The sequence below is a fragment of the Amblyomma maculatum genome, chromosome 1 (genome assembly GCF_055883805.1).
Source record: "Amblyomma maculatum isolate TAMU_Amacu chromosome 1, ASM5588380v1, whole genome shotgun sequence".
In the NCBI taxonomy this organism is placed as follows: Eukaryota; Metazoa; Arthropoda; class Arachnida; order Ixodida; family Ixodidae; genus Amblyomma; species Amblyomma maculatum.
The window spans coordinates 131,772,668-131,916,846 of record NC_139344.1 but is presented as its reverse complement, the minus strand read 5'-3'; the positions used below and the strand labels follow the sequence as shown (position 1 = coordinate 131,916,846).

Sequence of the window (144,179 nt, the reverse complement as noted above, 5' to 3'; positions counted from 1 at the left end):
TAGGAGTTGGGCGACTATCGACCGACAACCGTCTTGCGAGCGACGCGGCGCCGACACCGACTGTCGGCCGACTGTTTCCGTCGGCGCAGTGTGATATAGACGCAGACATCAGGAAGACGCTCTGTTGGCAGACCAAATCGGTGCCGTGTCACGCTAGTGTGACAGGCCCTTTAATGAACCAGTTTCTGGCGACCTCAATGAGGTAGAAGGAAACGTTGAGACATTTTGTAGCATCGTCCCACCGGCTGTAGGCACTGCACCGTTCAAAGGTGCCGAGCCAGTTATCTACGTCTTCATCGTGACGACCAGCGAACAACTGCGGGTCGCGTTGCCGTGTGGGCACAGTCGGAGGGGGTGGTGCAGCCGAGGTAGAGGATCCGGCTGGTTCGCGGGTACTCTCGGTAGACATAACGATGGTGCCAGGTTCCAAACAGCAAAGGGCAGGGCATAAGGCAGCAAAGGGCATCTCCACCACTTGTAGAAGGAGGCCAGGTTGAGACAGCAAGGGGATAAGGCAAAGATACCGTGCCTGGCGGGTATTCTGACGGAGAACTGAGGCGCGTGCCGCAGGCGGCGCCGCAGTATGACGACGATGGTATGTACACGTGAAAGAAGAAAATCCACAGAAGGCTGACAATATAATGATGCACAATAAACAAGCGCTTTTTTTTTTTTCTCCATAACAATGCGGAGAGCGGCCATGACAAGAATCTAGATTTTTTCTCCTGCCCTTGATCACACAGGTTTCTGTGGCTTAGTTGCCGGGGACGGTTGCCATGTGTGATTAAGCAAATAATGTGTCTCAAGACCTAATTGATAATAATAACCCATGTCTAAAATCCCTGTAATCAGTAGCTTTTAAACGTGCATGATCACAATAGCTTTGACTAAAATGATAGGCCAGAAATTTCTTGACCAAGCTGGTACTTTACCAATGCCCTCCTCTGCTCAGAATATTTTTTCACGTGTTTCTCCCATCTTGATTTGTTATGTATTTATTTATTTTTATTTAATAATAAATAATTAACGCGGCGTTTATGACGTGAATTTCTGTCTTTGCCGTGTTCTTTACCCGTTTTTTTTTCAAATTTTTTTTGTTCTTTTTCTGGCCATCTTTTTACCGGCTTGGACCCGTCGTCTTTTACCGTCATCGCTTCTGCTCCTTGCTGCTGACGTTGGGGACCCTCCTGTCTTCCTGGCCGGTTCGCTGACTTGCTGCCTGGTTGACCCATCTGCAGTGCTTCGAAGTGCCTTTTTTCTTCTCCTCCGGAGCCTAGCCATCAGTCCTGTGAGCTCCTGGCAAGGCGGGAGCAAGCGAAACGAACCGGAACAGCGAGGGCCTAACCCAGCGTGGACAATGGAAGAAGAGGAAGCCATGGAAAGCGACGGAGTCAATAGCCGGACTAACCTGATCATCAACTACCTTCCCGAAACCCTGACGGACGATGAATTCCGCAGCCTTTTCACCAGCATCGGTCCCATAATGTCGTCAAAGATTGTGCGATACAAGGCAACAGGCTGCAGCTATGGGTTTGGCTTTGTCGACTACCAAGAAGCTGGAGACGCAGCGAGAGCCGTTGAGACACTCAACGGCTTGCAGCTGCAGAACAAGAAGATCAAGGTAGCGTACGCGCGGCCCGGCGGTGAGACCATTAAACCCGCCAACCTTTACATCCGTGGCATCCCCAAGACCTTTCCAGCAGAGCAGGCGGAGAAGCTGTTTGCTGATTTTGGCCGGCTGATCCACTTCAGGGTGCTCAAGGATGACTCGGGCACTGCCAACAAGGGGGTGGCTTTTGCGTTGTTCAAGCTCCGCGAGAACGCCGAAACTGCCATGGCAGCGCTGACGGGCCAAACGCTGCCGGGTGCCACCGAGCCACTCCTGATCAAGTTTGCAGAGACCAACTCCAAAAAGCTGAGGCCGCCCAGAGGCCGAGGTGCCCAGAGTCAGCTCATCGGACCCCCAGGTGCTGGTGGTGGACGCAGGCGTGCTGCTAAGGGTCGCTGTCGGTGCAACCAACTGACGGGCTCCTACCAGAATCCAATGAGTGGCATGACTCCGGCTCCAACTGCAGCTGGCGGGCCCACGCTCTTTGTCTACAACATTGAGACCGATACAGACGAGAAGTCGCTCTTGCAAATTTTTGCCCAATACGGCACTGTGACCAAGGCGAATATCATCCGTGACACGGCCACAGGGCTCTCCAAGGGCTTTGGCTTTGTGACCATGGCCAACTATCAGGACTGCGTCTGGGCCATTGAGGCTTTGAACGGGTTCCTCTATACAGGCCCGATGGTCAAGAAAGATGGTATATAAAACAGATCAGATATATATTTAGCCATTGAAAAGCCGGCATACCTCCAATGCTGGTCTTCCAGTTTCAAGCCGATAATTGTATATATATTCTTATTGACTATATTGGCAACCCACCTTATTTGTCACCCATCGTAATAATTGCCACCTGATGTTTCACTGGCTTCTAAATATTTTCATGCTCTCAAATTCACTGATACCGCAATATTTGCAAGCTAGTCCTACTTACTGGCATGTATAATGTTAGTATCGGATTTCTATATTGCATGGCTTCCTGTTTTATTGCCAATCCGTTGCTTGGATTCTTTCACATGCATATAGAGCTGTTCGTGCGCGTGCACGAGGCTGCGGACGCCGGACAGTGACATTTCCTGGACACTGCTCACTGCGCCATGCCGGCGTCGAGTGACCAAACTCTACGCATGCCCATATTTGGTATCGCGGTACAGGAACCTAGCCATATAATGGACAGTCACCGACGACTCCCTTGGGACGGGACCTGCGAAAGCCGCGGGGGAGCCAACAAAGGCAGCCAGCCGTCGCGGATGCCAGTCACATATATCTGATCCCAACGAACGGATGCGACGCGTGAGGGAAACCGCCGAAAATGGAGAGGAAGAAGAGGCCGTCAGCTGGCTGTTACTAGCTCCGCCCCCCCCCCCCCCCCCCCCCCATTCCCCGCTAGCGAGGGTAGCGCCCGCAAGGGCCTCGGCTACCTCTGCGCCCGTGTTCTTGAGTGCCTAGGCCCCTAGGTAGCACGCGATACGCGTTTTTGCGTGAATGTGTGTGCGCGCTCTTGTGCCGCGAATCTTCTCCTAAGACCGTATGAGGCTAGTCGTCTTGTCTTGAACTAAATGCGATTTGTGCATTGATTCAATCGCTGGCACACTGCCGCTCCACGCTAAGACGCAGCTTTGTTACATACCGCTTACATGCAAATCGGCTGCGAAGTGCGATCTATAACACAAGCCTTGTATTTCAGCAAGGTCGCCAATAAAGTACGACTGTATTACTTAAGCCGTCCGGTAAAGAAAATACCTGCATTTAAAAAAAAAGCAAACCATCCGCAGCTGTGCTTCAAGCCTTTGGGCTTGAAGCACAGCTGCGGATGGTTTGCTGATGCATTACTTTTGTCAGCGCCTCTACTGCGTGTAGACACGTTCCGCCGCGCATGCAATGAGAATGATTTGTGCATTTCGCAAGGCGACAATGAAATGAAAGTGCGGAGATTAAAAGCACTTGGTTGCTCTCGAAATGACGTGTTTTGTTCTACTGTACTAGAAAGTGGGACAGTAATGAGCGGCTTCTGCAGCTTTCAAGTGAGTTCTGTTGTTGGAATTCTGACTGAAGTTTGGTTATGTGCAAAGCACAAAGTTCGTTACTCGTCCGCTTTCATGAGTGACATGCACGCGCTTTTTTGTTTGATCTTGAAAACCAATTCCAAAGTTTGGAGATAATCCACACTACCATCAAAGGAAGTCATATGTGGCAGCTCTTGTGGCTGTTCTAAGACTAATACAGTATGAAACATTGTTTTGGTATTCTACTTTTTTATTAATGACAGCCATGTGGCATTTTTCAAAACAATCTTGTTTGCATCGACAATCTGCTGCCTCTGACAGCACTCACGAGTTTTGTTTCGTTAGTTTGGTCACTAAACGGAGTTTTGTTCCTCTTTTGGTGGGGTACGTCAACTTCTAAAAGCAAGATTTCTTTTTTTTTTTTTTGCAAACAAAGTAAGTGGCAGAGGTTTAATGATAATTTATCGCTACAATATATTAATACATTTCTCTCCGCCACCAGCCCGAAAAGCAATGTCTGGCAAATGTAGATGTCTAATACTGATCAGTTAAGCGAGGCAAAATGCATGAAGCAAAGTCAATGACTGTTTTCACGTAGAGGAGAAGTAATTCATTTGTAGCCAATGTGCCCGAAGCACGAAATGTACTAACCTTGGCATGTTGTAACCTTGATAGCGTATTCCCTCGCTGCATACTTGCGGTCATGCTGCCCATGCAGCCATGAGGGAGCTGCACTAGTTGCTACTGTTATCATATGGACAAACTGTTCCGATGAACTGGAATGCTGGCATGGGTTTCCCACAATCCCTCTAATATTTGGCTGCTGATCTTGCTTAAGTATATAGTATTTTCCCCTAGCAATAGCAGCACACTTTCACCACTAGTACATTAAGAGACAGTTGCTGATTTCCATCATGCACCTTGCAGCAGAAACCTTGTGCCACTAACCTCTGGCTACTTAGAATTAATTAAATTTGAAGGGAATAAACACTGCATGTGACGAATAACACCACAGTGGAGTGCACATCAATAGAGTGTCCAGATGTACCATTCACAGTAGCATACTACCATCAATGAAAACTAAGTCAAAAAGTGCGAGAAGCTCAATGCCAACTTTATTATAAGTGTGACTTATTTCAGCTCCATCATGTAATGAGTTGCAAGACGAGAAGCGAAACTTTCCCATAGACGTATTATCAATAGTGGTTGTTATTTCACAGTTCGAAATGTTGCAGTAAGGTTTCAACTTGGCACAAATGGCCTGAGGCTTGGCGCATCTTGCGCAGCAAAGAAAAATGAAAACCCGCTCATCTGGACCGGCTCTGTAATGCTAGGTACTTCTCATCGATGGACTTGCAGTGCGACTACTGGCAAATTGAGGTCAATGAAAGATATCGCGAGAAAGCCGCGTTCATGTCACCAGACGGCCTCATCGAGTTCAAGGTAAGGTCATTCGGTCTTTACTCCGCACCAGCGACATTCCAGCGAGTAATGGATACCGTACTCACTGGCTTGAACAGGCAGATATGTGTACTTAGACGACATTATTATCTTCTCTTCAAACTTTGAAGACCATATGGAAAGTCTCCGCACAGTGCTCGACGCAATCAAGTCGTCAGGGCTAACGTTGAAAGCAGAGAGGTGCCACTTCGCTGACGAGGAGCTCTTGTTCCTGGGTCATATCGTAAGCAAGGACGGTGTTCATCCAGGCTCAACCAAAACAGCTTCGATCGCGCAATTTGCACAACCAGGTGACAAAAATGTTGTGCGCCAATTTCTTGCACTGTGCGCATACTCCTGGCGATTTCTGAGGAAGTTTTCGCGCATCGCCAAGCCCTTGAGCAACCCAGTCTGACGTGCCTTTTAAATGGGAAGCGATGCAAGCAAAAGCCTTCCAAGACCTAAGTGGCGCCTACAGTCTCCTCCTGTCCTAGGCCACTTTGTTGAGAACGCCGAGACACTGACGCGAGCAGCTTAGGCCTAGGCGCCGTTCTAGTTCAGAACAGTGCCGAACAGGAGAACGCCATCGCGTACGCTAGCAGGTCCCTCTCAAAAGCTGAGGCCCTCGACGACTGAGTTTCATTCAAAGTTCCATTCGCACCTATACGGTCGGCCATTCAAGGTAGTAAGCGATCATCATGCGCCCTGCTGGCTCGCTGAAAGACACCTCCAGCCACCTCACTTGATGGAACTCACATCTTCAAGAATTCAACATCACAGTTGTTTACAAGTCTGGCCGCAAGAGATGCAGGCTACTTGTCACGAGCCCTCGTATACACGCCACGACGCCTTCTTGAGACCGGTAAGCCTTCTTGAGGGAATGATAAGAATTTGCCTCCGATGTATTAAATGATCTTATAGATGAGTATCTAGACAATTTTCCTAACCATATTGCTATTTTTATAGATGCCTCCCAGTAGAATGAAAAGGCAGCTATTGACATATGCTCCCAGACTCTTGGCTGGAGTTATTCGAGTCCTTGACTATATACGCCTACTTTTTCGCTGAGTTTCTGGTCATTGAATTGGCCTTAAGGCCTTACTAAATGTTCTTTGCAATATCTGTAAGGTTATTATTCTTTCTGTGAGTCTTTCCGTCTGGACAGCGCTCGAAAACTCTCGGGATACTCTGCTCAGCCATTCCCTTTACTTTTTCATTCCACCTCATATTACAGAACTACGCTTTCACTGGGTCCTTGTCCACCGTGATATTACACCTAACAAAGAGTAGATGTTGTAGTTAAGTCCGACCTTGGCGGACCTCTTTTCTCGTACTTCCCAAATATTGTCTATTTAACTATAGCACGCTTTCAACGCTTCCAACGTCTCCACTACATGTGCCATGAGTCTCTCTTTACTGTAGTGGACTATCAACACCTGAAATTTCCTTGGAGTGTGCGGATGTGTAATTTAGAGCACCGCATGGGCTCGGGCACGGCCCGCGAGCCTGAAAATTACTGTTTCTTGAAGGCGCGGGCCTGAGCCGGGTACCGGCTTGAAATGGCAGGCCTAGGCAGAGCTGGGGTTAGCTGTGTGCGGCTACTTTCATAAATGAAGAAATCCCGGCGCTAAAATAATAGTGCATATTTCCTGCACAAGGGTCGAAAACTGGAAGAATTGGTACGGATCCATCTAAATGAAGGAAAACTCAGTTTTAGACCGAGTTTAATCAGCTGCACTCAGTGGTTTGTTCAACTAACCGGGTGCGCATGCTTCTTGGCATTCAATTCACAAGCGAAAAAGTTAAAAAGAGAATCCGCAAAACACTACAGCTGTTCTACTATAGTGCAGGTCTTATGGGGCGCTGCAGCACGGCTTGTTTCCACGAGCACGCGCTTACTAAAGTATACAACACCGCTAGCTTGGGACTTTTCAGCCATCAGTGAGCACACTACGTCGGATCTAGCAGAGGGCACTCTTGTATCATTTCTGTTTCGTGTTGCCATCAACAAATGGGCTTTTTAAGCCTCATAAGAGCCACTGGACAACGACCTTTAGTCGACTGCTCGGCGGGCAGCCACCTTCACCTCGCCTCCACCCCCTCCCCCCCAGAAACGCCACTGAATACTCATTATAAGTTAAAGGCGCCAAAACAACACGCACACACACATGAAAAGAAAAACGGGACAGAACGCCTTTTTTTTTGTCTTTTCTTGAGTGTGTGCATGTTGCTTTGGCGCCTTTAACTTATAATGAATAGACACCAACTAGCCCAACAAGAAGTTCTCAAGTGCGTACTGCATTAAAAAATTTCGCGTATTCAAACATATTGTGTAAGAAGGCCAGGTCGAGACTGCAAGATAAGGCAAGGATACCGTGTCTGGCTTTTATTCTGAGAGCGAACCAATGCACGTGGCACAGGCGGCGCCACGAGATGATGACGATGGTATGTACACATGAAAGAAGAAGATCCATGGAAGGCTCACACAATTTTAAACTCTATGTTTTCCAGAATATTTAATTGAGTGGATATCTACATTCCTACAAAACAGACAATTTTACTGTTCATTGAATGGAGTGCATTCTGGCAGATATCAACAAACCAGAGGTGTCCCTCAAGGGGCAGTTCTCTCGCCCGTGCTCTTTAACATTTCAATGAGTTCAATTCCCACTAATCAAGATGTTCGCACGTATGTCTATGCGGATGACATCGCGTTCTTTACGGCTGCACCTGACATTCAATCCCTCAACAGGCGCCTGCAATCGTACCTAAGCTCCCTTCAAAATTGGTTATGTGACTTAAGGTTTACATTAAACGTTAAAAGATGCGCTTTCCTTGTTTTCCAAATTCAGGATCCGGTAAATCTTTCTCTAACATTTAAGCAGGAAATGATTCCTCAAGTTAAGTCTTTGAAACATCTAGGGGTGATTTACGATGACCATCTGGCATGGAGGGATCACATTGAACATGTTGCAGCGAAGGGGGCTCGTGTTGTGGGTATGTTGTGCAGGTTAAGCAATCCAAGGTCTCGGATGCGGCGAGACGCACTTTTAATGATTTATGTTATGTATGCCCGCCCAATTATAGAATTTGGATCTGTGTTATTTTCTGGTTCACCTGCTTACAAAATTCGTCAGCTTGTTCTTTTAGAGCGGGAAGCGCTTAGATTATGCCTTGGGCTCCCCAAATTTGTGGCTAACAATGTATTATACCTTGAAGCCCGAATACCATCGTTATTAGCTAGATTACAATTCTTGACTGTCCAGACGTATCTAAAAATATATGAATCACAATTCCACCGCTCCCTATCAATTTTTTGTTGCGAGCCAGACTCCTTTTTTGGAGTCAGATGGCCCCGGTTTCATACCCCGCAGGTAATTCTAGTGCAAAATCTGCTACAACCTTTGCACGTAGTCCTTTCTAACATCCTTCCAACAAAAGTAAGTGCATCGTCGGTTCAAATTGTCTATGATGACATTTTCCCAAATAATGCAAAACACTTATCACCTCACATTTTAAATGCATTATTAGAAGATCACTTACAAAGTCTTCCCGTTAGCGTAACTATAGCAACTGATGCTTCTCAATTTCATGAAAAGGCCAGCGTTATAATATACTGCCCGCTTTTAGACTGGGCTTTTTCAGTCCGTCTTCCGGATTTTACCCCAATTTTCCAAGCGGAGTTGCTAGCGGTGGTGCTTGCTCTGCGCAAACTAGACCCGCCATACTCAACAGTGTCTGTAATTACAGATTATTATTCCTTGGGCTTGTCGCTTTCTTCGAATATGGATTCGCCAATTTTAAACACCTTTCTTTCATTGCTCCCCTCACATTTTAGCCTCATACATATAGTGTGGGTGCCAGGCCTCAGTAATGTGACAGCCAATGAGGTTGCTAATAGACTAGCTAAAGAATCTCTGAATGGCCCTGTGTTGCCCATCCTCCCGGCAACAGCGTACATAACAGCAGCACGATTTCGGAGGCGTGCCTTATTAAGCACGCAGTCTGGATCTGTTTTATCATCGGATGACTACCTGCATCTCAAGTATTCCTGGAATAGGAAATCATATCAATCAAGGCAGACTGAGGTCTCTCTAACCAGACTACGCTGTCGTATTCCGCCTCTAAATGTCTATCTGCACAGGTCTGGTTTGGCGTTTTCTCCCGTCTGCACATTCTGCGGGAAACCGGAAACAATAGATCATTTCTTGATATTTTGCCGCCGTTTTACCATGATGAGAAACCGGTATTTAGAGAAGCCGTTACAACAGCTGGGTCTTAATTTGAGCAGCCAGATTTTATTATCGTTCGGTGCCACAATACTTGGGTACAGCCACAGGCCTGTTTTTAACGCCATTCAAAACTTATTAGAAACAAAACGTCTACCTTGCTAATATGCTTTGAATTGTTAACCTGTACATAAAAATCTTAGTATTCTCCTACTGCGTGCGTTAGTATTTACTCTTTTTTATTTTGGTTTTTCATATTTACATTTCCGTCTCTATTACCTAGCATTTATTTCTATTTATTTTTGCGATGTAGTTATACATCTCAAAATCTAATATCTCTGCACCCCAATTCTTGGCCGATCCCCCTGTGTGGGTACGTGCCAACAAATTAGAGGAGAACAACAAAAACAACAATTTTCCCGGGGGGTCGGAAACGGTCAGCTTTGCCGCTCCTAAGCAACCGACGCACCTCTGCGCACAAATGGCTTAAAACGAGACACATGAACGTTCAATTTCAGCGCCACAGTGACGTCTATCGGCTGGAGGATCAACAAGTGTGACTTTGCAGTTCACTGGGGAAGTTTGGTTGATGCCCTTGTAGGGACGAAAGTAGCGATGGTGAAATTTGTCGCTAAGGCCAGGGGTGCGGAGTGGTGTGTAAAGTAGTACTTCGTCACCAGGAGGGAAAGAAACCACACGATGAGTAGAATCGTAAGGACTCTTGCAATATTCCTGGCAGGCTTCTATGTTGAGGCGAGCAAGGTGACAGCACCTGGCCGCACGGGCTACAAACCGGGCAGGTACTGATGTGGAAGAACAGTCGGACGTAGAGAAGACTGAACTGTCGACAATTGTGGTGGGAGAGCGGCCATAAATAGGAAAAATGGAGAGTAACCGGTAGGCCGCTGTACTGCTGTATTATAGGCGAAAGTGACGAACGGTTAAACATTGCCGTAATTTCGATGATTAGAGCTGACGTAAATGGAGATAATTTTCCGATGAGGTGCGATGAAATCGCTGTCAGGCCGTTAGTCTGGGGGTTGTAGCTTTGAAGTTTTCCTAAAAGAACTTGTAGACGAGCTAGATGGTTTTCAGCTTCAAACGGCATTCTTAGCGCAACAAAAATACAGACGCACACGAGAGAAAAGGCAGGACAAACCGGACAGCGCCTGTCCCGTGTCCTGCCTTTTCTCTCGTGTGCGTGTGTATTTTTTTTTTTTGCGCTAAGAATGCAGTCTGAAGTTTTCTTATGGAGGGTGGATGATGCGTGGAGAACTTCGGCAACGACTGTCGATAAGAAGGTCGTCCCGCGGTCACTTAGGAGCACCCGGTGAGCGCCATGCCTCAATAGAGTACATCGGAAAAACAAAATTGCAACCTCTTCAGCCGTACAGTGAGCACGGCTGCTGCTGACTCCGCGTAGCGCGTAAGGTGATCGACAGCCGTGATAATCCCATGGTTGCCCGGATCGGTGAGAGGCAGGGTAGCATATAAGTCGATGCCGACTACTTCTAATGGAGTGGCGGGACAAGGAAGAGGTTGTAGGAGGCCGGCGGGCGGAGAAGTCGGCCGTTTGCGACGTTGGTGCACAGGGAGCTGGAAGCGACGTATTTAGCTATACTGGAGGATAGTCCAGGCAAAAAGAATCCTCTCTTCACGCAGTCGTAGGGTTTGTCAAAACCTAGGTGACCTGCAGTAGCATCATCGTGTAGAGCCGCTAGGATACGTGGGCAAAGCACACGCGGAACGACTGGGGTCCAGCGGGTTCCCTCAGGGTAATACACGTAGCAGAGTAGGATGCAAATCTTCGAGCGTGAAGTTGCATAACAGTCGGTGCGTAACTGTCGGCGGAGCCTAGCATTGGATGAGTTCGAAGACCCGAGAAGGCGGTCGATGATGGAACGGCAGTAGGCGTCGGCTAGTAGCTACGAGCAGAGAGCGTTTGTCAGAGGCGTCAAAAGAAACTGCTGCGATATGCATCGGAGGGAGAGAGGGTCGGCTCTGGTATGAGGAGGAAATGCATTAGTTAGAAAAACAACAGGATCATGGCGAAAGTGGGAAGCGAGAAAGCGCGTCGGCATCTTGGTGGCGGCGATCCGATGTATAAACGACGTCGTACTGGTACTCTTGCAAGCGTAGAACCCGACGACCAAGTCGACCTGTCAAACTTTTCAGCGAAGACCACCAGCAAAGGGCATGGTGATCCGTCACAACTGTGAAGTGGCGTCCATAGATAAGGGCGAAGTTTCCGGACCGCCCAGACGACGGCAAGACATTCATGCTCGGTAATGATATAATTTTGCTCAGCTGGAGTCATGCTCCAGCTGGCGAAAGCAATCAATTTCTCACGGGAAGTTGCGTAGCGCTGCAGAAGTACAGCGCCAAGACCGCGACCGCTGGCATCAGTGTGCTGGATGGTTGGAGCGGTGTCGCTGAAGTGGCCAAAAACAGGATCCGATGTGAGGGCGTGTTTTAGGTTGTTAACCGCGAGGTCGCACTGTTCAGTTCACATGTGGAGAAAGTCCACACGAAAGGGGTGCGCTTAAATCAGTTCATTAAGTGGAGCAGCAATGGTTGCAAAATGTCTAATAAAAAGCCGGAAATAGGATGCCAGGCTGAGGAAACTGCGTAAATCTGCAGTCCGTTGAGGAGAGCAAAATTCAGGACCGCAATGATTTTTTCAGGGTCTGGATGAATCCCGTCATTGTTAACTAGATGTCCCAATATTTTAATTTCTTTCTGTGCAAAGTGGCACTTTTGGTGTTGAGTTGAAGGCCTGGTGAAGCAAGACACATGAGAACTTCATTCAGGCGCGTAAAATGGTTGTTAAAAGTTGACGAAAAGATAACAATGTCGTCCAGGTAGCATAAAGGGATTCTTCATTTTAGGCCACGAAGAACAGTGTCGATCATTCTTTGAAATGTCGCCGGTGCGTTACAAAGGCCGAAAGGCATAACATTAAATTCATAGAGTCCATCGGGAATTGCGAAATTGGGTTTTTTTCTTTGTCCTCTTCGTGCATAGGTATTTGCCAATAACCAAAACGGAGGTTCAAGGTCGAGGAAAATTCGGCGCCTTGGAGAGAGTCAAGGGCGTCATGAATTCGCGGAATCGCGTATACATTTTTGCGGGCATTTTTGTTGAGTGCACGGTATCAACACAAAAGCTTACCGAGCCGTCCTTTTTTTAACTAGCATTACTGGGGAGGACAATGTTGAGGGACGAATAATATTGCGACGGAGCATATCATTTATATTTTTTTCTATTACTTTCCATTCAAAGAGAGAAACCCGATAAGGCCGTCGGCGAACGATAGAGTTACATTCAGTAAAAATGCGGTGGTGCACAACACTAGTTCGTCCCAGTGTGGGGAAGTGGCATCAAAAAAAATGGCTTGGAGTTGTCGAAACAATGTCAGCAGTTCTTGGCGTTGGTTCGGCGTGAGGTTCGGATTAATAGTCTTTGTGAGAACAGGGAGAGAGATGTCTGACGAAACACGTTGCTGAGGCAGAGGGGCGGTGAGCACCATCAGAGACAAAGGTTGAACATCCACCATGCAAGGGAAGAGAAGTTCCTTTTGTGAGCACGGGGGATTCACGTGAAGTGTTGGTGGCCGCTACTGTCGCTGAGCCGTTGCGGAACCGGACAAGACTTGACGGGAAGGCGATGCCGTGTGCAAGATGACGATGTGATGGTGCGATCAGTGCATCCCCGTCAGTGATGTGTTTAGAAACAACGGTAGGTTTTTCGCGCTGTGGAGGCAATACAGTATCAGCTGCGGCAATGAGGGAATGATGTCGTTTAGAAAAGTCAGATGAAAAGTCGCTGTCTGTCTTACGCATGACACGGTCGCCACAAGATATTAACGCTGAAGCGGTTGACGAAAAATTCCATCCAAAAATCATCAGGTGCACACAAGGTGAGGGCACAGCAAATTGCACATGATGGCGGACGCCGTCGATAACAACTCGTGCAGAGGGACGTCGTTGGCTCCACTGAGTTCAGGCTCATCATATGGTGTCGTCACATTTTGCAAACGGTAGCACGAATCAGCATGAATGACAGAAATTGCAGCCCTTGTATCAATCAAAGCTTCGACCAGTAGTCCTTCAGCGAAAACAGAAATCATATTATACGGGCGATCGGGAGGACATTGAGTAAGTTCGCAAAGTGCAGTTTGACCTCCGGAATCTGCAACACTTAGTTTTCCGGATGACGGACAGGGAAGTAGTTGCCGGTTGGAGAGGGGATACTGAGCGGCGGTATAGGGATGGGGACCGGTTTCGGGATGGATGGGTCCCATTAGGTTCAGACGAGGATACTGGAGGCGGGGAGGATCGTCGAGGTGGGCTGGGAATTGACCCGCGTTAATAATATGAAGTTGAAGGCATGTCACTTTCGAAGATATCGTAACCACGGCGCTCGATCTGAAAGCGGCAGTCAGGCAGGTCCCTTGCTGTGCCCCTCTGGCATTCTCCGACGAAGCTCGACCACACTTGGCATTTCCTGGTTATTATGAATTTATTTACAAATTGGGCGCATATCGTACGTATCACTTGGAGCGCGGCCTCTCCGCACGACACTCCGGTTCAGTCCCTTCTGTCGTCTTCTCTCGTCGTTGCGTCCACCGTGCTCCCTCCTATCCTTCTCTCCCTCCAAGAGTCCTCCTCGCCAGGTCCACGGCTGTCTTCGCATCCCAAGCTTCCAACTCATCGGAGGTTCAAACATTTCCCAGAAGCCGGCGACCGTTGAAGACACCCGCTCCCAGCCGCGGGCAGCGACCAGCTCGGATGACACGGACAGTGCGCCCTGCGGGAGCCCATAAATTTCTCCTCCTTGCCGTCCTCCCGACGGGGGGAGGCACGGCACACACAAACACTCAAAACCCGACCGTTCGTTCTCCGGTGCTTGGGGCAACACACAGCGCGCACGACAGCCCCATCGCCACTGTGATGCATGACTTCCTGGAATACAGCACACTTCTAGAGATCACTCGCGCTAAACTGAAAAAGGCAGATGCCTCGCAACTCCATATTCAGTACACCATGGCAAACCAAAATACAACATATGCACAAAATTAAGGACCCCCTCCCGCCCGTGCCATACACCCGAGGCTATGGAGCTGATGCCACAAACCGCGACAATAAGTCATCATTGGCGTTGAGTGATCCCGCTTTGTGAACAATCACCAAATTAAATCTCTGCAGTGCCAGTGCCCAACGCATTAGGCGGGCGCTCGGAGGGGCAGTCAGAGTGAGAAACTTTAATGGATTGTGATGAGTGTTTACAGTAATTTTGGCTCCAAACAACCACGTCTCCATACGCTAGAGAGCCCAGATGATCGCATAGGCCTCACGCTCAATTGTGGCCCAGCGACGCTGAGTCGGGCTCAGCTTTTTGCTCAGAAAGGCCACTGGACGCTCTCCACCCTCGGCGTCGATCTGCGACAGGCAGGCGCCTACGGCGAACTCCGAAGTGTCTGTAGCGAGCACATATTCCTTGTCTGAATCAGGGGCAAATACAGGTGCCTCCGCAAGACACTGTCTGACCTGCTCCAACGCTCGATTCGCCTCTTCTGTCCAGGGTATTACGCTAGGCACTCTACGGTTTGTCATATCTGTGAGGGGCAAGACCACCGTGGAATAACCCGGTACATAAGCCCGGTAGTAACTGGCCAACCCCAGGAAACTCCGCAACTCTATTCTAGTGGTCGGTTTGGGGCACTCTTGTAGGGCAACCACTCGTTCAGGATCAGGAGCGTGTTTACCAGAGCCTACAATGTGTCCCAAGTACTTCATCTCATGCTGCGCAAGCCTGCATTTTGCCGCGTTTGCCGTGAACCCTGCCGCGGAAATGGCCGACAGCACTTTCGACAGGTGCTCTAGGTGATCCTCCCATGTCTTTGAATGTAACGCCACATCATCGATGTACGCGCGCGCGTATTCCTGATGTGGCGTGAGGATCTCGTTCATGATTCGTTGGAAAGTCGCAGCCGAATTCTTGAGACCGTACGGCATCACATCTCCACGCATATTGTCCCCGGTGAGTCACGAACGTCGTGTACTCTTGGGCAACCGGATCAAGTGGTATTTGCCAGTAACCTCGCAGCATGTCAATCACTGATATGTAGTTTGACTCGGCCACTTGATACAACAACTCAGTCGCTCTTCCCATAGGAAACGCATCCTGCTCGGTCACTGAGTTTAATCGGCGATAATCAACGCTCAGTCGCAAGCCGCCGTCCATTTTCGCAACGCACACTGTCAGATGTGCAAACCCGCTCTCAGTTGGATAGATCAGACCCCATTCCGTTAAGTACCTGACCTGTCTCTCAACCTCATCTCGAAGCGTCAAAGGGACGCGGTATTCATGAGCCCGCTTCGGCTCATCAGCGTCTTTCAGACGAATCCTGTGCATTCCCACTGTGCATCTCGCAGGCGATTCAGAGAACGTGTCGCTATGCTGCTCCACGAACGTCCGGAGCTCACTCTTCTGCTCTTCACTGAGGTGATCGACTGCGAGCGTAACCCGCGAACGTGCGAAGTGGGGCAAAGCTGGCAATGACGGGATTTCACCGAATGCCTCGTCCTCCTCGAAAATGACGCCCATTGCGTTCACCCGCGTTACGAACGATCGGAGTCGATTTGCATGGATACTCCTCCTAGACCCATCCACGGTTTGCACGAGATAACTGTGAGGTCTCTCTTTACGTACGACACTTGCGGGACCTACCCACTTCGCTGTGAATTTGCCAGCGTTGTCTGATCCCTGAATGAGAACTGTTTCGCCCTCCTAGAAATGCTTTTGCTTGGCCCTTCTATTGTAATTTGTTGCGTACCTTGTCTGCGTCAGGTGGGCTGTTACGGTGGCTCGTTCGTTCGCCGCCGCCAATTTATCCCTTAACCCGCGAAGATACTGCTCCCCAGGAGTGTTGAGGCCATCCGGTACTGCCCATTCTCCTGACCAGGTCTTCTGAAGGATAGTTAGCGGTCCGATAGGTACACGGCCATACATCATTTCAAACGGACTCTCTTCCGTTGTAGCATTCGGGACTTCCCGATATGCCCAAAGTAGGAAAGGCACGTGCCGATCCCAGTCACTACCATGGTTCCGAATTACATCAAACAACATGCTCTTGAACGTGCCGTTCCTTTCGACAATGCCATTACTTTGTGGGTGTTCCGGCGTCGAGAATCGCGGTGTCGCCCCATTCTCGCTAGGAACTCCTGCGTGAGGCGTGCCGTGAAATTGGTCCCTTGATCGGAACACACTGTTTCCGGCACCCCCATTCGCGAAAAGATGTCAAGCAGGGCGTCGCAGGTCGTCTTTGCAGTGAGCGAACGCAAACACACCACCTCAGGCCATTGGGTGCAGAGATCGATTACGCATAGTGCATACCGATGGCCCCTTGCAGAAGGCGGTTCGATTGGCCCAATACAGTCAATATTAATGACCTGGAATGGCGTGTCAGGCCGAGTAATTGGCACGATCGGTACTCTGTCACTTGTTCTCACACGGGATTTCATCAGACATCCTTTGCAGCTTTGGCAGTAACGTTTTACGTCCGCAGTAATCCCGGGCCAGTAAAAGACACCTTTAACCCTCTGAAGTCTTCCTCTCGCCTAGGTGACCAGCCCACTCAGAGTCATGGGCAAGCCTTATCACATCCGGACGGCGCGACTTTGGCAGTACAAGCTGCAAACAAGGCCGACCCATGATCTCATCCTTGTGATAAAGTAAACCGTCCTTCTCCACCATTCCATGGCTACCCACTCCGGCCTGCTCCCAGGCATCCTTCAGCGTAGAATCGTCCATTTGCGTGCGGCGAAATGCTTCATGTTCGGTAGCACCTGCGCGCTCACCGTCTCTCACCTCGTCGCCGTCACTATGCGGTCCACTGGTCGTAGTGACAGCCGCGCTCACCGCCGCATCTCCGCGCACTTCATCCTCGCTTCCGCTCTCTAACGCTGCATCAGCCGCTGTCACCGCAGGTGTCTCTTCCAGCAACTCTGCGTACGTGTCCGGCGTGATAAGTGCATTTATCCCTGGGGCCAATTTATCTGTCACGGCACAAAGAATTTCGATGCCAGCCGTAGCTGCACCGATGTACTTATGCGTACCCAATAGCTTCAAGGACACGTACACCAACTCTGCCAGCACTTGCTCCCCAAATGCACCAGTTAATTTTATTTTTGAGCCTGTAAATGGTTCATGGTCTCCCAGAATGGATCGTCTGATTACACTAATCTCCGCTCCTGAATCCAAGTGCCCCACCAATTCGGCCTTCCCGCTACCTAACATGACCATACTGAGGGCGCGGAACGGGCGCTCCCCACCGTTTACGTTTTCATTTCCGAAGTTAGCCCCCGCAACACGAGTTACTAAGCCTCCTTCATCTGCTGTCGTTTGCACGAGGTTCGCCTGTGCTGACGGCAGTTTCGGACACTCGCGGGCTAGATGATCAGGGAGGCCACATTCGTAGCATTGCCTACGTGCCCTGGCATATGGAGCCGATCGTCCGGCTACGTCATAGCGCGTCCTAGCCGAGTCAGTAGTTTTTCTCTCTCTCCTTACCGGGCTCGCTGTACCACCCACCCACTCTCCTGTGCTCCTATTAGGGTCTTTAGCGATCTGGCTTTCATCAAATGGTTCCGCGAGGTTGGCCACTTCATCCGGGCGCATTGCCTTCCTGTAGTCTCATTTTGAACAATAAAGGCCCGGGCATCGGGACTTAACATCTCCTTCAATTTGCCTACCACTACGAGCTCTTGCAGCTCTTCCAGGGAAGTAACGTTATAACTGTTGCAATAATAGGCAAAATAATTTTACAGTCGCGTTGCGAACTGGTCCCATGATTCATTTGAACCCTTTCTTGAGTAGTTAAAAAGTCGCCTGTATTCAGCTGACGACAGCCTGAGCCCTTTGAGAATCGCTTCTTTGGGCGCTGCATAATCCCTGCGCTTCTCCGCCGAGAGCCGACCGAGCAGTCCCCTAGCCCTTTCGTTCAGTCTGGGCAATAATAGGCCCGCTCTTCATTCATTTGGGACGCTGTAGGCATCCAGCGTTGCTTCAATATCATCAAACCAGCCTGGGACAAGCGTCTCTTCCGCTGGCATATCTAACAGCATTCCCTTCAGCATGTTTGTGTATTTCAGCCTCCTATCTTCTTCCGCGCTCAGAGGCGCCATCAACGCAGCACCGGCACTGCCGTTGTTAAACAGTCTTGCATGCTCTAATTCCCTTTCCGCTCTGCCCAATTCTGTTCCCGCAATTTTTAATTTCATTTGCAACAATACCATCTGGTCAGTGACGGAAACTACTGACCCTTCGCTGACGCTTCGCACCTCGGCAGTCGACACCAGCTCCATCTGCCTCTCCCCTTCTTCGCTTCGGGCCCCTACTTCAGCATCGCGACTCCGCAAGTTATATCCCGTGGTTGCCATAGTGTCCTCAAAACAGGAGCCAACAAGGCACCCACCTGTCCAGACTTGCGCTGCAGGGGAAGACTGCAAATTCGTCGACGCCCCCGGTGCACGCTCAGCTGTGGGCCCACATCCTCCGTCCAGTTCCCGGTCGGTTCCGCTTGACGTCGGAGATCCTGTCGGCTGCGTCAGTCAGGCAGGTCCCTTGCTCTGCCCCTCTGGCATTCTCCGACGAAGCTCGACCACACTTGGCATTTCCTGATTAATAAGAATTTATTTACAAATTGCGCGCATATCGTACGTATCACTCGGAGCGCGGCCTCTCCGCACGACACTCCGGTTCAGTCCCTTCTGTCGTCTTCTCTCGTCGTTGCGTCCACCGTGCTCCCTCCGATCCTTCTCTCCCTCCGAGAGTCCTCCTCGCCAGGTCCACGGCTGTCTTCGCATCCCAAGCTTCCAACTCCTCGGAGGTTCAAACATTTCCCAGAAGCCGGCGACCGTTCTCCCAGCCGTGGGCAGCAGCCAGCTCGGATGACACGGGCAGTGCGCCCTGCGGGAGCCCATAAATTTCTCCTCCTTGCCGTCCTCCCGACGCTGGTTCTCGGATCCCCACCGCCGCTGCGGAAGGAGGGCTGCCCTGGTTTCGGGAATGTGTTCCGTCCGCCAACGCTTCGCGGAACGCACGGCACACACAAACACTCAAAACCCGACCGTTCGTTCTCCTGGTGCTTGGGGCAACACACAGCGCGCACGACAGCGGCGATGACAGAAGCGGTATATATGTCCTCTAATGCTAAAGTAGTCGCAGACTGGTCGGGAGGAGCGACAAGGTGCTTAATAGGGTAGTGCAGGTTGAACCGTCTCCATTGCACTGATGTGATTGTAGGACGGTGCCGATCGGGGCAGGTGTAGAAAAGGAGGGGAATGCAGTGACATATGCATATGTCGGTGCTGGACAGGCTGCAACAGGGTCGGATGCCATAGCGTCCGTGATTATTGCAAACTCCTCTTTAATTATGTTGCGGAGACTGGAGTCATTAGAAGGTGTAGAAGAATGGCCACACCCGAGTCGGACAGAAAGGATTCAGGGTTTGCAGCTCCTCGCGGATGATCGTTCGAACCATTGCCCGCAAATCGCGGTCAGCAGAGGTGGGGCCAGTAGCGAAGGTGGGCTGCAGTCGGGAGGACTGGAGTTGGTCGAGGCGTTGGCAGGTCGTAATAATGAAATCAACACTTGAAGGATTCTGAGCAACTAGGGTGTGAAAAGCCACAGAATTGATTCCTTTCAAGACGGGGTGTACGCGTTCAGGTTCCGGCATGGTGGGAATAATACGCCGGCAAAGTGCAACTACGGTCTCTATGTAAAACGCATAGACTCGTCTGTGCATTGAAGGCGGGAAGCGAGCTTTTCCTTCGCGACTCAGTCCGAACTGCCGGGTCGGCGAAGTATGGTCGGAACTGCTGTTTGAAGGCGGTCCAGTTAGTAGTGCGGGGTTCGCGGTTAATGAACCAGTTTCTGGCGACATCAATGAGTTAGGAGGAAACGTTGAGAAATTTTAGAGCATCCTCCCACCGATTGTAGGCACTGCACCATTCATAGGTGTCGAGCTAGTCATCTACGTCTTCGTCGCGGCGACCAGCGAACAACTGCGGGTCGCGTTGCCGTCTTGGCACAGTCGGAGGGGGTAGTGCAGCCCAGGAAGAGGATCCGGCCGGTTCGCGAGTACTCTCGGTAGACATAACGATGGTGGCAAGTTCCAAACAGCGAGCGGAACGTAGCTACAGCGAAGGGCAGGGCATAAGGCAGCAGAGGGCACCTCCACCACTTGTGGAAGGAGGCCAGGTTTAGACCGCAAGGGGATAAGACAAAGATAACGTGCCTAGCGTGTATTCTTATGGCGAACCGAGGCGCGTGCCGCAGGCGGCGCCGCAGGATGAAAACGGTGGTATGCACACGTGAAAGAAGAAAATCCCTAGAAGGTTGAATATATAATGATGCACAATAAACAGGCGTTTTTTTTTTGTCTACATAAAAATGCGGAGAGCAGCCATGACTTATTCAACAGAATATTGTGGCACAAGGATCTAGATTTTTTTTTCCTGCCCTTGATCACACCGTTTCCTGTGGCCTAGTTGCCTGGGACAGTCGCCATGTGTGATTAAGCAAATAACGTGCCTCCAGACCTGGTTGATAATAATAAGCCATGTCTAAAATCCCTGCAATCAGTAGCTTATAAACGTGCATGATCACAATAGCTTTGACTAAAATGACAGGCCAGAAATTTCTTGACAAAGCATTTCCTTCTCATCATCATCACCAGCCTGACTATACCCACTGGTGGGTGAAGGCCTCTCCCATATTTCTCCAATTAATCGGGTTCTGTGCTAGCTGCATCCACTTGACCCGTGCGAACTTCTTGACCTCATCCGCCCACCTAACTTTCTGCCGCCCCTGCTACGCTTTCCTTCCCTTGGAATCCAGTTTGTTACCCCAAGCAACCATCGGTTATCCTCTATTCGCTCTACATGTCCTGAACATGTCCATTTCTTCTTCTTGATTTCCACTAGAATGTCAGTAACTTGAGTTATTTCTCTGACCCAATCTGCACGCTTCCTATCTCTTAATGTTACCCCTACCATTTTTCGTTCCATAGCCTCTGCGTTGTCCTCAACTTAAGTAGAACCCTCTTGGTTAGCCTCCACGTTTCAGGCCCATAGGTGAGTACAGGTAAGATGAAACTGTTGTATACTTTCCTCTTAAGCGATACCGGTAAGATGCTAGTCATAATCTGTGAGTGCTTGCCAAATGCGCTCCATCCCAATCTTATTCTTCTTGTTATTTTCTTTTCATGGTCCGGATCTGCGGTTACTACCTGTCTTAAGTAGACATATTCGCCTACTACTTCCAGTGCTTCGCTACCTAACTTATACTGCTGTTCCTTCCCGAGGCTGTTGAACATTACCTTAGTCTTCTGCATATTGATGTACAAGCCTACCTTTCTACTTTTTCTGTCTAAGTCATCAATCATTATTTGCATTTCATCCCCCGAGTTACTTAGCAAGCCGATGTCATCCGCAAGTCGCAGATTACTGAGGTATTCTCCATATACCCTTATCCCTAACTGCTCCCATTCCAAGTCTCTGAATACTTCCTCTAAGCAAGCTGTGAATAGTACTGGGAAGATCGTGTCTCCTTGCCTAACACCTTTCTTTATGAGAATTTTGTTATTTTCTTTATGCAGAACTATAGTTGCTGTGCAGCCACTATGTATATATCTTCCAGCACTTTCACGTACGGCTCGTCTACCGTTTCCGAAACCCTGCTTGATCCTTTGCTTGATTGAAGTCTAAGGTTGTCCTGATTCTATTAGCGATTACCTTAGTAAATACCTTATACGTAACAGACAGTAAGCTGATTGGTCTGTAATTTTTAAGGTCCTTAGAGTCCCCTTTCTTATGAATGAGGATAATGTTCGCATTCTTCCATGGTTCCGGTACCGTCGATGACACCAGGCACTGCGTATACAAGGTGGCCAGTTTTTCTAACACGATATCCCCCCCGTCCTTCCGCAAATCCGTAGTTATCTGATCCTCTCCAGCTGATTTCCACCTTTTCATAGTTTCTATTGCTTTCTTGACCTCGTCCTTCGTCACTGGTGGAACGCCTGAATGTTTTTTCCCTACCGCCAATCTCATTACGGTCCTGACTACTTTGGCTACTGTAGAGATTTGTATAAACTCCTCGGCTACTTTGACTATCTTATCCATATTCGTGATGACGTTGCCCGCCTTGTCCCTTATCGCATACATCTGGTTTTTGCCTGTGCCCAATTTCTTCTTTACCGCTTTAAGGCTTCCCCCGTTCTTTACAGCATGCTCAATTTTCTCAATGTTGTACTTCCTTATATCGGCCACCTTGCGCTTATTGATTAGCTTTGATATCTCGGCCAATTCTATCCGGTCTGTTGGATTGGAAGCTTTCATTCTCTGGCGTTTCTTAATCAAATCTTTCGTCTCCTTAGACAGCTTAACGGTATCCTAACTATCCTACCGCCTACTTCTACAGCGCACTCAATAATCATATCTCTGAAATTATTGTTCCTTGCTTCTAGGATAATGTCGCCATCCTCGGTTAAATATCTATTCTGTAGCGAGATCCTAAACTTTTCTGCCCTCCCACTCACCGCTAATTCGTTGATGGGTTTCCTTCTTAATAATCTTCTGCGTTCCTTCAGATTTAGGCTAATTCGGGACCTCACTAACCTGTGGTCACTGCATCGCACTTTCCCGATTACCTCTAAATCTTGCATAATGGCGGGGGTTGAAGGCAGTATGAAGTCAATTTCATTTTTAGTCTCCCCGTTAAGACTTTTCCATGTCCATTTCCGGTTCTTCCGTTTGCTGAAGAAGGTATTCATGATTCTTAACTTATTACTCTCTGCAAACTCAACTAGTAACTCCCCCCTGCTATTCCTAGAATCAATGCCATAGTCGCCTACTGCCTGGTCTCCTGCCTGCGTTTTCCCTACCTTGGCACTGAAGTCGCCCATTAGTACAGTATACTGCGTCTTGATTTTTCGCATTGCCGATTCTACATCTTCGTAGAAGCTTTCAACTGCCTGGTCATCATAGCTACATGTAGGTGCGTTACCTTGACAACCTTCAGTTTATACCGCTCATTAAGCCTAATTACGATGCCTGCCACCTTCTCATTAATACTATAGAATTCATCTATATTACCCGCTATATACTTATTGACAAAGAAACCTATTCCTAGTTCTCGCCTCTCCGGTAAACCTCGATAACGCAGTACATGCCCTTCCTTCAGTACAGTATATGCCTCATTCGGCCTCTATAACCTCACTAAGCCCTATGACATCCCATTTTACACTCTCTAACAGCACTGCTAAACAACCACTAGCTAGGGTTCTAGCATTAAACTTTGCCAGGGTTAGTTTCCAATGGTGGCCTGTCCAGCGGAGCCAGGAATAGAGGCTTTACAAAAGGTAGCGCCATCTTGTGACAGAAACAGAAACTGTGGGCGGCGGCCATGTTTTGTTCAGTCCGCCCACACCTCCCACTGAGTACGCTGTCAACGTGCGCCTTCGTGGAACTCGTGTATGCACCGGTGGTGCATTGGAATGCTCACAAGCGATTGTTTCATTGTTTAACATCACAGCAGTCGCTGCTAGCAACAAGCGCCATTCGGAATGATGCCAGAATGTTGCTGCGTGCCCTTCTGCAGCCAGCGCACCGTCGAGACGCGCACGGATTCAAGGCATACGCGTGTGTGCGACCGCTCGTTCGCAAATCTAATCGGCTTTACAAGTGTCACTTGCATCATGTCAAGGATTACTGCACCTCCCTCTGACTGGGAGCTAGCTCACAGAACGTGATATCACCTAAAACAGCAATGCTGTTTTGAGTGCTATGGAGCCTTGTGAACTTGAAGGATAAACTTATGCTGCGATGGAGGACACGGGAGAAGGGTACAAATAAGTTCGTCGAAAACTTTTGTACGTAGATTGCATTCGCCATTGTGTATTTGACTTAAGACGAGGGCACGATTACCGAAACTGCTTTTAACAGTCCTATGAAATGGTAGTGCTTGGAGCAGAGAGCAATACGGTTGCGCCCGAGGTGTGCGTTTCACGCTGAAAAAGCGGCTGCCAAACCCGCGGCGTCTAGCAAAGCGGAAAAAATGACATCCCACTAGTGTGTTGTAATATGCTCACGTCCAGCCCGTTCCGAAAGATGTTATCACGGGATGATGCACGCGAAGTCCGGTCCGTGTCTAGAGCGCTCAGCTCAGGTTTGGATTCTGTGCCTTTATACCTGCCAGCGTGGCGATAAAATAACGAAACGTGAGTTTCACTTTTGTGTGCTTTGTCGAGTCACCCGATGGTTCGCTAATTGACAGCCAATTCAGTTGATTTTGTAAATATGCCGATTTCTTATTGTTTATTTCCTCTGTCAGATAGTAGACATTTGAAGCCTTAACTTCATATGAAAACGCTGACATGGAAAGCTTCGGTAAAGAGGAACTCGGCTGAAACGAAAAAAAAATTGAGAAGCCAACTCACATTAGGGCGAAGTGTTTGCGCTTGGTGCAACTGGCTGCGTTCATAAAGTCATGTTTATATTATATCATATTGCTATAAAAATTTAAGGGGACACTTAAGATCCGCCGTTAAGGGTCTGACGCGATAGCGTCACACACACACACACAATGTTTTCTTCACGTTTTAAATTTTTTGTTCTTATTTATCTTATATTTCTTCTATCACTTCATTCTTCTCTATATTTTTATTTTATTTAATGTTTTATATTTTTATGCACCAATACCCAGCGCCAAAAACTATCGACTTTCCATTCTGAGCAATCTGACACCTTTGAACACATTCTTCAATTATTTCAAATAATCACATACACATTCTAAATATTTTTTTCATTAGCATAACCAAGCACTGGTTTCTCATTCTGAGCATATTGACACCTTTAAACCACCAATTTCTAATTTTCTTTTTTTCTGGTTTCTTTATTTCATCAATTGATCAATTAATTATAAAGATTTCATTAACTCGTCATCGTCTATCGCACACCAATCAATCTTCACTCACTTGAAGCACAAATTGCTATGGTACTTTTTTTTTTTTTACGCAGCCCCCGATTATTTTAGAGACCCGTGCCAACAGCTGCATCGTCGGCATGGGCAGGAAAGTGCTAAGCGCTATTCCAACTTACGTCAAATTACGCACGATTCTTACATCACAAAATAAAATGCATCCCCGCTCATTTCACCAAGTTCTACCAGTGGGATGAGCGACGGTGATACGCAAACCAAGCAAACAAATTCGCGATCGTCTCTTTAGGCGTTCAAGTAAACAGCAAAGGCACACAGACAAAAAAAAAATATCCACATTACAAAACTTTGGATACTGTGCCTGGATAGGGATGACGCTACGCGGATCGGCGAGGGGCCCATGCACCACATATAGAGCAGTTTGTAACTGCGCTCGGCGGCGCGGCCCGTGGGCCCCTCCACGTCTCGGCTGTCAAAATACGCATCTAGGCATCGCTGACAGAAACCGTCAGGGACAGAAGAAAGGTCCAAGCACAGCACACTACGAGACAAACGCGGACAGAACGGCGGGCGCTGACGGACGGACACGGAGCGAACGGATGGAGCGAACAAAATATGGCCGCCAGAGCGGTGATGATGGTGATGGTGGCCCACCCTTTATATCGGGTCGCCGGTTTAACTTCAAGAAGCTAAAGGCGTGGACAAAAATTAAAGAAAACACACAAAAAATCACTATAGCTGCGGCCGCGTCACAAGAATGTTGCTCCCTGCTGCTCGCCACCAAAACTCCAATCGTCTCTTTGTAGCTTCCATCGCATCCACCGAGGCTGCCTCTCCACTGGAAAGTCTAAAGCCGAGTGCTACAGGTAGGGACTCTACTACAGGTAGTGACATCGTACGGGCGGGCGGATAGATAGCTGGACACTCAAGTACCACATGGTCCGTTGACTCCTCTGCCACCCCGCAGAGGGCGCACACAGTCGTAAGGCCAACCATGAATTTCGCTCTCCACCTGCGTGATAGAAGCGTTTAGGGGTAGCTCGGCTGGAAACGCTGATTGGTGGACACGCCGCGGCCTGGCGTGACGTTTTTTTGCGTCGGGCTCGATGCTTAACCGGACGTGACGTAGTCAAAAACTGGATTTGCTTGTTTTTTTTCGTCCCTAGACGCTCTAGGGAATCGCTAGGTGCCCCCCGCTCTGGCAACGCGCGCGATTCCGGCATTATGTTCGTGGATCTCGCTGCTGTATGGCACCGGCGCGTTCGGTCACCGAGGTGCTCGACGATGGCGGGCCTGCGCGTTTACGTGAATGCGCTTTCGGCACGCCGATGCGTGCTTTACGTTGGGCGGAATGACGTTGATAATGGCGACGACCTGCGGGAGATCGCAAGCACCGTCAAGGTAAGTATAAATTGCGCAAAATTGTCTCGCATTTTGCTTATTTATAAGTGCTGTGTCGCTTGTCTCTCCCCACGTGCTTCCAGGACCTCGTGCAGCAGCAGCCCGTGGCATGGACACTCCTCGTGTTCAAAAAAAAAAAAAAAAAATCGGCCACGGCTATGGAGACCTCCACGAAAACATCCGCCATCGGCAACTAACCGCTGCCTGACTGCTATGCCGAGGCGCACGTCTGCCGTGCGCATTCTCAACCCTGATTGAGGTACAAGAACGCATATTTCTTTGTCGAAGGTTTTGTAATATGTTGCGCATTCATCAAATCGCTATGTTCATAATGCAACTTTTTTCTACTCTTTTACAGCACCGTTTCCTGTATGCTGCGAAGAGGCCAAGGATTTTCTTTGTACGCAGCAGCCCATGTCAGGGATCGCGGCATCGATCAGCTCTCCAAGATCATCGCCGCAACCCAAATGTCTACAGTAGAAGCATCGCTACAGTATCCAGGGCAGCATATAACTAGGCACTGTGTACGACGTAGTGCACCACTGTTGACGGTGCACGGCAATGGGCCGACGAGTGCAGGGCGTTGTGTTCGCCACGCCGTCACGTCGCTGCGCATCCAAACAGCCCTTTTCAGGGCCGCCCCAATGTTTCCTGGCAGACCGCAGACCTGCACATCCCGTACTCCTCTTCCCTCTCTACGTTACACGTGGCTTATTCGTATCAATCGCCGCGGCCATCAAAATAACTTGCGCGCTAGGCCTCTTTACCAGGCTATACGTAAATATACGCATGCATATATCGTGTCAAATTTGATTTAATAAAGTGCTACAGTGCTTATTACCTGCTTACCTCACGCATTCTTCCGAGTCTTCATGCAGCAGCTGCAGAACATGTGGCAAGCGTCACTCTGCTGCCGCGACGAACGCTAAGCCCATACAACAGGGTTAACAGCTAGAGTATTCTCAGTGTGGTGAGGCTTTGTTCAGCGATGTTAATGGAAGTATCGACATTTTATATAACAACTGCATAATCGTCTTGAATATTGCTCCTGAAGTACTACTGCTTAATTCTCACTTACCTCGTGCATTCCACAGCTGCTGCAGCTAGCACGTGGCCAGCGTCGTTCTCTCCAGTGCTGCAGTGACGACAAACTATAGGCCTCGCGATAGGCTACAATATACACCGCGGCTTTGTGCCGCTGTGTATTTTTTTTTATAAATGCATCACATTTCGAAGGTTATAGTCGCCATCCAAGGATCACTTAACTCGAGAGCACGGGAAAAGGCAGAAGTGTACGCACCTGAATTCGATGCTGTGTACAACGCTGTGTTTTTTTTTTTTTTTGTTACGAAAGCATCCTACGCGCTAGGCGTCCTAGATTAAGGTTCAAGTGCAGTGTGCCTTTGTATAGTAACCATGTATGGGGTGAGCGGTTGCCATGTTTTCAGTTCACTTTTGTTGGCTGTTTCTTAAATAAAAATTGTCATTGGTCTCTGTGTCTGTCACTGTGTCTAAAGAGCTGCTCTAGCCGAACCACGTACGTAGCGATGGATTGCACCGCGGCAGTATGGCTTTGTTCCAAGTTTAACAAAACAGTTGAGGCCAAATCAAAATCGGAAATGACCATTTCCAACTTGGATATCGGCCCCCAGTCAACAATTTGGAGTCCAATTCAATGGCAACACTTCAGCTCTGTGCCAACATTTCGTACAATTAAGGGAGTCGAAATTATGGAAATGGCATGCATTTGTGAACATCAAACATGCTTCACATCCAATTAACATGTCATGCAATGCTAATATAAAAGCTCAGTATTCTATCGGGGAACTCTATGAAATCTGCTAGAGCATGGAGTACACGTTCGTAGAGATATTTTTTTTTTTAATTACCAGCACTCTCAAAGGTATTGGAAATAATTGAATCAAGTCCCATTCAAGGAATCAGATGAACAGTAACAAAAACAAATCATCCTTTATATATTTTGTTTAGTACCTCAGTGAAGAGTATTAGGCACACTTTTGCTGAATTTGTACATAAATGACATAATACATATTGACAACAGTGTTCAGCTCATCATGTATGCTGATAATAGTGTGTTTATTACTGGCTTTGATCTCAATGAGACTGTTTTACATTGAAATTATTTACTTGAAAAATCGTTTGCCTGGTCCAATTTCATGAAGAAATAAACACAGAAAAACTATTTTGTTTTGAGTCTGAAATAAGAAAATGATGTAAGAGATGGCTACCGATCTATAATAAAAATATTGACCTTGTAGAAACTCGCATAATTCTTAGTGTGATTTTTTTTTTTCATTTAAGATAGGAAATTCATATGAACAACACTGCAAATAAAAAAAAAGATTTCTTCAATGAGTGAGCTTTACCTTGATACTGTCCTTGCCTTTAATTATGCAATTCCCCACAGATAAGGTATTGCAGTTTTATGTGGGCAAGCACAACAAGAGCAAATATCAATAAAATGATAATTCTCAGTAAATTAAATGTGTGTTTCTTACATAACCGATATTGACTGCCGGTTTACGACATGACACCTCCGTGAAGTATACAGTATAATTATCTTTAACTATGAATGCCACTTGTTGCATGTTTCCTATTTTTTTTTGGCAGGACAGTAAAAGCTTTCTTTACTCGATGGCACTGCTGCAATTTAGAGCCACTCCGTTTTTAACTCAAAACTTCAACCTCTGGTTTCTCCCGCACTTTCACACTTTGGTGCAACCTGCAATCAATAAAACACAATCTAATGGTCTCACTGAATGAACTTAAACAGGTATTCCTGAAATTGTGAAAGCAGCTATGAATACACTTTTTAGGGTTGTAAAATCAGAAATGTTGCAAAGTTAAAGAGCACTGCAGAATCTGCTTTGTAGCAATGCAAAAGAATGGATGCTGCTGCAACATTACATCACCCTCCATCGATTGACACCACTCATTAACCTCCACCACTTCTCAATTACTCACAACTGCTGCGGACATGATTTTGCAGACACGTTCTGCGGATGCGGTGTGCGGACGCGGTCTGCGGACAGAAATCTGTGAAATCGGTGCGTTTGCCAGCGCTGTGTTAATGTATATTATGTTATCACTTATACTACTTGAGAATTCATTTAGTGTTCTATCAGTGTGTTGTGTTACCTTGCTAACAAGTTTCCTTATATCTTCTTTGCATGTGTTATTGTATGTAGTTGTATCCCCCCTACAATAATGCCTCATGGGCGCTGTAGGTACTTACAATAAATAAATAAATAAACATAGTGAAGTAATACTTTTGCATTAATAGATCTTCTAGACATAGGGTCTCTAATTCTTGCACTTTTTTTTAAATAATGTGTAAATTTTTTTATCCTACTCTGCAGCTCACATCTGCTGCCCCTTTGTAAATGGGTCCAGGACCTAAGTGCATGAGTTGCTCTCTGAAACATTTAACTTAGCTCTCGAGACTATCTAATATGCTTGAATTGAAATCATTGACTCCAGATTGGACTTTGAAATTAGTTGCAAAATTTTTAACTGCAAAGCCTATTGAAATCTAATATGTTTGGGTGTATTTTTACTAGGGAGCGAAATGCACCAGCTTCCTTTAAGATCTTAGCCAGCACACACACAATGCATCATTGAAATGTAGTTTGAATTCCAGTTTCACCATGCATAACAATTGTCCATTCAGTTTGAATGTTCATTAGGAATATCAGTTCTAACCCGTAAGATGACCATAACTTAGCAGCCCATAATAAAAATAAATTGCTTGTATACAGAGAGTTAAAACTATGCAGTTGGGACTAAGTACTTATTCCAGCTGGGAGGAATGTATTGCACCTTCCGTGGTCTGTCATGCAACACTGCATGACTAATCCACTGAGTGCAAAGCCGCTAACCAACAGAGATATCTTTTCACTTCATCTGTGGCACACAAACATTATGCATAAAAGAGGCCACATATGTCACTATTCCATCTTTCTTTACACTTTCTTTCTTTAGCACACTCTAAAACCATTCCTGTAAAAAGCTATAGCTTCTTTTATGCAAAGTGACATGGCAATTATTGTAGCTTGAAACATTTTCAAAACGAAAAAATAAATGCATGAGGCGGCTCACAACCACTGTTTTTTTTGTAAAACTGTGTTGCTTCATAGGCAGTAGCTTGAACAACACTGACAACATTTCTACATTTTTGAAACAACCCAGGCAAAAATCCTAACTGATGTAAATGGTTTAAGGAACAAACTTCCAGTTCATACCAGTTGGATAACAATGGATCCCCAACTGGAATTCAACTGGGATCAACGCTCATGCGTATAAGGTACCCGTTGCATGCGAGCCTTGCTACCTGTTGATGGTTTACAACTCAGAAAGAACACAAAAATGAGGGCACAAGTGCAGATAAGGCGCATGTTTGCAGTCTCCATGACCGGTTGTATTCGTTGCTCTGTATCCTATGAAAGCACTCCATTTCTAACCCCCAATGGCGTAAGTGTGCGACATCCGGTGCAATCCCCCCCCCCCTCCCTTCTTCATGAACACACCTGAGCGCAATACCATCAACTACTTTGTCGTCAAAGCTTTCTTCGATTGGGGAAGTTCGTTTTTCGTATCGCACAACATCGTGCAAGCCGAGGCATTTTTTAAAATTCATTTCTTAATGTAACAAGCATACCCCACAACTGATAATAAGCTATATATTACGAGAGGCATACGTCATATTTTTTCTTTTCTTAAGAAAGGTGCATTTGTGAAGTACTAAGTAGAGGTTTTTGACAGATGAATTTCTAGATTGGGACCACTCAAATAAACGGGCATATAAACACCACAAGAATTGCAAACTTTGAGCATGTAGAAATACTTGGTAACACGCACAGTAACTAAAAAGTGGCAAACTGGCAGATGCGACCAGGATTATAACACGGTGCCATTGTGAACAATTTCGTTTACATCAGGCATAGGGCAGTGCCAGCAAAAGCCTTGAGAACTGGCTATTGTGCTGTATTGCAGTTCATATTTTTTATGCTTCCACAAACTCTTCATAAGGACTGTTGAAAGCTTTGAACATGCACAAGACAACTGCAATTACATCGGCCACAGTGACAAAGAATAAAGTAAATACGAACCAGCTAGAATGTTAGACTGAGCGTTCACATGCAAATATGGGCGTAGAAATGCCATTTGAGAAGTAAGCATGCTAATAGTGAAAGGACAACTCGAACACACAGAAGAGAACTGAAGTTACAAAAACAAACAAGCAGTCATAATTGAGGCCTTCAACTACGCTGTAAAATTAAATTTTGCAGAGGGACAAGTGCATAATTAATCCTGCCGCACAAATGAAATAAGCATACCCCTCGATCAATTATAGAAATCTCTTGTGTACAAAAAGTGGGAAACACTGAAGTCATCTTGCTTTGAGCAACTAATTTCAGATATTATAAACGAAGTGTCTAAAGGTACGTCCGACGTATCCATTCGATTCTCGAAAAGATACGGCGGACGTCGATATACAGGCTCATGACTATATGCACGTCGAACGCGGCCACATTCCGCTTGCTACGCGTGAATGAATCTTATCCTCTGATATCAGCTAGCCGCGACTCTCGATGAGGTGCTACGAAGAGTGCATCCGTTCTAATATAGATCACGGTCTTCATTCAGGATTGTGTACGGCAAGTATCGCTGTCACGCACATAGCTGCAGGCGATGCTATGTACTGCACCAGCTCCACCAGCTGGCATCGAGATACGCACATTCACGAGCAGCTTTCGCTTCGCACTAAACTATCGCCTCGATCTGCCCGTAATGCGAGCGAGCTATTCCTAGCATTTACGCTGTCTCAGGTCCTGCATCGACCTCCGAAGATCTAGCGCCGGCACAACACACACACACCTCGCCGTGCAGAACATTCGGCAGTCCAAAGTATGTATGTAAAATGACATTATGCTCGTTCCTCACACGCAGACCGAGGAAACAGGATGTTTCTAGCTAAATTCTTCGTTTAAATTCTACCTCAGAGCCGTGGCAGAAGACATGCCGAATCTACTAGAGGCTACTCCGGCGAGCTGCACATCGACTCGTCGAGGCGAAGACCTACTGCACCGCACCGCAAGAGTGCACAACCGGAAAGCCGGAAGCGCGAATGATCCGAATTCCCTGTGAACAGCAATGTTCTTTGGTATTTAGGGGAAGCCTAGACTAAAGTGCTTAGCCTGCATCTTTTTCTTGTCGTTGAATTTTGCGTACATGTAGTTTAAACCCCCGCATGCTCGAGGTTAGCGTGACCCGACTGAACGGCCGCGCAGCTTTGAAACGACCGGGATCGATATGCATGCATCGCCAGACTTAGGTACGCGGTAGAAAATGTGCGCTGCACATTTCGTTGCAGAAGCTGACTCTTGGAATTTTGCAGAGTGTGCCATGCAAGTGATCGTTGCTACAACCACGCATCCATGTTCCAACGGCTGGTCTACCCCGAGGCGCATAAATGTTCAGCCGTGGACGTATCAATGATCGAAGAGAGGAAAATTTTCACAATATTGGGCGCGAAATCGATAGCTACCAGTGCTCAGTGTTAGAGAAATTCTGCCTTGATCATGCGCAATTCAGTGTTTCAGGTGTGGTCAGTATACTATAAGTTTGAACAGTTCGCCTGTCAAGTCAGCGGCGCCAGCGATGGACCGGCGGAGCGATTTTCCACGCTACACCGCTGTCTTGCTAGGAAGCCTACCTAGGCGGCGTTTGACATTCAGCTGCTTTTTGTGGGCCCCGTAATTGAAAGCAGCGCCTTTAGAAACACGGTAAATGTTCAAAAATGTATTCTCTTCAACAGTTTCACTCCAGGCTGTCAAAGCAGGCGGACGTTGATAAAACAGTTGAGCACTCCAGTCTTTAGAAATCTGTAGAATCGCCCTCAGTTTGTAAAATTATTGGAACAGGTCACTTTCCGATCGCTGGGACATAGACCCTCATGACAGCGCTGTCACGTGAATAAGGACCACACTAGACCGAAAGCTTGTCTCATATAACATAGCTAACCAAGGTATACCCTACAGCATTGTGTTGATTTTTATGATGCATAAGTGACTAATTCTGCCATGCACCAAGAACAAGGTTTAATGTATTTATTTTGTGTGTAATGACTAAAATGTTCTCTAGGATGTAGCTTGTTTTGGAACATTTTAGGAAATCAAAAATGCAGGAATTTTGCACATCTCTCCTACGATCATGCTGGGATGGAAAGGGATCTGTTGCAAAATTGTACAAATGTTTCCTCTTATTTTCTCGACTCTGGCGCACGTGTAAGATATGGTTCATTGTTAGTTCATCTCCACACTCCTTACATATTGGTTTGTTCTCTTTCATAAGTATGAAGCTGTGTGTCAGGTGTGGGTATGTGTTTTGTGAAGATGACCTAAAATGGCCTCCATGTTGTGTTTTTGATTACTGCATGATTTCTATTCCTTAATGACAGGTTTGACAAGTATAGTTTGTAGTTTATTTCAATGTTTCAAAAATCCTGCCATTTCACTCTCACTTTTCTTTGTACAAGCTTCTTGGTATCTTCATGCAGCATATTCACCCTCTGTAATTTAGCATTGCGTCAAGGTAACCTGGTTATTTCTTTTCACCACCTTTCAAGACAACTGTCCCGATTTCATAAAGTGTAGGGTTTCTGACGACAGGAACTCCTTGGAAGTCATAGAAATAAATGAGATCCACAATCATGAGCTATCTAGGGTATGCATATACATGTCCATCGCTCAGTGGAGTGGTGTCAGTACGCTGTTAGAACAGGTCTTGTGGTGACAACAACCATTGTCTGAGGTGGTCCTTTAATGGGCATTGAAATGCTATGTAACTACAGGTACTGATAGAACTCTTGATCATGTTATGTGATGATGCGATCCTTGCATGCATATAGGTATACATTGCAGAATCTGCAGTGCACCACTTGACCATTTGCCACCAGTTTGTGTGAAAATGTATTTTTCATGCATGTTAACCAGTATTTAACAGATGACCCCTGTGCACAAGCCAAAAGTGCCACGAGCCAAATGTCACGAGGCCACATGACATGGCAGGAGCTGTAAAGTCAAGCTTACAAAGTTATATTTGAAATATGTTCTGGGACGTTCCAGCTCCAATTAAGAAAGGTTCAGGCTTACAGAGGTCTATGCCAGGTTGTCTATCACCTAACAGGGCAGCCTACGACCGTATGCTAATGAGTATATCTGAGATAACAGAGACATGAATTAAGGAATTAGTAATTATGTTTGTAGCAAAGGGCATGTAAATTAACGGGAATCCACAGTGGCAGACAAGAACCATTAACACTGGCACACCATATCCTTACAGGTGGAGATTAGGAGTCTCCCTAATTTTTTTTCTGCTCAAAGCTTGTCATTTCCTTCGTTCTTCCAGATGAGGAAGATGTGAAAATGATGGCATCGAAAATTCCAGAGACCATCGTTAACAAGGATGATGATCCCAACAGCGTAAAAAGGAATTTCAGAAAAGATGGGGGACTAGTAATGCTGACAACAGTTGAAGCTAAGTGAAAAGGCACGAAATTGAAATGCAACATATGCAGAGGTATGTTGCGAGACGACCAGTCTGTGGTGTGCGACATCTGTCTCCGTTAGTTTCATCAAGTGATTGGCCAAAGCAGATGGGGCTTGTGGTTTTGTGATAAGTGCAGTGTAGTAGCATAGATGCAACCTTGCCCATTAATAATTGGAGTGGAGTAAGTGCATTGTTTTGTTTTTGTAAGGTGTTCATGGTTTCCATGCAATCATTATGAGAAATTTTTTCCTAGAGTATGTTTGCTGAAATGTGAATATAATGTACAATAAAACTAGTGTTTTCTTGCTATTTACTTTTCCTTGTATACATTAGTTCTGTAAGAAAACCACAGGCTAGAAGGAAATGTAATGGCATGCATTTTGATACTTGGCCCCGTTGTGCTGGCTCAGTAGTTAGAGTGCTTGGCTGCTGAACCGAAAGATGCAGATTTGGTTCCAGCCACAGCAGGGGCATTTCAATAGAGGCGAAACAATAGGCCGTCATGCACCGTGCGGTGTCAGTGCATGTAAAAGAACCCCAGGTGGTCGAAATTATACCAGAGCCCTCAACTATTGTGTTCCTCATAGCCGTAGTTATTTTGGGATGCTAAACCAGATATTGTATATCACATCATACTCTGAGTAAGATGCTATTCATGGTCAGTTAATCATACACTAAATGATCAATATTTTTCTGCATGGTACAGCAGCTGTTGTACAATTTTACTTTAGCCTTCATGAAGAATATCACACTGGCTCCACATGGCTTTCTGTAGACCCTTGATATGTGTCACAATCACACACCCAATTATGTATTTGTCTAAGGGCACCTATGCATGCAAAGAGGGGACCGTTACTTTCCATTTGTCAGAACTGAAATGCACGATCCACATCATTTCTGTAATTAAACTGCCTGCTATTTGAACTGTACAGCATTGATGCAGGTATCAAAGAACTGCAATTAGCAAATTAATCCAAGCAGGAAACCATGCCAAGAACTGCTTCGGTTTCATCTTTAACAACTGTTTGAGAACTAAAATTAGCCAAATGTTGCAAAACATAGATGAGAGGTTACAAAATCTAAAAAACAATGAAGCCTACCTGTGGCATGTAGGGTTCCACATCCTAAAGTGACATATGTTGCTATGAAAAATACCGTAGTGGAGAGCTCCAGACTAATTTGACTGCCCGGACTTTGTACTTTGTGTTGACATCTTGCAGGAAACAGAAGCATTTGCATTTCACCTGCACCAAAGTGCAACTGCCATCACTGGCATTAAACATCACGACCTTGGGGCAAGTAGCCGAACGTGCCACTAAGATGTCGCAGCGTCTACGTACATGCTATACACGTCAACCTTTCTAGCATTAAAGCTGTCACATGCATGGCGGATATTCATGTTCAGCTTTGAACTGACAAGTTTAAAAGTGTACTATTTGTGTTTGTCTAGCATGAAAAACAAAGGAAACTAAGGAAAAACGAAAAAAAAAATTAACATATGTTGAAAAAGCACTAGTCATTAACACATAAAGCATATTCGTTCCTTTATTAATGATAAAGTGGCCTTCAACAATAGTACAAAGCCTGAACATTTAGGAAGCTAGGTGCTGTGCCAGGCAGCTATTTTACAGAAACCTGAACCATTTCACCTGTAGTAATGCGCATCCCGGCGGTGTGGGCTGGGCACTTATTTTTCGGTCCACTCCAACATGCGAAAACTGCATCATGTGCATTCCCATTTTCCGAGTTTTGAGCTCTGTAGTGCAGGTTAACAAATTGTCGATGACTTATTTTCGTCCGATTGTTGCACAGCGCGTGTAAATAAATTACCTCTGCACCTAATAAACACTGACATGCACGTGCAACATCGCCGATCATAAACGGACACACTGACGTCCGTCCAGACATCGGCGCACTCATCACAGCACTCTTCGTAGTCTCACACAGCACTCTAGTAGGACGTAATCCGTACGTCACAGCATCTCACGGTAAGCACAAACCACACCTCCAACAAACACGAATGACGTGATGCTTGGGCTAGAGACACGCCGGCGGCATCCAGCTTTTTCAGCGCCTCTTGTATATGTGCTACGTAGAACTTGCAGCACTAAACCTCAATGCCAGCAGAAAGCGATGCGTTACGTGACGCATCTCTTCACAGATGGAAGTGACGAAACTTTGAAGAATCAAAACTACATAACTACATAACAACCGTCGTAGACGTTAATCCACATGATGACGAGGACCAAATGAGCGGGCGTGCGGGCCGCGGGCTGGCCGTCAACACCGCGATTACATGCGCTTGCGCTGTCGTGCTTGCCACCCTGCCGCGGTCCAACTCACGTAAACCTATCATCATGCCATCACGTAGTATATCATCCATTCTAGGCACTATTCTTGCCACTGTACTATTCTTTGTAATTTCACATTTCACGCATGCAGTATGTAGTACATACTTCTTGCACCTCGCACGTACACCTCACAAAGTATATATACCTTGCAGCACCTCATACCAACTTCGATTTGGCTACATATGGCTACCATGTTGTTGCTACAACCACATCTGGGGATCTCGGATCCGTCCGGCTTTCCCGACGGATCCCAAGGCCCATATCGGAGAAAACTGCGTTGGGTCCGTCGGAAGAACCCTACCGATCGGGTCCGTCCGCCGTACCTCTGAAAAATATTTCCCGGATCCGTCCGTCGTATCCCGAAGAAAAACGCACCGGGTCCGTCGGACGTACCTTTAAGACCATTGATCGGGTCCGTCCGACGTACCTTTAGCCACAGCCTATTATAAATCTTGTTTGGAGAGCTGGCATTGATCTAAAGAGCTTAAAGCAAAAAAAAAAATCCGACATGCCAACATTTTCATTACTCGGTTTGTCAAAATCAATGTTTTTTGCCAGCTCACCTACGAGAGATGATAATGCAAGATGTGAAAGCGTGCACTGATCCATCATAGGTCCTTCACAGGACACAACCTCCTCCTCTCACAAGATACAGCAGACACTCATATATTAGGAATAGTTGCAGGCGGGGGAGAGGCTCTAGAAAATCTCACTCTGGGGAACTCCAATGCTGCCCAACTGTTGGCCTCTCCGAGTCCAATGCTTGCAACTTTAATTTGAGGTGTCTCCTCAGCCAAGGCATTTCGATGAAATGTGTTCTATCAGACAGCTTGTCGTAGAAAGATGTAAGCTTCGGAATATATACTTGAGAGGCTTGAGAGGTTCCTCAGTAGAATAAAGAAATCTCTTCACTTCAAGAGGACCAGATATGTTCTGCGGCTTCTAAAATCGCTTTTGATTTGATGCAGAGCTCGGCATAAAATCTACCAGCGCAGTCAAGCATCACCCCTTTTATTTTCTTCCTGCAATGAAAACCCTGAACCTCAGACACATTCCCCTACCATACTCTTTTTGAAGTTCTGGGGCCTGTCTACTGATATTCTGAGCTCATTTGATTTTATGAATTTCTGCTCAATAGCCTTGCACACTGTGGCCACACATCATCTTTGAGAAAGAGTTTTAAATCATCCATCTTTGCCACCACTTTGTAAAGGTATGAGTGCTTTGTCTGCAAATGAAATTGTGCAGCATTTACTACTTCAGGTACTGCATGCTATAGATGCAAACAACATAGAAAAGCAATGGCACAGACTACTGTGGCCTCCATGCAAATAAAAAAGGTACCAATGAGCAGTGATGCCTTGCTAACAGAATACATTTAGTCTCAAAGTGGTCTTCAGCAGCGGAGTGATAGTTGGGGTCGTCAGGTTTGATTTCATGATGGACTGACTTTTATCTCTCATTTTAACAATAACCTTCTCTTACAGCAACAAAAGAGAGAAAGCATTCTCTTGAGGAAAAGAACTTAAGGCCCACAGTATTGCAGCATGTGAATTGTCTTGCATATATTTCTCTAACTGCACTCTTTGCATTACCACCCTCTCCCCCCCCCCCCCCCCATTCCCAGCCACACTTTCCTGAGCACTGCACCAAGGGCAGTCCTCACACCCCTATAGGGACAGCAAGGTTTCTAACCCCTCCTTTATGCTAAAAAAATGCCTTTTTATATCCTGAAAAGCAATCACACAATGTCTGGACAGCCCGAAATTCAGCAAATACTCGTTTTACTCATCTTTGCACCTTAGTAATGTATAAGAATTTTTTTTTTTTTTGCTGTTGACATATTAGTTGCATAAAAGGTGGCGTATGCCCAGAACATTTTGTTAAAAATTGGCTATAGTGCATGCTACCTTTCTCTTTCATAAGTCTTTTGCAAACTGAAGTGGTGGACCACATTAACTTATTCTTCATTGCATTATGCCATCATTGTGCAATTAAAGGAGTGTCCACTTAGATATATTCACAAGTGCTGTTTGATAAATAATTGTTTTTAAACTCTGAGGTTGTGTGAAAGAGATACTAAATGGAAGGAAAAATAGTGTAGCACATATATAACTTTATATGTGTTTGTAAGTGTAAGGTATAGCTAAATAAGAATGTAAAGAATTTCTGGACTGCAAGCAATCAATGTAACGAATGACAAACATTTACTCAAGGCAATGAAAGTTATTAAAGCATTTCAATGTTTTTATGAACGAAAATAAATGCAGTGTTTGAATATATAACAAACAAATTTGTGATGGCAGTCAGCAGTCTGTTTCAGGCTACAGGTCCAGTTAAAAATCACAATTGACACATATGACGGATGCAAAACTTGTTGCCGTGAAAGAAATGCAGAAGACGTAAGACGCTGTTTATTACATATTAGACATGCGAAGGCATGACAAGCTGAAATGGTCCATGCGTTGCATTAGAACAAGTACTAAGTCATTAAAAGATGCATGCATCACATGGATCTCAATTTGACAGCAAACATGTTAGCATATGCATATGCTGACACTTACAAAACATACAATGCCATTACTCTTCATGTGATATACGCTGCAATATTTTCATGTTTTCTAAAGGCTACGCATAGTTCTGTACTACTTAAAAAGTACAAATCTTATAATGCTCCTATAGTTACCCATATATAACATGACCTTAGTAACAATGTACAACATTTCTTCTTGTTAGCCTGAAATCCTGAGGCTGAATGTTCTGAAATCCGGTTGTATCAATTGCGACTTTATGATATGCTCCATCAACTTTATTTGAGGTATGAAGGCATTATGCTCCAAGTGAAAGATGGGGATTTGCTTTATTAAACTTCATCTAAAACAAGCCCTGATCAATGTGAAATGACTTACATAGTTTTATAATAATCATAGCCCAAATGAGAATAGGATATTCATTAGGCACCTAATTGTTTTTAACAGGGTAATCAAAACAGTGAGAGGTCATCCTTTAATACTACAACTTATTTAGTTGTTTTTTTTTTCCTAATCAACATATATCACTCCCAGCATCACAATTCTGACCTAAAAAATTTGTAGAGTCGAATGACCTAGTACGTATCTCTATTCCCTTTGTCCTCAAAGCTTTTTTTTTTTTTTTGCCCCCTACAGTCATGGACTAGCTAGCTATTGCAGCTAGGATGTGCTTATAATAGCGCCGGCGCCGCGGTGTTGCCGGCCGGCATCATATGCATTCGCCGGCGCATTAGTTTGGAGTGAGGAAATTAGGCCCTTTTTAGCCAATAAGAGCGGTCACCGAGCGCATTTCTGGTTAAAACAATTCATAATGAACTATTTCGCTTAGAAAAAGACCGAATTATATCGGGACGCGTGGCAACGGGACGGACGACCGTTGCCGACAGCCCGCGCCTGAAAGACGTCGCACCGAGAAAGCTATTTTGCAAGGAAACGTTTTGCAAATATATACTAAATGTGCAGAAGAGCGGAATCACCGCAAACATATGGTGTGCAGTTGTACTGGAAAATTCGCCCGGCCGGCCTACGAACAGGTCACACTGCGTTGGCGAACCTCGATTGTTCTTGTCGCCGAAAGGTCTCACACAGATCTAGATAAAGGAAAAGCAATCGAACTGTGATTTCCCCGGCAATTCGTGTGGTGTGACAAGCTGGTTCGGAAACCTCTTCGCGGCTCGTTATTTGACATCGCTGCCATTTCCACGGTGTCCGCACTGCATGCAAGCTAGGCCTCGTGCCTCTCTGCCGACGGCCATTGCTTGCGGCGCGCCGCCAACGCCGCCGGCCATGCCGCCGGGTCGCGCCCGGGCGCTCTGAAAAGCATGGGGAATCCAGGGACAGTCTAGGGAAAACACGTGCGCCCTACATCCGGACATTACATCATAAAATATCACGTGACCAATAATGTTTGTGACGTCATATATGACGTCACAAACTTTGGACCAATCAGCGTTTCCAGCCGAGCTACCCCTAAACTATAGTAGCCACCATAACTATAGTGTTCTAGAATTGAGAAGTGTGCCGTCTGCCGCCGGCGAGCTGGTCGTTTCAGCGATGGCAGGAGAGAGGGCGCTGTGTGCAGGAGGAGCGCAGTGAGCGCGGAGCAGACAGCTGGGTGAACCGTCACCGCTAGTTCAATCGGACTCCGAAGGCGCGTAGCAATAAATTTTGTCGCTTTAGCTCCCACACGCTTGTCTAAATGTATTAAAACGGTTATGTTCATGAACAAAACAACTAGTTCCCTATAAAATAAGCGGCCGTCGTCAGGGAACGGCAATACAAATAGAGGCAATGTAAGATACAGATTGCCGACGAACTGACAAGCAACGGCAAGATATATTTCCTGAACGTATTGGGTGCTTTATTTCTCGAACACTAGCGGGAGGTTCAGTGACGAATGTCTAAAGTATTTCTATGATCATGTAATTTTTTAATATTGAATGCACCGGTTTATGCGGGCTAGACTGAAGTCTTCCATCGACGCTCGCACGTACTGAAAACGCAGTGAATGGTGTTTTAGGCTAGGCTAGCATACTTTTTGCGCCACATGTAAATAGAGGTATGCGAAGATTGCTTGAAGACAGAAATTATACCAGCGCTTACTGATGACTTTATTTAAATGTGGGCGAATACATATGAACTGGCAGTCAAAACGAAATGAATAAATGAGAGCACATAGCAATGAACGAAACCACATAATGGACGACGTGAAAAAAAAAATTGCGACTTAGTGCAAGAATATGGTACAAACGTATAAAACTGTACAGAACTATATGAGAATATTAATGAACTGTACTAGGCCGTGAATAAATTAGGCTGCTAAATTTGAAAACACACAAGAGAAAGGCAGAATGCATATTAAAATCCTCAAACACGATTACTTGCACCTCCTCAGCTTTAGGTGCTTTACCTGCTCTGCTTTAGAGGTCTGCTCTTGGTTTAGCGACTTGGCATAAAACGCAATCGAACGAGGACGTAGAACTTCACTATGTTAAGTGTCATTTCTTTGTCATGAGTAGTGCAACCAAACTTGGAAACCTCTGCGCTTTGCAAAAACAAAGCAAATTCACGCATGCTATTTGCGTTAATCTTTCTTGAACTAAAAAAACAACCGTGAAAGACTCTTCCAGCGTGTGCACGAGCTTTGCAAGCTCCGAGACGGATAAAGAAGACCTCCGTGGTCGAAGTTTGAGATAAATTGATTTTCTTCTTTTTTTGGCGCACGCGATTTGCTTGAAATGAGATAAGCGGAACAAATACTGCATTTTGACTTCTTCATGAACTTTCTAGCGACATATCCTGAAATATAAGCTGTGAGACGGCTAGAACTGTGCCTAGTCGGCATATCTGTGGTCATCTGAAGGAAGGGAATTCAAATTACCTTCGACGTCCTCGAGCCTTCCCTCGTCAACCACACGCTCAAGCTCATCAATAGGATTTGAAAGAAGCTGGGTAGGTTTCTCGCTTGTACGGCTAATTCCAAGTAAGGTATTTACAATTTCAGCATTACAATTTCCTGTCTTTGGGGCTTCGCTAAGTTGTAAAATGCCAGGGCATTAACTGTCACTAAAATTGAGCCGGCGTGGAATGATCGTTGCAGCCATTAAATTGCCTCACGATGCCGAAGAGGTTTTCTAGTTTGTCTTGGCTTAGTCTCGATGTGATAACGTATGTAAAACCGCATTTTTCAGATAAGTAATCAACGAGCTCGACTGTGGACTGCAAAGTTACCCGAAGGCCTTCCGCGGTGCTGTTGCTTAGAAAACCATGTTTTGAGTCAACCATGCTTTGAGTGTATTTCGAGAAGGGAAGGGTTCGAATAGGGAAGGCAGCAGAAAGAGCGCGCAATCAGCAAGAAGAAAGAACGAAAGGAAGGAAAAGAGCATTCAGTAAAAGAAGGGGGGGGGGGGGGGGCGAAAGTCATACGAAACGGACGGAACTGTTACTGTGCTCTCTGCAAACATGTGTTTTCCTGCTTGACCGATCATCGCTCTTCGCTCAACAACGCGCCATAGTACAACAGCCAGAGAATCCCGCCTTTTGCGCGAGTTTTCTGCGCATGTGCGAAGCCCCAGCGGCGACTGATGAAAACACATTGAGAGGCGTCGACGGCGCTTCTCGTCGCCGCACTCATAGCCAACGCACGGGGGCTGGAGGCGCGGTACGTTCACAGCCTCGGTAAAACGATGCCAACCACCTGTGCCGCTTACGGCTGCCACTCTCGAGGCGTGCCGGGATGCAAGACGCGTTTTGTTAGGTTTCCTTCGGCGAGCCGCGACCTGCAACGGCGTGAAGCTTGGATTAGGGCAACCAAGCGTCAAGACGTGAATGGGCGACCTTGGCAGCCGACTGCGTGCTCTCGACTGTGCGAAAAACACTTCGTTACAGGTATGTATGCATCTAAAGGAAATGTGCATGATGAAAAGTATCTACCGGAGTTTGCACCCACCAGTGATAGCCGCAATGAGCACTTGTTCGGCGCGTCTGATGGCGATGTATTTTGTCGTTTATTTTTTTTATGTGCGAAGGGGCCGGATAGTGCAGACATCACAGGTGGCTGTGTGCTCTAGACCGTAATATTTAGCATGTTTTATCGCGACTGCCGTCTGACTAAAAAGAAAAAGTTGGACGTTTGTTGTGATGCACCGCCGTTCGCGAGCCGAGTGGTTGAGCTAGTCATGAGGCTCGCGAACGGCAGTGCATTAAAACACCGTATTTTTTTTTCTTGTTAGTGAGGTGGCAGTCACGATAAAACATGCTAAATATTATGGCCTAGCGCACACAGCCGCCTGTGATATCTAAGCTACCTAGACCTTTCGCACATAAAGGGACAAAATACATCGCCTTCAGGCCCCGGTGCAACTGAAGCAATCACGCACCGAAGAAATCCTCATTGCAGCTATCACTGGTGCGCTGCAGCCTGGGTGAAAACTCCAGTAGGTACTTTTCATCGTGCCTATTTCGCTTAGATGCATACATACCTGTAGTATCTGTGTTTTTGCCGCTCGGAGCATATGACACACTTGCACGACGCACAGTATTTTTTTTTTTAATTAAAGGCTCGCCTTCGTGCACGCCAAAGCATCCGGATTTTGTTCCTTTGGTGTACGAATTATCAGATGCACTTCGTTAGGGAGCTTGATAATCGTCGTCTTCGTCCAACCGTTGCAACGTCAAGGAAACAGCCCGGCACAGTAAATGAGTCTCCTGGAGGGTTCATGCTCGTTCACTTGCAGAGTGGATCGCTCTGGACGTAGAACAGGGTTGGTTCCTGACCGAGATGCGCATCAGATATGTAGGAGATTCACATGTGTTACCAAGTTGTTGATTCCGCAGAAATCGCGGCGGAGGCAGAAATGAACGTTGGAGATCCTTTCACAACAGAATGACCATTCTCTGCGCACCGAGAACCTTTTCACCACTGCGACCACATCCGTTCTGACTCCTGAGGCCAGAAACCGGCTACAGCTCTGAATCATCCATTGCCAGAAAAATGCAGCGCGTTTCCTGCAGGTGTGCATTCCGGCCGGGACAATGCCCTTTTCACGGGGTGTGTATATGTGACTCTCTGCCGATCTTCGTGGATGAAATCCTATAGCTGCACGGTTGTAGATGACGCGAGGAGGGAGCGACGCCCATTGCACCATGCCGGCGCCGCGGTGACCGCATTGTGCTCGGTAACTCAAGACACCCCGCGCATATGCGCCGCTCAGTCACAGGAGACGATTCCACCTAGCTCTGCAGCATCAACAAACCCCTGGCTGCTTTGCCCTTTGAGATCCCTCTCTCTCTCTCTGCCCCCACGCTCTCCTGTCTGCCGAAAACCTGCACGCTGAGAGCGTCTCATTCTGTCACGTCGAACACGGCCCGCGCTACACGCTCTTACAATACGAAGATAGTATATGCGTACGTGCGTTATGAGTGGATTGTGAAAACGCTCTACCTTCCCCCATACTGCGTGAACATGACATGCTGCAATCACTGTCACTACTTTCCGCTACGAGGCCAAAAAAGGGGGGAAGCTTTCGCTTTCTACCAGCGTTGGCGTGGCCATTTCGTATGGTGCGCTCTCGCGTCGTCTGCTACACTGCCGCTCAATGTGTTTCCCGCCCGCTCCCGCATGATGGCGCCACATCCTCGCGCAAAAGGCGGATTGCCGCGCGCCGAAGACGGCACACTTCCAAATTCTAGAACACTATACCTAAACGCTTGTGCGTGATCGGGATCGGCAACCTGCCGGTCGCCACCGCGCGATCTTGATAAGCTGCGCATGCGCGAAAAGAAAGAAGGTAGGCGAGGAGGATCTGTTTGTAGTCTGGCGGATATGACGTAATAAATTGCCTATTGTTGTTTTTTGCTTGCGTGTACTCTCGAACCCAGACGCTTTTTTTTTATCGCCGCCTCCGCAGCCGCAGGTGCCTTTTTTTTTTTTTTTCCCCTTTTCAATTTTGGCGCGCAGTGGTACAAGCAAGCGGGAGGCTTGTTCGCGCCGCGTTGTTTCAGAATGACCGGACTAGAATGGATTCTGCAAATTAGATTGGGTGGCACGCATCCCTGCTGCTTTCTCCAAACTTTCGTGAGTACTGCGAAATACAGCGCAAAGCACGTGTTGCATTCCGTACTTGCCTCGCCAACCCATTGCACCGCTGCCCTCTCGTTACATATTGTTTGGAATTTTTTTTCTGCATCGACGCTCTATTGTTTAGCGATCTCAATTATTTTTTTGTAATCTTGCTATGAGTCTATTTATCAGTGACTTCAAGTGAAGTGTAGAGGAACTTAGGAGCCCTTTTTCGTGCGCTTAAAAGCAGTCCCGGCGGCTCGCACGAAAGGGCTTTCCTTTTGTAGTTCATTTTCGAATACGCCTCCGTTTGGCCCCGGCTAGCCCTGTCCCAGCAAGAGCAACCATTTCTGTTTCCTTTCAGTATGTACCGAAATAATCTTGATGCACGGCGATTGTGAGATCTTGGCTTCGTCGCAGCTTCTGCTCATGGCCTCTCCCGATGGTATGCCTTGTGCCTCATGAAAAGTGAGTAGCACTTGAGTGCACCCGCTTGTAAAAATATGTGCTGGCAAAAACCGGTTGCTCCACAAGGGTGCTGATATATGTAATCAAACTCACCTTATTTATGAAGATAGTCCACAGCATGACTTTGATGTGGCCAGGGCATGAATTTCGATCAGCACCGCCACAGCCAAAGCAATAAAAAGCGGGGGAGTATCGAAATTAATGGTGGCCCAACAGCGAAAAAAATACAGAGACCAAGAAATAAACGAAATGAGACACACGAATAGCGCTGAACTTACAGCTGATTTTTTTTTATTGGGAAGAATCACATCATATATACGCACACAGAGAAACAGCGCACATGCGCAACGTCAACGACGTCAAGTTTTGGTAAAAAGAAAAAAAAGCATTTAAAAGCACGAGTGCATCGGCAGAACTGCTGCCCACTGTGCAGCATATTCATTTCCCGAGGAGATAATGTGACAAAAGGCGTACTCACGCACCCTTTACTTTTTCTGATGTGAAAAGCTTTGGCTACTTCTCTAGTGCACTGGTAAGAATGAACGAACAAAACATCACTGTCATCAAAAAATGACGTGCATTCGCACATGGATCAGTGCTTCGCTAGGTTAGCTTCTTTCTTTTTCAGCGAATTAGCGTGCTCCATGAGCCGCACTTTAATGCATTGCACAGTCTGGCCTATGTAGGTAAGGCCACAGGACAGAGCGATTTGATATACTATGCCAGTCTTACAAGGAACATATCTATTTTCATGATTTATGTTGCACACATTTCTTCTGCCCCCTCGTGCATTCTTTGAACCGCGGCTCCCACTCTTTCTAGTTTGTTAGGAGAAGGAAACAGAACGTTTACATTATGCTTGCTTCCTACTCTTTTAATTCGGTGCAACAGCGTGTGTACATATGGCATGACTACTACATACCTTTCTTCTTCCTTCCTCCGAACACCTTTCCCGCCCTCACATGCTTGAAGACAATTTTAGCGCGCAGAGGACTTTGTCTGCACTCGAGACGAGAACTGAGTTCAGGAAACCAGCTTCCCTGCATTTGTCCGCCTGAGTTAAGAGACTGGACATCATTTTATGATGACAAGATTTCTTCACTGCCATGCCTAAGCATCCCGTAACAATACTACTTTTTACGAGCTTTGAATGAAAGGACCTGTAATTCAGAAGGGGCTTTTCACTCCTAGGTGAATACTGCCAACAGGCATGGTGGGGTTGGAAAGACAACTTTAAATCGAGAAATTGTAACGCTGTTTCTTGGGGGACTTCATGCGTGAGCCTTAGTCCCGACCCATTACGTGCAAAAACATCAAGAACATTTGACACAAATTCAGGATTCACAGAGCTAGCTAGCACCAGAAAATCCTCCACGAAACGGAAAATGTGCATGCAACAACTGGCTAAATCATTCTCAACTTTCATATCAACCCTGCTTAGATAAATGTCGCTGAGGATGGGAGCTATCTTGGCACCTATGCACACACCAGATTTTTGCGTATAAAGTCGACCATCTCACTCAAAAAACGTGTTACTCAGGTAGTAAGATAACATTTCCAAAAAGGATCCGGTTAAGGTTCCACACTCATTTTGGAACCAGCATTCATCATTGTCCTCCGTAATACATTGCTGAACATACTGGATGAGTTGAGAGTGTGCAAGAGATTATACAAATCACCCACATCTACGCTAAAACCAGCACTGTATACCAAGTTCTCATTTTGGAGCAAATCAGCAACTGCCTCAGAATTAGGAACGAGAAATGGATCCTTTACTTGAAGTGACGACAAATGTTTGCAAAGATAGTAGACACAACCAACTGCCATGAATTGCGGAATTCATACTTTCATTCATTATACTTTCTGTGTTGTAACAAAATCCTTCACATCTTACCTTTCCCAGGAGTGGGCATTTATTGCATTGTTCTGATTTCCAGGTCCTTCCCTGTCTTTGGTGCGTGTGCTGAAACAGGGATCCTTTGGAGGCAACCTGGGGCTTTCTTCTGTGCTTTTGATTCTGCCTTAGTTTCCATCGGATAGCTGTGGCTGGTACGTGTGGGCAAAGGCGTTTCATATTTGCAGACCAGCATATATATGGTCCAGTGCTTGTCAAGGCAATTTTTTTTGGTACAAAGTGTGATGCTGCTGCAGTTCCACAAAAAAAAAAAAAAAATGTTTTTACAATTTTTAGACAGCTTACCTTCAAGTTCTTCGATTTTGTAATGGTGTATATATGGTATGCTACCACTGTTTTTTTTTGTTTTTCCTGTCATGCTAATGCATCAAGGATAATGCTAGGCTGTTATGGCTAGCATGATCTGCTAAGGTAAAGGTGCCGGTTTCATTCCACACCAACTGATACAGGTTGTGGGCTTGACCATCCTCAATTTCTTTTTAAAAAATCATAGCAAATTGTATTGCTATGAAGAATATTATCCCAGCTTGTTTTTGGCGAAAAAATATTTTCTGCCCGTGACCACCATCTTAAAGGAGTACAGACGCCAAATTTTGGTGGCATTTTTGTTAGACATTCCTGTATACGGATCGCCAAGTGGTTTTTGCCTACGACTGCGAAATAATTTTCAGTTCAATTTTCTTTTCTTGCCAATTTCGGTTTCAACAGCTGAGAGATGGTTGTGACATCACAATCAAGTCCAAGCCATGCACAGCATGAAAAAGCCGCAGTATAATCTCCAGCTCTTCGCGATTCCTGTTCTTGAGGAAGGCTGGCTTCAGCGCTGCAGTGAATTTAAACATCACAGGATATCACAATTTTTTTTCACCCGTCACGTGACCTAGACTTAACTTTGGCGTCACAGCCATCACACGGCTTTTGAAACCGAAACGGATGAGGAAAGAAATTCAATGATAAATTGTTTAGCGGTCACAGGTGGATATCACCTGGTGCTTTCTGTACAGTAATACCTTGCACATCATTACAGCTAATTAAACACGAACCCAAAAATTAGGTGTCTATAGGTCTCCGCCATGTTTAAAACAAACAAAGCAATCAAAGTGGTGTGGCAGTCGTCTATGGCCCCAGAGCAGGCGGAAAGCACGGGAGCGGCACTGTGGTGCCACCCCACTGCTGTGGCCATACTTGCCAAGAGCGTGCTATTGTGATATGCAGGCACCTTTTTGGCAGATAAAATACCCACGCGCTGTGTGAGTACAAAAGCAATACTTGGAAAAACTTCACGTACACAGCATGCATCGCCTTGTCCTGCACACCGTACCAGACCAAGAGCGGGTTCAAAGCGCACGAGCGAAGTTGTTGCTGCCTTGAAAATGAGTAGCGTAGATTGATATCTATTTGCTATTTGCCCAGCACATTAGCCGCGGAATGCGTCGAGAATTGCAAAGCTTTGGGTGCATACAACAACTTTCAGTCGGGTAAGTGGAATGTGATTTTTCTCGCTCGTAAACAGCACACGCAAACCAGGTAGGAAGTATTCCGCTCAAAACATCATTGCATTCTCGGATGATTCTTCATACCGAGCATCAAATGAGCGTTGTTGGTAAGCATGGCAACAGTAGCAAGGGCACTGTGCCTTGGTACCGTACAGGTTTGCTTATCCTTGCTTTATTCCTTTAAATCACCACGCTGCACGCCTATCTGTTCTGTTCGTGGAAGGTTATTGGCGTCAGCGTTTATAATTTCTTCATGGGTATTCAAGCTTTTAGCTTGCATTACAAGCTGCAGCGTCCACATGCTGGTTCCGTAGTTAGGGCTACCCAGTTCGGTCCCGGCCGCCGTGACCACGTTTCTATGTAGGATAAACTCTGAATGCGACAGTGTGCTACGTAGTTGATGTAAAGATCCTCAAAATCTGAAACAGGGGCCCATATGTCACTCGGGACGCTCAACCCCACAACTCGCATTCAAAATTAGCTGCAGTGAATACCACTCAAACCCCTCGGTATAATAAAATTCATCTCCAATTGAGCAAATCAGTGGCTGTCAGCACACGCACATTTCATCACAAAATTTAAAATAATTTGAGGTGAACAAAGCTAATGTTAGCCATACAATATAACCACAGAGGAGTGCAATACTGATCGCATGCGCAGCAGCTCACTATGCACATAATACATACAACTAGAAAGTGAAAAAAAAAATTTGCTTCAGGAATTGCTTACATTATAAACAGGTCTACGCATTAATATACTGGCTGCCTCGTCAACATTTTACGTGCACTCACAAAATACCATTACGCGTCATAAAGAAGGCCAAACTCTAGTTATTCATGGCCTGTGAGCCCATAGCCGCTCTGGCGTAAAGGTGTCTGTATCCAGCCTTCGCGCCACACTGCGATGGCCCACTGTTTACGGCGACCTTCGCCCATAAGAAACCTGTGCAAGCTTACTAAACTTTGCGTTCTTTGCCTTCCAGCACATGCCACGGTGATGCAACTAGTCAGCATGGTGCTTTGTTTTTTATTTTTTCGGCTGCAGCAAACCATCGCACAATCACAATAGGCGAAAGCAACTGAAGCATTGTTTTTCCTACCACGCGAAAGTCTGTAATTACGACAGCGCCACCGCATCTTCATGACGTAGCCAGAGTGAAGGTGGTCTATACTCCTTTAAGCTTGCAAGTAATAGCAAAACCTAGTCACACAGATAAATTTGTAAAAAAATTAACTTTCTGATGCATCACTATAAACAAAAATTTTCATATTAATAAAATGCATTGTTCTTTTGATGTGCAGGAAATAAACAAACTCTGCCTTATATTTGTTCAAATATAAATCATAAAATATGGTACAAAAAGCTGAAATTTTAAAATGTTTGTCAAATTTTATATTCTTATGGTCTAGGCACTAGACTAGAGTGCCTGGGTTCGAATCTGACTGCCGGCAGCTGCGTTTCGATGGATGCAAAGCGGAGAGGCATCTGTGTGCTGTGCGATGTCAATGCATGTTAAAGATCCCCAGGTGGTCAAAATTACTCCGTAGCCCTCCACTATGGGGCCTCTCTCTTTCCGCTTTCGCTCCCATCTTCCTTCCCTTGTAGCGTGATTCAGGTGTCCACGGGAAAACTTTTCCTTTCCTGTAAACCAATTATTACTATTATAGTACTCAATCTATTTCTCCAACTTTTTTAGAAGACAAAAAGCCTATAAAAGAGATCAAACAACTTAAGCTGCACCTGCAAAAACATTATAAAAGAGATCAAACAATGTAAGGTGCACCTGCAAAAGTATTCTAAATCAGAGAAAATTACCTTATTGAGGTTTGAGGTTTATTCCTCCGTCAGTTATGTAATGAAGTGGCCCTATTAAAGATATGAAAAATACTAGTTTACACAGAGCCATTCATTGCCATTTAATACTGAAAGTTTAATCAGGGTGCTTTTAAGTGAGAAAATAATTTCTCAAGTTGAGCCTTTGCAGGCAACCACGGTGTTGCTCTGTGCCTGCTCATCGCAGCAGCCCACTTTCTGCTGGCTGCGAACTAGCAGTCCACTGCTTGAGTGCAATGGTGCTTTAGGCCTGGGCACTGTCAGCTTTAAATGTGCAAATTTTTTGCAGTTATATATGTGTATTGTAAAGAAGTTCTGATTAAGCGGACAGATAGCCGAGAAGGAGGAAGAGGAAGTGCTTTTGCGGACCAGCTGACTCAAAAGTTAAGCCACCACTGCTCCGGTTCTTCTCGCTACCAGTGCCCGCTACCAGTGCCTGGATCCCCACTTAACACTTGGTGGAGGTGCGGGGTAATATATATATATATATATATATATATATATATATATATATATTGCATGACACAGTACCATTCAATGGCATTTATTTTTTAGAGCTTAATCTAATTTGTGCTTTAGATGAAAAAAAAAACATTTCCATTCAGCGATCGCTTTGAACCCTGGCGTTGCTCTGTGCTTGCTCTTCACTGCAATGGATGCTGGAGCTGACATCAAGGAGACATGTAACAACACCTTGTGGGGGTTCTCACGGGACTCGGGCTCTGTGCTCAGAACGGAACGCCCCGCCGCTAGCTCTGACCACATCCGTGGCAGGGAAGAACGAAACACTGAGGCAGAGCCACCGGGCTGGGCTGTTTATTGGGAGTGCCCAATTTTTATCCTTGGTCATAGCAGCATCCGCGGGCTCTGGCGTCGCGGCGTCGTCTCCCCCCGATGAGATGCTGTGCATCAATATTAGAGGGTAGGGGGAAGGAGGGGCCGCCCGGCACGCTACGCCAGGTCTCTCGCCCCTGCCCTCTCCGCCACTGCTTCAGGGGAAGGAGAGAGATGAGGTATCCCCGTGAAGCAGACAGAGCCGTGTCGTGCAAGCGTGGGTAATCTTAAATTCCCACACCCTCCTCCCTTAATCATGACCTCCACCTGGGTGCCGTTTTCCCCTTGGGAGTCGCACGGCTGGTCCTTCAGCAGGCCCATGTAATACAGGAATCAGGGCAGGGGTCGGGACTTGGGTTGTTGGGCTCTGCTCCTGGTGCCGCTGCCAAAGTGAGGCAGGCCACCCTCTATGCCGAACGGGCCCCGCATGCAGGCCGTACATCCGACTCGTTCTGTTGAAATCCCCGTCGCCGCAGTCACGAGGAAACACAAGGGGGCGAATTATCATGGCTCGCTTACCGGTCATGGGCCGCCAGTACGCCCGTGGTGCGCTGCTCGCCCACGGCTGCGCCGACTTCTCGTAGGTCGTAAATCGGTATCAGACTCCATCCCGATAGGAGCTCCATACTGTTTTTGTTGAATGCCAGTCTCTGTGCTCGACCTCAAACCGAATATGGCACCTGCATTTGATAGCCCTCCTCGCAGCTGCGGGCAACGAACAGTCTTCTTTGCAGCTTTTTGATCCGCATCTCAAATTACTTTGCGGGGAATTCTGATCCTTCTGCTGTACTACAGCTTCATTTAAATTTTTCTTTGTGTCCGTGGCCTTCAGCAGATTCCTTTATTGTTGAAGCTGGCAGTGCCCAAGCCTAAAGCAGCATTGTATTGAAGCAGTGGAGTGCTGGTTCTGTGTATATTTGCAGCCGGCAGGAAGTGTCCTGCAGTGAAGAGCATGTAAGGAATTTACGGCGTTGCAGCGGAGCACCAGAACAAGAGGACCAGCGTGGCAGGCTTCTCGAACCGAGCAGCCTGTGCCGTGCTTGCTGGCTGTGAACGCCGATCTTAGCGCCTCCGCTTTACAGCGGCGCTGTGCGCTACAGGGCCCCCCGACCAAACGGAGCGGCGAAATGTACGCGCCAACGGGGCAGGGATGAGGGTGCCTCAGCGGCAGGCATGTCGACAGATAAGCCAGCAACATCCGAGGGGAGCTCCTGGGGAGGTGTCTCCATATATTTGGGTTTAAGGCGATCCAGGGAGACTACCTCTCACGACCATCCAGCAGGATAGTCGCCGACTTTGTAGTCTTGTTGAGGACATGGTACGGGCCATCATAGGGGGGGCTAAGAGGCGCCTTTACAGTGTCTCGCCTTAGAAAAACATGCCTCGAGGACGCAAGATCTGGGTGCACAAAGATCTGACGGTCAGATGATAGAGGTGGGACTGGGTTTAGGTGTTGAATGCAGTCCCAAAGGCGTTAAAGGTACTGCAGGGGCTGGGACGAGGAAGCCGAAGGAACGAACAAGTCTCCGAGATGACTTCGGCCACCAAACAGCCAAGGTCGCGACGAAAAATGGTGCGTAGGCCAAGAAACACCATAGGAAGGTGACCAGCCCAGTGCTCGCGATCTAGGCGAGCAATGAGGGCAGTCTTGAGCTGACAATGGAGCTTCTCAACCATGCCGTTAGCACAAGGATGGTATGCTGTGGTGCGGCAGTGTTTAGTGCCGAGCAGACTGGTAAGGGAAGTGAAGAGGATGCATTCAAACTGGCGGCCACGATCCGTGGTAACAGCCAAAGTGGGAAATCCATGCTGAAACGAAGGCTTTGGCAACTGTTTGCGCAGTAATGTCCAGAGTGGGCACTGCTTCGAGCTAACGAGTGAAGCGGTCAGTCATCATCAGAATGTGCCGGCAGCCATTAGATGGAGGTGGTGGTCCAACCAAGTCAAGGTGAATGTGGTCAAAGCAACAACCAGATGGCAGGAAAGACTGGGGAGGAGTCTTTGTATAGTGAGTCATTTTGACGGACTGGCAAGCAAAACACGAGCGGGCCACTGGCGAACGTCTAATGTTTGGCCAGACGTACCGCTGGGTAATGAGGCACTATGTGGCTCTGATGCTGAGATGGCAGATGTCGTGAAGTGAATGAAAAATGGCAGGATGAAAGACCTCTGGGATGGATGGACGAGGTAGAGCCGATGACCCTAATCACAAAGAGCGCACTGTTATTAACCCTTTCACTGCCAAGTTTTTTTTTTTTTTTTTGTGACTGCTCCTCACTTCCTTCCAGGTTCTTTTTTCATCTGTGTTACTTCCATCTCATTCGGTTTGGTTTGGTCAGGAATTCAGGAACAGTTGATTCAGAATTCATCAACATTTTCTGAATTCTTTCATCTATCATAGCATGGATGAACCTGGCACACTGACTCGCCATGACTCGCTGCTGAAGCAATAAAGTGACGTGGTGATGATAATGATGCAGGTCTAAAAATACCTCATCTATTTGAAGGCCCCGCCTTCTAAAGAATGGGTCCGCGAGTCAGGGCCTCGCCCGACTACTAGTCACAAATTCACATGAATTCCATTCTGCTCCAAAATACCAATTGGTGAAATATGAGAGAGGCCTTCACCCTGCAGTGGGTATAGTCTGGCTGATGATGATGATAAAAATGCGTTTATTTCCGGGTCAGCAGAGAAGCACTTTGCAAAGATACAACACTGCACGCTGCTTCAATGCGAAGCATGTGGTCGAGACTCGTGACAGGACAATGCTTTGCTACAAAAGTAAGGGGCCAGTGCTTTTACATGGCAAGACAAAACATAGTGGGGTGTAAAGATGGCCTATGTGACATGGCAAAAGGGGCTCCGAGCAGTACTAAATACATTGCTCCTCGTCTGGCTGCAACTCAAGCAAAAAACCCAGCTCAGGAGGCATCGCTTCCGTCTTCATCCTGGTATTGCTCTGCTCCACAGTCCATTACATCAGGATGCTTCGGGCTGCTCGCCAACAGCTAACAACGTGATCGCTCCCCAAGCAGGGCTCCCGCCAGACTCCCCCGATTCTTCCATTCTGTCCCTTTATCTACACTTTCTGCCGCGTCAAGCACAAGTCTCGCGCCGCGATAACCTTTGCACATGCACAGTTCAGCTGCCCCTCCACGTGCTCAGACAGAGAGAAAAGAGCACGTGCAGTTTAATTAAAAGACGAATTGAGGCGTTGGAGCCGCACATATATTTACGCTAAATGTTTTATGAATTTGTGAAGCCTCTTCGTAGACAATACGACTTGTCAGCAATATTTCTTTTTAGTGGCAGGGAGTTACGAGTATACTCAAGAGGAGAGATGAAATGCTGGTGTCACCGTTGGCGACAGATTTCTCAAGTGAAATGTATATGTCAGTATTGATTTTGCGAGTGCAGGTCCCAAAAGTTATGCTGCTCGGCCATTAATTTCAGAGTGGCGGCAAACTGGCCATTTTAATGAGGTCATTGCAAGTCTGGTTCAACTGGTGGGAAGATTTTTTTTTAATTCAGTTTTTTATGTGATAAAGGAGCCCTTTGTTGCCATACGGTTTTTCTTTGTCCATAGCTCATCATCATTATCATCGTTAGCTGGACTATACCCACTGCAGAACGAAGGCTTCTCTCATAATCCTTCAGTTAACCCGGTCTTGTGCTAGCTGCACCCACTTGACCCCTGAAAACTTACTAACCTCGTCCACCCACCTGACTTTCTGCCGCCCCCTGCCACGCTTGCCTTCACTTGGAATTCAATTTGTTGCTCTTAGCGACCATCGGTTATCCTCTCTTTGCAATACATGTCCTGCTTGTGACCATTTCTTCTTGATTTCGACTAGAATGCCATTATTTAGAGTTGATTTCTTGGACCCACTCTGCATACTTCCTATCTCTAGATTACACTTACCATTTTCCATTCCTCAGCTCTATGCATCTACTTCAACTTAAGTATAACCCCTTTAATTAGCCTTCACATTTGAGCCCCATAGATGAGTACTCGTAAGATGCAACTGTTGTTTACCGTTTTCCTGAGGTATACCGGTAAGCTGCTAGTCATGGCCTGCAAGAACTTGCCAAATGCGCTCCATCCTAGACTTGTTCTACAGGTTTTCCTTCTGAATTTAATCCTAGTGCCAGCGGAAATAATGTGAGCGCCAACTGATACAATCTGCGCACCGTGTAATTTAATTTTAGTGCCAAGCATTTAATAAAAGCGGCAGTGTATTTAATCCGAACACCAACTCGAATGATGACAGCGCCAAACAATTGAATCAGACTGCCAACGCAATTAATACAAGCGCCAGCGGATTTAATTCATATGTGGAAAATAAATGCGGTAGAGGGCTCTAAAGCACGAAGCATGAATTCCAGAAATAAATCGAAATTGAGATCACTTCGCAGACCATGCGACGCTTAAGCGTCACATCTGCATGCACTATTTTGCTTTGTTCTTGTATCTTGCAAAAACCAAGGACCACGCGCAGCTGAAAAACTGCAGTTTATGACACGCCTCTTGCAGCTTTTAGTTTAGACGCATGACAAGTGAATAAATATGACTGTCACCTTCTAATTGGCTGGTTAAGCACTGCTTATTATGGGTTGTCATATGCACTGAATCTGCATGCTGATGGCATTTCGGCCTTCACACAACAGCCTGCTGTTTTTGTGAAATGGCAACCGGTGCAGAAATGTATTTGTGTTTCTAATAATGATTCAACACTACTAGCAGAAAAGAAGGGTTAGTGTAAAGCAGAGTTGGTTCAGGCGAGAAGACATGGAGCCAGAGAAACATATCTCATTTTACCGCTTTCTCAATTTTACACGGCCACTACCACGGAAAGAGAGAGCGCGTGCCGTTGCATTTAGTCTGGCTCTGACATGGCAAAGTGGCTGAAACTATGTACAGCAGAGCTTGCAACCCAAACAGCAGTGCTTAATTTGCCTGGGCTGTAATTGTAGCGGCGTAGGAAACTACAGGCTTGTAAAAGCACAGAAGCGGCCGTCTTTAAAATGCAGTTTTATTTTCTGGGAGACATTAGGTTTAAAACACTTGCATCAAGGCAATGTTTGTCATAATACTGATGAAGGCTATCCTATACGTTGACACTTTGCTGATTCGGCGCATTGTCTGAAAGATGATCTCAATTTCGATTTATTTCTGGAATTCATGTTTCGTGCTTTGGAGCCCTCTATTGCATTCATTTTCCACATATGGATTAAATTGGTTGGCACACGGATTAAATTTGCCAGCACTTGTATTAATTGCTTTGGCACTCAAATTAAATTAGTTGGCGCTGGCATTATTTGAGCTCGCACTCGAAATAGATATGCTGGCGCTTTAATTAAATGCTTGGCACTCGAATTAAATTACATGGCACGCAGATTATATCAGTCAGCGCTCAGATTATTTGCACTAGCACTAGGATTAAATTCGGGGGGAAAACCTGTAGTTATCGCTCTTTCATGGTCCGGATCTGCGGTTGCTACCTGTCCTAAGCAGACACATTTGCCAACAACATCCAGAGCTTTGTTACCTGCAGGGTGGAAGTACTGCTCCATTCACTCCGTTTGCTTTATTCTGCTCCAAACTGCTTTGCCTGCGCCATCCTGCCCCAAAACACAATATTGTTCCAAAACTCCAAAACTTGATGTTTTGCCATGATGTTTTGATGCCTTGGTATTTTGCCATAAAATTTAGCGAAACATGATTTTTGCTTAACATTAATTGTATTGGGCCATTAATTGCGCCAGGTACAAGAAATGCGGTTCGATGCAATTTTGTTAGGTGACTGTGAGAAGTGCAGCAGGGCAGTGGCATGTTGTGCTATAGACCTTTTCACGAGCCTCGGCGAAACCGGTTTGACTGGGCTGTGGGGCGGCTTTGGGAGAGATAATTCTCAACTTTTCTTATGCTAGCAGCACAGCCCAGTATTCAATATGGCAGCGCCCACGACCACTTTTCGAAAAGGTCTATAGACCAGAACAAGGAGGGTAAATTGAACACTGCCGTTTTGAGAGCGTTCTAGCACCATCTATAGTTGCCGCAGTGAAACTATGCCTCTGGATTGTCAAACGAGGCAGCCGTGGGTGTCTAGCTCTTGCGCTTTTATGTTTCTTTTTAAAGTTTTCACAACTGGTTGCTGATAAAATTGTCAAAAGTTAATTTCTGCCTCACAGCAAGACTATTCTTTACATCTTGCGAGGGCAGAGGCAAGTACAGTGTCCACAAGTGAAGTGAGTGGTTCCTATAAGCGCATGGTACCACTGCATGCAGGCTTGCTATGGCTGTGACTTTTCTGATTTGATTTGCACCCCCAAGTAATGTCCCATGTACCAGCAAAACCTTTGCAGTCTGCTATATGTTTTACCTTTGCGTGGTGACTGCAAAAAATCTGCCGCAGCCCACACCTCACAAAACAGACCGCATGCCGCTACTGCGAGCGAATGCTTCTCATTGGCGATGATTCTCCGGTGTCTCTTTTGTTTTTTTTCCTTTCCAGCAGGGTTGAAGAATGAATCAGCAGCACATCAACCAAACAGGAGATATCAAGGTCTTATTTTTGTGACTGGTTGGCGTTGCTTATCATGGCTGTTAAAAAAAAAAAGGCACTTCCTTGCTGAAATGCAAACGGAGACATCAGGTTTACTCGCACTTGTGGCATGCCACCTGTTTGTGCGGTGCGGACTGCAACAAATTTTTGCAGACACCACGCGAGGGTAAGAAATGTCGCAACCGTAGTATTTTTCGCATAGAAAGGTACCATGCACTTAACCGAACCACTCGCTCCACTTGTGGACGCTGTGCTTGCCTCTGCCATTGCGAGATGTGTAGAACAGCCTTGCCATGAGGCAGAAATGCAATTTTGACGATTTTGTGAGCAGCAAGTTGTGAAAACTTCAAAGAAACGTAAAGGCGTAAGCGCTATGAATAGCCATGGCCACCTCGTTTGGTAGTGCAGAGCAGTCATTTCGCTGCAGCACCTCTAGGTAGCCTTATAGCACCCTCAATATGGCAGCGATCAATTTACCCTCCGTATTCTGGTCTATAAGGGTCGTCATAGTTTAAACGATGGCAGCACACTAGTGGTGGAGGTACAATGCACCTTGGCTGGGCCTAGCTAACACATATAAAATTTTAATAAACTAGAAAAGCGAGCATAAGAAATATTTTGATCTCAAGTTATTCTAAAACGAGTCACAAACGACTGGGAGGAATTAATTGCGAGAAAAATGTTTTGTGCGCATGACGGCAACTTCTCCCAGCCTTTTGAATCGCCGGTGGTGAGAGAAGTGAGGGCAAGGAGCGAAGCAATTGCCACAGACTACCACGAGCTGTTGAGGAAACTTTTCTGGTTACAAAGAACTACACGAGTTGTTCCAACAGTTCTGCTGTGAAAATGAGTGTGTACTTCACTATAGAATCGTTGTTAACAACAAACCTGTCCAGTCTAAATCAGACAAAAGCATACTTGCATTATGGGGGTGATGCCAGGACGGTGTTAATTGCAAGAAATGCTTTCAAGAGTGTTGGAAAGGCATAGAAAGCCTGTTGCCGACGTGTAGCCCCAGTGTTATTTAAAAGAAAACATGAGTCACTGGGAGACAACCATGAAGTAAAGAAGCTTAAGGAAGAAAAGGCTACCCTTTAGTGCCATCTATCCTTCCTGAAGGTACTATTGAGCAGTGCCCAGGAATTTATCAGCACAGCTGCGGAATCAAAAAGTGGCGATGTGCAGCTTGTTTATTTTAATTCCAAGGTAGTGGTGGTGCTTGAGCGTGGACATGTCTAAAGCTGTCAAGTCAGAATAGGCAAAAGCTTTTAGTCAGCTGTGTTACTTTAAACATCTTTACATGTTGAGATATGCGTGCATAGGTAGTACAGCATTGAATCTTGAATAAAAAGTAATCAAATTGGATTTTTTTGTATATCAGAAAAAAAATTGTAGTTATTAAAAGTGCTTGACCCTAGAAACATGTTCCAAAGCATAATTTGAGTGCTTCAAAACACTCGTTTTACTGCTCCAAAGTGGCATTACCACTGCTCCCTGAGCTGTTCCAAAATGCTCGAGCCTGCTTCCACCCGTGTACCTATTAAGGCGAAAGCCTTCAATGGCTCATACTGTTGCTGTTTGTTCGTCCGGTCAGACATAGCTATCAATCCTATGACGTCATCACCCAAAACCGAAAGTAACGTCATCAGGAAAATGAACTTCAGTAGAGTAAGTTGTTGGGCTAGTTGGTATTCTATATTTAAGGACATAGTTTTCAGCGCAAAGGCACGTGGCCAAAGAAAAAAAAAAAAAAGCAAGACTATAGGGACAAACACTGCGCTGTGTTCGTCCCTATAGTCTTCCTTCTTCTTCTTTCCTTTGGCCGCATGCCTTTGCGCTGAAAATTTGTCCTTAAATCTAGAAAAATGAAAGTCCGATCTCCACCGGGAATCGAACCTCCATACCTCGGATCCCCTGCCGAGCGCTTTAACCTACTGCGCCATGCCCCCCCCCCCCCCTTTTTTTTTCTTTATTGCCGACTTGGACATTCAAAACAAGACGATGAACAATTAAACGTGCCAGCATACTTTCGCGTGACACGGCGGGTTAAAACTTTTTCAGTTCTACCAAACTGAAGCCATGCCCGGAATTGTGAAACACATCATAATTCTTCTTGTCTACAGTGAGGATGATAGTAGCGATAACAATAATGCTGCAATTAGTGATAATGACAGTGATGGAATTAACAATGACGATGCAATTAGTTGGTAATGATAATGAGAGCAAATGTGATGCACCTTGTGCACCAACAACACTCAGGCTGTCGCATTTCTGCAAAGTAGATTCCACAGTGCTCTCGGAATTTTTGTAAACTGCTGCTCTTATCCGAGGCTATTGACCATTACCGTAGGCTTCCACATATTAATTTTTAGGCCTATGTTTTTGCTTTGCTTGCCTAGGTCATTAAGCATTCTTTGTAATTTGTCCACTGAGTTAATTAACAAGGCAATGTATTAAATCAGCCCTTATTCATAATTGTTCCCACTCCAGGTTTCTGAATACTTCCTCTAAGCAAGTGGCAAATAGTACTGGGGAGATCGTGTCTGCTTGCCTAGTGCCTTTCCTTATGGGAATTTTATTACTTTCTTTATGGAGGACTATAGTTGCTATGCGGCCACTATTGATATCTTCCAATACTTTCACATACGGCTCATATACACCCTTAGGCAATGACTGCTGACGTTTCGACTGAGTCAAATGCTTATTCTAATCAACGAATGCTATTTATAAAGGCTGGTTATATCCCGAACATCCTTCTATTACCTCGTTGATAGCATGATGAATATGATCGATGGTAGAGTACCCTTTCCGAAAACCTGCCTGATCATTTGGTTGATTAAAGTCTAAGGTTGTCCTGATTCTGTATTTGATCCCGGATATATCAAATGCACATATATCATTTTCCTATATCGAACTCTCAAAATATCCCCCTGAAAATCCCACATTAAAGTTTAGCAGCGTTGTTCATGTCCATCGAATTGCGCGTCGTGCCTTGCAAAGGATTGTTTTAACAGCTCACCGGCAATCATTTTTCATGCATAGAGCCGGGTTGTGCAGTCATGGCAGCTGCTGCCTGCCAAGATTTCTGGCGCCTGCGAAGTGGCATTTGGAAGTGTTCCCAATGTACTCTCCTTTTCGACACTAGGTGGCAGGTGACATTCAGTGCATGTGTACACCTTGCAGGTCATCGCCGCACCCTTGGTGAGCAGTGTGTTGCCGGCAGGCAACGCACCACTGCCATACATGTACCATATTCATGCTTCTGGGTTATAGAGAGCCTCATCTGTTGGTTTGCCTTATATATGAAATTGCCTATGTATCTAACTATTCCGTGATCCACTTCGAGTTCAATATATTGTAGCGTGTGCAACAGCAGCCGCTAGGCGGCAGCTCATCGAGTCTCGTGCGCGGACTGGAAGAAGTGGTCTCGTGGCGTTCGAGAAGAAGCTGAAGTCGGCTGCTGTCTCTCAGTGCTCTCTCTGGACCTACTCTTCTGTGCCTTCTAGGTCAACCCCCCCTATTAAAACCAACCTTCTGGTTACGGGCCTAAACGGCTACGTGACACTGGTGGAGGTGAGGCCTTGAATTACATGTCTCGGGCCTCTCGCGGCAGCTCATCGAGTCCCAACCGGCTTCCGCTCGTGTCGACACCCGTTCATCGCTGCAGCCGTCGCCTCCGAGGTCTGGCGCCGGAATTTGCCCCTCTACCTGAACCGACGCCAGCTGATCAGCAGTTCGAGACTTCTGTAATGGCACAGGCAAGTCAGCACCAGTTGCTGCTTCAGCAGCCTCGTACGCCCCCCAGTTTCCATGGCGCTACTGGGGAAGATGTCGACGACTGGATCGACCAGCTCGAGCGAGTGGCGCAATTCAATCAGTGGAGCCCTGCTCAGAAGCTGCACAATGTGTACTTCGCCCTTGAGGACTGCGCCAAAACATGGTATGAGAATAGGGAAGCCAGTCTTCAAAGCTGGGATTCCTTTCGCCAGCAGCTGCGGGACACTTTTTCCAGCCATGACCGCCGTGATCGCGCACGCCGCCTCCTAGAAGCTCGTGTCCAACTACCAAACGAGAGCGTGGCCATGTTCGCTGAGGACGTGACGCGTCTTTGCCGACGGGCTGATCCCGACATGACGGAATCAGCGAAGTTGCGCCACCTGATGCAGGGCGTAAAAGAACCCCTCTTCGCTGGTCTGGTTCGGAGTCCACCTCAAACCGTCGCGGACTTCATCAATGAAGCTACCCTCATTGAGCGAGCCCTGCAGCAAAGATACCGGCGCACAGAGTCTGCCTGTGGTCAGCCCTTCAGCAGTGTGGCCACATTGAACGGATCCACTGACGATCACTCTCTGCGTGAGCTGATCCGCGAGGTAGTTCGCGAGGAGCTCCTCAAGTTCAACCTTGGATCGCCTAACCCGACTGCCGTGGCTGTCACCGAAGCCGTGCGGGAAGAAATACGTCAGACATTGTCCCCGCCTGAGTCACCGTCGGAGCCACGTTCTATGAACTACGCAGCGGCTCTTCGTCGGCCTGCAGTGCCTCCTGCGCAACAGCTTCGATTCGAAGCACAGCCGCCACCCACTTTGCAGCCACCGTTCTACCAACCGTCCTTCCAGCCGCCATACCAGCAGAGCCTCGTCATACAGCCGTCCGCTCCTCAGCCACTATACTACCAGCCTTCCTACCAGCCACCGCCCCAGCAGAGCCCCGTCATGCAGCCACCGGTTCGGAAGGCAGACGTCTGGCGCACTCCTCGCCAACGGCCGCTGTGCTACCACTGTGGAGAACCCGGCCACTTGTACCGTCGTTGTCCATACCGTGAGCTCGGTCTTCGGGGTTTTTCCCGGGATTCCCCGCGTCCCCGGGTCGGCGAACGCCCTCCAGAAATCGAGGAGTACCTCGCAACCCGTGCAACCCCTTCAGGCAACCGTACACAGTCTTCTCCCGCGCGCTACTCGTCACCTAGCCGCCGTGATTTTAATGATGCGCCGAGGCGCCGGTCGCCAAGCCCACACCGGGGAAACTGAAGGCGGCGACCTCAGGGGGGCAGGTTGCTGACGAACGGAACCGATATCCCGAAGACCCCCCCGTGACGACTCAGTCCGATGCTGTGACTAGGATGCCGCCGCCGCCACATGAATCCGAAACTCCCAATCAACCTCAAGCCGATCAAGTTGTTAGCGCCGACCTTTCCGTTCTCGTCGACGGACACCCAGTAACAGCTTTGGTAGACACCGGAGCAGACTTCTCAATAATAAGCAAAAATTTCGCAGATCAGCTCTCTAAGGTGAAAACTGAATGGCTGGGGCCGCAAATTCGTACTGCTGGCGGTCACCTTATGACGCCGATCGGACGATGCACTGCCCGAGTAACCATCGCCGATTCAGCCTTTGTAGCCGTTTTTGTTATCCTGCCACACTGCTGCAAGGATCTCATACTCGGCATGGACTTTTTACGTGAGCATGGGGCGATTATTAATGTTCCTCGCCGTACTGTAACGTTTTCGACGCCTGAAACGATGACCGCTGACTCAGAAAGACGCCACGCACCTTTACGCATCGTTGACGCGGATGTATTCATTCCGCCGCGTTCGTCTGCTCTCGTCGCAGTCAGGTGCGACGATCAGTCCTGTGCTGCCGGTGTTGCCGAACAGAACATAGAGCTTCTGTTACGTCATGGAGTCTGTGTTGCACGCGGTATAGTTCATCTGACTAATGGTCTAGCTCACGTACTGATTACGAACTTCGGGAACGAACGGCAACGCATCGCTAAAGGCACCACGGTAGCTTACTTTGAAGGTGTCGCAGAAGCAGCCCACGGCTGCTTTGTTCTTGAGACCAACACGTCTGCCAGCCAAACGCCCAACTTCGACCCTGATGTGAATCCCGCTCTATCACCGGCAGAGAAGGACAGACTCGTTGGGCTACTCTTTCAGTTTCAAGACTGCTTCTCATCCGCCTCCGCGGTTAAACAGACGCCCTTGACCAAGCACCGCATAATAACCGACGACCGCACCCGACCAGTCAGGCAGAACCCCTACCGAGTGTCACCGCGGGAACGCGAAGTCATTGCTCAACAGGTCGACGAGATGTTAAATGACGGTGTCATCCAGCCATCGAGGAGTCCCTGGGCTTCGCCTGTTGTCCTCGTTAAGAAGAAAGACGGAAGTTTAAGGTTCTGTGTGGACTACCGTAAGCTCAATCAGGTCACAAAAAAAGACGTCTACCCGCTGCCACGTATTGATGACTCATTAGACCGGTTGCGCCACGCGCGCTACTTTTCATCGCTTGATCTCAAGAGCGGTTACTGGCAGATCGAAGTCGATGAACGTGATCGCGAGAAGACAGCGTTTGTCACGCCCGATGGACTTTATGAATTCAAAGTCCTACCTTTCGGATTGTGCTCCGCTCCAGCGACATTTCAGCGAATGATGGACGCAGTTCTATCTGGTCTTAAATGGCAGATGTGTCTAGTCTACCTGGACGACGTTGTTGTGTTTTCACCAACGTTCGAGGAACACCTCCAACGTCTCTCCGCTGTGCTACGGACTATCAGATCTGCCGGCCTCACGTTAAAACCACAAAAGTGTCACTTTGGCTATGAAGAGCTCATGTTCTTGGGCCACGTCGTCAGCCATCGAGGAGTTCGTCCCGATCCCGCTAAAACAGCTGCCGTCACCAAATTCCCTACTCCATGTAACAAGAAGACAGTTCGCCGTTTCTTGGGCCTCTGCGCCTATTACCGCAGATTTATTGAAAACTTTTCACGCATTGCCGCTCCGTTGACACGTCTCACCCGGGATGATGTCACCTTCACCTGGACGGACGAACAGCAAAAGGCATTCGACGAGTTACGGCACCGCTTGCAGACAACACCTGTACTTGCCCATTTCGATGCGAATGCCGAGACTCTGGTCCACACAGATGCCAGCAACGTGGGTCTAGGCGCTGTACTCGTCCAGTGGCAAGACGGTGCCGAGCGAGTTATCGCATACGCAAGCCGGACTTTGTCCCGTGCCGAATCAAACTATTCAACCACCGAAAAAGAATGTCTGGCCGTTGTATGGGCGGTGATGAAATTTCGACCCTATCTTTATGGCCGGCACTTTCGGGTTGTGAGTGACCACCACTCTCTGTGCTGGTTAACAAACTTGCGAGACCCCTCCGGACGCCTTGCACGATGGAGCTTACGGCTACAGGAGTTCGACATGACCATCGTGTATAAGTCTGGACGTCAGCACAACGACGCTGACTGCTTGTCCCGTTCACCTGTCGAGGCTGCGCGGGAAGACGAAGAACCAGACTTTCCCCTTATCGCAGCCGTCGACGCGCTCACTGTTTCGCAGCAGCAACGTAATGATCCGGGTCTCGCACCACTTATTGATTTTCTAGAAGAGCGCACTACAGAAATTCCCCGTCTCTTCGCCAGAACGCATTCGTCGTTTTGCATGCAAAACAATGTTTTATACAAAATCAACTTCGCTCCGACGGGAAGAGATTATCTCCTCGTCGTACCAGAGTCTCTTCGCGAAGAAATCTTACAGGCATGCCATGACGAGCCCACCGCGGGTCACCTGGGGTATGCTCGAACTCTGGCCCGAATTAAGAAGAGTTATTATTGGCCAAACCTTGCGGCCGCAGTACGCCATTACGTGAGAACATGCCATGATTGCCAGCGACGAAAAACACCGCCTGTGAAACCGGCCGGTTTACTACATCCTGTTCAAGTGCCAAGATACCCATTCGAACAAGTTGGCATGGATTTGTTGGGTCCTTTTCCAATTTCTGATTCCGGCAACAGGTGGATAATTGTCGCTACAGATTACCTTACGCGTTACGCTGAAACGAAGGCCCTCCAGCGTGGTACGGCAATCGAAGCAGCGAAATTTTTCATCGAACGCATAGTCCTCAGGCACGGCGCCCCGAGAGTTATAATAACGGACCGAGGCACTGCTTTCACTGCCAAGCTACTGGAATCTGTCATGCAGCTAAGCGGCACTACCCATCGCAGGTCAACAGCCTATCATCCACAAACTAATGGCTTGACAGAACGTCTGAACAAAACTCTCGCCGACATGATGTCCATGTACGTGGATGTTGAACATCGGTCTTGGGATGACGTCCTCCCGTACGTCACGTTCGCGTACAACACGGCGCAGCAGGAAACAACGCAAATGACGCCTTTCTCCTTATTGTATGGCCGTGAAGTTTCGACAATGCTCGAAGCCATGTTGCCCCACGACGGCCGTGACCTCGAAGTTGGCGCCGAGGAGTTCACTCAACGCGCAGAACAAGCGCGACAGCTGGCGAGGGCACGCATCCGGAACCAGCAAGGTCGAGACGCCCAGCGGTACGATCACCGCCATCGTGTAGTGACTTTCGAACCGGGCGACAGAGTGTGGCTCTGGACTCCGATTCGACGTCGGGGACTATCCGAAAAACTTCTGAAACAGTACTTTGGCCCATACAAAGTGCTCCGTCAGCTGAGCGACGTGACTTACGAAGTGCTTCCGGACGGCTTTTCTTCTACTCGTCGTCAGCAGAAATCCGAGGTTGCTCATGTCGTGCGCATGAAACCGTACTTTTCGCGAGAAAATTAGTGCACCGCCTACCGCATGTTTCTTGCTTAATTTTTTTTTCTTTCTGCTTTTGAATTCATCAAACTCGCATTTATTTTTTTTTTAGAGAGGGGGGTAATGTAGCGTGTGCAACAGCAGCCGCTAGGCGGCAGCTCATCGAGTCTCGTGCGCGGACTGGAAGAAGTGGTCTCGTGGCGTTCGAGAAGAAGCTGAAGTCGGCTGCTGTCTCTCAGTGCTCTCTCTGGACCTACTCTTCTGTGCCTTCTAGGTCAACCCCCCCTATTAAAACCAACCTTCTGGTTACGGGCCTAAACGGCTACGTGACAATATATATAACTGTAGTAGCAATGACTTAATAAATTCCGTATACGCAACAGGTAGTATGTTGATTGGTCTGTAATTTTTCAAGTCCTTAGCATCCCCTTTCTTAAGGATTAAAATAATGTCAGCATTCTTCCAAAACTCCCGTGACGATGTCCAGACATTGCATGTGCAGGGTGGCCATTTTTCAAGCACAATATCCCCACCGTCCTTCAACAAATCTGCAGTTACCTGAGCCTCCCCAGCTGCTTTCCCCCTTTTCATAGCTTCTAAAGCTTTCTTAACCTCTTCCTTTGTCACTGACGGAACGTCTGATTGCTCTTCACTATTGCTAATCTCATTATCAGCCTGGTTAAGTGTAGAACTCCTCGGCTACCTTGGTATGCATACATCGGATTTTCACCTACTTAATTTCCCCTTCACCTCTTTCAGGCTAGCATTGTATTTTAGAGCATGCTCGATTCTCTCCGTAATATACTCCCTTGCGTCGAACAAATTACGTTCACTGAGTACCTTTAACATCTCTGCCAGTTCTATCCTGACCCATCGGAGGGAGGTTTTCACACCTTGCCATTTCATAATCAGATATTTCGTCTGCTTAGATAGTTTACTGGTAGCCTGTCTAATTGTCCTACTGCCTACCTCTGCCATGCACTCATTATCAATGGCTCTGAAATTATCGCTCATTGCTTCTAGACTAAGATCGCCTTCGTCGCTTAAGCTGAATATCTGTTCTGTTCAGAGATCCTGAATTCGTGCACCGTCCCTCATGTGGCAAACCTTATTCGTTCCCTCCCAAGTGTAGCTTGCTGCCGGGCTAGTTGATGATTCATGAAGTCAAGAATTTAGCGCAAAAATAAAGAGCGGACGAAGAAGGACATATAAAATGATTGACCAGCGCTAGTCAATCGCCTTATGTGTTCTTCTTCGTCCATTGTTCTTTATTTTTGTGCTACATTCTTGACTTCGTGTAGCAAGGGGCAGCAGAAAATGAAGTGTGCGAATGAGATGAAGTTTTCAAGGATTAGGTCGCCACAGCTGGCTAAACATTAAGATAGGTATGTAGGGACCTTGATGTCGATAGTGGGACCCGGCCATTTTCAATGGGTTCAATGACCAAGATACATAGGATTGGCTTATCTCTTACAAGCGATTAAGCGTCCACAACCAGGGAGACGACGCTGTGAAGCTGAACGAAATGGTGTTTTACGTGACAGGCATTGCCAGTTTGTAGAGCAGAAACCGCAAAGCAAACTTCACCACCTAGTCTGCTTTTAAACGCGCCTTTTCTTAGATCTTTGGCTGCCCTTGCATACAAAAGCTGTGTTCCAAACAGTACTTGTGAGCCTAAACCCAACTGCAAGGATCCTTCACCAGTTATACTGAAGACATTGTGAACCTGTGTACACATCTAGAAGTCTCCAGCCAGAGATGGATCAGATAAAGCACATTCTCAAAAACATAGAGGCTGACGCAGTTGTCCTAAACCCTATCACTGTTGCCAATATATTCATGCTTTGGCAGGAGCAAAGCAGCGCATTCTGGTTCAGCCACCGTCTGTGCACTTTGAATCACTTTCCAGCTTAGTTCCGTCAGCAGCTTGCTGCTGGACCAGTTTAAAGACTGCGATTGGGGACCCAGACGGCCACTGACGTCCGACGGACAACCGAACTCGGCCGCAACTCGGCGGCCGATTTCGGACGTCCGCCGGAATTCCGGCGTACGTACGAAAGCGGATGGTCGAATCCGTTCGCCCAGCGGACAGCCGCCGTACGCCCGCCACTGGATTTGCTTTTACACAGCTATGATATAGTTTGTAGTCGTCGTGCTCGTCTGAACTGCGTATAAATCAGTAATGCCGTCAAGTCTGCATTATATGATGCCAGAGCGAATCGATGCGATAGAAAGCGTTTCCATTAAACAGTTCTTTTTATTTTCCGCATGTTTCATCGTTGAATTCTTCCATCCAAAATTTTTGATTAAAAGTTAAATGACCATTAAACATGTTTCTATCATGATGCTTCGGTGAAATTTTAATCAGTGGTTGAATAGACGCAGCAAGCAGCAAGCTCAGAAAGAACGAAACCGAACCTATCCTCAAAAAAATCTGAAATGAGCCAATCCAATCCACCTGACAAGTTGAAGTTTAGTCATGGAAGATGGCTTCACGTTTCCGTGTTTTGCGTTTTCTGCGCAGTTACAAATACCTACGGCTGTAATGCACTGCTAGCATTGTTTTTGCTGTGGCTTGGTGCGGCTGGCACACTTTGTTCACCCGCTGATTCCAAAGTAAGTATTTCACCGAACTTTTGTTTCTTTAGTTGAACTTTTCGATGCACCGATAGTGGTGAGCTTTTGCGTAAGGAAACAGCTCTGTACAGCAGCCGAACGGTCGAGTGTTTTAGGCGAGACTGACAGGATGGCTCCGCGCCGACTAACTAAAGTGCAGCCTCAAGTCTGAGGGCCATCTTTTCGGCATTACTGGACGCTGCGCCAGTAAGCAGCGCAACTTCTCTGTCTCTGATAAAGGAGTGCCTGCCCGAGCTTTAAAGGAGTTAATTTGTTAACCATGCGCAACGTGCTGAGTTGTAAAAACTATACGAGAAAACTTTTGCACTCCTCGAGCCTATCGTGCGACATGCCTACACTTGTGAAAACGTCGCGAGTTTTTTTTTTTTTTTTTTTTTAATGGACAGCCGCTGATCTTTCTCTATCGAGCTTTACGGCAACTACAGTTTCTAGAAGGAACGGCTGTAGCTACTAAATAACTAAAGGTTTAGTACTCTCCTTCAGCTTTGACAAACTAGGACAGCACCTTGCGCATGTTGGTTATGCATGTGGGACCGAACCGCGCAGAACAACCGCACAAGGAGATGAGAGAAAAAAAAAAAGTCAGCACTTGTCTTTTTCTTGACCCGTTGTTCTGCGCTGTTCTGGCACGAATTTGACATACCGCCGCCGCGATACAGTTGGGCTGTGAGCTCTGGTGCCTGCAACGCCTTCTTTTATGCAAAACAGGCGTACTGGGAGGCCATGCAAGCCGCGGGCTCAAAAAAAAAAAAAAAAGAGTTGAGCAAAAGTGAGATGAAAACAAAATTGTTGTTGCTTTGACCTTACAGATATTCAAAGGCTCCTCAGAACTTCACTGCATTATTGACTGCGAGATAATGCCAAAGCTGCACTAGAGCCATGCAGCACCTTATAGTGCATGATACTGAGCTTATGTGTCGCACTGAAAGCTCTTACCATGTTCTTAGATTATCATATTAAAGTAGCTTTAAACCCATGCTTGTTAATACAGTGATAGCCATAAATTGAATCTAGGGCATCATGCTCACATACAAGGCTTCTGATAACCGCTGGTCACATGATGCGGGCTATAGCAGAAACCTGTACGTGGTCATCTTACAAGCATTTGTGCAATTGATGCTTTTAATGTGTTGTAAAAGATTTTGTGTTCTGTTTCTGTATGGGAATGCTTTCCTTATTGAAGGCTAACATTTGGCTTGCTACAGCAAAACCTCTACCTAGTCATCCTAAAAACAGCACCGCAGTTGGTGCTTTTAATGTATTGTAAAAGTATTTGTGTTCTGCTTCTGTATGGCAATGCTTTTCTCGTTGAAGACTAGCATGAGGCTTCCAAAAATTTTTCAGATGCCATTTGCTGTAGCCGATTTCGTAGGCCAACAGGAAGCAGCACTTTGAACATGGAAAACTGTCATCCACGGGGGAAAAACAGCAACATCCCTTTGCATTCTCATTTCTTTGGTATGGCTAAAAGTGAGTATTGTATCATTATCTATATTATTAATATTGAATCATGATTGTCAGTGTTGAAGTTGTTTGAGCGTGATGATTTTAAACACACAGGACATCCCTTCGACATTAAGGTTTTAGCTTGTTTACATGTAGGATGTAGAACTGGTTTCAACAAACTTTATGCAGCAAATTCTTTTTACATTGTCCACCATGTTACTTTTTGTCATTGGACACAGTCGTCCACTCTTAGCTTGAATGGGAATGTGTGGCATGCAGTTTGCAAAATAGCAATGCATCCGTCACAGCCATGCATCAAGGCTAAGTGGCTTGTGCGTAGAGGGACCAGCCGCTCCAGCTTCACGTCATCTGCCTCTTTGCTCCGGTGTGCAGACGTGCATTGAGGCAAAGTGGTTTATTTGTAGAGAAACCAGGAGCTTCTTTGTCACATCTGGCTGTTTGTTACGGTGTGCAGATGCGCATTGAGGCAAAATGGCTGATGTGTAGAGGGACCAGGAGCTGCTGCTTAACGTCCTTCGCCTCTTTACTACAGTGCACAGCCGTGCATTGATGCTAAGTGGCTTGTGCATGTAGGGCCCAGGAGCTGCAGCTTCACGTCTGCCTCTTCGCTCAGGTACGCAGGTGCGTATTGAGGCAAAATGGCTTATGCATAGAGGGACCAGGAGCAACTGTGTGGCGTAGTGTGTATATTTGCTATGGTGCGTATCGAAGTACAATGGGGGGCTCGCGTAAAGGTACCATGAGCTGCTGCGTCATGTCGTCTGCCTCTTTACTATGGTGCGCAGGCATGCATCAAGGCAAAGTGGCTTATGCATAGAAGGACCAGGAGCTGTTGCTTCACATCTGCTATGATGCGCAGCTGCGTATTGTGGGTGGTGGTGGAAAACATTGCCATCAGATACAAATACAGGAGGTTACTAGCTGACCCTGAGGGGGCCTGTCCTGACAAAAACAAGGGGTCCCTAGTTTGGGACCCCAGTGGTGGTAGAAGGACTAGAGGCTGGTACTTCACGCTGTCTGCCTCTTCGCTACGGTGTGCAGCTGCGATGGATGCAGTGGCATCTCAAAAAGTGGATGCCACGCACTCGCATGTTCAGCCTGAGTGGACGACTGTGTACCTGCTATAGCTTTGTTATTCATAGAATAAACCTAGGCCAAGTTGGATAAATTATAGCTCACCTCATATGTGGTCAGCAAAGAAAAGCCACTTCAGAAAATTTGATGCATTTACTGTCATAGGGTTCTTATTCGTATACATGGTACTGACAAGTCAGATTCTTCACCCTCAGAAATGCCAGAAAAATAACCAAGGGTGCGTCTGCAATAGTCTAGCTTGCTCTTTCTCTGCAGACTTGAGTCAGATGTGTGTTCCATTGCTGTGGGTGGGACAGGCGTGAATCTTTGATTTTAAGCTTGCAACAAGTATATTATTGTAGTTTAAAGGCAAAACGGTACTAATAATCATAGCCCCCCGTGGCCTTTATCCCCTTTTAATAGTGTTGCTAGACACTGAATTACTAGTTTACTCTGCACTGTTTCTGTCTAGTTAATGTGCGGAGATGTACATATATTTATATGACTTGGAGTTGTCGACTTTGTACTTAGAAACATTGTAGTGTTATCTGATGTGTTGCTTTCATTTCTTTAATGATTTCTGTAAGGGATCGGTGGGTATGCTAGGCACCATTATTAGTCTGCTCTTTTTTGGGTCACCTGTTCAATGCCCAGCTGCGGCCGTCTCCCACTTGCCCTTGGACAGGAGGCGGAGAGACGCGCACAGATAGGCAGCTACAGCAGCTACAGTGCTTAACGGAAACGTAGGCAGAGAGGGAAAGAAGTCCCCTCTTCCGAGGACTTTGCTGTCGCACTCGAAGACGCGGGGACAGGCAGTTTGTTCTCGTTGCTGTCTCATGTAGGGGGCTCATTTTTATTTAAGGAGCTTTACGAACAGTATACAACTAAGGGGTCCTTAGTACTAAGCGTACTAAGGGATCCTTAGTACGCTGACTGGACCCATCACCCGGAGGCAGCACAGCTTTGAAACGAGCACCTCTTTTGGAAGAACTGCTTATCGTTCAAAGAAAAAACACTGTCAGGTTGAAGGGTGTAAGGCCCTCTTCCTTGTTGGGGAGCCCATAAAAGTGACAATTATTCAGTGCAGGCGCGCTGAGTGGGGTCTCGTTGAGGATTCCAACCCTGGATGTTAACAATGGTGGGAGATAGCGGCGTTGAAAAAGGGCAAGTGTGTAACAGTGACGGTATGATGTGGGTTGGCTCTTCTGATGTGGTCCGCAATGGTGCTGACTCGGACGCCAATAATTGCAATAATTACCCTGTAAAAGGAGCCGCCAAGGATGCAAGCTTTGGGCAATGGTTGCGCACGTGGGACACCGTTTTGATGGGTTCTAATTATTTATTTTCTTTTTTTTTTTTTCCTAGGGGAGAGAGTTTGGCATGTGACCTAGTGAGCCAATCATTTCGAGGTCCATTCTCTAAATTCCGTTTGGTGTGAAACGAATTTGTTGTCCCTTTTGCATTGCTTGTATTAGGGAGAGGGTGAAGAACTTATGAAAGTGGAAAGACACGCCAAAATGTTTGTTAGCCAGTCATGTGTGAGTTCGTTGTCATCGGGGAGAAGAAATGTGGGCGAAGTCCCGAAGTTAATGAAACGGCCCCGCGGCCTGGAGAACTCGTTCTGAGCTAGATTTTGATCTCTTTACTCTTCGGCATAGATCATAGTCATTGTTTCACCTGTTGTAAATACGTACATTCATGTATAAAATTTTCAGTTCATCTTCCTCTCCGTGTGCAAGTTGTTGTGGCCAGATGCAGTAAATTCACTATTTTCATTTCTATATAATGTGCCTTTCTGAAGATGGTGAGCTCTTTTGTTCAATCCTGTAAGAAAGCTGCAAAGCGCTCCCAAATCTTCCACAAAACTGTGTGATATCTTTAATACTAACTGCGGCTTGGTGTCACTCAAAACATGTAATTGAGGTAGATTTCTTCCCCCCCCTCTTTTTGTTCGTTCAAATGAGGATCAGTGGACACTAACTCTTGCTTTTGTAATGCCCTAGGCCCCGCCTTAAGGTAGTACTCCAATGTCGATGCCATTTTTATAGCTATGGCTGTCCAACAGCACTAATGTCTTTTATACACTTCTTTTACTAATCTCTTACCCAAGTGGTGACTTATACTGCGGGGGCGAAAGTCTGGACAGTATGTCTGTAGATTTTGGACTAGAATCGCGATGTAAACGAATTGTGACCTTATTTCTCTTGCACACATGAAAGAACTAACGTTCAACTTTCACATCGACAAGTATGGTCCCTGGTCGATGTGAAAGTTATGTGCTTTGATTGCAGTTTGTGTAGTCCACACGCTTGTCCCCGATATTACATAGGGGCAAATTAGGCGCCTTTACAGGGGCAGTTTCTTTGGCGCCCACTACCTTCCCCATAAAAAAGCTACAGTGTTTCTTGTGAACAGCTGGCTGCATTTATAAATACCATTATTTTTTTTGTAATTTGTTGTGCATAGTTGAGAAATCCATGACATACATCCATGCTGCATGCTGCCGGTAATACATCAGGAGCTTGTGGTTATCAGCTTTTTGTGTTTTGTGTAACTATAAGCCTTGCTATTGTAATGTCACATATAGCGCTGTGGGTAAACAAATAACTTTATTTTTAACTCTTGTAGAAGCATGAACACTGCGCAATCACTGCGGCGGGCTATGCTTCCACATTGGGCTTTAGCCACATGTCAAATGTCTATCTTTATTCTGCTGCAGCAGCTTGCATGTTATCAGATAAGTTAATTCGTCGCAGCTGCTCTAAGGAGACGCTTTCTAGACGCTTGTAGCCTAGATGTTGATGTCGATATACCCCCGACACGCCCAGGGAATGTCTTCAGTAGAGGGTACATGGAAACCAGCGAAATGTGCAGTTTACAGAACAAAAAGGTAACAATTTTAAATGATGTTATTATTGATCACTTCTTTTCAGAGCAGGAACAATGACTTTAGAAATCTGCCTGTTAAACCGCTCAAAATGCAGGTTTCTGCCGCCAATGCGTACCTGTGTAATACTGCAATGCTCTGGCTGTGCTTTATGTTCATATGCAGCATCCTTTATGCTTAATATCTCTGCATGTGCACTCCATGTCTTGGGCATTGCTGAGGGCGCATAGCAGCAAGCATAACATGCCATGTTTGTTCAGAGTGGCATGTTCAAAGAGACGACATAAAAACATTAAAATACTGAATGCCAGGTTCTGGTCAAACTACGTTTGTATCTTTTGTTATTCTGCATGGGTTTTGCTGCAGTTATATGACCTTTCTATATAGTATGTGACAGTTCTGAATGGAGATGCATGCGTACAGTGCCATCTGGAAAAAGCAATTGAGAGAAACTGGCAGTTGCCCTTGGAGATGTGTAATCAAAGTTCAGCACAGATAACTTGAATTTCATTTTCCCTTCTATTGCAGGAGGAGCCCAGCCTGCTCTTTCCATCTTGGGCCTGAAAGACTAGCAACAGCTGATCGAGCAAATGCACAGGATAGTAACTGCTCCTGGAATCCCGGCCTGCGGAGGCCGCCCACACAGAACTCGATCATCTCGCTAATTCCGAAATATTAGGTTTCAATAAATACCTTTTCCTCCACCACCTCCCCAAGGGAAGAGCTGTCACGGCCAAGGATAATTAAAAAAATTATTCAAGTAGATTCTTAATACTCCAGTTGGCCTGCATTTTACCATGCCATTCCTTAACATCGATATTTTTTTAGTGTAGACTATTTATGCATGCAGTTTTTGCAATAAAGGCAAAAAAAATGCTTTTTTTACAACCTTGCATGCTGGTATGCCTATGCACTTAGCATGTTTTCAGGAATGGTGCATTTGTGTAAAGCTCAGCTAGCATATGTGCCTCTTTGATGGAAGTTTTATTTGCACACTACTGTTCAGTGCTTTGTGTGTGAAAGTAAAGCAGACAACAGGAAACTTGAACCTGTTGCATATTCTATTGTCTGCTTTACTCTCACGACAAAGGCATTGAGCACTAGTATGTGACTGAAATTTCCATGGCACGTGCTTGCTGAGCTTTACACGAATGTTATTGGCAAGTTTTTACACTAATAGCGGGCCCTGCAAGCATGTTCCGGGAAACGTCCGAATGTCCGCCTCCGGCTGCCCGTCGGACGTCCGTGGGACGCGATCCGGATCCACGAACGATAGTCCGACGGACGTCCGCTGTACGTATATCGAACATAACCGGACTTCCGTCGGATGTCCGAAGGTCCGAGAACGGACGTCCGTCGGTCGACCGTCGGACGTCTATGGCCGTCTGGGGAGGTGATATAACAGCTACTCCTAATTGAGGACATTTGGGGATCTCCATCTAGCCTGGCCATGACCCTTCAGGCTGATTTGAGAGCAAGTGACTGAAGTGCTGCCATTCATTCATCTGCAGGTTCCTGCTGCAATAACGCTCATGTATGGCAACGTCAGATCTGGTCAGACATGCTTATCCCGTTCCGCCTTCCACTGTAGCCTGCCACCTTCATTCCTACGTAACTGTCCCCTCTTTGTGTGGACTCCTGGTGCATACAGTCGTGCCCCGTTAATATGACCCCCGTTAATATGGACGACCCGAATTATGGACAGTTTTTCTGGGGACGAAACCTTTGCAATGTATTTATGCCTCGTTAATATGGAAACTCGCTGTCCGGACAATGGACAGGGGAAGAATGCACGTACCCCACTTGGACCCATGTATTTTTGTCTCGTTAATATGGACAGTGCTTGAAAAAAAGAGTAGTCCGAACGCAAGTTAAAGAAGGGCGCGCCGCCCGCGAACCTACGCGACAGCCGATGCGGCGGGATGCCTGAACGAGTCCTGTGGGGTTGGAAAGAACCAAAGCCTGTGTGCCGCCGTACTAAAGGAGGGGGGAGGGGGGGGGGGGAGCGCAAGAGCGGAGCGGAACGTACACAGAAAACCGAGGGTCAGCGTAAGAAAGACCCCGAAAGGGGGGAACCAGGAGATTTCTGGGTGCAGCGGAAGTGCCGCCGCAGTCGGGAAAACAGCAACATGTGGTTGCAATAAATTCTGCTGAACGTGAACAGAGAGGCCAGTAAAAGCGTAAGAAAGAAATGACAGGAAGAAACACAAGTGCCTACAGTGGCGGTGGGAACTGAAGTTTTCTTTCCCAAAGCGCAATGTGTGTTCCATGAAGCCGTTAACGCTTTTCGGTGAGAGTTAAGACACACTCACAAAGTAGGGCGACAAAAGAAAGGCGACGTACGAACACGCAACCGGGACCGGTCGTCCGGTCCTGGACGCACTTCCCTCTCATGCTTCTGGTTTTCGTCCCTGTTGCGCTGCCGAACTGACAAACTTTGCACACTAGGCGGTCCGTATGTCGGCTTCACTTTGAGTCAACGATGCGGCCTTGACAAGGTCTGAGCCCGTCGTAGTCGGCTAGCCGACGTTCTAAACTGTACTTCAGCTTGCAGTGTTTGTTTTATGGGAACACATAAAAACGGCGCCAAGATGGGATGTTCGATAGCCCTCTGCATAGCAGCTTGCCAACTTGACTCCCTTGCTTCCTTACAGAAACAGTACAAGGCAAAAAAATAAAGAATCAGTACGGAAAGGCGGAAAGGTTAACTAGGCAAAAAAGTAGCCCCAACTTGAGTCTGGCTTTTGGCAAGGCGGGAGTTAAACGCAAAAGAACAGAGCTGAACGTAGACACGAAGAAATCTGTGAATACAAGCGGCAAAAGCCATCTCAGTCAATCCAAGCTGCGAGGGCTCAGCTGTTTCCTCGCCTCAGGAGATTCTCAAGCAGCTACTTAGCGGCTACTTTGCTCAGTGAAGAGGCCATTTTGGAAGTGGCGGTGAGTAGAGAATCAGACGCTGATTCATCGGCCAGTGAGGAGTTCGTGCTCGAAAGTTCGACCAACACAAAGCCCAACATCACGGGTGTCATGGTAAGCGAGTCGCTTCAGACTGCACTAAAATTTTTTAAGACAACAATGACAAGGATAATGCACTCAAAATTGCCGGTGTTCTGTGGAATTTTGAGTCCAGTGCACACCGTTATGTACAAAAGCAGTCGTTAATTCCAATTCTCTTTTCTCAATAAAATCCTTTTTGTTTTTATTCATGACTCGTTATTATGGATGACTCGCTTTATGGACAGTTTTGGTCGAAAACCAAAGTGTCCATATTAACGAGGCACGAGGACTGTATATGACAATCTTCTTATTTGTTATGCGTGCAGAGTTTCTGGTCACATTGTGAGTCATTGTCGTCACCTGCAGATGTGCCTGCCTTTACGCGCCCCTGAGCCTTGGCCACGTCTGTCCTGCAGACGACTTTGACACCTCCACTCACCACCTGCCTACTCGCCTCCATCCTCATAATGCCACTCGGTTTCTTTGCTGCATCTCTGCCTAGTTACTGCCTGAGGCAAGAACTGCGAATACGTCAACAAATGTAGGGCCGTTCCTTGTTGATACTGGGGCTACTGTATCTGTGATGTGTAGGAAACTGCACAAGCTAATAAAAGTGTGGACAACATTATCTGATCTTTCGCTTCTCACATCGTAATGCGCAGTGTCTTTCGCCTTTGACTGCCTGCACGGCCAGGGCCACCATTCACAGCTCATTATGTACCATAGAATTTGTTCTCTCGTCGTGCTGCTGTGACACCATTTCAGGTTTTGACTTTCTCTCTGACCATGGCACCATCATCATCATCATCTGCGTTAATGCCGAATTAGAACTTCTTCCATGCAGTTTGATGATTTGTCTCCCACTTTGAGCAAACTGGCTGTGGCTGCCGACATTGAGCTTCCTACATGCTCATCTTCCTCCTTACAAGAGAATTAAAGGAGACTTTTATCCTGCAGTGGGTGTAGTCAGGCTGGTTAGGATGATGATGAGGAACCTGTTCGGCTATGCTCTTGCCATTTTTTTTTTCTTTGCTGTTGCACACTATCGCATCCTCTTCACCTAAAAAAAAAAGTGCAAGACACCCCTACATAAAAACGTACACAATATCCATGGAAACCTACTTGTGAGATGCTAGTCATTGTTGCATGGCTAGTGTTTTGTACTTTCCTATGTGCAGAAAGTGCCGAGCATTATTTTCATCGAGTCACACTAGCTTCATTTTGTATTTATCGATTTATACATACTGTCGATCCAACCTGGACGAAGATAGGAGTGGACACAATGTCAAACTTGGAATAGCGCAGCCATTTCGTATCTAAAAAAGAAAAACAACTTTACCAAAAAAATAAAAGTGGACACTGCTCAGTTCTATGGCGCAGCTAAAACGTGTTGTATGGTGCTCCATTTCTTTCTTTTCTGACATGATGGGAAGTTTTACTGAAGAACCAAGATTTTGTTGGGGAAGCAGTTTCAGATAACAGAAATAAGCAGTTGGTCATATATGTGCTTGGTAGAAAAACATAGCTGCTATTCTGCAAGCATGAAACTGTGCGGCTTGTGTGAGTTCCTAACATTTTTTAGTTGCCCCAGTTTTTGTGAAATAGGGGCTTGTTTCTAACCAGACACGCAAGTATTTAGACATTCCTTGACAGATGAACATAACGCATGTCTGCAAGACCTGAAAGGCACTGTGTTTTGTTGTGCCTGAGTGCATATTTAGCAAATATGTTAAGTGCAGCACATGCCCTCTCATTTTGGAGATGTAAATTCAGGGGCTAACCAGATGGGTAGTAAGGACCTTGTAATAGTTGTAAACGTGGTGAGTGCACTGAATTCTCATTTGAGGCGGGAAAAGATTGCTAGATCAAAGCAGTGCATCTTACTGTTGCATTTCATATTGCTTCCCCACAGTGGCGGCAAGTTTTAGATGCATAGCTGCGGATGTCCTGCTGATGACAGGAAAGGTGCTTGCATTACAGAACATATTTTATAAGCGTTGTGTTCATCCAGAAAAAAAAGAAGGATTGTAGTATAAGATTATTTCAATTTGAGAGTTTCTATACGCTCTTCAAGAGCATTATGTGCCTTTGTTCGGACAAATGCTGCATCATTGGTCATTCCTCGTTCATATCCATACAGGTGCATAACCTGCAGGATTTTCATCCTCCTAGTGTGTGGGCGCTCATGCATGAAGGAAAAAATAAGAGTGCGAGACAAAACAAACTATCGCTTGTTTGTATGCTTGGGCCGCTTTGTTTAGTGCATTTATAAAATATCTGTATAGCATGAGTCACTGTAAAAAGTAAAAAAAAAAATCGTCAAGGGTGAGTTGTGCTCTAGTTGATGCCAGTAGTTTAGGCTGCTTGCTGTCAGTTGAGCACATCAACAAAACTGCCAGGCTCAAATCAGCCACTTGTTTTCCAACATGTCAATCCAGTTGGATTCGTAATGGGACTGCTCAGCGTCAGTGTATTCTTCCTTTTGGGCTCGGCAAAGTATTTTTATAGTCACTTCTATTTGTGCTTGGAATATTGCTTGCGAGAAGAAAAAGGAGCAAGGGAATATCTTCACATTTGCACTGGTTCCTCACAGGTCTGCGCGGATGTGCCTTGCGAACCCTGCTACATGTCGTGCGTCAAATGCTTCGATGGAGCAAAGCGGCCCTTGCGAGGTCTATCTGCGCAAACATGCGCTCGTTTAAAATAATTATTTCAAATAGGGCGCCGAACCTGCATTTGCGAGCGGTGCAGATGGTGGCACTTGCCAATCTTTTTTTTTTTCTCTTTAGGATGCAACATACTCAGCTTTCTCATGAAGAATACAGTTCTAAATGTTGAAGTCATGTCGTTAGATGTCATTCAGAAGGGAACTTTTTTCTGTTACTAATATTTTCCATGAAGTTGCAATTGTAATTTCCAGTAGTGGCGCTGCATTCGCTTTTGCATTTTTCTTCATGGCGCCGTGCTTGAAGCATTTAACGTACGGCGTTAGAGGCAGAAATATGCGCTGTTATTATGCTGTTACATTTCCTCTTTACCGCTGTGGTTGTCATATGCTTTCCCAGTTTTTATAAGTCGGCAACCAGACCCTTAAACGCTGTGCTAAAACATTGTTGTCGTACACTTGCAACGTCGGCGAACCGAGACCACCGACCGATACGCGCAATTCACCTAATCTTGGTAAGTTCGCTCCTATTTAAAAAATGTCCGTGCATCGGAAACGAGCTTAGGAGAGTACAATGATTTCAGCGGCTTCTGCGAGGTTAAAATGGTTCAGTGCCATTTATAATGTCAATGCGTGGGGGCAAGTACAGAACTTGGGCGAGCGCACTAAAAGCATGTTCGGAATGTATCGGCAGGAAGAAAGTAATTTATTGTTTCCGATGTAAAAAGTGCCAGTTATTCTCTGAAAAACGACAGGACCGTACAGAAACGTGCACGCAAGATTTGAAGTGATCGATGGTGTGATCAGCTTTAACAGCGCTGAGTTTTCTTTAGTTCGCGTTCTTTGACACGTCGCTCTTTGCACTACATTGCCGGAGTGAAATAGATTGTTTACTAGGTGGAGGGCTTTTGCTGTGGCAGAAGCCTATTTCATTTACTTCACATACTTTACCACAAGAATCAATCTATTTTGCAGCCTTATCTTTCTTGTACTGCTTCAGCCTTGAAAAGAACAAAGTACATAAAAAAAAAGTTCTGTTGGCAGATAAAGATATGTATTCTGCGGCAAGTTCATGAACAAAAACAAAATGGTAATACACCCCAAGAAACTGAAGCTCCTCCTTGGCAGCTGTCTGCAAAACCTTTCAATGAACTGCCTATCAACATTACTAGAATAAACTCTTTTGTTCTAGAAATGCCTTGATACAAGACTTCGTGTGGAGATTGTGGCCCATGCAGCTTTCACTTCAGGAGCCTTGCAGATCACAAGAACACTGGTGGAAGGATGGATGCCATTCACTTGTAGCTGTTATCAGTCGGAACCGTTTCAACTCATCTTGTGGTGAGTATACAGTTCAAAATCTACAAAATGTTTCATGCATGGTAAGCAAATGATAGTAGCTTACTGATTGAAATAATAAAGATAATTTTGTTTCAAAGTGTGTTGTCCACTAATTATTTTAATTGATGAAATGCTCCGACCAGAAAACGGTTGGTTTGCTCAACTGAGGAGAACATTCTGGCTGAGCTACATGCGTTACAGCAATATGATTAGCAGCAGGTGCACTGCTCATCTCAGGCAGAGTGCTGAATTATGCGATGTGTATCAAAGAAAGCAGTACCACGCATTGGCTGCTAGATCAGTCAAATGTATACTTAGTGGAAACAAGATAAAGTAGACTTCAAATAGAGGCTATATACTTACTCATTAGCACCCATATAAGTGCAGCCATACAGGTAAAAAGAAAAGCTATATAAGTTTTCCAGAAGCTTCAGTAGTGAAAAATTTGACGTGGTCCAAGGAGTGAACCCTGGACTGTTACTCATGTGGGGCAGTTTGTCTACCAAGTCATCTAACCAGGACAACCAGTGGATGGTGGGGCTAGGCTGAATTTATCAACAATGCACAGGACTATAACTTGTTTCGATCCCATGGACACCAAAAAGGCCTTCCAGAACTGGCCCTTTATGTCTGATAGTGCACAGCTACACGGTACTATTGCTGCACAATTGTTACTAAGGGCCTTGCACTTGAATGTGCCCATTGGACCTGTAAAGGGACAAAACATGGACCAAAATGTAACAATATGTATTAAATTAGATTATGGTGTAAAAAAAAATGTCTGATTTAGTATAGATCGAGCACTACAATATCCAAGAATTGAGGATTTATTCTAATTTGGCACTGAAATTGCATAAAAACGACTGAAGGAATCTCTTGCGGTGAAACACTGTCATCATCCCTGTAACCACGTAACCACGTCTCGGGAAAAAGTCTGATTTTTTTAATTGAACGTGCTCTCTGTTCTTTAACAAGCGCTCACCTTGTTTTACTGTATTGTTACATACATGATCTCACTAGTGACATAACAATATTTTGAGTGCTGTCCAGTGTGCCTGTCAATAAACTGAATCCAGCTTCAGCAGAGAGTGGCCTGGACTAAATTTGAAAGTCACCATCATGCTTGACATAGCTGAATTAGCCTGAACGTCGGTTTTGGTCCAAATCGGACGAAGTCAAATTTTGAGGGTGGTTTGGACCAAATTTGGGGATCATCATTGTGTTTGCCATTGCCAAATTTTGTCAGTGGGACAGCTCGATAAAAGCTTTGTCAGAGTTGGCTGACAGTGGCGGTGGCTGCTCACTTTGAAACAGTGGGCGTGTATGCTTGATTCGAAAAAAAAAAAAAAAAAAAAAGACGGGCTTTCCGGATTTTCAGTGTGGGCGGAAGCCACATACTCATGAAGAGGATTCCGTCATCTTTCATGCAAGATAAAACCTGAATTCGGATAATTCAAACTTTAGCAAAGCAAGACCGTAGTCATGTGGTATTTTCTTTTCCTTTCATATTTGTGCACTTTGTTTAAATGCTGGAAAAAACAATCATGCAGGAAGTATGTTAGTAGAAAAAACTGGGTCATTTGTACTTGAACCCCCTCTAAAACTTAAGGGTACTTGGGCCTAAACTGAATATAAAAAAAAAATAGAATAATTAATCTCAACTAATTAACCAATTAGATAAAATATAAGGAATACTCCAAACAGAACTACACGAAGACGAATAATATGTCGTCGGTTTCAGTAAGCTGCAGTGCTCAGCCTTTTTTTTTTTTTTAATCCTTGGTTTACATTACATAAAACTGTGCGTGCACGTTTGGTCTATTCACCAACATCACAGTGGCCACCAATTTGCTGTTCATGGAGCATTGCAAAAAACTGCTATGCATGTCTCATCGGCTCACCACAATTTACTCCGGATTTCTTAGCAAAAGCTACCTTCTGGGCAATAAAACGGCACGTGTGAGGTCATGTAAATACCCCTCTGTAAGCTTGTCATGAATAGCCAACAAAAGAATAAAAAGCAGACAAATTATGAATAACTAAATTCATTGCTATACACAACAGCACTTGCAGTCTTAAAATGTGAAAGTGCTCAGAAAGACAAGGAAAAACGCTTTTGTCTCGTCCACTTCTCTTGTCCTTGTCTTTCCAAGCACTTTCAAATTTTAGGATGCTATACTAGTTAACCCAGCAAACAACTTTGTTAAGCACATGCAATGTAGCTCTGCTATAGACCTTTTTCCAGTCGCGCCTCTTCTTGCAGACGTCAGGCAAGGTATGTTTGGCAGGGCGGGTTACCGAGGCTCCCTCACATATTTTCTGCAGAAATTCTTTCACAATAGTAGGGTGGGTTTATTTTCCAAGCGGCACTTGATCTCTTAGAAGGCAAACCTGGCAGCGTCTTTTCGTTTGTTGCAATAGCAGGCAGGGAAAATGTATGTGGTCCTGAGGGCCAAGTACATGCTAGCAATGCATGTAATTATTGCGCAACAGTTTGTCGCGTCAATGACCCAGCAGACATCTTTCATGATTTTCGCACACGCAGTGAACTGCTGCCCTACTATGTAGAAATAGAGAAGAAGGCTTCGCACATGTGCAGTAGCATTACTGAAAATAAGTCATTTGGACCTTTTTCCATTTTATCCTGTCTCCTGCAGCCACCAATATCCTGTGCAGCCACCACTTTGCAGCAATGAACTAGGGTCACTCAGGATTGGAGTGCCTACTGAAGAGATCAGAAGTGAATGGCCCACATACTAGGGGCAATGCCTGACACCCCTGAGTGCTGGGAACGGTTCATAAAGAGCATTTTCATAGGAAGTTTTGTTGTAGGAAAAACAAATTTAAGGACGGTTAGTTCGACTGACTGCAGACGAAATTCACTCACCAATGTATTAGGGTGCTTGACTACAGAGCCTGGAAACCCGGCTTCGACCCTTGCCATGTTACAATAGAGACAAAATGCAAGGTGCCCACGTGCTGTGAGATCTCAGAGTACATACATTCAAGAACCTCACTTAGTCATAATTATCTGCATCCCTCCACTACAGCGTCCCTCATAGCCAGTCAATTTGGAATGTTTCAACCAATCCAATTTTAATTCCATCGTTTTTTCACTCTCCAATTATTCCAATCCCGATTATATTCTATTTCTATTCGTCGTGGCTTTTGGTTCAACTTTGCTAAATCTTTCGTGTCCAAATATCTCCCTCCTCTCCCATAAATGGAGGGCGGGAAATACCTCTTAACACCACCTGCCACAGTTAGTAGGCGAAGGCTTCGCATGGACACTGACGCCGAATGCCTGACATTCTTCTCGGTCAGCAAATGCTGTCGCATCAGTACTCGTATAGTTCATTGCGTTAGGCGGACGGGAGCAGAGATGCCAAGTAGTGAGGAGCAGTGCAGTAGCATGCCAAGAGAGGGTGTGCATGTTCTGCCCCTTGAACGATCACCACCGCTAGCCAGACCGCAGTATTGTGACTGGCATGATTGTAAATGAAATGCTAACCTCCATTTCCTCAGCTTCTCACGGCTAAGACATTGAAGTTGAGCCCATGTCCTCTGTGGCAACAGAGGCACCATGTGTCAAATAGGTATGACTGCACAGGGCAGTAATGCTTTGTCACTGCCATTTTAATGCGTCAGCATTATGTAGGTATGTCGGCAGTTTCATGTCACCAGAATTGTCATCACAATTACATTTGAACGAAACAAGTTATAAGAAAAAGAATGGGCCAAAAAATCTTGCTGGGTAAATAATTTGATGCATGTGGGTTAACTAGGTAATTAATTAGAGGGGTAATGGCAACATCCAAACGGGTCACGTGGTACTAACTTCCAGTGGCGGGAAATTTGAAATGTTTGAAACGTGAACGAGCGGGAAAGGGCGTGATTTGCGTGCACAAATGGTAGGAATGGTTAGAAAGTGTGTAAAGAGAGGTAATCAGCCAATTGCAATCTGAAAATTTCCGAGAGCGCTGCAGGATCTGCAGTGGAGAAATGCGAAAGCCTGAAGAACGGAAATCTGAGCTAGTTGGTGCATTGCAAGATCAAAAAACAGCGCGGCTACTTAGGACAAACAGAGAGGAGAATAACGGACAAGCGCTTGTCCGTTATTCTCCTCTCTGTTTGTCCCAAGTAGCCGCGCTGTTTTTTGATCTTGCGAAAGCCTGAGCATTGCTGCTGCACACGGTACATCGCATGCCTCTTGTTGACAACCAGTGTTCCATTGAACGCATCACAGTTCACCACCCTTCTATAATTGGTTTACAGGAAAGGAAAGGCGCAGTATCTGTTACTCGCGGAATCCCGCTGACACATCTTGCGGACAACACAGCAATGAGCATGCTTACGCATTTCTCCAGTGCAGATCCTGCAGTGTTCTCGAAAATGTTCTGCTAAAAGGAGTGAAACAGCAATTATGCAGTGTTTTTGATGTCAGGCGACGTCCTTCAAACTTGTGTTTGAAGTGCAGCCTGGACTGCCCTTGACTGTTCTTGGTGCTAAGAAACTGCACTAGTTCTATCGCTGGATGAAAGTGTTCCAACCCTAGTTCTCCCATTCAGCACCATTAAAGGCTTCGTCCCCCAGAAAAGCCATTGTCCGCATTATGAGCAAAAAATCATGGGCATGGCTCTGGCAAGTGGTAGCTGGCAGACGACATGGTCATGCATGGCTAGTCATTGAGTTGTGTGATGGCATGAGACGTGGCATGGCCGAATTGGTAGGCGCTGCCAACACAGGTGTGACATGGAAGGGTGAAATCGGAATCCAGCCCTTCAGGACCCCTAGGCCACGAAGATACCTTTGTGTGGCTTGGTTAAAATAGTGCTTTAGATCTTTGTCGCGGTGGTTTTATAATGTGGTATCTTGCGACTATGTATGGGACAATGCAGCCGCAAGTTAAAAGCTTCTGAACAAGTGAGTGGCAAAGTGTGTCTACACGAAGGTCCACAAGGAAATCCGGCAACTGGCGCCATTAACGCTGGCATGCCATGACCTTAAAGGAAGAGTTTAAGTCCCCCCCCCCTTCCCCCAATATTTTTATGAGCTCAGTATTCATTTGCAAGTTAGCACTTTGCCCTGTGTTTCTTTCACGTCACTGTCTGTTTTGCACTTCAGACCTCACCAAAATGAGTAAACCCCACTAACTATAACAGGAAACAGCCCTGAGGAGTTATGTATTCATTTCCTTTTTTTTATATAAATTTGTCTTGTTCATGCAGAGAATACAGAACTGTAATAAAAGAATTTGTTGAATGCTGCGACAGTTATAGTACTCTCCGCTGAGTTCCAGAAATTTCACAGAGTACAGAAGCTCAACATAAAATATCAGAAAAAACAAACTGGAACAATTGGTTAGAAAAGCTGCCCTTGCAGCATCCTTCTTTGGCTGTGCCTTAAGCGCGGCTGCACAAGAGGAGGACAACAAAGAATGTACTGGGCCGGAGGCACGTGCTGCCACAGCTCAGTAGTTTGGTTATGCCTTAAAATGTGTGGGAAGCTTATATTTCCCTGCGACCTAGAGCACCACATCTACAACTGATTGCCTAGGACTAGAGGATGACTGAAGCCGGCACCTGCTCTACAGAGCCGCCCTTACTCTCGCAGAACGTTTCATCATTGCAACTTTGCCTTTCACCCTTCTGACCCCAGAACCCGCAAATGTGGTTTCTCCAGATTGAGGCACAACTCGGCCCTTAACGTTAGAGGTGTGCGAAGGCTCGGTTTAGCCCAAAAGCTCGTACTCTGGCCGCTCAGAAGCTCTGTGCCTCAAGCTTGGGCGAGGCCAGGCCGGACACACCAATCCAGAGTATTCAACTTTTTTAAAGGCACGAATATGGTTGTGGTGTGCTAGGCGTCACGATACAGCAGTAATTTTGCAGCATCCTTCCCACACAAGAGTGTGTGAATTCTCTATACAGATGTTTATGCACCTTTACACCACACACCCCTGGCATGAACAGATCTTTGCTAGCTGTCAACGACCAAGCAGAAGGGCTGCTTGTGGGCTATCGAATTTTGACTTTTGTCTCTTCCTCTTCGGCAGATGTTTAGGTATCAGTTTCCAGATTCGCGGTATGCTGTCAGCTCTTCCACATCTGTTGTGCCAGGCCTCAACAAGCCTCAGTAGAAATGGGCCGTAGCACCTAGTCAAAGCATCTGCGGTCCACGACCTTGTCGGTGCCATGAAAGACACGCAGTGAGCAAGATAAGCTTACCGAGTACTTGGCCACAGAATCAACCCCTTGCTCAGAGGCCGCGTGTTTTTGGTGAAGTGAGGAAACCATGTACCTAAATCTTTCCTTTCTTGCTAAGAACACATTATTCATTGCAGCCACAAGTTACAGCAGTAAAAAGAACTTCAGCGTTGCTGGATTTACAATCCAGGAGTGCCACAAATGTCTTAAGCATTCATCAATGCATAAATTGTTCTTGCGTAATAATATAAAAAAATTAATATAATTCTATGTTGTGCTGTGCCTCTATATATTCTACAAATTTCAATCTTAAACGCGACAACTGAGCATTTCAAGGTCAACTCATTATTTGGAAATTATTTCTTTCTGTATCATTCTGGGCCAGACCAGGGCCTCAAAGGGCCATTAAACAATATTTGCTCTAATATTCTAGTGAAAGAAATTTATAGAGATGGTCTTTGTGAGTATTTGAGTCAAATTTAAACACTTTGCGTGGAGACAATTGACAACTAATTTTTAAAAAGTGCTCCTGGTTAAAGCTCTCAACTAATTAGGGCGACATGTTCCCCCGCGCAAACCTCCATCGGGGCTTGCTGGTTGTGCCCGCTCACTGGATGCTCCCAGGTGACCCGGGCAGAATGGAACGTGGTGGGGTGCCGTCTCAGCTTGTTTCCATTTTTTTTTCTTCCGTGGCGGCGTGCGTCAGGTTAAGCGTGCAGAGGACGAGCGCCATTTCAGTCGCCAATATTTTCGGTATTACTGACACTAGCAAAAATATTTGTGTGTTGCAAAGAGGACTGATAGGATACCTATATCTAGAGTGCGTTTTCTAGTTTTCGTAAATAGCTCTTCGTGGGCCCTTTAACTTTAAGTCTGAACACGTTGCCATGCCAGACTCTGGTCTGTAACACAGATTCCAAGCTAGCTCGAGCTCAGAATTTCGGCCCGTGCACATCTCTACTGACTGCATCACCTCACAAGGTGATTTAGTACAATCATGTCGTATCTGCGCTCTCTCCTGACATGATCAGTGACCTGCAGGATATTCTTATAAACTCATGGGAGATGCCCTCATCAGCACCTCAAGACCAAAGTACCCGAGAGAACTATGGCGTAAGAACGCTCTCACCTACAGCAGCTCCTTACTGGTGGACCTTGACGACTGTCGCCTTTCACAACTGCTTCACCGGATTTGGCAGCTCCTCGGTGAGGACTCACCACCCATGTTCCGCTGCTTCGAGAGCTCTTCTTCAGCTTTTGCTGATGCCCAAGCATCTGCATCTTGCCTTCCCAGCGGCCAGTGATACAACCATGGAGCTGACCAACCAGGTTCATGAGGTGGCCTTCCAGCAAGCCACAGCTGTCTCACCACTGGCAGACTCGGCAATTTCCTGCCTCGAGGCCTGTACTGATGAGCTTACTACCTCAGTTGACACACTCAGGAGCCTGTCCCAAGAGACCATTCACCATATTCCAGTCACCACTTTCCATCGCGCACAAAGAGCCATAACTTAACACTGCTGGTATGACTGGCAATTCCTACATCCTGCCACTAAGTGCATGTCTCGTGGTTGGGAAAAACCCCTCAAGACCATTAATGGCAACTCGTGGCTCCCCAATGCAGCCACCTTTCGTGGTTTGGTTTGTGGGGTGTTTAACGTCCAAAAGCAACTCAGGCTATGAGAGACGCCGTAGTGGAGGACTCCGGAAATTTCGAGCACCTGGGGTTCTTTAACGTGCACTGACATCGCACAGCACACGGGCGCCTTCCTTTTCGCCTCGATCGAAAAGCGGCCGCCGAGGCCGGGAGTCGATCCCGCGTCCTTGGGAACAGTAGTCGAGTGCCGTAACCACTGCGCCACCCCGGCGGGGTCCTTTTGTGGTAATTGACAAGACCTGTCATAATCCGTTCCTTGTCAACAATGGTGCAGAGGTCAGCGTGATCCTTAAAAAAAAAAAGCCATCTTGCCTAGCTGGCGGGGCAATCGCAACGGGCTGCCATCCCTTCGACCATAGTGACATATAGACTTCGCTCCCTCACCCTCAACTTGGTACCCTGCCACACATTTTGATGAGTGTTCGTCATCGCTGATGTTGACCCAATCATCAGCGCATATTTCTTATCGTACTTTCACTTGGGCTTCATTCAGCATGCAGCCCGACAGACAGCTTCACTCGGCTATCTATATCTGGCGTCGAGTCTAACCTTGTCCCTACTGGCATCGGCATGCTGGTACCATCACCTCCTTTGAGAACATCCCGGTGTGATTTCAGTAACTGGCAAAGCGTTTCAATCTCACCCAGCCACCAAAGCATATGGTGTGACCACCACCAGCAGCACGATCACACCTCTTGTTTGGTGGTCACCTGCTAAACAGGAGTTCAATCATGATGCAGCTCGACATTATACACCCATCATCCAGCGCATGGGCTTCATTCCATCTCATATCTAAAAAAAGATTCACGTGACTGGCGTCCGTGCGGTGACTATGAAGTGTTGAATGCCAAGACTGTCCACGACAGCTATCCACTGCTTCACATCACATCTGAATGGCTGCACCATTTTTAACAAAGTGGACCTGGTTAGGCACATCACCAGATACCCACTGTGTTTGCCAGCATACCTAAAGCAGCCATCACAACTGCGTTTGGGCTGTTAGAGTGTGTGTGGATGCCCTTTGGACTTCAGAACCCAACTCAAACCTTTCAGCAGTTCATTGCTAAGGTCACAAGAGGCCTCGCAGCTGTGTTCGCATACATCGATCATTGATGTATGCGAACACAGTCAGCAATATGTCTATGGATAACGAGAACTACCTGCGTGCAGTTTACAGCACCTCCAACAGCACGGCCTGGTTGTGAATGCTGACAAGTGCGTATTCGCCGTTTTCATGCTCACTTTTTGAGCCATCACAACCTATAGCTTAATTGCCAATTGCTAATATTTACTCATTTGTCAACTTTTGCAAGAGTGAAATTCTCGCGGGAACAAAAAAAAAAAAAAATTCCTTTGCAGGGTTCGACTGCATGTGCTCCACATTTTGACGGTTGAAAATGAAACTTGCAGTGCTCCGCAACCATTATGATCTGCTGAAGTGGACTAAAGCATAAGTCAATGCAATGGGTGCCAGAGGTTTATATGTGAAATACCCCATTTTTACTTTCAAAATGAGGAAGTGCTTACTGAGGAGTTCGAGGAAGAGAGAGATGCGTGCAGACTGTTCTGGGCTTTGGGCCGTTTGCAAGCAGCCTTCATTATTCAAACGTTGACCTGTATTAAACCCATTTCATCCGCTACATTTGGTGGAGGTGCTGGGTAAAACATCCTGGGAATCCAGCCAGTGCCTCGTCGCAGCCGCCATGTGGCAGGTGTTTGCCACCTTTATCTTCTCAAGAGTACCTTCCAATAGCTACCATCCAAGCGACGCAGACTCAGGAACAGTGAGCTGAAGAGACGACGACCTAGAGATCAGCAAAGCGGCTCAGAACGGCTCAGCTTACTGAAGTGAGCCGGCTCATTTGAACGGTTCACCGGCTCACTTAAGCCTGGGTCGCTCAGGAGCGAACAGTGGTCAATTGGAGAGAGAGAAAGCCAACTCTGCCTCTCTCTCGTTCACTGATACGCACCCATTCGACCTCCCGAAACTTAACGAAAGCGTGGAAATATTTGTGTGTCCATCCTATCTCCCCTAATGGTGACTACAAAATCTCAGTAAACAGCAACATTCATATTTTTTTAGGCTCGATTCTTACTCTTTATGTCCACTTTATGTCCACGAAGTCCAACAGAGGACTTCGTTCTTTTGGTACCCTATCGTTTCAAAATTATCTGAATAACATTGGCCATCATTAAACACACTGAGAATTATCCTTAATAAATACTTCGGGCCATCAATCTCTAGCCCAAAATCTCTTGTGGACTGACTGTTAATAAATACTGATAGTGACAATGTAGACAGATATAGATAGTGAATTATAAATATAGAGAAAGCAGATCACCTGATTCGAGGTCCCTCTTATATTCCCGGAGACAGTGAACTCTGGAGGAGCCTGAAGTATAAATGCATCATTTTTTTTAATGCAGTGTGCGCTTTGTAGCTCGAGTCCGCTTTAGTCCTTTTTCACTTTCTAAATCCCCCCTCCCCCCACATGCTTTCTCTAGCTGATTCGTTTTTCGTATATTCCTATAACCCTGTTCAACTTTGCGACAGTTTTTCTCAATGCCCACAGCTCTCAGCGCCCCGGCTTCTCCCACTGCTTCCTTTATTCCTGGCAACAGGTTTCTGGCCCGGTCCCCTAACCCAAACTTGTTCAACCTTCCTGTTTTTGCCGCCACATACATACACCGACCGTATTTAATTCATTCATTTTGTATCTACTTCAAGCCGAATCACTCGCCATTCATGCTGTGAAGTGTGGTTTTAATTTTCATAAAGCATCTCTTCCTGTTTTGAGCACACGACGCGCTGCAGTCAGTGCTGTTCATGACTGAACCAGATATTTTTTTCTTCTGGGCTGGCTGCGGAAGGGGCCATGCATTCCACATTCGCCCTGTTGTAATGCAGCTTGAGAAAACTATACATAGCAATTATTGAAAGCAAAACAAAAGACGCACAAAAACAGCGGCGACCACCCGAAGCATACACACATTGCGGCTGCCAGGTCGCCGGCGCGGAGCCTCGACACGGCGCCGAAGCAGCCGACCAACTACGTGCGAAGGATTGTGCAGACAGCACACTTTTTTCTTTTCTTTATATGCCGGCCCAATCCACCTGTGCCTGACCACTGGAGTTGCTTTCTCGTACTGCTAATAGATGGTGCTAAAGTAGCAGCAAACAGAAGACCTAACTCTGGCAGAACGGTTCCTAACAGCACTCCAAAAGAAACGCTGCTCACGGTTCCCGATGGCTCACTGAACCAGCGGCTCTCCAAAAGAACCACTGCTCACTAAGCGACTGCTCTCCAAAAGAGTGGCCGCTCAGTGAGTCGCCACTCATTCTCGCTCTTTTAAAAAAGCGGCTCGGTCAAAAGACAGTCGAAGGCGAGGAGATGTTTGCGAGGAAGGGCGGGAAGCATGGCCTCAGAGATCACCCCCGCAAGCGTGGGGATGATCTCGGAGGCAATATGGGACAGCAGACACTTTCTCACAACACTAATAGATGGCGCCGGATTCAGAGGATGTTGCGCCGCGGTGCCCGGCTTAGGGTGGTGACATCTCATGCTAGGGTTCCCTATTTTGGCTAAAAACGGCAGTCAGGCTTGGTGGGCCGCCATGTTGGTTCCCAGTTAGTGCGGAAGCACTTAAGCAGGTATGACAGCGATAAATCTATAAAGGATGATCATGCACAATGAAGAAAAAATACAGGACTCCGTCGCGCCGCAAAGGAGTCCTTTGTTCCCTTTACTTTTTCTTTCTTGTCAGTGTCGAGACTTCCCACAGTATTTGGTTTCTAGTATTTGGTTTCAGTATTTAATTTCTAGGGAGCTTCGCAGGACAAAGGCTATCGATCGAACGGAGCTTCAAAGCAGTGGAGAGACTGCTAGAGGTTTTGGAGGATATGCAGGAGGTGCGCCTGCCAAAGACACCCTAAATCTGCGTACCAGGCTATTAATGGAAGGCTGAAAAGAGTGGGCATACTGAATAGGGTTAATAAAATCTGTCGTGCTCCAAGCAATTAAAAAGGCAAAGACACCAGACCTCTCCCAGGCCTCAAAGAGCAGAAGCGGCTTGGTGCCTGAATATCCAAGAATGATGAGCGGACAGCACACAGGGGTGCAACAGCTGCACCAATTGCATATTTTGATACGGCTACATATTTCTGCACCAAGCTGTGCATTAAGCGTGAAATTTGCGCCATGCTGTGCCAAAATGCCCCGACTATCCACAAAAGTTTGCCATACTCAGTGACAACTTTCTGCGGCCGTGATGTAACCAATCACGATGCTTCAGACACTGTAGCATGCGTCACTGGCATTTTAGTTTTATTTTGAGATGGCGTCATGGCATTCCAATGGCTACTCATTTTCTTTGCATCCATGTGCTTTCACCGCTTTCCAGTTCAGTCACTGTCTATGCGCTGAAGGAACCCTATAACGCAAGTGGGCTGTTTGTGACAAGGCACCACTGCTATTGCTTCCGTGGTGGGCCGTAGTGGTACTTGTGATTTTGGAGCAATACTTCAACCCTGCATTTTAAGTGCTGCATGTTTTTATTGGATGTATCTTAGTTTTTTATGCGGCTCATGGAAGTTTTCGATATCCTGTTGGTTCATTCATGTACACTAAGGTTATTTTTATACTGTCTTGTCGATAGACTCACTTTCCCATCATCAGATAGTGTAGGAGGTGGCTTCTGTGTTTCATCATCAGCCTGACTATACCCACTGCAGGGCGAAGGCCTCTCCCATCCACTTGACCCCTGCGAACTTCTCAACCTCATCCGCTGTCCCCTGCTACGCTTTCCTTCCCTTGGAATCCAGTTTGTTACCCTAAGCGACCATCGGTTATCCTCTCTTCGCATTACATGTCCTGCCCATGTCCATTTCTTCTTCTTAATTTCCACTAGAATGTCGGTAACTTGAGTTATTTCTCTGACCCACTCTGCACGCTTCCCATCTCTTAATGTTACCCCTACCATTTTTCGTTCCATAGCCCTCTGAGTTATCCTCAACTTAAGTAGAACCCTCTTGGTTAGCCTCCACGTTTCAGCCCCATAGGTGAGTACAGGTAAGATGCAACTGTTGCATACTTTCCTCTTGAGTGATACCAATAAGCTGCTAGTTATAATCTGCGAGTGCTTGCCAAATGCGTTCCATCCCAATCTTATTCTTGTTATTTCCTTTCCATGGTCCGGGTCTGCGGTTACTACCTGTCCTATGTAGACATATTCGCCTACTACTTCCAGTATTTCGCTACCTAATGTAAACTGCTATTCCTTCCCGAGGCTGTTGAACATTACCTTAGTCTTCTGCATGTTGATTTTTAAGCCTACCTTTCTACTTTTCCTGTCTAAGTCATCAATCATTATTTGCAGTTCATCCCCCGAGTTACTTAGCAAGGCAATGTCATCAGCAAATCGCAGATTACTGAGGTATTCTCCATCTACCCTGATCCCTAACTGCTCCCATTCCAAGTCTCTGAATACTTCCTCTAAGCAAGCTGTGAATAGTACTAGGGAGAGCGTGTCTCCTTGTCTAACACCTTTCTGTATGGGAATTTTGTTACTTTTTTATGCAGAACTATGATTGCTGTGCACCCACTAAATATATCTTGCAGCACTTTCACGTACGACTCGTCTACCCCCTGATTTCGCAATGCCTGCATCACCGCCGAAGTTCGTGCTAATACAACTGGAGGTGGAACATGTGAAATTTATTTCGAACATCAGAAGGTCGAGAAACGCACAGCAGCCTAGCTATTGAATTCCATAATGCCGTAGTGGAGCCCAAGACTGCCAAAATTAACATTTATGCATGCTGCAACATTGAAGTACTATAAGGTATGCATTGTGCATGAAATACATAACCTAATAATCGTCCACCTCTCCTTAATCAAAATATTGTGTCAAAGCCACCGCCAGTCCACAAGAAGTATAATTTACAAGCCGAAGATGTGCTCGCTCGTCGGTTTTCTTTGCTTAAAACTTGCTTTCGGCATTTGCCATTTCGCCTTTTGGTCGGCGTTTCTTTTTGTCTGTTTCTGTATTTGCTTTTTAATCAAAATTTTGTCTTTGCACTGCGCTCGCTTCTGGACACAGGCTGATCGCAGTCACTGCTTCAAATTAAGCTCTTTCGGAGCTGCCCTCGCACGACACGAGCTGTGGATTTCGCAGAGAGTAAAACAATGTTTTTTGAGCCTTGCAAGCAACATAAAGTCCCATGATTAAGGTTGTCAAACCGTGCTAAATGAAAAAAAAAAAAAAAGGCATATTCTCTAGCTTTTTTTATTTAGCCTCTTCAATTTTATGATTCACATTTTTGTGTGTGTGATAGCATGCCTAGCAGTACAAAAAGCTCATTTACAAAAATAAATACACGCAGCATCGGTGATAGGTGGCCTTTGCTAGATTTCCTTTGGATCGCATTCATACAGTCCGATATTCACACCTCTTCATTCTTTTGTGCCGAAAGCAAAGTTTCTTCCATGTTTAACAGCTCCAAAATTTGAATTAATTTTTTTTTCTTGTGAGCTGCTCCAAATATGAATTTTATTGCTCTAAAACGAAGATTTTGCTGCTCCAAAAATCGCTACAAATCTTATTTGAGCTTTTGCACCCCTGAGTACATCCTTTTAATGAACTACAGTGTGAGTAATCGGTAGTCTTTCTTGAATGGTTAGTAATAGTGCTGGCTCACTATTTCCTTATCTCAGCATCATTCCACATTACAGCAATGTGGTGGGTTCGACTTCCACTCCCAATTTTCTCAAATGTGTACCAGCTATGGCCCAGCCTGGTGCTTGGCTTACCAGGGCTCATGGCTTAGGAAAGGAGGAAAAAGGAACTGCATATGGGCTTCTGCTGCACGAAGCGGACTTAGGGTTGTCTAATGGTGGAACGAATCGTGAATTTTGGTTCATGACCCTTTTCCTGAAGTGAACTAGAATACCTTTCCCAAGCATCTTATGCCAGAAGAGCCCAGAATCAGGCCGGGAGAAATCTTGTACCCACCAGCACCAGGATCGAAACTGGTACCTCCTGAATGTGAGGCAGATTCTGTCACAAGGCCATCATGTCTTGGTGGGGTAGTAGCCTTTCCTCGGGTTCTCGTTCTAATGGTGCTCAACGTGGCTTTGGAAGATCTTAAAAAAGCTTAATGATCGTTCATGAATTCAGAAAGGCCTTGGTCAAAGGTGCACTGGTGTATGCAGTACATTTTCGTCTTTTTTTACAGAGCACTTGGGGTGGATTCACACACCAGATCCGTGTCATTCCATGATGATTATGGTTAAAGGATAATACTAAGTTTGTTCTTGAAAGAACTGACAAGCTAGAAAAAATTTCATTGCAAGAAGACATCAGTGCTCAGCATACTCACCAATGTTCTTAAAAAAAAATAATATACACTGGGACGAGCTGTCTGAAAATTTTCAGGAACCTCATAGCTGTGCTTTTTATTTCTGAAACTTAGCCATTGTCAAATATGTTAAACTAGCATGTAGAACAATGTTTCTGATAGTCTTTACCTGAACACACTCACACACACACAAAAACTGGATCGGTGAAATTTTGTGTTTAGCTCTGCACAAATTTAGTTAAGCGGCAACAAATTTCATGGATACATATTTTATAGACAAACAATGCCATGAAAACTAAAAGAACAGTGGGCAATTAGATTATGTACTGACCAAAAATATTTTGTCATTTTTGTTTTCTTGGGGTATTGTACTAAACTTAAATCTAACATATTGGACCAGCCAAAGACACGGGAACACAAGAAAAAGAAATGCTGCGCATTCAGAAGGTACCAGGTTTGATTCCAGTGCCGCCAGGTACTCAACAGTTTTCCAACTGGTACAGGATTTCCCCTGACCTGATGCTTGGCTCTTTTGGGGTGAAATGCTTTGGAAATGGGTCTCAGACCAAACAGTGTTGTCCCATGTACTTCTTTGTATTGAGTTCCCATGTCCTTGGCTTCCCATGTCCATGTCCAGCAAGTTAGGTTTGCACCAACTGGTCTGCATGGCCACTATGTAAAAAAATATATATCAGGAAGCGCTACAGATATGTTGCAATAATACTAGCTGTGCCCCCCCCCCCCCCCCCCCCCAACAGGGTAGGCACCTAAATTCACCCCTGCTACATTGGTAAATATGCTCTCAATGACCTCATTGTATTTTCTCCCTGTCCATTGCTCGGACAGACTGTTTCCATATTGGGACATAGATACATGCTTTAGTGAAGGCCTCCAGAAATTTCAACAACCTTGTCTTTAACTTTAAATGTGTGTCAACATCGCACAGTTCACGGCATTGCTTTTCACCTCCATTGTAAAGGGACTGCCGCAACCAGGATTTCATCCTGTGTCCTTGGGTTTAACAATTGAGCACCCTAATCCTGTGCCACCGCAGTGGCTATTACCTATGTGGGGACGGAATCAAGATGATGAACAAAAGCTGCAAATCGCCTCCAAGGGATTCCTGTTTCAGCACACGCACCAAACAGGGAAGGGCCTGGAAATCGGAACAATGCAATAAATGCTGGCTCCTGGGAAAGGTAAGACATTAATGATCCCGCTGCAACACAGAATGAAAGTATAATGCTAGTAGCTGTCACATGGCACTCACATGGAAACATTTAATGTTCTATCAGTAAAATAAATTGGCCTCAACCAAAAAGAGCAAATAAAATTTGCCCCTAGTGTTAGCAGTGCATTTGCTGTTTGCAAGATAACATATAGGAAAGCGTGAATATGATTTGGCAGTGTAAACCAAAGAAACACGGAGATGAAGAAATGATAAAACAAACTTGGCATTTCCATGTGCGTTCCTTTCGTCCTTGGCCTGTTCGCACAGCCAAACCACACTGCAGTGGTGTGCCAGCTAGCCCATCAAAGCATGCTACTGGAAAGCTCTTCGAGCAATTATACAATTCTATTTTCTACCATGACAGGCCTACGTGGGCACTAGTATCTCTAGTCCCACCTTGTGCACCTGAATGCCCTCTCACTGTATTTGACAGCTACTGGAAAATATGCACCAGCATTTATTTTGTTAACGCGCTACAGCTGAAAGAAGCGATTTCACCAGCTTTAGTCAGGAATACAAAAAGGATCTATACAATGGCCACAGAAATAGCACTGTCACTGAGTAGATTTGCTGGTGAACATTGAAAAACATTTTTTTTACCGTGCCCATCAACAGCAATTACCTTGTATGGTGCACAAGACAATATACAGTCATAACTAGAAACAGAATTTGAATTCACCTAGTTCAGTTCAGGCGTTCAGTCGTGTCCGACTCTTCGTGACCCTATGGACCATGTCACGCCACGCTTTCCGGTCTCTCACTATCTTCTTAACATCACATAGCTTCATCTGCAATGCCTCGAGAATGCCATCTAACCATCGCGTTCGCTGCCTACCCCTTCTCCGGCGACCCTCAACCTTTCCCAACATCAAATCTTTCTCCAGCGACTCCTCTCTTCTCATCAGATGACCAAAGTAGCTGAGCTTTAACTTTAGAACTTGACCCTCCAATGAGCAGTCAGGGTTTATGGTCGACAATATTGACTGATTTGATCTTCTGGCAGTCCAAGGAACTCTTAAGAGTCTTCGCCAGCACCACAATTCAAACGCGTCAATTCTTCGGCGGTCAGCCTTTTTCACAGTCCAACTCTCGCATCCATACATCACAACTGGAAAGACCATAGCACGGGTTATACGGATCTTGGTTGGCAGACTAATGTCTCTGCTCTTTACTACTCGGTCGAGGCTAACCATTGCTCTCTTTCCCAGAAGCAGGCGTCTCCTAATTTCATGGCTGCAGTCTCCTTCCGAGGTAATCTTGGCGCCCAAGAACAGAAAATCTGTCACAGCTTCCACTTCTTGTCCATTGATGCTCCAGGACTTGATAGGGCAAGACGCCATGATCTTCGTCTTTTTAATGTTCAGTTTAAGCCCAAACTTCTCACTCTCTTCTTGTACGCGCATCAGAAGTCTCTTGAGTTCCACTTCACTTTCTGCCATTAAAGTGGTATCATCCGCATATCTAAGGTTGTTGATACGTTTTCCAGCAATCTTCACTCCAGCTGAAGACTCGTCCAGACCGGCCTTCCTCGTGATGCACCCTGCATATAGGTTAAATAGGCAGGGCGACAGTATGCAGCCTTGCCTCACCTAGAGTTGATGCAAAAATGTCATTAATATTATCACGCTTAGCTAAAATGTAGTCGTATGACCGGGTTAGTCCTATCTAGTGGTCAGAACAGTCCGGCAGATATGTACTGGCATCCCCACCCCCCTCACCCTTTTCTACTGCTTTGGCTGTCACGGTGCTGACCGAAATGCATGCCCAGTGCCAGCTTCATAAATAAGGTCACTTCGATTTCATATAGTAGCGCTCTTGTGGAGCAACCTGTCTTTGCCAGCACACATTTTGTACCCACCTTTCATGAGGCACAAGGCATTCATGGTGCAGGAGAGCCCATGAGCAGAAGCTGCGACGTAGCAAAGATCCCAAAATCGCTGTGCAGCAAGAGTATTTCGGCACACACTGAAACAAAAAATAGAAATGGTTGCTCTTGCTAAGACAGGGCTATTCGGGAGCAAAACGGAGGCGCACTCGAAAATGAGCCGCCGGCGACCGATCGAAGCATGGATATTGAAGGGACTGCTTCCTGGCGCACGGAGCTTCGTAGATCCTCTACGCTTCACTTGAAGCCACCGACTCACAGCAAGATGCCGCAAAAAGAATTGAGATCACTTAGCAATAACGTATCGATGCAGAAAAACTTTCCAGACAAGCTGTAACGTGAAAAGAGCGGCGCCATGAGCTCTCCTAAGTTGGCGAGGAAAGTACGGGATGCCACCGTAAGTGTTTTGCGCTGCATTTTCGCTGTACTTACGAAAGTCTGAAGAAACTTGCAAGGATGGGTGCCGCCCAGTCTATTTTGCAGAATACATTCCAGTCTGGTCAATCTGAAACACGGCGCGAACAAGCCTCCCGCTTGCTTGTACCACTGCGCGCCAAAATTGAAAAGGAAAAAAAAAAAAAAAAAAAAAAAAGCACCTGCGGGTGCGGAGGCGGCGATAAAAAAAAGCGTCTGGGTACGAGAGTACACGCAAGCAAAAAACAAAAATAAGCAATTTATTACGTCACATCCGCCAGACTACAAACAGATCCTCCTCACCTACCTTCTTTCTTCTCGCGCATGCGCAGCTTACCAAGATCGCGCAGTGGCGACCGGCAGGTGGATCGGCATGCCGCTCATAGTTGCCAGACCTACTTTTGTAAACCCTCTATTCTTAGCACCCCCTGCTGCGTCACGGGTCTGACCGCCGCCGTGGTCAGTTGTTCCGCAGCCGCTTGTGACTTAGGGCCGGGGTTGTATTGGACCAATCATGGGAGGTATCGGCCAATTACTGCACCAGGGTGGCCAACTCCTGTTCTGGTGAAGGAGTGCAATGCCGGAGGTGTTCACCGGCATCAGGTCGCACCCCAAACCTGTTTATGCAATTCCATCGACAGGCGGATTTTTTTTTAATCCGGTGGAGAATTGCGCAGCACCGGGATTTGAACCCCGGTCCTCTTGCATGCGAGGCGGATGTTCTAGTGCTGCGCCATCGCTTTATTTATTATTTATTTATGAATGAATAATTAACGCAGCATCCATGACGTGAATTTCTGTCTTTCCCATGTTTTTTACTAGTTTTTTTTTCTTCGTAATTTTTTTTGTTCCTTTTCTGGCCATCTTTTTACCGGCTTGGACCCGTCGTCTTTTGCAGTCATCGCTTCTGCTCCTTGCTGCTGACGTTGGGGACCCTCCTGTCCTCTTGGCCGGTTCGCTGACTTACTGCCTAGTTGACCCATCTGCTGCAATGCTTCGAAGTGCCTTTTTTTCCTCCTCCGGAGCCTAGCCATCAGTCCTGTGAGCTCCTGGCAAGGCGGGAGCAAGCGAAACCGAACCGGAAGAACGAGGGTATGACCCAGCGGCGTATTGCTATAGTGCCTAGAATATATTGCCTAGAATATATTGCCTAGAATATAGTGCCTAGAATATAGTGCCAGTATATTCTAGGCACTATAGTATTGCCATTCCCTGAAAACTGCAGCAACGGAAGTGCCGGGTGACGTTACTAAAAAATTTAACACAAATAAAAGGAAGTCAATAAAGCTATATGTTTAGTATACATTGCAGTGCATAAACTAAAATGCATACACAATAAAATATTTTGCATGATTAAAATTGCTTGCAGTAATCCTCTAATCATGCCAGTTGCGTCCGTCGCGCCATGTTTAGTATGTTTAATGAAAACGATAAGAGCGCATTTAAAGGCCGAATTTCCCGTCGCTTCTGTGGCCCAATGGATCCATATACGACACCACGTACCTTTTTGCAAGATATGTGTTCGATTCCTGTAGGTACAGTGTTTTATTTTTAAAAATTCACGTTTAAATAAATTACTACCATATTTCTTGGGGTACGTTCCCCTTTAGCTTGCATAATACCAAGTTTTTGTTCCTAAAAGCAGCAAAACCAGCCGCGAACGCAGCCAGGATGTGACGGTATAGCAACGGTTACGCCCCGCCGGGGTGGCGCAGTGGTTACGGCGCTCGACTACTGTTCCCAAGGAAGCAGGATCGAATCCCGTCCTCGGCGGTCGCTTTTCGATGAAGACGAAAAGCAAGACGCCCGTGTGCTGTGCGATGTCAGTGCACGTTAAAGAACCCCAGGTGGTCGAAATTTCCGGAGTCCTCCATTACGGCGTCCCTCATAACCTGAGTTGCCTTGGTACGTTAAACCCCACAAACCAAACTGTACAATTACGTTCACCATAATCAATTCCTGTCTTCAGTGAGTGTATGTTACCTTTAGGTTGCGATCAGAGACGTTCTCAGCAACAATTGCCTTTTAACATGCTTTAAACTCTTTTTACGGATTTACGCCGTGGCGATTTTTCAAGTTAACTTATTCAACGTCGTAAAGATGGCGCGACGGACGCCACCGATGCATTACGCTCTTTACAGTAAGTAATTTTAGTCCATAAAACTATTTTATTAATATTGCACTTCAGTTTCCGTACTGCGCTTCATGCTGGAACAAAACGTAAGGTTGCGTTTTATTTTTGAGTGACGCACCCGTCACTTCCACTCCTGCAGTTTTTGGGGAACGGCAATATGCGACCCAGCGTGCACAGTGGAAGAAGACGAAGCCATGGAAGGCGACGCAGGCAACAGCCAGACTAACTTGATCATCAATTACCTTCCCCAAACCCTGACGGACGAGGAGTTCCGCAGCCTTTTCACCAGCATCGGTCCCATAAAGTCGTCCAAGGTTGTGCGCCACAAGGCAACTGGCTACAGTTATGGGTTTGGCTTTGTAGACTACCAAGGAGCTGGTGATGCAGCAAGAGCCGTTGAGACACTCAACGGCTTGCAGTTGCAGAACAAGAAGATCAAGGTGGGGTACGCGCGGCCCGGCGGTGAGACCATTAAACCCGCCAACCTTTACATCCGTGGCATCCCCAAGCACTTTCCACCAGAGCAGGCAGAGCAGGCTGAGAAGCTGTTTGCTGATTTTGGCCGGCTGATCCACTTCAAGGTGCTCAAGGATGACACGGGTGCTACCAACAAGGGGGTGGCTTTCGCGCTGTACGAGCTCCGCGAGAACGCCGAAGCTGCCATGGCAGCGCTGACGGGCCGAACGCTGCCGGGTGCCACCGAGCCACTCCTGATAAAGTTTGCAGAGGACAACTCCAAGAAGCTGCGGCCGCCCGAAGGCCAAGTTGCCCAGGGTCAGCTCATCGGACCCCCAGGTGCTGGTGATGGACCCATGTGTGGTGCTCAGGGTCGCTGTCAGTGCAACCAACGGACGGGCTCCTACCAGTATCCAATGGGTGGCATGGCTCCGGCTCCAACTGCAGCTGGCGGGCCCACGCTCTATGTCTACAACATTGAGACCGATACAGACGAGAACTCGCTCTTGCAACTTTTTGCCCAATACGGCACTGTGACCAAGGTGAACATCATCCGTGACACGGCCACAGGACTCTCCAAGGGCTTTGGCTTTGTGACCATGGCCAACTATCAGGACTGCGTCCGGGCCATTGAGGCTCTGAACGGGTTCCTCTATGCAGACCCGGTGGTCAAGAGAGATGGTAATAAAACAGATCAGATATATATTTAGCCATTGAAAAGCCGGCATACCTCCAATGCTGGTCTTCCAGTTTCAAGCCGATAATTGTATATATATTCCTATTGACTACCTGTTCTATACAGGCAACCCAACCTTGTTTGTCGGCTATCGTAATTGCCACCTGATGTTTCACTGGCTTCTAAAGTTCATGCTCTCAAATTCACTGGTACAGCAATATTTGTAAGCCAGCCCTACTTACTGGCATGCATAATGTTAGTATCGGATTTCTATATTGCATGGCTTCCTGTTTTCTTGCCAATTCGTTGCTTGGAGTTCTTCTCATGCATATAGAGCTGTTTGTGCAACTCATTGGAAAATGCACTGAGGACATGTAAACCAGAAATAAGTAATGTGAACGATATTTCTTTATTTAGTAAAAAAAAAAAAAAAGCACGCACAGGGTCCAGAGGTTTGAGTGAGATCCGGTGCTGAAGTTGTGACCTGTGCTAGGCTCACTGTAAGGCCCCGCGGCGATGTAGGAGAAGCGGCATCTGTATTTAGGTCGCTGGTGAGTGTGGAGTTTTCGAAAAGCGGCGCCGGTATTGTCGCAGAGCAGTGTGACGGTTCGTGCGCGTGCCCGAGGCTGCGGACGCCGGAAAGTGACATTTCCTGGACACTGCTCACTGCGCCATGCCGGCATGCCCATATTTGGTATCGCGGCAGGAACCTGCCCATATATGGAGTCACCGACGACTCCCTTGGGACGGGACCAACGAACGGATGCGACGCGTGAGGGAAACCTCCGAAGATGGAGAGGAAGAAGAGGCCGTCAGCTGGCTGTTTCTAGCTCCGCCCCCCCCCCCCCCCCCCCCCATTCCCCGCTAGCGAGGGTAGTGCCCGCAAGGGCCTCGGCTACCTCTGCGCCCGTGTTCTTGAGTGCCTAGTCCCCTAGGTAGCACGCGATACGCGTTTTTGCGTGGATGTGTGTGCGCGCTCTTGTGCCGCGAATCTTCTCCTAAGACCGTATGAGGCTAGTCGTCTTGTCTTGAACTAAATGCGATTTGTGCATTGATTCAATCGCTGGCGCACTGCCGCTCCACGCTAAGACGCAGGTTTGTTACATACCGCTTACATGCAAATCGGCTCCAAAATGCGATCTATAACACAAGCCTTGTATTTCAGCAAGGCCGCCAATAAGGTACGACTGTATTACTTAAGCCGTCCGGTGAAGAAAATACCTGCATTTAAAAAAAAAAAAAAAAGCAACTCATCCGCAGCTGTGGTTCAAGCCCAAAAGCTGATGCATTACTTTTCTCAGCGCCTCTACTGCGTGTAGACACGTTCCGCCGCGCATGCAATGAGAATGATTTGTGCATTTCGCAAGGCGACAATGAGATGAAAGTGCGGAGATTAAAAGCACTTGGTTGCTCTCGAAATGACGTGTTTTGTTCTACTGTACTAGAAAATAGGACAGTGATGAGCGGCTTCTGCAGCTTTCAAGTGAGTTCTGTTGTTGGAATTCTGATTGCAGTTTGGTTATGTGCAGAGCACAAAGTTCGTTACTGGTCCGCTTTCATGAGTGACATGCACGCGCTTTTTTATTTGATCTTGGAAACCAATTCGCACTACCATCAAAGGAAGTGACTTTTGGCTTTTAACAGCTCTTGTGGCTGTTCTGAGACTAATACCGTATAAATATTGTTTCGGTATGCTTCTTTTTCGATAAATGACAGCCATGTGGCACTTTTCAAAACAATCTTGTTTTCGTCGATCATGCCCAGGTAGAGATTGTCGTCGCCATCTGCTGCCTCTAACAGCACTCACGAGTTTTGTTTCGTTAGCTTGGTCCCTAAACAGAGTTTTGTTCCTCTTTTGGTGTGGTACGTGAACTTATAAGAGAGATTTTTTTTTTTTTTTTTGCAAACAAAGTAAGTGGCAAAGGTTTAATGATAATTTATTGCTACAATATATTAATACATTTATCTCCGCCACCAGCCCGAAGAGCAATGTCTGGCAAATGTAGATGTCTAATACTGATCAGTTAAGCGAGGCAAAATGCATGAAGCAAAGTCAATGACTGTTTTCACATAGAGGAGAAGTAATTCATTTGTAGCCAATGTGCCCGAAGCACGAAATGTACTAACATAGGCATGTTGTAACCTTGACAGCATATTCCCTCGCTGCATACGGGCGGTGGAAACAGACCCCATTGGTGAGGCTAGAGAAGCGCGCTCTCCCTCGAGACCGGCCGTGGCCGAAGATGATGATGATGATGCGTTGTGGCTGCACCCTTTGTATCGGGTGGGCTCAGTAATGTGCCCTAGCCGGGTGAAATAGAAAAACTGAGAGAGAGAGAAATGAGAAGGGATAGGGTAAAGCTGCTATGAACACCGTCAGCGTCTAGTTATTGTCCACCACATACGAAGCCGGGCTTTCGTCGTCCGGATGGCGCCACTGTGCTGTCCGCGTTCGGCCGATTCAAAACCCAGTGCGCGCGGTAGCGTGGTGTCCTCTGCCGGCTGGGGCAATAGTTTCGCGCAACGGAGAATGATGTGCTCCGCCGTCTCGTCCGCGCTCCCACATGCCCTGCAAATCGCCGCCTGCGCTTCTGGGGAGGTGTCAAAGTGACGGCGGTAGGTCAAAGTGCGGAGTGCCCCCGCCCGTGCCTCGAACAGGAGCGTGCTACCGACGCTGTTGTCGTAGAGCGGCTCCGTTGATATTGCTGCTTTGTGCTCTAGGTACAGCGTTAGTGTCGTCTTCTTCTGTGCTGAGGCATTCCACATGGTGGTCTCCGCTTGGCGTACTTGCGTCCGTACGGCAGTTTTGTACTCAGCGGCCTCCGCTGTACCGTTCGACCAGAAGCCGTATTTCCGGCGCAGGGACTGTACACGGGTACACCATCGCGTGCGGATGCCCTTTAGGTGTACATAGCAGAACACCTTCCGTGCCCAGCGGATGTCCTTCATGGTGCGTAGGCGCGCCTCATATGAGATTTTGCTGTGAGCTTCGCGGGCTTCAAAGGTCGACCATCCCATGTCGCCCTGGATCGCCTCAACAGCAACTCGACCGTGACAGCCAAGCGCTATCCGGCCCACTTCGCGCTGTCCGCGCTCGAGCCAATCTCTTGTGGGGGCAGAGAGGCACACGATGGCGTTGGCAAAGGTCAGGCCCGGCACATGCACCCCCTTCCACAGGTCACGCACCAACACATATCGGTTGCAGCCCCACAGGCATTGTCGGCGTAGGATGCTAGTTGCACGGGTGGATTTCAGCTTTAGGTGTTTTTCATGTGCTATGTATATGTCACCTTCCGTGCACAGCTGTACTCCCAGGTACCGATATTGGGTTGCTAGCGGTATGTTGTCTCCGTTGGGCAGTAGTATTGCAGGGTTGGCGTCGGATGGGCCCGAGAACCGGAGCACAGCTGATTTGGTGGGGTTGAAGGACAGTCCTAGTGTAGCTAGATGTTCTGCACACACTGTTAACAGCCGCTGCAGCTGCGCCTCAAGATTAGCGCCGCCTAGCCGAGCCGGCTGAAAGCAGGAAATCGTAGCGAGCATCTGCGCGTGACCTCCCGCCAACGTGACCATCCCTTTGCTCCGCATGCCTTGTCACTGTCCCGGCGACATTGTCGCGATAATGAAAATAGCGATCGGATGGTCGCGCTCTTCTCGGGCGGGCATGGTGCGCGGACAGCTGCTTGATAGCAGATCCCGCGTGGACTGTGCTACATTTAAGCTGTTTCATTCAGACAGCAGTTGAGGCATTTACGCCGCAGATGGCAGCGTGTCCCAACTTTGGTGTTTCCAACTTTTGTTGCTGCCGGGATTCATTTTTATCTCGCTGCCGACGAAACGTACTGGAACTCGACGTGCCGGCGCAGATCCGGGCTCGTTTATTAGAGTTACTGTCAGTGCTTGAACGTTAACTACGGCCATGGGGCGGAAAGTACCTGCATGTAGAATATTTCCGCAGATGATGTCCGGTTAAAAATAAGGTCGATGGGGAGTTAATCGACAAATACTAATCGCACGACACGAGCTGTGGATTTCGCAGAGAGTAAAACAATGTTTTTTGAGCCTTGCAAGCAACATAAAGTCCCATGATTAAGGTTGTCAAACCGTGCTAAATGAAAAAAAAAAAAAAAAAAAAAGGCATATTCTCTAGCTTTTTTTATTTAGCCTCTTCAATTTTATGATTCACATTTTTGTGTGTGTGATAGCATGCCTAGCAGTACAAAAAGCTCATTTACAAAAATAAATACACGCAGCATCGGTGATAGGTGGCCTTTGCTAGATTTCCTTTGGATCGCATTCATACAGTCCGATATTCACACCTCTTCATTCTTTTGTGCCGAAAGCAAAGTTTCTTCCATGTTTAACAGCTCCAAAATTTGAATTATTTTTTTTTTTCTTGTGAGCTGCTCCAAATATGAATTTTATTGCTCTAAAACGAAGATTTTGCTGCTCCAAAAATCGCTACAAATCTTATTTGAGCTTTTGCACCCCTGAGTACATCCTTTTAATGAACTACAGTGTGAGTAATCGGTAGTCTTTCTTGAATGGTTAGTAATAGTGCTGGCTCACTATTTCCTTATCTCAGCATCATTCCACATTACAGCAATGTGGTGGGTTCGACTTCCACTCCCAATTTTCTCAAATGTGTACCAGCTATGGCCCAGCCTGGTGCTTGGCTTACCAGGGCTCATGGCTTAGGAAAGGAGGAAAAAGGAACTGCATATGGGCTTCTGCTGCACGAAGCGGACTTAGGGTTGTCTAATGGTGGAACGAATCGTGAATTTTGGTTCATGACCCTTTTCCTGAAGTGAACTAGAATACCTTTCCCAAGCATCTTATGCCAGAAGAGCCCAGAATCAGGCCGGGAGAAATCTTGTACCCACCAGCACCAGGATCGAAACTGGTACCTCCTGAATGTGAGGCAGATTCTGTCACAAGGCCATCATGTCTTGGTGGGGTAGTAGCCTTTCCTCGGGTTCTCGTTCTAATGGTGCTCAACGTGGCTTTGGAAGATCTTAAAAAAGCTTAATGATCGTTCATGAATTCAGAAAGGCCTTGGTCAAAGGTGCACTGGTGTATGCAGTACATTTTCGTCGTCTCTTTTTTTTTTTTTCTTTTTTTTTTTTTTTTTTTTTTTTTTTTTACAGAGCACTTGGGGTGGATTCACACACCAGATCCGTGTCATTCCATGATGATTATGGTTAAAGGATAATACTAAGTTTGTTCTTGAAAGAACTGACAAGCTAGAAAAAATTTCATTGCAAGAAGACATCAGTGCTCAGCATACTCACCAATGTTCTTAAAAAAAAATAATATACACTGGGACGAGCTGTCTGAAAATTTTCAGGAACCTCATAGCTGTGCTTTTTATTTCTGAAACTTAGCCATTGTCAAATATGTTAAACTAGCATGTAGAACAATGTTTCTGATAGTCTTTACCTGAACACACTCACACACACACAAAAACTGGATCGGTGAAATTTTGTGTTTAGCTCTGCACAAATTTAGTTAAGCGGCAACAAATTTCATGGATATATATTTTATAAACAAACAATGCCATGAAAACTAAAAGAACAGTGGGCAATTAGATTATGTACTGACCAAAAATATTTTGTCATTTTTGTTTTCTTGGGGTATTGTACTAAACTTAAATCTAACATATTGGACCAGCCAAAGACACGGGAACACAAGAAAAAGAAATGCTGCGCATTCAGAAGGTACCAGGTTTGATTCCAGTGCCGCCAGGTACTCAACAGTTTTCCAACTGGTACAGGATTTCCCCTGACCTGATGCTTGGCTCTTTTGGGGTGAAATGCTTTGGAAATGGGTCTCAGACCAAACAGTGTTGTCCCATGTACTTCTTTGTATTGAGTTCCCATGTCCTTGGCTTCCCATGTCCATGTCCAGCAAGTTCGGTTTGCACCAACTGGTCTGCATGGCCACTATGTAAAAAAATATATATCAGGAAGCGCTACAGATATGTTGCAATAATACTAGCTGTGCCCCCCCCCCCCCCCCAACAGGGTAGGCACCTAAATTCACCCCTGCTACCGTGGTAAATATGCTCTCAATGACCTCATTGGATTTTCTCCCTGTCCATTGCTCGGACAGGCTGTTTCCATATTGGGACATAGATACATGCTTTAGTGAAGGCCTCCAGAAATTTCAACAACCTTGTCTTTAACTTTAAATGTGTGTCAACATCGCACAGTTCACGGCATTGCTTTTCACCTCCATTGTAAAGGGACTGCCGCAACCAGGATTTCATCCTGTGTCCTTGGGTTTAACAATTGAGCACCCTAATCCTGTGCCACCGCAGTGGCTATTACCTATGTGGGGACGGAATCAAGATGATGAACAAAAGCTGCAAATCGCCTCCAAGGGATTCCTGTTTGAGCACACGCACCAAACAGGGAAGGGCCTGGAAATCGGAACAATGCAATAAATGCTGGCTCCTGGGAAAGGTAAGACATTAATGATCCCGCTGCAACACAGAATGAAAGTATAATGCTAGTAGCTGTCACATGGCACTCACATGGAAACATTTAATGTTCTATCAGTAAAATAAATTGGCCTCAACCAAAAAGAGCAAATAAAATTTGCCCCTAGTGTTAGCAGTGCATTTGCTGTTTGCAAGATAACATATAGGAAAGCGTGAATATGATTTGGCAGTGTAAACCAAAGAAACACGGAGATGAAGAAATGATAAAACAAACTTGGCATTTCCATGTGCGTTCCTTTCGTCCTTGGCCTGTTCGCACAGCCAAACCACACTGCAGTGGTGTGCCAGCTAGCCCATCAAAGCATGCTACTGGAAAGCTCTTCGAGCAATTATACAATTCTATTTTCTACCATGACAGGCCTACGTGGGCACTAGTATCTCTAGTCCCACCTTGTGCACCTGAATGCCCTCTCACTGTATTTGACAGCTACTGGAAAATATGCACCAGCATTTATTTTGTTAACGCGCTACAGCTGAAAGAAGCGATTTCACCAGCTTTAGTCAGGAATACAAAAAGGATCTATACAATGGCCACAGAAATAGCACTGTCACTGAGTAGATTTGCTGGTGAACATTGAAAAACATTTTTTTTACCGTGCCCATCAACAGCAATTACCTTGTATGGTGCACAAGACAATATACAGTCATAACTAGAAACAGAATTTGAATTCACCTAGTTCAGTTCAGGCGTTCAGTCGTGTCCGACTCTTCGTGACCCTATGGACCATGTCACGCCACGCTTTCCGGTCTCTCACTATCTTCTTAACATCACATAGCTTCATCTGCAATGCCTCGAGAATGCCATCTAACCATCGCGTTCGCTGCCTACCCCTTCTCCGGCGACCCTCAACCTTTCCCAACATCAAATCTTTCTCCAGCGACTCCTCTCTTCTCATCAGATGACCAAAGTAGCTGAGCTTTAACTTTAGAATTTGACCCTCCAATGAGCAGTCAGGGTTTATGGTCGACAATATTGACTGATTTGATCTTCTGGCAGTCCAAGGAACTCTTAAGAGTCTTCGCCAGCACCACAATTCAAACGCGTCAATTCTTCGGCGGTCAGCCTTTTTCACAGTCCAACTCTCGCATCCATACATCACAACTGGAAAGACCATAGCACGGGTTATACGGATCTTGGTTGGCAGACTAATGTCTCTGCTCTTTACTACTCGGTCGAGGCTAACCATTGCTCTCTTTCCCAGAAGCAGGCGTCTCCTAATTTCATGGCTGCAGTCTCCTTCCGAGGTAATCTTGGCGCCCAAGAACAGAAAATCTGTCACAGCTTCCACTTCTTGTCCATTGATGCTCCAGGACTTGATAGGGCAAGACGCCATGATCTTCGTCTTTTTAATGTTCAGTTTAAGCCCAAACTTCTCACTCTCTTCTTGTACGCGCATCAGAAGTCTCTTGAGTTCCACTTCACTTTCTGCCATTAAAGTGGTATCATCCGCATATCTAAGGTTGTTGATACGTTTTCCAGCAATCTTCACTCCAGCTGAAGACTCGTCCAGACCGGCCTTCCTCGTGATGCACCCTGCATATAGGTTAAATAGGCAGGGCGACAGTATGCAGCCTTGCCTCACCTAGAGTTGATGCAAAAATGTCATTAATATTATCACGCTTAGCTAAAATGTAGTCGTATGACCGGGTTAGTCCTATCTAGTGGTCAGAACAGTCCGGCAGATATGTACTGGCATCCCCACCACCCTCACCCTTTTCTACTGCTTTGGCTGTCACGGTGCTGACCGAAATGCATGCCCAGTGCCAGCTTCATAAATAAGGTCACTTCGATTTCATATAGTAGCGCTCTTGTGGAGCAACCTGTCTTTGCCAGCACACATTTTGTACCCACCTTTCATGAGGCACAAGGCATTCATAGTGCAGGAGAGCCCATGAGCAGAAGCTGCGACGTAGCAAAGATCCCAAAATCGCTGTGCAGCAAGAGTATTTCGGCACACACTGAAACAAAAAATAGAAATGGTTGCTCTTGCTAAGACAGGGCTATTCGGGAGCAAAACGGAGGCGCACTCGAAAATGAGCCGCCGGCGACCGATCGAAGCATGGATATTGAAGGGACTGCTTCCTGGCGCACGGAGCTTCGTAGATCCTCTACGCTTCACTTGAAGCCACCGACTCACAGCAAGATGCCGCAAAAAGAATTGAGATCACTTAGCAATAACGTATCGATGCAGAAAAACTTTCCAGACAAGCTGTAACGTGAAAAGAGCGGCGCCATGAGCTCTCCTAAGTTGGCGAGGAAAGTACGGGATGCCACCGTAAGTGTTTTGCGCTGCATTTTCGCTGTACTTACGAAAGTCTCAAGAAACTTGCAAGGATGGGTGCCGCCCAGTCTATTTTGCAGAATACATTCCAGTCTGGTCAATCTGAAACACGGCGCGAACAAGCCTCCCGCTTGCTTGTACCACTGCGCGCCAAAATTGAAAAGGAAAAAAAAAAAAAAGCACCTGCGGGTGCGGAGGCGGCGATAAAAAAAAGCGTCTGGGTACGAGAGTACACGCAAGCAAAAACAAAAATAAGCAATTTATTACGTCACATCCGCCAGACTACAAACAGATCCTCCTCACCTACCTTCTTTCTTCTCGCGCATGCGCAGCTTACCAAGATCGCGCAGTGGCGACCGGCAGGTGGATCGGCATGCCGCTCATAGTTGCCAGACCTACTTTTGTAAACCCTCTATTCTTAGCACCCCCTGCTGCGTCACGGGTCTGACCGCCGCCGTGGTCAGTTGTTCCGCAGCCGCTGGTGACTTAGGGCCGGGGTTGTATTGGACTAATCATGGGAGGTATCGGCCAATTACTGCACCAGGGTGGCCAACTCCTGTTCTGGTGAAGGAGTGCAATGCCGGAGGTGTTCACCGGCATCAGGTCGCACCCCAAACCTGTTTATGCAATTCCATCGACACGCGGATTTTTTTTTAATCCGGTGGAGAATTGCGCAGCACCGGGATTTGAACCCCGGTCCTCTTGCATGCGAGGCGGATGTTCTAGTGCTGCGCCATCGCTTTATTTATTATTTATTTATGAATGAATAATTAACGCAGCATCCATGACGTGAATTTCTGTCTTTCCCATGTTTTTTACTAGTTTTTTTTTTCTTCATAATTTTTTTGTTCCTTTTCTGGCCATCTTTTTACCGGCTTGGACCCGTCGTTTTTTGCAGTCATCGCTTCTGCTCCTTGCTGCTGACGTTGGGGACCCTCCTGTCCTCTTGGCCGGTTCGCTGACTTACTGCCTAGTTGACCCATCTGCTGCAATGCTTCGAAGTGCCTTTTTTTCCTCCTCCGGAGCCTAGCCATCAGTCCTGTGAGCTCCTGGCAAGGCGGGAGCAAGCGAAACCGAACCGGAAGAACGAGGGTATGACCCAGCGGCGTATTGCTATAGTGCCTAGAATATATTGCCTAGAATATAGTGCCTAGAATATAGTGCCAGTATATTCTAGGCACTATAGTATTGCCATTCCCTGAAAACTGCAGCAACGGAAGTGCCGGGTGACGTTACTAAAAAATTTAACACAAATAAAAGGAAGTCAATAAAGCTATATGTTTAGTATACATTGCAGTGCATAAACTAAAATGCATACACAATAAAATATTTTGCATGATTAAAATTGCTTGCAGTAATCCTCTAATCATGCCAGTTGCGTCCGTCGCGCCATGTTTAGTATGTTTAATGAAAACGATAAGAGCGCATTTAAAGGCCGAATTTCCCGTCGCTTCTGTGGCCCAATGGATCCATATACCACACCACGTACCTTTTTGCAAGATATGTGTTCGATTCCTGTAGGTACAGTGTTTTATTTTTAAAAATTCACGTTTAAATAAATTACTACCATATTTCTTGGGGTACGTTCCCCTTTAGCTTGCATAATACCAAGTTTTTGTTCCTAAAAGCAGCAAAACCAGCCGCGAACGCAGCCAGGATGTGACGGTATAGCAACGGTTACGCCCCGCCGGGGTGGCGCAGTGGTTACGGCGCTCGACTACTGTTCCCAAGGAAGCAGGATCGAATCTCGTCCTCGGCGGCCGCTTTTCGATGAAGACGAAAAGCAAGACGCCCGTGTGCTGTGCGATGTCAGTGCACGTTAAAGAACCCCAGGTGGTCGAAATTTCCGGAGTCCTCCATTACGGCGTCCCTCATAACCTGAGTTGCCTTGGTACGTTAAACCCCACAAACCAAACTGTACAATTACGTTCACCATAATCAATTCCTGTCTTCAGTGAGTGTATGTTACCTTTAGGTTGCGATCAGAGACGTTCTCAGCAACAATTGCCTTTTAACATGCTTTAAACTCTTTTTACGGATTTACGCCGTGGCGATTTTTCAAGTTAACTTATTCAACGTCGTAAAGATGGCGCGACGGACGCCACCGATGCATTACGCTCTTTACAGTAAGTAATTTTAGTCCATAAAACTATTTTATTAATATTGCACTTCAGTTTCCGTACTGCGCTTCATGCTGGAACAAAACGTAAGGTTGCGTTTTATTTTTGAGTGACGCACCCGTCACTTCCACTCCTGCAGTTTTTGGGGAACGGCAATATGCGACCCAGCGTGCACAGTGGAAGAAGACGAAGCCATGGAAGGCGACGGAGGCAACAGCCAGACTAACTTGATCATCAATTACCTTCCCCAAACCCTGACGGACGAGGAGTTCCGCAGCCTTTTCACCAGCATCGGTCCCATAAAGTCGTCCAAGGTTGTGCGCCACAAGGCAACTGGCTACAGTTATGGGTTTGGCTTTGTAGACTACCAAGGAGCTGGTGATGCAGCAAGAGCCGTTGAGACACTCAACGGCTTGCAGTTGCAGAACAAGAAGATCAAGGTGGGGTACGCGCGGCCCGGCGGTGAGACCATTAAACCCGCCAACCTTTACATCCGTGGCATCCCCAAGCACTTTCCACCAGAGCAGGCAGAGCAGGCTGAGAAGCTGTTTGCTGATTTTGGCCGGCTGATCCACTTCAAGGTGCTCAAGGATGACACGGGTGCTACCAACAAGGGGGTGGCTTTCGCGCTGTACGAGCTCCGCGAGAACGCCGAAGCTGCCATGGCAGCGCTGACGGGCCGAACGCTGCCGGGTGCCACCGAGCCACTCCTGATAAAGTTTGCAGAGGACAACTCCAAGAAGCTGCGGCCGCCCGAAGGCCAAGTTGCCCAGGGTCAGCTCATCGGACCCCCAGGTGCTGGTGATGGACCCATGTGTGGTGCTCAGGGTCGCTGTCAGTGCAACCAACGGACGGGCTCCTACCAGTATCCAATGGGTGGCATGGCTCCGGCTCCAACTGCAGCTGGCGGGCCCACGCTCTATGTCTACAACATTGAGACCGATACAGACGAGAACTCGCTCTTGCAACTTTTTGCCCAATACGGCACTGTGACCAAGGTGAACATCATCCGTGACACGGCCACAGGACTCTCCAAGGGCTTTGGCTTTGTGACCATGGCCAACTATCAGGACTGCGTCCGGGCCATTGAGGCTCTGAACGGGTTCCTCTATGTAGACCCGGTGGTCAAGAGAGATGGTAATAAAACAGATCAGATATATATTTAGCCATTGAAAAGCCGGCATACCTCCAATGCTGGTCTTCCAGTTTCAAGCCGATAATTGTATATATATTCCTATTGACTACCTGTTCTATACAGGCAACCCAACCTTGTTTGTCGGCTATCGTAATTGCCACCTGATGTTTCACTGGCTTCTAAATTTCATGCTCTCAAATTCACTGGTACAGCAATATTTGTAAGCCAGCCCTACTTACTGGCATGCATAATGTTAGTATCGGATTTCTATATTGCATGGCTTCCTGTTTTCTTGCCAATTCGTTGCTTGGAGTTCTTCTCATGCATATAGAGCTGTTTGTGCAACTCATTGGAAAATGCACTGAGGACATGTAAACCAGAAATAAGTAATGTGAACGATATTTCTTTATTTAGTAAAAAAAAAAAACAAAAAAGCACGCACAGGGTCCAGAGGTTTGAGTGAGATCCGGTGCTGAAGTTGTGACCTGTGCTAGGCTCACTGTAAGGCCCCGCGGCGATGTAGGAGAAGCGGCATCTGTATTTAGGTCGCTGGTGAGTGTGGAGTTTTCGAAAAGCGGCGCCGGTATTGTCGCAGAGCAGTGTGACGGTTCGTGCGCGTGCCCGAGGCTGCGGACGCCGGAAAGTGACATTTCCTGGACACTGCTCACTGCGCCATGCCGGCATGCCCATATTTGGTATCGCGGCAGGAACCTGCCCATATATGGACAGTCACCGACGACTCCCTTGGGACGGGACCAACGAACGGATGCGACGCGTGAGGGAAACCTCCGAAGATGGAGAGGAAGAAGAGGCCGTCAGCTGGCTGTTACTAGCTCCGCCCCCCCCCCCCCCCATTCCCCGCTAGCGAGGGTAGTGCCCGCAAGGGCCTCGGCTACCTCTGCGCCCGTGTTCTTGAGTGCCTAGTACCCTAGGTAGCACGCGATACGCGTTTTTGCGTGGATGTGTGTGCGCGCTCTTGTGCCGCGAATCTTCTCCTAAGACCGTATGAGGCTAGTCGTCTTGTCTTGAACTAAATGCGATTTGTGCATTGATTCAATCGCTGGCGCACTGCCGCTCCACGCTAAGACGCAGGTTTGTTACATACCGCTTACATGCAAATCGGCTCCGAAATGCGATCTATAACACAAGCCTTGTATTTCAGCAAGGTCGCCAATAAGGTACGACTGTATTACTTAAGCCGTCCGGTGAAGAAAATACCTGCATTAAAAAAAAAAAAAAAAGCAACTCATCCGCAGCTGTGGTTCAAGCCCAAAAGCTGATGCATTACTTTTCTCAGCGCCTCTACTGCGTGTAGACACGTTCCGCCGCGCATGCAATGAGAATGATTTGTGCATTTCGCAAGGCGACAATGAGATGAAAGTGCGGAGATTAAAAGCACTTGGTTGCTCTCGAAATGACGTGTTTTGTTCTACTGTACTAGAAAATAGGACAGTAATGAGCGGCTTCTGCAGCTTTCAAGTGAGTTCTGTTGTTGGAATTCTGATTGTAGTTTGGTTATGTGCAGAGCACAAAGTTCGTTACTGGTCCGCTTTCATGAGTGACATGCACGCGCTTTTTTATTTGATCTTGGAAACCAATTCGCACTACCATCAAAGGAAGTGACTTTTGGCTTTTAACAGCTCTTGTGGCTGTTCTGAGACTAATACCGTATAAATATTGTTTCGGTATGCTTCTTTTTCGATAAATGACAGCCATGTGGCACTTTTCAAAACAATCTTGTTGTCGTCGATCATGCCCAGGTAGAGATTGTCGTCGCCATCTGCTGCCTCTGACAGCACTCACGAGTTTTGTTTCGTTAGCTTGGTCCCTAAACAGAGTTTTGTTCCTCTTTTGGTGTGGTACGTGAACTTATAAGAGAGATTTTTTTTTTTTTGCAAACAAAGTAAGTGGCAAAGGTTTAATGATAATTTATTGCTACAATATATTAATACATTTATCTCCGCCACCAGCCCGAAGAGCAATGTCTGGCAAATGTAGATGTCTAATACTGATCAGTTAAGCGAGGCAAAATGCATGAAGCAAAGTCAATGACTGTTTTCACATAGAGGAGAAGTAATTCATTTGTAGCCAATGTGCCCGAAGCACGAAATGTACTAACATTGGCATGTTGTAACCTTGACAGCATATTCCCTCGCTGCATACGGGCGGTGGAAACAGACCCCATTGGTGAGGCTAGAGAAGCGCGCTCTCCCTCGAGACCGGCCGTGGCCGAAGAAAAAACAAGATTAGCGCCGCCTAGCCGAGCCGGCTGAAAGCAGGAAATCGTAGCGAGCATCTGCGCATGACCTCCCGCCAACGTGACCATCCCTTTGCTCCGCATGCCTTGTCACTGTCCCGGCGACATTGTCGCGATAATGAAAATAGCGATCGGATGGTCGCGCTCTTCTCGGGCGGGCATGGTGCGCGGACAGCTGCTTGATAGCAGATCCCGCGTGGACTGTGCTACATTTAAGCTGTTTCATTCAGACAGCAGTTGAGGCATTTACGCCGCAGATGGCAGCGTGTCCCAACTTTGGTGTTTCCAACTTTTGTTGCTGCCGGGATTCATTTTTATCTCGCTGCCGACGAAACGTACTGGAACTCGACGTGCCGGCGCAGATCCGGGCTCGTTTATTAGAGTTACTGTCAGTGCTTGAACGTTAACTACGGCCATGGGGCGGAAAGTACCTGCATGTAGAATATTTCCGCAGATGATGTCCGGTTAAAAATAAGGTCGATGGGGAGTTAATCGACAAATACTAATCGCACGACACGAGCTGTGGATTTCGCAGAGAGTAAAACAATGTTTTTTGAGCCTTGCAAGCAACATAAAGTCCCATGATTAAGGTTGTCAAACCGTGCTAAATGAAAAAAAAAAAAAAGGCATATTCTCTAGCTTTTTTTATTTAGCCTCTTCAATTTTATGATTCACATTTTTGTGTGTGTGATAGCATGCCTAGCAGTACAAAAAGCTCATTTACAAAAATAAATACACGCAGCATCGGTGATAGGTGGCCTTTGCTAGATTTCCTTTGGATCGCATTCATACAGTCCGATATTCACACCTCTTCATTCTTTTGTGCGGAAAGCAAAGTTTCTTCCATGTTTAACAGCTCCAAAATTTGAATTAATTTTTTTTTCTTGTGAGCTGCTCCAAATATGAATTTTATTGCTCTAAAACGAAGATTTTGCTGCTCCAAAAATCGCTACAAATCTTATTTGAGCTTTTGCACCCCTGAGTACATCCTTTTAATGAACTACAGTGTGAGTAATCGGTAGTCTTTCTTGAATGGTTAGTAATAGTGCTGGCTCACTATTTCCTTATCTCAGCATCATTCCACATTACAGCAATGTGGTGGGTTCGACTTCCACTCCCAATTTTCTCAAATGTGTACCAGCTATGGCCCAGCCTGGTGCTTGGCTTACCAGGGCTCATGGCTTAGGAAAGGAGGAAAAAGGAACTGCATATGGGCTTCTGCTGCACGAAGCGGACTTAGGGTTGTCTAATGGTGGAACGAATCGTGAATTTTGGTTCATGACCCTTTTCCTGAAGTGAACTAGAATACCTTTCCCAAGCATCTTATGCCAGAAGAGCCCAGAATCAGGCCGGGAGAAATCTTGTACCCACCAGCACCAGGATCGAAACTGGTACCTCCTGAATGTGAGGCAGATTCTGTCACAAGGCCATCATGTCTTGGTGGGGTAGTAGCCTTTCCTCGGGTTCTCGTTCTAATGGTGCTCAACGTGGCTTTGGAAGATCTTAAAAAAGCTTAATGATCGTTCATGAATTCAGAAAGGCCTTGGTCAAAGGTGCACTGGTGTATGCAGTACATTTTCGTCGTCTCTTTTTTTTTTTTTTTTTTTTTTTTTTTTTTTTTTTTTTTTTTACAGAGCACTTGGGGTGGATTCACACACCAGATCCGTGTCATTCCATGATGATTATGGTTAAAGGATAATACTAAGTTTGTTCTTGAAAGAACTGACAAGCTAGAAAAAATTTCATTGCAAGAAGACATCAGTGCTCAGCATACTCACCAATGTTCTTAAAAAAAATAATATACACTGGGACGAGCTGTCTGAAAATTTTCAGGAACCTCATAGCTGTGCTTTTTATTTCTGAAACTTAGCCATTGTCAAATATGTTAAACTAGCATGTAGAACAATGTTTCTGATAGTCTTTACCTGAACACACTCACACACACACAAAAACTGGATCGGTGAAATTTTGTGTTTAGCTCTGCACAAATTTAGTTAAGCGGCAACAAATTTCATGGATATATATTTTATAAACAAACAATGCCATGAAAACTAAAAGAACAGTGGGCAATTAGATTATGTACTGACCAAAAATATTTTGTCATTTTTGTTTTCTTGGGGTATTGTACTAAACTTAAATCTAACATATTGGACCAGCCAAAGACACGGGAACACAAGAAAAAGAAATGCTGCGCATTCAGAAGGTACCAGGTTTGATTCCAGTGCCGCCAGGTACTCAACAGTTTTCCAACTGGTACAGGATTTCCCCTGACCTGATGCTTGGCTCTTTTGGGGTGAAATGCTTTGGAAATGGGTCTCAGACCAAACAGTGTTGTCCCATGTACTTCTTTGTATTGAGTTCCCATGTCCTTGGCTTCCCATGTCCATGTCCAGCAAGTTCGGTTTGCACCAACTGGTCTGCATGGCCACTATGTAAAAAAATATATATCAGGAAGCGCTACAGATATGTTGCAATAATACTAGCTGTGCCCCCCCCCCCCCAACAGGGTAGGCACCTAAATTCACCCCTGCTACCGTGGTAAATATGCTCTCAATGACCTCATTGGATTTTCTCCCTGTCCATTGCTCGGACAGACTGTTTCCATATTGGGACATAGATACATGCTTTAGTGAAGGCCTCCAGAAATTTCAACAACCTTGTCTTTAACTTTAAATGTGTGTCAACATCGCACAGTTCACGGCATTGCTTTTCACCTCCATTGTAAAGGGACTGCCGCAACCAGGATTTCATCCTGTGTCCTTGGGTTTAACAATTGAGCACCCTAATCCTGTGCCACCGCAGTGGCTATTACCTATGTGGGGACGGAATCAAGATGATGAACAAAAGCTGCAAATCGCCTCCAAGGGATTCCTGTTTCAGCACACGCACCAAACAGGGAAGGGCCTGGAAATCGGAACAATGCAATAAATGCTGGCTCCTGGGAAAGGTAAGACATTAATGATCCCGCTGCAACACAGAATGAAAGTATAATGCTAGTAGCTGTCACATGGCACTCACATGGAAACATTTAATGTTCTATCAGTAAAATAAATTGGCCTCAACCAAAAAGAGCAAATAAAATTTGCCCCTAGTGTTAGCAGTGCATTTGCTGTTTGCAAGATAACATATAGGAAAGCGTGAATATGATTTGGCAGTGTAAACCAAAGAAACACGGAGATGAAGAAATGATAAAACAAACTTGGCATTTCCATGTGCGTTCCTTTCGTCCTTGGCCTGTTCGCACAGCCAAACCACACTGCAGTGGTGTGCCAGCTAGCCCATCAAAGCATGCTACTGGAAAGCTCTTCGAGCAATTATACAATTCTATTTTCTACCATGACAGGCCTACGTGGGCACTAGTATCTCTAGTCCCACCTTGTGCACCTGAATGCCCTCTCACTGTATTTGACAGCTACTGGAAAATATGCACCAGCATTTATTTTGTTAACGCGCTACAGCTGAAAGAAGCGATTTCACCAGCTTTAGTCAGGAATACAAAAAGGATCTATACAATGGCCACAGAAATAGCACTGTCACTGAGTAGATTTGCTGGTGAACATTGAAAAACATTTTTTTTACCGTGCCCATCAACAGCAATTACCTTGTATGGTGCACAAGACAATATACTGTCATAACTAGAAACAGAATTTGAATTCACCTAGTTCAGTTCAGGCGTTCAGTCGTGTCCGACTCTTCGTGACCCTATGGACCATGTCACGCCACGCTTTCCGGTCTCTCACTATCTTCTTAACATCACATAGCTTCATCTGCAATGCCTCGAGAATGCCATCTAACCATCGCGTTCGCTGCCTACCCCTTCTCCGGCGACCCTCAACCTTTCCCAACATCAAATCTTTCTCCAGCGACTCCTCTCTTCGCATCAGATGACCAAAGTAGCTGAGCTTTAACTTTAGAATTTGACCCTCCAATGAGCAGTCAGGGTTTATGGTCGACAATATTGACTGATTTGATCTTCTGGCAGTCCAAGGAACTCTTAAGAGTCTTCGCCAGCACCACAATTCAAACGCGTCAATTCTTCGGCGGTCAGCCTTTTTCACAGTCCAACTCTCGCATCCATACATCACAACTGGAAAGACCATAGCACGGGTTATACGGATCTTGGTTGGCAGACTAATGTCTCTGCTCTTTACTACTCGGTCGAGGCTAACCATTGCTCTCTTTCCCAGAAGCAGGCGTCTCCTAATTTCATGGCTGCAGTCTCCTTCCAAGGTAATCTTGGCGCCCAAGAACAGAAAATCTGTCACAGCTTCCACTTCTTGTCCATTGATGCTCCAGGACTTGATAGGGCAAGACGCCATGATCTTCGTCTTTTTAATGTTCAGTTTAAGCCCAAACTTCTCACTCTCTTCTTGTACGCGCATCAGAAGTCTCTTGAGTTCCACTTCACTTTCTGCCATTAAAGTGGTATCATCCGCATATCTAAGGTTGTTGATACGTTTTCCAGCAATCTTCACTCCAGCTGAAGACTCGTCCAGACCGGCCTTCCTCGTGATGCACCCTGCATATAGGTTAAATAGGCAGGGCGACAGTATGCAGCCTTGCCTCACCTAGAGTTGATGCAAAAATGTCATTAATATTATCACGCTTAGCTAAAATGTAGTCGTATGACCGGGTTAGTCCTATCTAGTGGTCAGAACAGTCCGGCAGATATGTACTGGCATCCCCACCCCCCTCACCCTTTTCTACTGCTTTGGCTGTCACGGTGCTGACCGAAATGCATGCCCAGTGCCAGCTTCATAAATAAGGTCACTTCGATTTCATATAGTAGCGCTCTTGTGGAGCAACCTGTCTTTGCCAGCACACATTTTGTACCCACCTTTCATGAGGCACAAGGCATTCATGGTGCAGGAGAGCCCATGAGCAGAAGCTGCGACGTAGCAAAGATCCCAAAATCGCTGTGCAGCAAGAGTATTTCGGCACACACTGAAACAAAAAATAGAAATGGTTGCTCTTGCTAAGACAGGGCTATTCGGGAGCAAAACGGAGGCGCACTCGAAAATGAGCCGCCGGCGACCGATCGAAGCATGGATATTGAAGGGACTGCTTCCTGGCGCACGGAGCTTCGTAGATCCTCTACGCTTCACTTGAAGCCACCGACTCACAGCAAGATGCCGCAAAAAGAATTGAGATCACTTAGCAATAACGTATCGATGCAGAAAAACTTTCCAGACAAGCTGTAACGTGAAAAGAGCGGCGCCATGAGCTCTCCTAAGTTGGCGAGGAAAGTACGGGATGCCACCGTAAGTGTTTTGCGCTGCATTTTCGCTGTACTTACGAAAGTCTCAAGAAACTTGCAAGGATGGGTGCCGCCCAGTCTATTTTGCAGAATACATTCCAGTCTGGTCAATCTGAAACACGGCGCGAACAAGCCTCCCGCTTGCTTGTACCACTGCGCGCCAAAATTGAAAAGGAAAAAAAAAAAAAAAAGCACCTGTGGGTGCGGAGGCGGCGATAAAAAAAAGCGTCTGGGTACGAGAGTACACGCAAGCAAAAAACAAAAATAAGCAATTTATTACGTCACATCCGCCAGACTACAAACAGATCCTCCTCACCTACCTTCTTTCTTCTCGCGCATGCGCAGCTTACCAAGATCGCGCAGTGGCGACCGGCAGGTGGATCGGCATGCCGCTCATAGTTGCCAGACCTACTTTTGTAAACCCTCTATTCTTAGCACCCCCTGCTGCGTCACGGGTCTGACCGCCGCCGTGGTCAGTTGTTCCGCAGCCGCTGGTGACTTAGGGCCGGGGTTGTATTGGACTAATCATGGGAGGTATCGGCCAATTACTGCACCAGGGTGGCCAACTCCTGTTCTGGTGAAGGAGTGCAATGCCGGAGGTGTTCACCGGCATCAGGTCGCACCCCAAACCTGTTTATGCAATTCCATCGACACGCGGATTTTTTTTTAATCCGGTGGAGAATTGCGCAGCACCGGGATTTGAACCCCGGTCCTCTTGCATGCGAGGCGGATGTTCTAGTGCTGCGCCATCGCTTTATTTATTATTTATTTATGAATGAATAATTAACGCAGCATCCATGACGTGAATTTCTGTCTTTCCCATGTTTTTTACTAGTTTTTTTTTTTCTTCGTAATTTTTTTGTTCCTTTTCTGGCCATCTTTTTACCGGCTTGGACCCGTCGTTTTTTGCAGTCATCGCTTCTGCTCCTTGCTGCTGACGTTGGGGACCCTCCTGTCCTCTTGGCCGGTTCGCTGACTTACTGCCTAGTTGACCCATCTGCTGCAATGCTTCGAAGTGCCTTTTTTTCCTCCTCCGGAGCCTAGCCATCAGTCCTGTGAGCTCCTGGCAAGGCGGGAGCAAGCGAAACCGAACCGGAAGAACGAGGGTATGACCCAGCGGCGTATTGCTATAGTGCCTAGAATATATTGCCTAGAATATAGTGCCTAGAATATAGTGCCAGTATATTCTAGGCACTATAGTATTGCCATTCCCTGAAAACTGCAGCAACGGAAGTGCCGGGTGACGTTACTAAAAAATTTAACACAAATAAAAGGAAGTCAATAAAGCTATATGTTTAGTATACATTGCAGTGCATAAACTAAAATGCATACACAATAAAATATTTTGCATGATTAAAATTGCTTGCAGTAATCCTCTAATCATGCCAGTTGCGTCCGTCGCGCAATGTTTAGTATGTTTAATGAAAACGATAAGAGCGCATTTAAAGGCCGAATTTCCCGTCGCTTCTGTGGCCCAATGGATCCATATACCACACCACGTACCTTTTTGCAAGATATGTGTTCGATTCCTGTAGGTACAGTGTTTTATTTTTAAAAATTCACGTTTAAATAAATTACTACCATATTTCTTGGGGTACGTTCCCCTTTAGCTTGCATAATACCAAGTTTTTGTTCCTAAAAGCAGCAAAACCAGCCGCGAACGCAGCCAGGATGTGACGGTATAGCAACGGTTACGCCCCGCCGGGGTGGCGCAGTGGTTACGGCGCTCGACTACTGTTCCCAAGGAAGCAGGATCGAATCCCGTCCTCGGCGGTCGCCTTTCGATGAAGACGAAAAGCAAGACGCCCGTGTGCTGTGCGATGTCAGTGCACGTTAAAGAACCCCAGGTGGTCGAAATTTCCGGAGTCCTCCATTACGGCGTCCCTCATAACCTGAGTTGCCTTGGTACGTTAAACCCCACAAACCAAACTGTACAATTACGTTCACCATAATCAATTGCTGTCTTCAGTGAGTGTATGTTACCTTTAGGTTGCGATCAGAGACGTTCTCAGCAACAATTGCCTTTTAACATGCTTTAAACTCTTTTTACGGATTTACGCCGTGGCGATTTTTCAAGTTAACTTATTCAACGTCGTAAAGATGGCGCGACGGACGCCACCGATGCATTACGCTCTTTACAGTAAGTAATTTTAGTCCATAAAACTATTTTATTAATATTGCACTTCAGTTTCCGTACTGCGCTTCATGCTGGAACAAAACGTAAGGTTGCGTTTTATTTTTGAGTGACGCACCCGTCACTTCCACTCCTGCAGTTTTTGGGGAACGGCAATATGCGACCCAGCGTGCACAGTGGAAGAAGACGAAGCCATGGAAGGCGACGGAGGCAACAGCCAGACTAACTTGATTATCAATTACCTTCCCCAAACCCTGACGGACGAGGAGTTCCGCAGCCTTTTCACCAGCATCGGTCCCATAAAGTCGTCCAAGGTTGTGCGCCACAAGGCAACTGGCTACAGTTATGGGTTTGGCTTTGTAGACTACCAAGGAGCTGGTGATGCAGCAAGAGCCGTTGAGACACTCAACGGCTTGCAGTTGCAGAACAAGAAGATCAAGGTGGGGTACGCGCGGCCCGGCGGTGAGACCATTAAACCCGCCAACCTTTACATCCGTGGCATCCCCAAGCACTTTCCACCAGAGCAGGCAGAGCAGGCTGAGAAGCTGTTTGCTGATTTTGGCCGGCTGATCCACTTCAAGGTGCTCAAGGATGACACGGGTGCTACCAACAAGGGGGTGGCTTTCGCGCTGTACGAGCTCCGCGAGAACGCCGAAGCTGCCATGGCAGCGCTGACGGGCCGAACGCTGCCGGGTGCCACCGAGCCACTCCTGATAAAGTTTGCAGAGGACAACTCCAAGAAGCTGCGGCCGCCCGAAGGCCAAGTTGCCCAGGGTCAGCTCATCGGACCCCCAGGTGCTGGTGATGGACCCATGTGTGGTGCTCAGGGTCGCTGTCAGTGCAACCAACGGACGGGCTCCTACCAGTATCCAATGGGTGGCATGGCTCCGGCTCCAACTGCAGCTGGCGGGCCCACGCTCTATGTCTACAACATTGAGACCGATACAGACGAGAACTCGCTCTTGCAACTTTTTGCCCAATACGGCACTGTGACCAAGGTGAACATCATCCGTGACACGGCCACAGGACTCTCCAAGGGCTTTGGCTTTGTGACCATGGCCAACTATCAGGACTGCGTCCGGGCCATTGAGGCTCTGAACGGGTTCCTCTATGCAGACCCGGTGGTCAAGAGAGATGGTAATAAAACAGATCAGATATATATTTAGCCATTGAAAAGCCGGCATACCTCCAATGCTGGTCTTCCAGTTTCAAGCCGATAAGTGTATATATATTCCTATTGACTACCTGTTCTATACAGGCAACCCAACCTTGTTTGTCGGCTATCGTAATTGCCACCATTTGTTTCACTGGCTTCTAAATTTCATGCTCTCAAATTCACTGGTACAGCAATATTTGTAAGCCAGCCCTACTTACTGGCATGCATAATGTTAGTATCGGATTTCTATATTGCATGGCTTCCTGTTTTCTTGCCAATTCGTTGCTTGGAGTTCTTCTCATGCATATAGAGCTGTTTGTGCAACTCATTGGAAAATGCACTGAGGACATGTAAACCAGAAATAAGTAATGTGAACGATATTTCTTTATTTAGTAAAAAAAAAAAAAAAAAAAAGCACGCACAGGGTCCAGAGGTTTGAGTGAGATCCGGTGCTGAAGTTGTGACCTGTGCTAGGCTCACTGTAAGGCCCCGCGGCGATGTAGGAGAAGCGGCATCTGTATTTAGGTCGCTGGTGAGTGTGGAGTTTTCGAAAAGCGGCGCCGGTATTGTCGCAGAGCAGTGTGACGGTTCGTGCGCGTGCCCGAGGCTGCGGACGCCGGAAAGTGACATTTCCTGGACACTGCTCACTGCGCCATGCCGGCATGCCCATATTTGGTATCGCGGCAGGAACCTGCCCATATATGGAGTCACCGACGACTCCCTTGGGACGGGACCAACGAACGGATGCGACGCGTGAGGGAAACCTCCGAAGATGGAGAGGAAGAAGAGGCCGTCAGCTGGCTGTTACTAGCTCCGCCCCCCCCCCCCCCCCCCCATTCCCCGCTAGCGAGGGTAGTGCCCGCAAGGGCCTCGGCTACCTCTGCGCCCGTGTTCTTGAGTGCCTAGTCCCCTAGGTAGCACGCGATACGCGTTTTTGCGTGGATGTGTGTGCGCGCTCTTGTGCCGCGAATCTTCTCCTAAGACCGTATGAGGCTAGTCGTCTTGTCTTGAACTAAATGCGATTTGTGCATTGATTCAATCGCTGGCGCACTGCCGCTCCACGCTAAGACGCAGGTTTGTTACATACCGCTTACATGCAAATCGGCTCCGAAATGCGATCTATAACACAAGCCTTGTATTTCAGCAAGGCCGCCAATAAGGTACGACTGTATTACTTAAGCCGTCCGGTGAAGAAAATACCTGCATTTAAAAAAAAAAAAAGCAACTCATCCGCAGCTGTGGTTCAAGCCCAAAAGCTGATGCATTACTTTTCTCAGCGCCTCTACTGCGTGTAGACACGTTCCGCCGCGCATGCAATGAGAATGATTTGTGCATTTCGCAAGGCGACAATGAGATGAAAGTGCGGAGATTAAAAGCACTTGGTTGCTCTCGAAATGACGTGTTTTGTTCTACTGTACTAGAAAATAGGACAGTAATGAGCGGCTTCTGCAGCTTTCAAGTGAGTTCTGTTGTTGGAATTCTGATTGCAGTTTGGTTATGTGCAGAGCACAAAGTTCGTTACTGGTCCGCTTTCATGAGTGACATGCACGCGCTTTTTTATTTGATCTTGGAAACCAATTCGCACTACCATCAAAGGAAGTGACTTTTGGCTTTTAACAGCTCTTGTGGCTGTTCTGAGACTAATACCGTATAAATATTGTTTCGGTATGCTTCTTTTTCGATAAATGACAGCCATGTGGCACTTTTCAAAACAATCTTGTTTTCGTCGATCATGCCCAGGTAGAGATTGTCGTCGCCATCTGCTGCCTCTGACAGCACTCACGAGTTTTGTTTCGTTAGCTTGGTCCCTAAACAGAGTTTTGTTCCTCTTTTGGTGTGGTACGTGAACTTATAAGAGAGATTTTTTTTTTTTTTTTGCAAACAAAGTAAGTGGCAAAGGTTTAATGATAATTTATTGCTACAATATATTAATACATTTATCTCCGCCACCAGCCCGAAGAGCAATGTCTGGCAAATGTAGATGTCTAATACTGATCAGTTAAGCGAGGCAAAATGCATGAAGCAAAGTCAATGACTGTTTTCACATAGAGGAGAAGTAATTCATTTGTAGCCAATGTGCCCGAAGCACGAAATGTACTAACATAGGCATGTTGTAACCTTGACAGCATATTCCCTCGCTGCATACGGGCGGTGGAAACAGACCCCATTGGTGAGGCTAGAGAAGCGCGCTCTCCCTCGAGACCGGCCGTGGCCGAAGAAAAAACAAGATTAGCGCCGCCTAGCCGAGCCGGCTGAAAGCAGGAAATCGTAGCGAGCATCTGCGCATGACCTCCCGCCAACGTGACCATCCCTTTGCTCCGCATGCCTTGTCACTGTCCCGGCGACATTGTCGCGATAATGAAAATAGCGATCGGATGGTCGCGCTCTTCTCGGGCGGGCATGGTGCGCGGACAGCTGCTTGATAGCAGATCCCGCGTGGACTGTGCTACATTTAAGCTGTTTCATTCAGACAGCAGTTGAGGCATTTACGCCGCAGATGGCAGCGTGTCCCAACTTTGGTGTTTCCAACTTTTGTTGCTGCCGGGATTCATTTTTATCTCGCTGCCGACGAAACGTACTGGAACTCGACGTGCCGGCGCAGATCCGGGCTCGTTTATTAGAGTTACTGTCAGTGCTTGAACGTTAACTACGGCCATGGGGCGGAAAGTACCTGCATGTAGAATATTTCCGCAGATGATGTCCGGTTAAAAATAAGGTCGATGGGGAGTTAATCGACAAATACTAATCGCACGACACGAGCTGTGGATTTCGCAGAGAGTAAAACAATGTTTTTTGAGCCTTGCAAGCAACATAAAGTCCCATGATTAAGGTTGTCAAACCGTGCTAAATGAAAAAAAAAAAAAAAAGGCATATTCTCTAGCTTTTTTTATTTAGCCTCTTCAATTTTATGATTCACATTTTTGTGTGTGTGATAGCATGCCTAGCAGTACAAAAAGCTCATTTACAAAAATAAATACACGCAGCATCGGTGATAGGTGGCCTTTGCTAGATTTCCTTTGGATCGCATTCATACAGTCCGATATTCACACCTCTTCATTCTTTTGTGCGGAAAGCAAAGTTTCTTCCATGTTTAACAGCTCCAAAATTTGAATTAATTTTTTTTTCTTGTGAGCTGCTCCAAATATGAATTTTATTGCTCTAAAACGAAGATTTTGCTGCTCCAAAAATCGCTACAAATCTTATTTGAGCTTTTGCACCCCTGAGTACATCCTTTTAATGAACTACAGTGTGAGTAATCGGTAGTCTTTCTTGAATGGTTAGTAATAGTGCTGGCTCACTATTTCCTTATCTCAGCATCATTCCACATTACAGCAATGTGGTGGGTTCGACTTCCACTCCCAATTTTCTCAAATGTGTACCAGCTATGGCCCAGCCTGGTGCTTGGCTTACCAGGGCTCATGGCTTAGGAAAGGAGGAAAAAGGAACTGCATATGGGCTTCTGCTGCACGAAGCGGACTTAGGGTTGTCTAATGGTGGAACGAATCGTGAATTTTGGTTCATGACCCTTTTCCTGAAGTGAACTAGAATACCTTTCCCAAGCATCTTATGCCAGAAGAGCCCAGAATCAGGCCGGGAGAAATCTTGTACCCACCAGCACCAGGATCGAAACTGGTACCTCCTGAATGTGAGGCAGATTCTGTCACAAGGCCATCATGTCTTGGTGGGGTAGTAGCCTTTCCTCGGGTTCTCGTTCTAATGGTGCTCAACGTGGCTTTGGAAGATCTTAAAAAAGCTTAATGATCGTTCATGAATTCAGAAAGGCCTTGGTCAAAGGTGCACTGGTGTATGCAGTACATTTTCGTCGTCTCTTTTTTTTTTTTCTTTTTTTTTTTTTTTTTTTTTTTTTTTTTTTTTTTTTTACAGAGCACTTGGGGTGGATTCACACACCAGATCCGTGTCATTCCATGATGATTATGGTTAAAGGATAATACTAAGTTTGTTCTTGAAAGAACTGACAAGCTAGAAAAAATTTCATTGCAAGAAGACATCAGTGCTCAGCATACTCACCAATGTTCTTAAAAAAAATAATATACACTGGGACGAGCTGTCTGAAAATTTTCAGGAACCTCATAGCTGTGCTTTTTATTTCTGAAACTTAGCCATTGTCAAATATGTTAAACTAGCATGTAGAACAATGTTTCTGATAGTCTTTACCTGAACACACTCACACACACACAAAAACTGGATCGGTGAAATTTTGTGTTTAGCTCTGCACAAATTTATTTAAGCGGCAACAAATTTCATGGATATATATTTTATAAACAAACAATGCCATGAAAACTAAAAGAACAGTGGGCAATTAGATTATGTACTGACCAAAAATATTTTGTCATTTTTGTTTTCTTGGGGTATTGTACTAAACTTAAATCTAACATATTGGACCAGCCAAAGACACGGGAACACAAGAAAAAGAAATGCTGCGCATTCAGAAGGTACCAGGTTTGATTCCAGTGCCGCCAGGTACTCAACAGTTTTCCAACTGGTACAGGATTTCCCCTGACCTGATGCTTGGCTCTTTTGGGGTGAAATGCTTTGGAAATGGGTCTCAGACCAAACAGTGTTGTCCCATGTACTTCTTTGTATTGAGTTCCCATGTCCTTGGCTTCCCATGTCCATGTCCAGCAAGTTCGGTTTGCACCAACTGGTCTGCATGGCCACTATGTAAAAAAATATATATCAGGAAGCGCTACAGATATGTTGCAATAATACTAGCTGTGCCCCCCCCCCCCCCAACAGGGTAGGCACCTAAATTCACCCCTGCTACCGTGGTAAATATGCTCTCAATGACCTCATTGGATTTTCTCCCTGTCCATTGCTCGGACAGACTGTTTCCATATTGGGACATAGATACATGCTTTAGTGAAGGCCTCCAGAAATTTCAACAACCTTGTCTTTAACTTTAAATGTGTGTCAACATCGCACAGTTCACGGCATTGCTTTTCACCTCCATTGTAAAGGGACTGCCGCAACCAGGATTTCATCCTGTGTCCTTGGGTTTAACAATTGAGCACCCTAATCCTGTGCCACCGCAGTGGCTATTACCTATGTGGGGACGGAATCAAGATGATGAACAAAAGCTGCAAATCGCCTCCAAGGGATTCCTGTTTCAGCACACGCACCAAACAGGGAAGGGCCTGGAAATCGGAACAATGCAATAAATGCTGGCTCCTGGGAAAGGTAAGACATTAATGATCCCGCTGCAACACAGAATGAAAGTATAATGCTAGTAGCTGTCACATGGCACTCACATGGAAACATTTAATGTTCTATCAGTAAAATAAATTGGCCTCAACCAAAAAGAGCAAATAAAATTTGCCCCTAGTGTTAGCAGTGCATTTGCTGTTTGCAAGATAACATATAGGAAAGCGTGAATATGATTTGGCAGTGTAAACCAAAGAAACACGGAGATGAAGAAATGATAAAACAAACTTGGCATTTCCATGTGCGTTCCTTTCGTCCTTGGCCTGTTCGCACAGCCAAACCACACTGCAGTGGTGTGCCAGCTAGCCCATCAAAGCATGCTACTGGAAAGCTCTTCGAGCAATTATACAATTCTATTTTCTACCATGACAGGCCTACGTGGGCACTAGTATCTCTAGTCCCACCTTGTGCACCTGAATGCCCTCTCACTGTATTTGACAGCTACTGGAAAATATGCACCAGCATTTATTTTGTTAATGCGCTACAGCTGAAAGAAGCGATTTCACCAGCTTTAGTCAGGAATACAAAAAGGATCTATACAATGGCCACAGAAATAGCACTGTCACTGAGTAGATTTGCTGGTGAACATTGAAAAACATTTTTTTTACCGTGCCCATCAACAGCAATTACCTTGTATGGTGCACAAGACAATATACAGTCATAACTAGAAACAGAATTTGAATTCACCTAGTTCAGTTCAGGCGTTCAGTCGTGTCCGACTCTTCGTGACCCTATGGACCATGTCACGCCACGCTTTCCGGTCTCTCACTATCTTCTTAACATCACATAGCTTCATCTGCAATGCCTCGAGAATGCCATCTAACCATCGCGTTCGCTGCCTACCCCTTCTCCGGCGACCCTCAACCTTTCCCAACATCAAATCTTTCTCCAGCGACTCCTCTCTTCGCATCAGATGACCAAAGTAGCTGAGCTTTAACTTTAGAATTTGACCCTCCAATGAGCAGTCAGGGTTTATGGTCGACAATATTGACTGATTTGATCTTCTGGCAGTCCAAGGAACTCTTAAGAGTCTTCGCCAGCACCACAATTCAAACGCGTCAATTCTTCGGCGGTCAGCCTTTTTCACAGTCCAACTCTCGCATCCATACATCACAACTGGAAAGACCATAGCACGGGTTATACGGATCTTGGTTGGCAGACTAATGTCTCTGCTCTTTACTACTCGGTCGAGGCTAACCATTGCTCTCTTTCCCAGAAGCAGGCGTCTCCTAATTTCATGGCTGCAGTCTCCTTCCAAGGTAATCTTGGCGCCCAAGAACAGAAAATCTGTCACAGCTTCCACTTCTTGTCCATTGATGCTCCAGGACTTGATAGGGCAAGACGCCATGATCTTCGTCTTTTTAATGTTCAGTTTAAGCCCAAACTTCTCACTCTCTTCTTGTACGCGCATCAGAAGTCTCTTGAGTTCCACTTCACTTTCTGCCATTAAAGTGGTATCATCCGCATATCTAAGGTTGTTGATACGTTTTCCAGCAATCTTCACTCCAGCTGAAGACTCGTCCAGACCGGCCTTCCTCGTGATGCACCCTGCATATAGGTTAAATAGGCAGGGCGACAGTATGCAGCCTTGCCTCACCTAGAGTTGATGCAAAAATGTCATTAATATTATCACGCTTAGCTAAAATGTAGTCGTATGACCGGGTTAGTCCTATCTAGTGGTCAGAACAGTCCGGCAGATATGTACTGGCATCCCCACCCCCCTCACCCTTTTCTACTGCTTTGGCTGTCACGGTGCTGACCGAAATGCATGCCCAGTGCCAGCTTCATAAATAAGGTCACTTCGATTTCATATAGTAGCGCTCTTGTGGAGCAACCTGTCTTTGCCAGCACACATTTTGTACCCACCTTTCATGAGGCACAAGGCATTCATGGTGCAGGAGAGCCCATGAGCAGAAGCTGCGACGTAGCAAAGATCCCAAAATCGCTGTGCAGCAAGAGTATTTCGGCACACACTGAAACAAAAAATAGAAATGGTTGCTCTTGCTAAGACAGGGCTATTCGGGAGCAAAACGGAGGCGCACTCGAAAATGAGCCGCCGGCGACCGATCGAAGCATGGATATTGAAGGGACTGCTTCCTGGCGCACGGAGCTTCGTAGATCCTCTACGCTTCACTTGAAGCCACCGACTCACAGCAAGATGCCGCAAAAAGAATTGAGATCACTTAGCAATAACGTATCGATGCAGAAAAACTTTCCAGACAAGCTGTAACGTGAAAAGAGCGGTGCCATGAGCTCTCCTAAGTTGGCGAGGAAAGTACGGGATGCCACCGTAAGTGTTTTGCGCTGCATTTTCGCTGTACTTACGAAAGTCTCAAGAAACTTGCAAGGATGGGTGCCGCCCAGTCTATTTTGCAGAATACATTCCAGTCTGGTCAATCTGAAACACGGCGCGAACAAGCCTCCCGCTTGCTTGTACCACTGCGCGCCAAAATTGAAAAGGAAAAAAAAAAAAAAAAAAAAGCACCTGCGGGTGCGGAGGCGGCGATAAAAAAAAGCGTCTGGGTACGAGAGTACACGCAAGCAAAAAACAAAAATAAGCAATTTATTACGTCACATCCGCCAGACTACAAACAGATCCTCCTCACCTACCTTCTTTCTTCTCGCGCATGCGCAGCTTACCAAGATCGCGCAGTGGCGACCGGCAGGTGGATCGGCATGCCGCTCATAGTTGCCAGACCTACTTTTGTAAACCCTCTATTCTTAGCACCCCCTGCTGCGTCACGGGTCTGACCGCCGCCGTGGTCAGTTGTTCCGCAGCCGCTGGTGACTTAGGGCCGGGGTTGTATTGGACTAATCATGGGAGGTATCGGCCAATTACTGCACCAGGGTGGCCAACTCCTGTTCTGGTGAAGGAGTGCAATGCCGGAGGTGTTCACCGGCATCAGGTCGCACCCCAAACCTGTTTATGCAATTCCATCGACACGCGGATTTTTTTTTAATCCGGTGGAGAATTGCGCAGCACCGGGATTTGAACCCCGGTCCTCTTGCATGCGAGGCGGATGTTCTAGTGCTGCGCCATCGCTTTATTTATTATTTATTTATGAATGAATAATTAACGCAGCATCCATGACGTGAATTTCTGTCTTTCCCATGTTTTTTACTAGTTTTTTTTTCTTCGTAATTTTTTTGTTCCTTTTCTGGCCATCTTTTTACCGGCTTGGACCCGTCGTTTTTTGCAGTCATCGCTTCTGCTCCTTGCTGCTGACGTTGGGGACCCTCCTGTCCTCTTGGCCGGTTCGCTGACTTACTGCCTAGTTGACCCATCTGCTGCAGTGCTTCGAAGTGCCTTTTTTTCCTCCTCCGGAGCCTAGCCATCAGTCCTGTGAGCTCCTGGCAAGGCGGGAGCAAGCGAAACCGAACCGGAAGAACGAGGGTATGACCCAGCGGCGTATTGCTATAGTGCCTAGAATATATTGCCTAGAATATAGTGCCTAGAATATAGTGCCAGTATATTCTAGGCACTATAGTATTGCCATTCCCTGAAAACTGCAGCAACGGAAGTGCCGGGTGACGTTACTAAAAAATTTAACACAAATAAAAGGAAGTCAATAAAGCTATATGTTTAGTATACATTGCAGTGCATAAACTAAAATGCATACACAATAAAATATTTTGCATGATTAAAATTGCTTGCAGTAATCCTCTAATCATGCCAGTTGCGTCCGTCGCGCAATGTTTAGTATGTTTAATGAAAACGATAAGAGCGCATTTAAAGGCCGAATTTCCCGTCGCTTCTGTGGCCCAATGGATCCATATACCACACCACGTACCTTTTTGCAAGATATGTGTTCGATTCCTGTAGGTACAGTGTTTTATTTTTAAAAATTCACGTTTAAATAAATTACTACCATATTTCTTGGGGTACGTTCCCCTTTAGCTTGCATAATACCAAGTTTTTGTTCCTAAAAGCAGCAAAACCAGCCGCGAACGCAGCCAGGATGTGACGGTATAGCAACGGTTACGCCCCGCCGGGGTGGCGCAGTGGTTACGGCGCTCGACTACTGTTCCCAAGGAAGCAGGATCGAATCCCGTCCTCGGCGGTCGCTTTTCGATGAAGACGAAAAGCAAGACGCCCGTGTGCTGTGCGATGTCAGTGCACGTTAAAGAACCCCAGGTGGTCGAAATTTCCGGAGTCCTCCATTACGGCGTCCCTCATAACCTGAGTTGCCTTGGTACGTTAAACCCCACAAACCAAACTGTACAATTACGTTCACCATAATCAATTGCTGTCTTCAGTGAGTGTATGTTACCTTTAGGTTGCGATCAGAGACGTTCTCAGCAACAATTGCCTTTTAACATGCTTTAAACTCTTTTTACGGATTTACGCCGTGGCGATTTTTCAAGTTAACTTATTCAACGTCGTAAAGATGGCGCGACGGACGCCACCGATGCATTACGCTCTTTACAGTAAGTAATTTTAGTCCATAAAACTATTTTATTAATATTGCACTTCAGTTTCCGTACTGCGCTTCATGCTGGAACAAAACGTAAGGTTGCGTTTTATTTTTGAGTGACGCACCCGTCACTTCCACTCCTGCAGTTTTTGGGGAACGGCAATATGCGACCCAGCGTGCACAGTGGAAGAAGACGAAGCCATGGAAGGCGACGGAGGCAACAGCCAGACTAACTTGATCATCAATTACCTTCCCCAAACCCTGACGGACGAGGAGTTCCGCAGCCTTTTCACCAGCATCGGTCCCATAAAGTCGTCCAAGGTTGTGCGCCACAAGGCAACTGGCTACAGTTATGGGTTTGGCTTTGTAGACTACCAAGGAGCTGGTGATGCAGCAAGAGCCGTTGAGACACTCAACGGCTTGCAGTTGCAGAACAAGAAGATCAAGGTGGGGTACGCGCGGCCCGGCGGTGAGACCATTAAACCCGCCAACCTTTACATCCGTGGCATCCCCAAGCACTTTCCACCAGAGCAGGCAGAGCAGGCTGAGAAGCTGTTTGCTGATTTTGGCCGGCTGATCCACTTCAAGGTGCTCAAGGATGACACGGGTGCTACCAACAAGGGGGTGGCTTTCGCGCTGTACGAGCTCCGCGAGAACGCCGAAGCTGCCATGGCAGCGCTGACGGGCCGAACGCTGCCGGGTGCCACCGAGCCACTCCTGATAAAGTTTGCAGAGGACAACTCCAAGAAGCTGCGGCCGCCCGAAGGCCAAGTTGCCCAGGGTCAGCTCATCGGACCCCCAGGTGCTGGTGATGGACCCATGTGTGGTGCTCAGGGTCGCTGTCAGTGCAACCAACGGACGGGCTCCTACCAGTATCCAATGGGTGGCATGGCTCCGGCTCCAACTGCAGCTGGCGGGCCCACGCTCTATGTCTACAACATTGAGACCGATACAGACGAGAACTCGCTCTTGCAACTTTTTGCCCAATACGGCACTGTGACCAAGGTGAACATCATCCGTGACACGGCCACAGGACTCTCCAAGGGCTTTGGCTTTGTGACCATGGCCAACTATCAGGACTGCGTCCGGGCCATTGAGGCTCTGAACGGGTTCCTCTATGCAGACCCGGTGGTCAAGAGAGATGGTAATAAAACAGATCAGATATATATTTAGCCATTGAAAAGCCGGCATACCTCCAATGCTGGTCTTCCAGTTTCAAGCCGATAAGTGTATATATATTCCTATTGACTACCTGTTCTATACAGGCAACCCAACCTTGTTTGTCGGCTATCGTAATTGCCACCTGATGTTTCACTGGCTTCTAAATTTCATGCTCTCAAATTCACTGGTACAGCAATATTTGTAAGCCAGCCCTACTTACTGGCATGCATAATGTTAGTATCGGATTTCTATATTGCATGGCTTCCTGTTTTCTTGCCAATTCGTTGCTTGGAGTTCTTCTCATGCATATAGAGCTGTTTGTGCAACTCATTGGAAAATGCACTGAGGACATGTAAACCAGAAATAAGTAATGTGAACGATATTTCTTTATTTAGTAAAAAAAAAAAAAAAAAAAAGCACGCACAGGGTCCAGAGGTTTGAGTGAGATCCGGTGCTGAAGTTGTGACCTGTGCTAGGCTCACTGTAAGGCCCCGCGGCGATGTAGGAGAAGCGGCATCTGTATTTAGGTCGCTGGTGAGTGTGGAGTTTTCGAAAAGCGGCGCCGGTATTGTCGCAGAGCAGTGTGACGGTTCGTGCGCGTGCCCGAGGCTGCGGACGCCGGAAAGTGACATTTCCTGGACACTGCTCACTGCGCCATGCCGGCATGCCCATATTTGGTATCGCGGCAGGAACCTGCCCATATATGGAGTCACCGACGACTCCCTTGGGACGGGACCAACGAACGGATGCGACGCGTGAGGGAAACCTCCGAAGATGGAGAGGAAGAAGAGGCCGTCAGCTGGCTGTTACTAGCTCCGCCCCCCCCCCCCCCCCCCATTCCCCGCTAGCGAGGGTAGTGCCCGCAAGGGCCTCGGCTACCTCTGCGCCCGTGTTCTTGAGTGCCTAGTCCCCTAGGTAGCACGCGATACGCGTTTTTGCGTGGATGTGTGTGCGCGCTCTTGTGCCGCGAATCTTCTCCTAAGACCGTATGAGGCTAGTCGTCTTGTCTTGAACTAAATGCGATTTGTGCATTGATTCAATCGCTGGCGCACTGCCGCTCCACGCTAAGACGCAGGTTTGTTACATACCGCTTACATGCAAATCGGCTCCGAAATGCGATCTATAACACAAGCCTTGTATTTCAGCAAGGCCGCCAATAAGGTACGACTGTATTACTTAAGCCGTCCGGTGAAGAAAATACCTGCATTTAAAAAAAAAAAAAAGCAACTCATCCGCAGCTGTGGTTCAAGCCCAAAAGCTGATGCATTACTTTTCTCAGCGCCTCTACTGCGTGTAGACACGTTCCGCCGCGCATGCAATGAGAATGATTTGTGCATTTCGCAAGGCGACAATGAGATGAAAGTGCGGAGATTAAAAGCACTTGGTTGCTCTCGAAATGACGTGTTTTGTTCTACTGTACTAGAAAATAGGACAGTAATGAGCGGCTTCTGCAGCTTTCAAGTGAGTTCTGTTGTTGGAATTCTGATTGCAGTTTGGTTATGTGCAGAGCACAAAGTTCGTTACTGGTCCGCTTTCATGAGTGACATGCACGCGCTTTTTTATTTGATCTTGGAAACCAATTCGCACTACCATCAAAGGAAGTGACTTTTGGCTTTTAACAGCTCTTGTGGCTGTTCTGAGACTAATACCGTATAAATATTGTTTCGGTATGCTTCTTTTTCGATAAATGACAGCCATGTGGCACTTTTCAAAACAATCTTGTTTTCGTCGATCATGCCCAGGTAGAGATTGTCGTCGCCATCTGCTGCCTCTGACAGCACTCACGAGTTTTGTTTCGTTAGCTTGGTCCCTAAACAGAGTTTTGTTCCTCTTTTGGTGTGGTACGTGAACTTATAAGAGAGATTTTTTTTTTTTTTGCAAACAAAGTAAGTGGCAAAGGTTTAATGATAATTTATTGCTACAATATATTAATACATTTATCTCCGCCACCAGCCCGAAGAGCAATGTCTGGCAAATGTAGATGGCTAATACTGATCAGTTAAGCGAGGCAAAATGCATGAAGCAAAGTCAATGACTGTTTTCACATAGAGGAGAAGTAATTCATTTGTAGCCAATGTGCCCGAAGCACGAAATGTACTAACATAGGCATGTTGTAACCTTGACAGCATATTCCCTCGCTGCATACGGGCGGTGGAAACAGACCCCATTGGTGAGGCTAGAGAAGCGCGCTCTCCCTCGAGACCGGCCGTGGCCGAAGAAAAAACAAGATTAGCGCCGCCTAGCCGAGCCGGCTGAAAGCAGGAAATCGTAGCGAGCATCTGCGCATGACCTCCCGCCAACGTGACCATCCCTTTGCTCCGCATGCCTTGTCACTGTCCCGGCGACATTGTCGCGATAATGAAAATAGCGATCGGATGGTCGCGCTCTTCTCGGGCGGGCATGGTGCGCGGACAGCTGCTTGATAGCAGATCCCGCGTGGACTGTGCTACATTTAAGCTGTTTCATTCAGACAGCAGTTGAGGCATTTACGCCGCAGATGGCAGCGTGTCCCAACTTTGGTGTTTCCAACTTTTGTTGCTGCCGGGATTCATTTTTATCTCGCTGCCGACGAAACGTACTGGAACTCGACGTGCCGGCGCAGATCCGGGCTCGTTTATTAGAGTTACTGTCAGTGCTTGAACGTTAACTACGGCCATGGGGCGGAAAGTACCTGCATGTAGAATATTTCCGCAGATGATGTCCGGTTAAAAATAAGGTCGATGGGGAGTTAATCGACAAATACTAATCGCACGACACGAGCTGTGGATTTCGCAGAGAGTAAAACAATGTTTTTTGAGCCTTGCAAGCAACATAAAGTCCCATGATTAAGGTTGTCAAACCGTGCTAAATGAAAAAAAAAAAAAAAAAAAGGCATATTCTCTAGCTTTTTTTATTTAGCCTCTTCAATTTTATGATTCACATTTTTGTGTGTGTGATAGCATGCCTAGCAGTACAAAAAGCTCATTTACAAAAATAAATACACGCAGCATCGGTGATAGGTGGCCTTTGCTAGATTTCCTTTGGATCGCATTCATACAGTCCGATATTCACACCTCTTCATTCTTTTGTGCCGAAAGCAAAGTTTCTTCCATGTTTAACAGCTCCAAAATTTGAATTATTTTTTTTTTCTTGTGAGCTGCTCCAAATATGAATTTTATTGCTCTAAAACGAAGATTTTGCTGCTCCAAAAATCGCTACAAATCTTATTTGAGCTTTTGCACCCCTGAGTACATCCTTTTAATGAACTACAGTGTGAGTAATCGGTAGTCTTTCTTGAATGGTTAGTAATAGTGCTGGCTCACTATTTCCTTATCTCAGCATCATTCCACATTACAGCAATGTGGTGGGTTCGACTTCCACTCCCAATTTTCTCAAATGTGTACCAGCTATGGCCCAGCCTGGTGCTTGGCTTACCAGGGCTCATGGCTTAGGAAAGGAGGAAAAAGGAACTGCATATGGGCTTCTGCTGCACGAAGCGGACTTAGGGTTGTCTAATGGTGGAACGAATCGTGAATTTTGGTTCATGACCCTTTTCCTGAAGTGAACTAGAATACCTTTCCCAAGCATCTTATGCCAGAAGAGCCCAGAATCAGGCCGGGAGAAATCTTGTACCCACCAGCACCAGGATCGAAACTGGTACCTCCTGAATGTGAGGCAGATTCTGTCACAAGGCCATCATGTCTTGGTGGGGTAGTAGCCTTTCCTCGGGTTCTCGTTCTAATGGTGCTCAACGTGGCTTTGGAAGATCTTAAAAAAGCTTAATGATCGTTCATGAATTCAGAAAGGCCTTGGTCAAAGGTGCACTGGTGTATGCAGTACATTTTCGTCTTTTTTTACAGAGCACTTGGGGTGGATTCACACACCAGATCCGTGTCATTCCATGATGAATATGGTTAAAGGATAATACTAAGTTTGTTCTTGAAAGAACTGACAAGCTAGAAAAAATTTCATTGCAAGAAGACATCAGTGCTCAGCATACTCACCAATGTTCTTAAAAAAAAAATAATATACACTGGGACGAGCTGTCTGAAAATTTTCAGGAACCTCATAGCTGTGCTTTTTATTTCTGAAACTTAGCCATTGTCAAATATGTTAAACTAGCATGTAGAACAATGTTTCTGATAGTCTTTACCTGAACACACTCACACACACACAAAAACTGGATCGGTGAAATTTTGTGTTTAGCTCTGCACAAATTTAGTTAAGCGGCAACAAATTTCATGGATATATATTTTATAAACAAACAATGCCATGAAAACTAAAAGAACAGTGGGCAATTAGATTATGTACTGACCAAAAATATTTTGTCATTTTTGTTTTCTTGGGGTATTGTACTAAACTTAAATCTAACATATTGGACCAGCCAAAGACACGGGAACACAAGAAAAAGAAATGCTGCGCATTCAGAAGGTACCAGGTTTGATTCCAGTGCCGCCAGGTACTCAACAGTTTTCCAACTGGTACAGGATTTCCCCTGACCTGATGCTTGGCTCTTTTGGGGTGAAATGCTTTGGAAATGGGTCTCAGACCAAACAGTGTTGTCCCATGTACTTCTTTGTATTGAGTTCCCATGTCCTTGGCTTCCCATGTCCATGTCCAGCAAGTTCGATTTGCACCAACTGGTCTGCATGGCCACTATGTAAAAAAATATATATCAGGAAGCGCTACAGATATGTTGCAATAATACTAGCTGTGCCCCCCCCCCCCCCAACAGGGTAGGCACCTAAATTCACCCCTGCTACCGTGGTAAATATGCTCTCAATGACCTCATTGGATTTTCTCCCTGTCCATTGCTCGGACAGACTGTTTCCATATTGGGACATAGATACATGCTTTAGTGAAGGCCTCCAGAAATTTCAACAACCTTGTCTTTAACTTTAAATGTGTGTCAACATCGCACAGTTCACGGCATTGCTTTTCACCTCCATTGTAAAGGGACTGCCGCAACCATGATTTCATCCTGTGTCCTTGGGTTTAACAATTAAGCACCCTAATCCTGTGCCACCGCAGTGGCTATTACCTATGTGGGGACGGAATCAAGATGATGAACAAAAGCTGCAAATCGCCTCCAAGGGATTCCTGTTTCAGCACACGCACCAAACAGGGAAGGGCCTGGAAATCGGAACAATGCAATAAATGCTGGCTCCTGGGAAAGGTAAGACATTAATGATCCCGCTGCAACACAGAATGAAAGTATAATGCTAGTAGCTGTCACATGGCACTCACATGGAAACATTTAATGTTCTATCAGTAAAATAAATTGGCCTCAACCAAAAAGAGCAAATAAAATTTGCCCCTAGTGTTAGCAGTGCATTTGCTGTTTGCAAGATAACATATAGGAAAGCGTGAATATGATTTGGCAGTGTAAACCAAAGAAACACGGAGATGAAGAAATGATAAAACAAACTTGGCATTTCCATGTGCGTTCCTTTCGTCCTTGGCCTGTTCGCACAGCCAAACCACACTGCAGTGGTGTGCCAGCTAGCCCATCAAAGCATGCTACTGGAAAGCTCTTCGAGCAATTATACAATTCTATTTTCTACCATGACAGGCCTACGTGGGCACTA

General features: G+C 46.4%; 3 long non-coding RNA genes and 5 pseudogenes across 4 annotated transcripts; 7 read left to right on the top strand and 1 right to left on the bottom strand.

Moving 5' to 3' along the window:
• Window positions 1-1,375: 1,375 nt before the first annotated feature.
• Window positions 1,376-2,317, top strand: LOC146203942 (ELAV-like protein 1 pseudogene; annotated as a pseudogene).
• A 43,762-nt stretch (window positions 2,318-46,079) lies between these two features.
• LOC146203940 (uncharacterized) lies at window positions 46,080-83,301 on the top strand. 2 transcript variants are annotated; one of them, XR_014703932.1, is made up of 4 exons: window positions 46,080-46,219; window positions 46,569-46,672; window positions 48,610-48,721; window positions 82,878-83,301. It is a non-coding gene; the product is annotated as an uncharacterized LOC146203940 (long non-coding RNA). The 2 variants fall into 2 exon arrangements; XR_014703931.1 differs by lacking the exon at window positions 82,878-83,301 and adding an exon at window positions 51,066-51,307.
• Window positions 70,349-76,661, top strand: LOC146203941 (uncharacterized). The gene is made up of 3 exons (XR_014703929.1): window positions 70,349-70,505; window positions 71,871-71,996; window positions 76,483-76,661. It is a non-coding gene; the product is annotated as an uncharacterized LOC146203941 (long non-coding RNA).
• Window positions 83,302-99,019: 15,718 nt separating the features above from the next.
• LOC146203939 (uncharacterized) lies at window positions 99,020-101,860 on the bottom strand. Its single transcript, XR_014703930.1, has 3 exons — window positions 101,723-101,860; window positions 101,264-101,370; window positions 99,020-99,330 (listed from the first exon to the last, which is right to left on the bottom strand). It is a non-coding gene; the product is annotated as an uncharacterized LOC146203939 (long non-coding RNA).
• Window positions 101,861-103,413: 1,553 nt separating this feature from the next.
• LOC146203938 (ELAV-like protein 1 pseudogene) lies at window positions 103,414-105,101 on the top strand (annotated as a pseudogene).
• A 10,324-nt stretch (window positions 105,102-115,425) lies between these two features.
• Window positions 115,426-117,040, top strand: LOC146203937 (ELAV-like protein 1 pseudogene; annotated as a pseudogene).
• A 9,237-nt stretch (window positions 117,041-126,277) lies between these two features.
• On the top strand, window positions 126,278-127,865 carry LOC146203936 (ELAV-like protein 1 pseudogene; annotated as a pseudogene).
• Window positions 127,866-137,008: 9,143 nt separating this feature from the next.
• LOC146203935 (ELAV-like protein 1 pseudogene) lies at window positions 137,009-138,714 on the top strand (annotated as a pseudogene).
• The last annotated feature ends 5,465 nt before the right edge of the window (window positions 138,715-144,179 follow it).